Source organism: Papaver somniferum, unplaced genomic scaffold (assembly GCF_003573695.1).
Source record: "Papaver somniferum cultivar HN1 unplaced genomic scaffold, ASM357369v1 unplaced-scaffold_135, whole genome shotgun sequence".
NCBI classification, from domain to species: domain Eukaryota; kingdom Viridiplantae; phylum Streptophyta; class Magnoliopsida; order Ranunculales; family Papaveraceae; genus Papaver; species Papaver somniferum.
The window spans coordinates 10,892,065-11,036,243 of NW_020622713.1; the positions used below are offsets into that span (position 1 = coordinate 10,892,065).

The 144,179-nt window shown below is 36.3% G+C and overlaps 8 protein-coding genes, 1 long non-coding RNA gene and 1 other non-coding gene across 22 annotated transcripts; 6 read left to right on the top strand and 4 right to left on the bottom strand.

The window, feature by feature from the left end:
• The first annotated feature begins 1,050 nt into the window (after positions 1–1,050).
• Positions 1,051–8,923, top strand: LOC113333986 (protein FAR1-RELATED SEQUENCE 5-like). Of its 4 annotated transcripts, none has more exons than XM_026580335.1 (7): positions 1,051–1,184; positions 1,722–1,932; positions 2,022–4,368; positions 4,470–4,604; positions 5,074–5,125; positions 5,336–5,545; positions 8,162–8,360. In XM_026580335.1, the coding sequence occupies exons 3-4, from the start codon at positions 2,038–2,040 to the stop codon at positions 4,530–4,532; spliced, it is 2,394 nt and encodes a 797-aa protein (XP_026436120.1). In that variant the 5' UTR covers positions 1,051–1,184; positions 1,722–1,932; positions 2,022–2,037; the 3' UTR covers positions 4,533–4,604; positions 5,074–5,125; positions 5,336–5,545; positions 8,162–8,360. The 4 variants fall into 4 exon arrangements, with proteins under 4 accessions (XP_026436120.1, XP_026436121.1, XP_026436119.1 ...); XM_026580336.1 differs by having other exon boundaries at positions 1,722–1,821; XM_026580334.1 differs by having other exon boundaries at positions 1,722–4,368; positions 8,162–8,923.
• A 29,577-nt stretch (positions 8,924–38,500) lies between these two features.
• Positions 38,501–42,027, bottom strand: LOC113334099. The gene is made up of 7 exons (XM_026580436.1): positions 40,856–42,027; positions 40,335–40,446; positions 39,890–40,151; positions 39,713–39,793; positions 39,281–39,664; positions 39,123–39,220; positions 38,501–39,016 (listed from the first exon to the last, which is right to left on the bottom strand). Exons 1-7 carry the CDS (start codon positions 42,025–42,027, stop codon positions 38,501–38,503), a joined length of 2,625 nt encoding a protein of 874 aa, XP_026436221.1.
• Positions 42,028–44,796: 2,769 nt separating this feature from the next.
• On the top strand, positions 44,797–50,267 carry LOC113333907. 2 transcript variants are annotated; one of them, XR_003352418.1, is made up of 3 exons: positions 44,797–45,792; positions 46,279–46,417; positions 49,433–50,267. It is a non-coding gene; the product is annotated as an uncharacterized LOC113333907 (long non-coding RNA). The 2 variants fall into 2 exon arrangements; XR_003352419.1 differs by having other exon boundaries at positions 49,447–50,267.
• A 6,869-nt stretch (positions 50,268–57,136) lies between these two features.
• Positions 57,137–57,208, bottom strand: TRNAD-GUC. The gene has a single exon. It is a non-coding gene; the product is annotated as a tRNA-Asp (tRNA).
• Positions 57,209–59,802: 2,594 nt separating this feature from the next.
• On the top strand, positions 59,803–63,659 carry LOC113334156. The gene is made up of 5 exons (XM_026580500.1): positions 59,803–61,079; positions 61,205–61,355; positions 61,553–61,651; positions 61,758–62,116; positions 62,793–63,659. The coding sequence occupies exons 1-4, from the start codon at positions 61,030–61,032 to the stop codon at positions 61,956–61,958; spliced, it is 501 nt and encodes a 166-aa protein (XP_026436285.1). The 5' UTR covers positions 59,803–61,029; the 3' UTR covers positions 61,959–62,116; positions 62,793–63,659.
• LOC113334100 (probable mediator of RNA polymerase II transcription subunit 37c) lies at positions 63,061–63,500 on the top strand. Its single transcript, XM_026580437.1, has 2 exons — positions 63,061–63,174; positions 63,285–63,500. Exons 1-2 carry the CDS (start codon positions 63,061–63,063, stop codon positions 63,498–63,500), a joined length of 330 nt encoding a protein of 109 aa, XP_026436222.1.
• A 202-nt stretch (positions 63,660–63,861) lies between the features above and the next one.
• On the bottom strand, positions 63,862–74,254 carry LOC113334120. Of its 4 annotated transcripts, none has more exons than XM_026580468.1 (4): positions 73,710–74,254; positions 72,837–72,991; positions 71,830–72,633; positions 63,862–64,475 (listed from the first exon to the last, which is right to left on the bottom strand). In XM_026580468.1, exons 2-4 carry the CDS (start codon positions 72,979–72,981, stop codon positions 64,012–64,014), a joined length of 1,413 nt encoding a protein of 470 aa, XP_026436253.1. In that variant the 5' UTR covers positions 72,982–72,991; positions 73,710–74,254; the 3' UTR covers positions 63,862–64,011. The 4 variants fall into 4 exon arrangements, with proteins under 4 accessions (XP_026436253.1, XP_026436252.1, XP_026436251.1 ...); XM_026580467.1 differs by having other exon boundaries at positions 63,862–64,406; positions 71,761–72,633; XM_026580466.1 differs by lacking the exon at positions 63,862–64,475 and having other exon boundaries at positions 71,105–72,633; positions 72,837–72,987.
• On the top strand, positions 67,902–71,011 carry LOC113334122. 3 transcript variants are annotated; one of them, XM_026580470.1, is made up of 6 exons: positions 67,902–68,426; positions 68,552–68,702; positions 68,902–69,000; positions 69,109–69,468; positions 70,145–70,216; positions 70,459–71,011. In XM_026580470.1, exons 1-6 carry the CDS (start codon positions 68,377–68,379, stop codon positions 70,504–70,506), a joined length of 780 nt encoding a protein of 259 aa, XP_026436255.1. In that variant the 5' UTR covers positions 67,902–68,376; the 3' UTR covers positions 70,507–71,011. The 3 variants fall into 3 exon arrangements, with proteins under 3 accessions (XP_026436255.1, XP_026436256.1, XP_026436254.1); XM_026580471.1 differs by having other exon boundaries at positions 67,903–68,426; positions 70,145–70,191; XM_026580469.1 differs by having other exon boundaries at positions 67,904–68,426; positions 70,145–71,011.
• LOC113334101 lies at positions 73,403–80,161 on the bottom strand. Its single transcript, XM_026580438.1, has 4 exons — positions 79,641–80,161; positions 78,244–78,431; positions 77,562–77,691; positions 73,403–73,473 (listed from the first exon to the last, which is right to left on the bottom strand). The coding sequence occupies exons 1-4, from the start codon at positions 79,747–79,749 to the stop codon at positions 73,403–73,405; spliced, it is 498 nt and encodes a 165-aa protein (XP_026436223.1). The 5' UTR covers positions 79,750–80,161.
• Positions 80,162–94,444: 14,283 nt separating this feature from the next.
• Positions 94,445–99,810, top strand: LOC113333989. 4 transcript variants are annotated; one of them, XR_003352496.1, is made up of 9 exons: positions 94,445–94,536; positions 94,919–95,036; positions 95,138–96,372; positions 96,754–96,924; positions 97,803–97,894; positions 98,933–99,022; positions 99,130–99,367; positions 99,457–99,571; positions 99,668–99,810. XR_003352496.1 is itself a non-coding variant. In XM_026580340.1 (5 exons), the coding sequence occupies exons 3-5, from the start codon at positions 99,225–99,227 to the stop codon at positions 99,725–99,727; spliced, it is 318 nt and encodes a 105-aa protein (XP_026436125.1). In that variant the 5' UTR covers positions 97,498–97,894; positions 98,933–99,022; positions 99,130–99,224; the 3' UTR covers positions 99,728–99,810. The 4 variants fall into 4 exon arrangements, 1 of the variants encoding a protein (XP_026436125.1); XR_003352497.1 differs by having other exon boundaries at positions 94,919–96,372; positions 99,446–99,571; XR_003352495.1 differs by having other exon boundaries at positions 94,919–96,372.
• The last annotated feature ends 44,369 nt before the right edge of the window (positions 99,811–144,179 follow it).

Genomic DNA, 144,179 nt, shown 5'->3' on the forward strand with positions numbered 1-144,179 from the left:
TTGAGATAGCAACGCTTGCGAGTTCGATCGAGCAATGCTCTAACAACAACAACAAGAATTTGAATGGGAAAAGAATATTTCTCCACCAATTCTTCCGGGGGAACTGAATTCCAGAATTACAACAAACATAACCAAGACGACTACAACCATTCAGGTAGGTTGGTGCCATCCAACAACAAGCTGGATTAAAGTGAACACATGTGGGGCAGCTAGAGGCCACCCGGGTATGGCGGGAGCAGGATTCATTTGCAGAGATTCAAACACGCAAATGATAATGGCACCTGCACAACCTCTTGGAGTAACCACGATGCTCACAGCAGAGACATGGACAACTGTGCTAGCAACCAGAACCGTGATTGCAAGAAGATGGACTAAAGTTTTATTTGAGACGGACTCAAAGAATCTCATGCACTTCATCAACACTCCAATGGAAGCCCCTTGGTATATTTCAGAAATGATCGCAGAAATTAAACACAGAATGAGTCAAATTCCTTTTTGTGCTATTCAACATAATTATAGGGAAGGAAACCAAGCAACAGACGGTATAGCAAACTATGCGGCAGATGGTAGCCAATCAAGAAACTACTAAACATCAATATGGGACCAGGCGAACCGGACTTTTATTGACCAAATTTTATTAGGCGACTCCAGGAGAATCACCTTCCCTCGTGTAATAACAATTTAGTTATTTTTCTAATATACGCATGCTTCAAATTTTTTTTTACCTTTTATCACAAAGAAGAGTATAAATTGATGGGTCCCATAGGTGATAGGTTACACAACTGTGCATAATTGATGGCATGCTTCGGTTAGGTTACAATCTTGGAAATCCATTTTGCAGCCCCCAGCATGGGGAAAGTTTTTTTGGCACGGGGAAAGTTTTTTTGGAAATCCAACTGTCCCAGCATGGGGAAAGTTTTTTTGGCACGCTTTTTCTTGAGACCTGGCTCCGCCCCTATCACTGTCGGGCCGCTATTAAGACCGTAATAACAAAGGGGCCAACCCAAATAAGCGCATTTGGTCGTTATAGATCCAAAATGGCTCATCCGCTGGACTATCCCAAATATTGTTGTCTATCATCCTTATCTGTGTCCGTCCTCTCATCATCATCCTCGTCATTCTTCTTCTTCTTCTTCCTCCACACCACAGTCCAACCAAAAAGATTACTCCTTCAAAACACAGAGGTAATTCTCTATTTCTCTACAGCTTTTATGGTCTCTCCTTTTTTTTTTTTTTTGTATTCTTGATTATGCTGAACATGACTCTAAATCACCTCTTCTTCTTTTTTCACTGAACCCCAGTCTAGGGTTTTTGTAATGTTGGCTTTCCACTTGGAAAGCTGATTGTTTACTTGGAAATACTGATTTTTTGATTGAAATTTGCTGTTATTGGAAAATAAGAGGAAGAATTTGCTTCATTTAATTGGGGAATAGCATTTAGTTGAGTATCAACAAATAGCATTATATGATTGATTTATGAATGAATTTCAGCAATTTTGAGTTTATTTGATTTCAGTAAAAAATTACAGGAATGAGAATGTCATGGATTTTGTTTTGGAACCTCCTACATTTTGGATGCCATATTTTTCAGAATTTGTTAGCTATTTGGATTCAGTAAAATGAGAATGTCAGGGATTGATTTTTCAGCAATTGAATGGAACCCCTTACATTTCAATGCCATTATTTTGAGCTAATTGTTATTTTGGATGCCATTCTTTTCAGGATTTGTTAGCTATTTGGATTCAGTAAAATGAGAATGTCAGGGATTGATTTTCAGCAATTGAATGGAAACCCTTACAGCTTTGTCGCCTAATATTATTTGGTTCAGCTAATTGTTCTTTTCTGCATTTAATTGGAAAGCGTTTATCATTATTGATGCTTAATGTTTTAACAGTACCCTCTTTTATGAGAGAGGAACATTTAAGTAGAACTGGTATCAAAAATTTAAAGCGTCATCTTAATGCTTAATCTGCCTGGACGATTGCTTTAATTTGAGCTAATTTTTGATATGTCATTTGGCAGAACATGACCAAGTAACATGGAGAAACTGTCTGTTGAATTAGAGAAAGACATGATGGACTATGTAGCTTTGGAGGATGCCACCGAAGAGTGTTGTGTTATAGAAGATGTTGAAGTTCCCATGGTTTTGGATGATACAAACAAGGACGATTTATCTACATGTTTGGCTGGTGGAATCACACAACCAACCACGGACCTGGAATTTGTTTCTGAAGATGACGCCAGGAACTTTTATAATTCTTATGCGAAGCAAATGGGATTTAGCATTCGGGTGAACTCGTACTATCGTTCAAAAAAGGACAATTCAATTATTTCAAGGGAATTTTGTTGTTCTAAAGAAGGTTTCCGCAGGGATAAGCGAGCAAGAAAGATGGATTCTAGTGATGATGCAAAAAGAAGGAGAGCCAGACCTATCACAAGGGAAGGCTGCAAGGCAATGATGACCGTTAGGAGGCGAGATTGTGGAAAATGGTATGTTGCGAAATTAGAGAAAACTCATAATCATGAGTTGGTAACTCCAGCTATGAGACATTTCCTGAGATCTCATCGACTGGAAAATGAGCCACAGAAAAGCTTGAGTAGTAATTATGAATCACCAGAAATCAGTACAAAGAATACAGGGAATCTCTTCACGGAGGAGTGTGGAGTGATCAACAAAAATGGGTTTCCCACTCAAGGCGAAACTAATTTTATTGGGAAAGGACGGCTAAGCACCTTTGGTCTAGATGCACAAAGTCTTCTAGGGTTTTTTAAAATTATGAAAGCAAATGATCCTGCTTTCTTTTATGCAATACAGGTAGATGATGAAGACCGTCTGAGCAGTGTTTTCTGGGTCGACACAAGGTCAAGAATTTCTTACAATTGCTTCTCTGACGTGGTTGCTTTTGACTCAACATACCAAGTAAATCAATATAAAATGTCGGTTGCTCCATTCACAGGAGTAAATCATCATAAACAGTCCATATTGTTTGGCTGTGCATTGCTTGCGGACGAGTCTGAGTCTACCTTTATCTGGCTTTTTAAGACATGGCTCGAAGCAATGTCCGGTCGGCAACCGGGATTAATAATAACAGATAATGATATAACCATAAGAACTGCTGTTGAGAGAGTTTTCCCAGAATCTTGCCATCGATATTGCAAGTGGCACATCCTGAGCAAGATGCCTAGAGAAATGGGACAGGTCTACAGTGCACTTCCAAAGACATTTCAAACTGAGCTCGATAAGTGCGTTAACAAGAGTGAAACTGGTGAAGAGTTTGAATTAGCTTGGAGTTCACTCCTTGATAAGTATAGTCTTCTGGGTAATGAATGGCTTCAATCACTATATGCTGACTGTAAATTATGGGCTCCAGCATACTTAAGAGACATATTCTTTGCAGGAATGTCAGCAACTCAACGAAGTGAAAGTGTGAACTCACTCTTTGATGGCTATGTCAATGCAAGAACAACTATACAAGATTTTGCAGAGCAGTATGAGAAAGCTCTGAATGATCGTTTTGAAAAAGAAGCTCGGGCAGAATTCGACACATTTTACACCAAACCTGTTCTGAAAACACCCTTGCCTATGGAGAAACAAGCGGCAGATATATATACGAGAAAAATCTTCACAGTTTTCCAAGTAGAAATTTTTGAGTCTCTCGTTCTTGCGGTGAAGAAGAGTGTGGATGATGGGGCAATCACCACATATGAGGTAGCAAGATTCGACGAAGAACGTAAGGCATATTTTGTTGCATTTAATGAGTCGGAACAAGTAGCTAGTTGCAGTTGCAAAATGTTTGAATCAGAAGGCATTCTTTGCAGACACATACTCGCAGTTTTCAGAGCAACAAATATGTTCGTTCTTCCATCCCACTATATCCTGAAACGATGGACGAGAAATGCCAAGGACGAAGCTGTATCAGATCTTTTACCCCGTGTGGAATCTCAATCTGATTCTCGTAAGGCAAAGAACATGCAGTACAATGTTTTGTATCAAGAAGCCATCAAATGTGCAGAGGAAGGGGTGGCATCAGACCATAGTTTTAAGGTTGCATTTAATGCTTTACGGGAGGCAAGGTATAAAATACTGAATGCGAAGAAAAATGCTTTTGATGCCTCTAAAGTTGTAACAGTTGTCAATACAAATGATCAGATTGAAAACATGTTAGATTGTCAGATTGACAGTTCTGCATACCCAACCACATCTCCCAGTCTTCAACAAGATAATACAGAAGACTCTCCCACGAGTAACTCTAACTACAAGCTTGTACCAGAGCAGCCTGCAAGCAGCATCGCGACCAAATGCAGGAGTCCTGGACTCGACAGTTGTCCTTGCTTGTGGCCGAAGGATACTGACCCAAACTCTGTTACGGTAATAAATATTTTTTTGAACATCAACAGACCAAAATTATTTACAAGATAATGCTTTCAGATACTATGTGCTTAATGTTGGTTTTTGTTTTATATGATCAGACCGATCAAGAGTTAGAACCTATCGCTAGTCATGGGGTCCTGGAGAGCATACCTCAAAGCTGAAAGTATACACGTCGATATGATTTATACCTCCTTCATTCTGTCTATCTTCATGGTTCTATTTGATTTGAGCTGGTAATGCAAGTGACTTCCAACACGAAATCTTGTTTCCTTCCACTGCTTAATGTTTGTGCGGTATGATTTGGGGTCCTAATCGTTAAGCATTGCAGTAGTACTGTGCACTAGCATTGAGATATTTTGTTTTCTAATTGGTCTGCCAGTGTTCCTTCAGTCAACTCTGTACTCTCTGTTGTTTACTTATTTTTGGTTCAGGAATGGTGGATCTGATAGAGTATATGTGATTTTTTAAGGCAGAGTGTTTTGTATTGAATTTTCTTTTTTGGCTTCCTCTGTAGCCTTTGTTTTTGTCCCCTTTTCTCCTCCATAGACCGGCAATTTCAATACCGACTCATTGTTTGTCTCTTTTTTACTTGCTGTGCTGGATCTGTGATCTGATTTACTCCTAATTCTTCAGGATTGTAGGACCTGATTCTAGTTTGTTTGTATTTGAATCTAAATGGCCTCCTCATCTTTCTGTTTGCAGGTTTTTCGGCGTTCATAATTAACTCTGATGACGCCCAAAATGTACATATGTGGTAAGAAACCATCATTATCTTATATAGAAAAGGGTGACAGTTCTTGCATTTTTATCGACCCTAATCAGTTTCCTCGTTCACTTTTCAAGTTCAGTAGATATATATATAGAGAGACTCTTTAGGATATAAAAATTTTCTTGGGTATTCTTCCAGACTGTATATTACTATATGTCAAATTCATGACTTGCTCCTGTTTTAACGCATGCATAGTCAACTCATGAAATATCGCTAGTCGAAGTGGATCGCAAAGTCGAAGAAAACTCCATTTCTCATGAAGTTGCTGAACAGATGTTAATGGAGGAAGAAAGATTGGAATCGGTGAACATGGGAATCTCTGATGCAGCTGTTATTGTAGTTTCATTTGGTGGGAAAAGAAATGAGCAGCAGGGACATTCATTTAGTACCTTGGAGCCTGCTAAGGTAATCCCTAGTTACATCAAATTTATTCTTCTGCTTGACCTAGTTTCTCTTCAATTTATTTCCAATCATCTTATTGCTCTTTCAGATAGCCTAAATTGCATTTTCCATATTTATACTCGTGATTTTCGCTATGTCCAACATTTAATTTATTCTCATTATATGCATATCCTGCCAGACTCAATATCTCTTGCTCTGCTCCTGTATGACTCATAAAATTTTGGTGCTTCCCCTCTTGCTTGCTATCCTTTTACTCTCTTTCCTTGCTCATTATATCTCTTCCTATTTGCTTCTTCTATTCTTGAGGGCTATTATATTCAGTACCAAATCTGATAAAATGGATCCTAGATTCTCATTTCTCCGGGTGTGCGGTTCTAACGTGTAGTATGCCGGTTCTTAAATCTCAGTTCAAGCTACCGTAGACATAACATAGATGTTATTTTCCTATCACAAACAAATCTAAAAGAGTTCTGCATAATCTTAAGTTAAGACTTAAGAGTATAAGATGAAGTGAGGAAACAATCTACTGGGGTCAATATATTAAGGATAAATAGGTAGAAGAAAATGATCACAGTACTCGATTTATCTATCAAAGTGCATCTGAGAAAAGGAGAATTAATAGAATCTCTGCTGTAAGAGGCCCTTCTAGTCTCTGGATTTAAGGACAAGGACCTTTAAGTAGCTTATTTTCTATTCATTTATAAAGCATCCTCTTCAGGTAGTACTATTGATCTTGTTTACGTCACTATCTTTCAACTTGTCTTAAACTCTTATGAGAATGATTTGTTATGTTCTGTTCCTTCTGATGAAGAGATCAAAAAAATGCTTTGTTCGATGAGCTTTTGGGGTGTAACAGATCCTGATGGTTTCCCCAGGTTTTTTCCAGCATCTCTGAAACACTCCAAGTGATGATAATTCTAGATGGGTTTAAAAGGCTTCCATGGAACTAAGTTTTGATAAAAAAATCAACCACACTTTTATCTCTTACACCCAAAACTAATTTTCCTGGTATTCCAAGTGAGTACAAACCTATTAGTCACAAAATAGTGGGTAAAATTGCTGCTTTTAGGATTAAACCTCATCTGGAGTCTGGAAAGATTGGTTTGGAGACACCAATCTGCTTTATTCCTGAAAGGCAAATCACAGATTATTCCCATGAAATTATGCACACTATGAAAATTACTAAGAGAAAATCAGGTTACATGTCCTTAAAACTTGATCCCTCTAAGGCTTTTAAATAGGCTGGAATGGAGCTTTATCATTAGAATTCTTACTTTTTTTGATTTTAATAGTGATTTTTGTGGTTAATACATATGTTATACTGCTTGTTATTCTGCGCTTGTGAATGTCTCTCCTCGCGGAACAGATTTTCCTACAAGAGGAATTGGGCAGGGAGATCCTCTTCCACACTCTCTTTATTCTTCGTATGGAAGCGTAATCAAAGCTTTCTTAATTATGCTGAAAACTAAAAATCTGATTAGTGGAATAAAACACACTAAGAGTAGTCCTTCTACGACACCTTTGTTCTTTCTCAATGGTTCCTTTTTACTTACTAGTGCCAACCTGGTCCAGGCAAAAAATTTAACGGACTTGCTTTAAATCTTCAGTGTTTCCTCTAGTCAGTTGGTCAACTACCCTGGTATCTAATTTAGCAAAAATGTCCAAAACAAGCATTGTTAAATTATATATCTAGAACTCTCAGGGTCAATAAAATCAAAGCAAAGTTGCTTTCCCAAGCTTGTAGGACCAATCTCAATAGACATGTACTTGCAGTGCAATATTTTGTACCAAGAAGCCTTCAGACGTGCAGAGGAAGGGGTGGCATCAGACCATAGTTTAAGGTTGCATTTAATGCTTTACGGGAGGCGAGGTGTAAAATATTGAATGCGAAGAAAAATGGAAAAATGCTTTTGATGCCTGTAAAGTTGAAACAGTTGTGATCTTTAGTGTATAAAATATTGGTCCCGCCACTGACTTAATGTCCTTCTATGTATGTTACTTACGTGTCCAAAGTAGTTAATAACCTATAATGCAGTATTGCCGTACGATTTATCTTAAATATGATTGAATTAGTGTGTTGATTACATTTTGGTTTAATTGCAACTGTCTATGAATCATCAATGTCAGTGAACATAACATTTAAAAAATTGAGTTTCATCCATTCATATATGATAAGACAGACATAGGGAATGATATTGTAAAAAGACATCAATTATGATTAAACTAACACTTAAACATAGTTTCTCTCCTAAAAAGATCATAAGAATCGATTCTAATTGGTCTGCTAGTGTTCCTTCGGTCAACTCTGTGCTCTGTGTTGTATGCTTATTTTTGGTTCTAGAAATGTGGATCTGATAGAATTTACATGCTTTTATCAGGCACGAGCGTTTTGTATTGACCTCTCTTCTCTAGTTTCCTCTGTAGCCTGTAGGTCTTTTTTATCCTTTTCTCTTCCATGAGCCGTCAGTTTTCACTTTGACTCATTGTTAGTCTCATTTTACTTGCTATCCTGTGTTGAATCTCTGATCTGATTTACTTCTCTTTCTTCAGGGACGTAGGACCTGATTCAACTTTGTTGATATTTATATCTAAATGGCCTTCTCTTCTTTCTGTTTGCAGGTTGTTTGGCGTTCATCATTACGACTGTTGAGGCCCCCAGTTTACATGTGGCAAGAAACCAACCCTATCTTATGAAGAAAAGGGTGTCCAGTTCTTGCATTTTTGTCGACCTTAATGAGTTTCCTTGTTCACTTTCCAAGTCCAGTAGATGTGTAGATAGAGAGATTTTGTACTATATAAAAAATTTCTTGAGTATTCTTGCATCCACTGTAAGTCAAATTGTAATTTGCTCCTATGTTAACACATGCATAGCCAAAATCATCTCATGAAGTATCCAATTCTAAGGGGATGGAAAAGTTGAAGAAAACTGCATTTGGAAAAGTTTAAGAAAACTGCATTCCTCGTGAAGTTGCTGAAAGGGTGTTAATGGAGGAAGAAATATTGGAATCGGTGGCTAGTCTAAACTCGGGAACCTCTGACACAGCTCTGATTGTAGTTCCATCCGGTGGAAAGATAACGAGCAGCAGGGACATTCACCGAGTACCTTGGAGCCTGCTAAGGTAATCCTTACTTCCATTAAATCTCTCCTCTTACTTAACCTAGTTTCTCTTCTATTTATTTTTAGTCATCTTGTTGCTCTTTCAGATCGCCTAAATTGCATTTTCCATATTAATACCAATAGTCAAACATCTAGTTTATTATAGTTGTAACTATCCTGCCAGAATATCTCCTGCTATGCTCTTGTATACGATTCATAAAATTTTATTGCTCCCTCTCACGCACGCTTGATTGCTATGCTATCACTTTCTTTTTGTCTCCTTATATTTTCTTCCTATTTGCTTCTATTCTAGTGTGATTATATTCAGTACCAAATCTGATAAAATAGATGTTAAAACAAAATCTCTGGGTGTGACTTGATGGTTCTGTCATGGAATATGCAGGGCCTTAGATCTCAGTTAAAGCAAAATCACCTTAGACACTGAAAACCCATAACATAGATGTTTGTTTCAGATCATAAGCAAAATCTAAAATACCTCTTATGGAAAGAGTTCTGCGTAATCTTAAAAGGATTGGTTTGTTATCCTATCAGGTGGAAAATCTGTAGGTTTCACTATTGCTTGGTTCAGAAGAATTTAGGCCTCTTTGGTGAAGCTTGAAGAATTTTAAGATTGTAAATGACACTTATGGTGCTTTTCAGCCCTCGACTCTAATCTTAGTGCAAGTAAGTCGATGGGATTTCCTTGATATTTTTGCATGTTCATTCTTATCCCTGAGCTGCCGAACAATTATCGGGGACATGAATCTTGTTCTGCGTACTTCTGAAAAAAGAAGTCCATATTTTACTTGTTGTATGCTGTAGAAAATTATTTGGTGATACAAGACAGGTTTTCATCATAATTGCATATTTCTTGCTGTTCGATTCATTGCTGGTCTTGTTGATTTCTGGCCAATCTATCCCATGAATGCATCGAGATATGCCGGGCCAAAGTACCAGATTAGTTAGCTCTTAGCATCCTGGTTTTATGAAGTTATAATTTCTTGATGGGCATACTCTGGTTATTAGTAGCAACAGCTTGAACTGCTTCTCCAGGCCTCTGGATTTGTCTCTTAGGCCTATTCCTATGCACATGCCAGAAAATCGTTGTTGGCATGCCAAACAATTTGCGCCACTATGGGTAAATCAATAAGCGACAAAGTTACTAGCGAGCGATATTATGAATATCGCTAGCGATATTATGAATATCGCTAGCGATATTCATTGTGACGCTGGTGATATAATGAATATCGCTCGGTTTAAATAAAATCGCCAGCGATACTATGATTATCGCCCAGTAGTTTTACTTCAACGGCTATTTTCCCAAATGGTTTGTATATAAATACGCCATTTTGCTTCTCCAGATAACTCACACCTACTTTTACAAATATTTTACCGATTTCCTTTTTTCTATACTCATAATTATCAATGTCGAGCTCGAAATCCAATGAAGAGAGGAATATTATTATGAATCGGTTCAATTTACAGCAAGAACGATATCGTAATTGGTTACAAGAAATTGATGATGAGGAAGCTGAAGATAATAAGCTAATTGAAATTTTGATGCTTGTCCATACGGGCCAAATACCAAGAGTTCCGGAACCCAAAGAAGTATTAACAAGAAGATATACGTATCGAGGAAGGGAATTTTACCACCAAAAGCTAATGCACGATTATTTTCTTCCAAATTGTGTGTACTCTGATCGAGATTTTCAAGGTCGATTCCGCATGCCTCGCCATCTGGTGAAAAAGATTATTGAAGAGCTTTGTCGAGTGGAACCTCAATTCAATTATCAGTTTGATGCACTGAATATTAGAGGTCATAGTCCTGAACAAAAAGTTACTTCGGCTTTAAGGATTCTGGGTTATGGCACTCCGGCGGATGCGAACGATGAGTACCTTCGTATGGGTAAAACAACTTCTTTCACCTACCTTTCGTTGTTCTGTGAAGTAATAATTAATCATTTTGGTCCAACATATTTGCGAAAACCAAACGATGAAGATGTTAGACAAATATTGAGGGAGAATGAGGAAAGGGGATTCACATGAATGTTAGATAGTCTCGATTGTATGCATTGGGCATGTCAAGGATGCCTTGTATATTGGGCCGGTCAATACAAGGGTCATAATACCAAACCAACAGTTATCCTTGTAGCTGTTGCTTCTTATGATTGTTGGATATGGCACACTTATTTTGGTTTCCAGGTTCACAAAACGATATTAATGTTTTGCACAAGTCGCCTCTGTTTGAAGATTTGAAGTATGAGATTTCTCCATCTGTCTGTTTCATGATCAACGGTCATTAGTACACTCATGGCTATTATCTTGCGGATGGTAACTACCCAAAATGGTCCACCTTAGTTCAATGCTACCGTCAGCCTCCTGCCGGTGCATTTGGCCTTTCATTCCGACATTTTAACGATGCCCAAATGGCATTGAGGAAGGATGTGGAACGTGCTTTTGGAATTTTGAAGAGGAAACTCGCTATCATTTGTGGCCCATATCGTGGGTTGAGTCCTCGTGAAATGCACAAGACTATGCTCACTTGCATAATTCTTCATAACATTGTAATTCAGGAAACCCGTCGTGATTCAGATTGGACTAACTATGAAGATGAAGATTTGAGGCCAGAGATTCGACCACATAGAGGCGTCTCTGCAAGGGACTATGGTCAAATGACTAACTACATTCATAACCGAAATTTGTATGAACAATTAAGAGATGATCTGAGATTGAATCTTTGGGCAGAGCATGGAAGATGATTTTTTATTTTTTTAGTTATTTATTAGGTTATTGTTATTTGTTATTTAAGTTATGTTGTATTGTTTTTTTCTTCTTAAGTTATAATGCTATTTTGTTATTCATGACTATCCCACATTGTGAGACCCTGTTGTCGTGCACCTTGGATATAATCTTGGGTAAAATAAACATAATTACGAAAAATACATTCATCTTCTGCCATGCTGTATTTTGCACCACGGACTCGGGTTTTTCTTGCTTTGCCTTGACTTTGAGTTTGTGAATCCATTTCACAAGAAAATATAGAGAGTTTTAGATTTGAAAAAGATTGAGAAATTGAGAAATTCTATAGAGATTTAGAAATTCTGGTGTGAGTTAAAATGAGTTTGAATTTAGTATTTATAGAGGTGAAAAATTCCAGCCGTTGGATGATGAAGCAGTAAGCGTTAATCATATGATCGAGTGGTATCTTGACTGTCGACAACGATGGAGTCTTTATCGCTCGATGGAAGCTCTGTCTCTTATGCCTATATGCCAGGACTGACATATAGGTATATGAGTTTGGCATACCCATAGTAGGTGCATATATGCCAAACACCAAGTTTTGCCATACCCATAGGAATAGGCCTTATACCAAAAACTAATTTGTCGTGTATTTCAAGTGAGTGCTAATAGGATTAGGCCTCATCCTTTTATTCCTAAATGGCAAATCACAGACTACATAGTGTGTGCCCATGAAAAAGTTTGCACACTATAACATACTCAATTCATTCATTCATTCATTCATTCATCAATTTTGGAAACCAGTCTGCAGCCAAGAGGAGAGGAGGAGATTGATGCATCCTTGCATGTATGATTGAAGGCGAATCCGAGCCTCCCTCCTTTTCTTAATTTTTTTTCTTTCTTTTGACATTTTGCTGCAGATAGCAATTATTTTGAGTTCAGGGTGAGCAATTTGGAGTAGATGGTTTTTGTTTATGCTGGTTAAGGAGCAATGGTGGTTACTTTAGAGTATTGTAAATACAACCTTCAATTAACTGGACTTGCAGAGAAGTTAAATCTGTAGCTGGAACAACAATTGTTGTATATTTTCATCATGGATTTCCCTGCCTTATCAAACAACATACACATTCTGGGCAGGAAGCGAACAGATTCTTACGACATTGTCAATGTGTTCCATAAAGAAATCAACTTTGCTGCAGATAAACTTGCAAGTGGAAAATTCTAAAGCCGGGACAACTGACATGGGCCATGTTTACGAGTCACGACCTCAAGTTTTGGTTAGACTAGAAAATCCTGATTGGGCTTACTATAGATTTGAATAACTTTTATCCCAAAAGCCAGAAACATGAATGTTTGTATTATAGCTTCCACTTGATTTGCTAAATGCTTAAATATAAAAAGACATATTTTGAGGCATACTCAAATTTTTTGAGGTATGCTCAAGGTTCGGCTGATAACCTATATTTTTGTCTAGGTTCGGCTGATAACTTTTCAGCCAAACTTAGACAGATATATGCCTCAAAATATTTGAGTATGCTTCAAAACAGGTTTCAATATAAAACACGAATTGTGTATTACCAAGAGGTAGAAAAGTGCATCATCCAACACTTTGAACATGCCCAAAAGATTTATTCCCCTACGTCCTTTGGTCTGTAACTATTAGAACTATGGATGAGACCTCTTAATCTGCCTTGTGCAAATCATTTGGTTGACAAGCATTATAAACTTGGGTATGGGAAACAGTTCCCAGAAGAAACCAAAACACCAATCGTAGCCCATCTGACTCAGGAAACGACAAACTCTCATCAACAGTGACCCGGTTAACGTTTTTGCACTCAACACTATATCAAGGGCAGTTCATATGGAACTCAACAAACAAAAATATTTGCAAAGCCCGAAAAGATGAATTTCCACTATGGAAAAACCAATGGATCGGTGGCGCAAATCCGCGGCTTGCGTAGAAGACCCGCTAGTGGCCGGAAAAAAAAATGTGGGCGGTCGCAGAAGATGACCCGCCAACGGTAAAATCCCAACAGCTCTTTTCCCACCTGCTACTATTTCTAAATCCCATAAATTTCCAATTTTCACTCGCACAACTCGACTTTCTTTTTCTCAACTTCTTTAAAAGGCCTTCTACTTTTCGGTCCGCGAGTTATAACCCCAAAGGTGTCACTATCCATATACAAAAACTCCAACAAAACAAATTGTTCACAAAAACCCCATTTAATATAAACTGTCTATATTACCCTTCTAATTTAAATCCCAAACAAAAACAAAAATCAACCACACTTTAATTCTTATTATATTGTCACCCCCAACAAGAAATAAACAACCACCAATAAGCATCGCCGCCACCGATAACCACCGCCACCACTTCCGACCACCGCCGCCACCGCCACCACCTCCGACCACCGCCAACGCCACCTTCCGCCACCGCCGCCACCGACCACCGCCGCCACCGACCACCGCCGCCACTGACCACCACCGCCGCCGCCACCACCGACCACCACCGCTCCGTCGTCGCCGCCCGCCGCCGCCATCACCACCACCACCGACACCACCGCCGCCCCACCGACCACCACCGCTCCGCCACCGACCACCACCGCTCCGCCGCCGTCGCCCGCCGTCGTCACCGATACTGCGCAATTGCACCACCACTGCCAGCCACCCTACCATCCAGCACCACCATTGTCGACCACCACCGCCACCACCTCCGACCACCACCACCACCACCACCACCACCGATACTACGTAATTGCACCACCAATACCAGCCACCCTACCATCCAGCACAACCACTGTCGACCACCGCCGACCAAAACCAGTACCATGACCGCCCACCACCACCACCTCCCAAAAATACGATGAAACCGATTTTGGTTTCATCATAAATAAGATGAAACCGATTTTGGTTTCATCATAAATAAGATGAAACCGATTTTGGTTTCATCTTGGTTTCGTGAGAAATCACCTACAAGAATTTTTTTAAGAGGTATTATACATCTTCATGGATAGAAATACATTGTTAAAATACGATGAAACCGATTTTCATCATAAATAAGATGAAACCATAATTGGTTTCTGCGCTTCAACAATAATACCACCAGTTATGTCTCAAGACCCATTACTCAGCTTCACCTGGTATATCTTTCCATCTAGGTTTACAGGCAATTCCTCATTGTATTGCAGCACTTCATTGCACCTGCAACTACAGATTCACTTCAATCTCATCCTTGGCTTCACTGTAAACACACAAGTTCCACTCATTACAGCTTCAGTTAACTCAACTGACTGAAACCATTACTCCATAGTTGTAGCTTCTGCAACAGTCACCAACTCCAGTTCCATTGCAACTGCAGCCAGGTCCTGTAGTTCAATTCTTGCAACTTTACATCTCCTGCCACAAACAAAACCACCTGCGATGCTTCCATTAAACTCTCCACCAGAAACTGCAATTGAACTTCAGGTCTGCACTTATTTCTATCTCGCAATCCCTTCTAAACAACAACAACATGACAGACTATCCCGGCCTCCAAATTCTGCACATACTAACTTCCATTACATCCATTCTGCAACCACACTTCTTTAATTCAGTTCGACTGCTCGTCTAATGTAGCACTACCTCCATTTCAAAATCCATCAGCAACAACTTCAGTTTCAATTCAACCACCTATAGCAGCAACTCCAACTGCCTGCACTTGAGCATCGAACATATCCAGTTAAATGCAAGCATAACATCTCCTCCTTGAGTTGTACCTGCAACTTCACAACTACCCCACCTCAGTCACAGATTCAACACCACCATCATTTGCCAATTCTTGTTATATGCCCAGCCATCATCTCTATAACATCACTGGTTCATTTCAGCTGCAGTTCTCTTTGCAGTTCAAAACCCATTAGATCCTGTAATTTTTACCTATCCTAACATACATCTAGGTTCAGGCCTTTCAAGGCACAACTCCTCCTTCTTGCAGTTCCATCAGTAACTCCAGTTCATCTGTGACTTCATTCATTCTGCTACTTCAGTTCAGCATCAGTTACACAATTTGCAAACGTTCTATTCCCTGTAGCTCATAACCATCACTTCATCTCAGTTTCTAGCTTCAGTCTCCGCCATCATTAGCAACATTATCTTCAGCTTACTCTCGCCACTGCTATATCCATGTATTGTTCTCAAAAGAAACAACATAAACAAATCAAACCCATCTACAATTCTTCTCAATTGCAGCATTTCCAGTTTCAAATCTCATTTCAAGGAAACCCTAATACGAGCCCATCTTCTCTGAATCGAACCAAAACTTCCCTTGTTCAACTGGGAATCAAATCCAAGTTAAACCTATCTTCTAAATCTTCACAAACTCTTCGAATCGAATACCCATCTTTAACAAACCCATTTTCTCCTTTTCATTTTCTGATTTCTTCTCTGATATCCACAGCAACAGAAACATCTTCTCAATCCCTTGAATTTCTCGGTTCAGAACTCAATAGTTCATTCCATCCTCTCTCAAGATCGGACTCAATTTCATCTTCAATTTTCTCCTGCTTCAATTGTACTCATCAGCAGCAGAATCAATTCGTCACCAACCCATATATGTTCTTCTTGTTCTTCAATTGTAATTACAGTTGCAACCCTAATTTCACCAATTTCTTCATCCGATCTTACAGAATCATCAAAACATCACCAGATCCACCTGTGTTTCCTTCTGATTTTTAAAATGAAACTATGGTTAGGGTTTTGATTATGATTGATGTGACGTGAAGAGGAGTTGGGGGTGGTGATGTTTACGGTGGTGGAAATGGTGTTGGTGGTGAAGGAATTGAAGGAGGCGGAGGAGGGTGGTGGTAGTTGTGAGATACGGACGTGTAGTGGTGTGTCGGGGGAGAATAAAATTATTATTGGTCTTCGTGGAGATCCATTGTTGCTGCTGGTGATGATGGTGGTGGGAGAAGGAGACGGAAGAAAGAAGAAAAAAGAAATCAGATAAGAAGAAGAAGAAAAGGTCAAGGGCATGTTTGTATTTTTTTTAAGTAAAAAAAACTAAATTTACACATTATTATTTGGCTTGGGGTTTTTGTTCCAGTTTTATTTGAAACGGTTTTTATTTGGTAGAAATAATATGACCGGTTTTTTCTTATCACTAGTTTGTTCACCTAGGGGTTTTGTCACTAGTTTTGTCTACTTTTTAATATAGATTATAAGTGTGAGGAATGTCTCGAACAGTTTTAGGGAAGAAAAAAAAAAGATCAAAAAAGCGAACAAATATCGGACCTGCCATAAAATGTAGAATATACACAAAACGAGATGCAGAGTTTGCTTCGCCGTGTTCCAAAATTAATTCCATGTCATGTTTCGGGACATCAAGAGCAGTCCGAAAATTATAAAATGAGAGGTGGGTACAAAGATTTAAATGTTCTATGTCTACCCCTCTAATCAGAGACATGTGGACAAATATGCTGGCGTCGGTTCATTTATGTAAATCATTGGAAACACAATTGCATGCCTATGAGAATAGTTGTGGAGAGGTGATGGCTTACGATGCGGGCGTAATTCATGCACTTCAAAATTGGTAAGTTTATTTAAGTTAAATTAAAATTTATTTTTAAACAATTGTTCATTAATGCAAAATAATTAATTAAGGTATCATACTTGTCATACGAATTACTCTTCTTGATTTGTATATTTCATTTGTGGAAAGCCCCTGTACCGTATAACCAAAAGGGATGGGAAAGTGGTGATAAATGGAAGATTGTTCTTTTTTTGTTCTCAGAATAATTGTACGAGTATGTAGATGGGGGAAAACGATTTGCTGGTTTTTACGGAATTGAGGAGATGACCGTGCGGAGGAGACTCCTTGAACCGAGAAAATTCTCAACCTCACACAGATGCACTGCAAGAAGGGAGTGCTTTAAGTTCGAGAGATCAATCTAAAGGACTCCGGCCTAAACCAAGACAATGGCCGTTCCAGAGTCAATTAGGTCACAAGAGAGGATGGGTTGATCTGTAGGAGGGAAGCTAAGAAATGTGTGAGATCTATGGTGATCGAGATTGTAGGTGTGTTGTGTATTCAGCGTAAGAAAGTTCTGAATGATTGAATTTTACTTAGTTGAGAGTAATTGCTCAGACGATGAGTTCGTATAGACGAAAGATTGTCTGTATGAACTTGTCGAGAAATTCTTGTCTTCTTTCAATCATGATTCAGAGGCCTTTTATATTGCTGGAATTTTAAACACCTTGATCCCATGAAGTTGACAGTTGCTGAAGTCAAAGAGTGGGGAAGTGGGAAATCGTGTCAAAACCAGTTGCTCATCGTGCGGAGACTTGGTTAATTTTCCACCCACTACTTTGCTAACTCCTCCAACTGATTGCACGACTTGCTCACATTCTCGTCGTGTGTATGAACACACATGTCATAGACCGCCAGACCAAAACCCTAGTTAATATCCACCCATGTGACACGATTGACATCTCGTGATTGTGGAGTCAGTTGCTGACTTTATGGGATGATGATTCTTTGTATTGCTGAGTCGAACGCGATTTGCAAATGTTCTGAGACTTATGAACTGCACATGTCTACTGAGACAAAAGTACATTGTCGAATAAATGTTGATAGATAAAATGAACAAATATTGTTCCGAGCCGTTGAATATTGATAGTTGACCCAATATTCCTTGATCTGAGCACATATTGCTCATCTGAGCATATGTTGCCCATTTATGAATTGTTGAATATTAATAGTTGAACCAATATTCTTTGGTGTGAGCAGATGTTGCTCATTTGAACAAATGTTTCTCGTTTGAGGAATCATTGGTAACAGGACCAAGATAAGTTTAAAATACTGGCAGCTGAACCGAGTATAATTAATTAGGGTGTTGATCATGGGATCAACTTAAAATTATTAGCGTTTGAATCTGGAATTATTCGAAACCCTAATTTTAATCAACCATAAATTGATGATTTATTGAAAATCATTCATGAAATGAAGGAGGGACCGGCTACATGGGATGAGGAATCGACCATGTAACGCCCAGATGCTCAGATGAGCAAAATACCAAAGTCCCCTGAAGACCAGTTGGTGAAAGGATGATTAAATGCTGGTTTAATCATTTTATTAAAATAATGCTCGTGTGAGCGTTAGGTAGTAAAACCTGATTATGGAGAGATGAGGTACCCACCAAGAGGGCATGAGACCGGCCCTTGGTGATCATGGGACTAACTGATGGTCGTTTGAGCAAACTCCAAGTTGTTTGAGAAGAGTTTGGACCCAATATGAGCAATTGAGCAAATTAGGTCAAAATTGTTAAAACACGTGGGACCGGCTCTTTGCAAGCCTCAGATCCGGCCTTGTTTGGTCAAGGAGACATGCCCGTGTCACCATAATATCCTTGTCTCAGTCCTGAGAGTTTCGATATTTTCTGATGCGCGTTTGAGCAACATTTTGAGAAAATATGAAGAAATCAGGGATTTTTGCTGAAACCGGGAAAACTTCATGAGATGAAGGAATAATGAAGGAATCATGAAGTGTGGGACCGGCTATGGCAAAGGCATGGCCAGACGGCCAAAGAGCCCGATCCCAAGACACTTTTTCTAATTTTATAATATTTTCATGATTTTAGGGAAATATCATAAAATCAAGGAGTTTGTTGAAATCAAGGAGTTTCCATGAGATGAGGGAAACATAAAAAATAATAATAATAAAATAAGGGGCATGTGGGACCAGCTAGGGCATGACCGGCCGGCTAGGCCCTGTCCCACGAGTTTCCCTAATTTTATATTATTTTCATGACTTGAGGAAAATTTCATGAATTCAAGGAGTTTGCTGAAACTAGGGAGTTTCCTTGAAGTAAAGGAGTTTCCATGAGATAAGGGAAACTAATAATATTAAAATAATGAGACAAGAGAGTGTGGGACTAGGGCATGGCCGACCGGCCAATGAGCCCGGTCCCGTGCGTTTTCTCCCTAATTTTACATAATTTTAATGAGTTTAGGGAAATATCATGAAATCAGGAAATTTTCATGGGATGAGGGAAATAATAAAATAATAAGGAACCATGAGGTGTGGGACCGGCCACGGCTAGGGCATGGCCGGCCGGACAGCTAGCAAGCTCGGTCCCACGACACCTTTCCTTATTTTTATTATTTCTTTGATATGAGGAAACACCACGAGACTAGGGAGTTTCTTTGAGATGAAGGAGATTTGCTCAAATGAAAAGACTTTCATGAGATCAGGGAAAAATAATAAAACATGATAAAATATGAAATTAGGCGTGGGACTCGCCACGGCGTGACTGGACGTCCGATGAGCCTAGTCCCCTAACGCCTTTGCCAATATTTTATTATTATTATTTTTCATCCCATTTTGCATAGGTTCATCGTTCTTTCGTGTTTTGGAGGTGCTCGTTTGTGCATTATTGCTGAGTACACTTGCACCGTTTTAGTCGAGGCTTACTCGATAACTGCTTAGATGCCCGTACGTTGAACGTTTATCACTAACCCGTGAAATTCTGCTGGGGAGAACCACGAGTTGAAGTGACGAAATATTACGAAGAATCGTAGAATATTGCTGAATATTTAGTTAACGATTAGAGATAATTAATTGATGGCTCTATACTAGCAGGCATGTTGTCTAGTTGCATTAATTATCTGAGAATTGAGAAACATGAGCTTGTTGTAACGTCATATCTCCTTTATATAGTCATGGAAAACCTTGTTGCATCCTTAAGAAGTTATTGCTCTATACTAGCAGGCAAGCTGTCTAGGAGCCGTCCAATCTTTCGATTCTATATAGAAGTAATTACTGAAATTGCTCAGTATTCATGATATGTGCCGTTGCCTCGGCTGAGAGACTACACATCCACATATACTCTGAGTGACAGTATTCTAAGTCAGAGACTTCATGGAACGAGCTTTCATGCTTCAATGAGAGACATGAGCCTCAATACTCATCTGATTGATGGATCAGGAGTACTACAATTATGGTTTTACGATTTTAGCCTTTGTAGAAAATCCACCATCTACAGAGCAGATCATAGAGAGTTGAAAGGAGGTGGCATACATTGTTCGACTTTGAAGCTTTTCCTAACACAAAAGGCACACTCAAAAAATGTTGATGAATGTGAGAAAATCAAAAAAGTATTTCTCCTATGGTTAAGGGTCAAATGTTCTTTCCTAACTCAACCATTGTTGCCCACGTTAGTTGCCTTGAAGTTTTACAAAATCTTGATATTGTACCAAATTATGATTGAAGGTCTACAATTTTAGCATAATTATGCAATGCCCTTGATGCAACATCCATAAGTGGTAAGAACTTCATCGGTTTTTGGAGTGTCATAGAAGTAAATATCTTAATTATATAGTTTAAATTAATTTTTATTTTATGAACAAAACAAACATGGTCATTATACTAAATTATAGGTTAACTTGCAGTATTTGTGGTGTACTTACTTTCGTGTTGGTAAATCAATTCTTAGAGACAATACTTATAGAGTTCTAATAATGGACATGTACCACAAGAATAACTGGGAAAAAGACACCGGTAGTGAAAGGGAGCTTTCTAGTTTTGTTAACATATATCAACAAATGACACCAGTTTATAAGGGGTTACGCCAAGGAGATTCATTATCGCCGTATCTTTTTTTATTGGTAGTAGAGGTGCTTTCTAAGCTGATAAATAATGCAGTGGAGAGAGGTCAGCTTTCTGGGTTTCAAGCGATGGAGTATGGCTCAATAATTTCTCATTTACAATTTACGGATGATACTCTCATATTCATTGACGCAAGTGTGGATGAAGTTAGAAGACTTTTTTTGTTTTTTTTTATCATTTTAGCGGTTTTTGAAACAATTACTGGGCTAAAACTGAGCTTACACAAAAGCACAATGGTCAGTGTTAGTGCGGACGCTGTAATTGATGCTCTTTCTAAGGAGCTAGGATGTAATATGGAGAGGCTGCCCTTCACTTACCTTGGTATGCCAATAGGGGAGCATTGGCGTAGTACTTATGTCTGGGAGTATGTTTTGAACATGATGGAGCAGAAATTGGCGACGTGTAAAAAAAGGAAACTGAATAAAGCAGGCATACTTATTCTTATCAAAAGTTATCTTGCTAGTTTACCTATTTAATACTTGTCGTTATTTCATCTTCCGGTAAGTGTGAAGAAGAGAATGGTGCGGATTATGCAGAATTTTTTGTGGGGTGATATGGAAGGTAGGAGGAAGTTAGTTTGGGTTGCTTGGACAAAAATTTGCATGCCTAAAGAAAATGGTGGATTGGGAGTGAAGATTCTGAAAACTACGAATCAATCTTTATTTAAAATGGATTTGGATATTCTCAAAGAACAAAAACACCTTTGGGGGAAAAATAGTGGATCAGAAGTTCGAATTTGTTAATGCCAGATGTTGATATCAAGTCTCAGTGTAGGAGTTTGTGGAAGAATGTAGTGAATATGGTTCTAATTGTTCAACAAATGGTCCAGTTTACAGTAAGAAACGGGAAAGTAATAAGGTTTTGGAAGGACAAATGGATAAATAGAGAGAGCCTACAAGATTTATTTTCCGTCATATTTAAGGTTGCCAAGGCGGAGGATGCGTCAATGGCTGATATGATTGTGAACAATAGTTGAAATTGTGAATTCAGGAGGGCTTTGAACGCTAATGAGAAGTTAGAGTGGTACTTGCTCAGACATGATTGTCCCGTTCCATAATTAGTGGAAGAAGAGGATGAAGTGGTTATTATGGAGAATTTCAGTGCTAAGGAGTGCTACGAGGTTTTGACAGGTAACTATATCCCTTGTAATTTTGATTCTCATCTCTGGAAAAGTAATATTCCAAACAAGGTTAGCTTCATTCTTTGGGCAAGTTTTCACGATTCACTTCCTATCAGAGACATCTTAGTTCATCGTGGAATAAGTATACAAAGTGATTTGTGTGTTTTTTGCAATGATGAAAAAAAAACTTCTGATCACATGTTTCTTCATTGTACTTATTCTTTTGCGGTATGGGATTATTTTAACAAGGCGTTTAAGGTTTCATGGCCGATTCCGAGAACTTTGATCCAATTGTTTGAAGCTTGGTCTACTAATGTGCTTCAAGGAAGGGGAAAGGAGGTGTGGAAGATTATTCCATATGCTATCTGTTGGACCTTATGGAAGGAGCGTAATGAGAGAGTTTTTGGTGATCGCTAGAAAAGTGTTGCGGAAAATATTGATCTCGTTAAGCAACTTATGTTTTATTATGGTCTTGTGACACCGATTCCTTTAAATTTGTTATCCCTAGACTCATTTGGAGTGATTGGGAAACTCTCATGAATGAGTGATTAGTTTTGTAATCTGTATTCCTTTTTCTATTTTAATATAACCTTTTCTTCGGGGGGAAAAATTGACACGGATCCACAAAAACGTCGTTGTTCATCCTTACAACGAATTTTTCTGAGTTCGCGGATCCGCATGTACAAGCTATTCTTGATTATTCACTCTGAAGAGTTGTTTTTTACACCCTAGAAGTGAACAGAGGTGTTTGGTATTTAGGATAAATACTACTTTTCCAGTTATAACATACTTTTTTAATTGCGATCAATCCCTCAAGGCAGATGCAAGTCTCCGCATCGGATTATGATAGGTTGTGATAATATCCATGTGAGAGGTTTGAATTTAATGTTCAACCTCATATTACTGAAGAACAATATATGCACCGGTACTAGACCATTGTGAAGCCTACTAGTAGTGTAGAAAACGTGCATATCTATGGGTTTGATTCCCCGGAATTAGGACGTGTACATCGTAATATGCAATTCATTCCCATCCATCCTCCTCCATAATAACCATACGTTATGACTTTTCCCACTAAAGATGGAAGTTCTTCATCATCTTCATCAAATATGTCTGAAATACGTTGGGAGTTTCCAAGCATTACTTTACAAGGCGAGCCAATCACGATTCTGATTGTTTCTCAAGCTATAGAATGTACTTATCCATATTACAATATGAAGGTCAGTGAAGATCAATTGAGACAAGTGCTTAAAAAATTACATTGGTTAAATCAACAAATGGCGAGTTTGTACATGTAGATTGTTCAGAAATGGCATATGGATACCATGTTTGGATTGAGCCCAACGCCATATGTTGATGGTCGTGATCACTCCGGCAGTATTTCTAGGAGAAATGCATCAGGGAACGATCCTGAAGGTACACAAGTAGGAGAAACACAAGTGTCAGATACAGAAAATCAGATTGTTCATTTTCAAGTGTTTCGGCCAGATCTGAGACGCCTTTCAACCTCATTCTCACCCTGGCGCCAGAATCAAGGTTATTATCATGTTGCACCACCACAAGTAACCTCTTCTATGTTTGTAGGAATTTCTAGTTTACAACCACCCTCTTTTGCATTCCAAACTTCGGAGGAGATATAGCTCAATTCTCAAATTTGTTAGCAAGCGGGAGCATTCCGGGTCTTGGAGAATGGAATGCTGGTCAATAAAGAAATAATGATCGACATATATATGTTTTTTTAATTAATAAAAACTAGTGCTTTTTGTTGAAATCAAATTACATATGTATGATTGACCAATTGAAAGACTTGTAATTGACCGTTTTCATTGGGATGCACTCGGTGGAACGACATCTAACAAGAAGGGGTTAAACATGTTCAACTGCCTAAGTATTTCGAGATAATTATGGAAATGAAAAACCATGCTTTTACATCTTCGTCATACGTCCAAAGATCTTCTCACCATCTCAGCATCAGTTTCACCCATAAGTCTATATATATTGACTTGCATGGTTAAATCTACAAATTCACTTACTTATTTTTTAATTGTATAAAAACGATTTTATATGTCGAATATAGCATAACGACTCAGGTTACGAGTGTTGCTGCAAAACTTCTCGTAAATATCCTTCCAGAAATTCACACTCGGGTAGTGTGCATCAGCAAGCTGAGTTTATAAGAACACATAGTTTCTACAAATAGCTAAATCTTCTTCTCGAGTACACTGAGCTCGCGTAACTAACAAGGGTCGAGACTATGGTTGTACATGGTAACGGTTGTCCACTAAAATCTAACTGTTAGAGCACCGCTCGGTTGAACTCGCAAGCGTTGTTATCTCAAGCTTGTTTGTCAAGTTTAGTTGATCAAAACTATATACTTGATTTCTAGTCTACTTATAGCTATGTATTGGATTAGGATAAAAGTGTGTATTTTAGCATTAGAATCAGTGACGAAACTAGGAATTTACACTTGGGGGCGGGGTTATACTTTTTTTTTTCCACGAACTCCCAATTTCATTCATCTCAACCACGATAAAGATAAACGCGGTCACATACATTAAGTAAGCAAGGCAAGCAATAAATTGTTTTCTTTTTGAAGCAAGACAGTTTGAATTATATCTAGATCTTCACCTCCGCTATTTTATACAATGACAACGACATGAGTTAATCTGGAAGTATATCTAATTGAACCGTAAAGAATGTTCGTTACCTATACAGGATTTTTGATACAGTATGTACTTATTTGAAATAAGTATAAACACAACTTTAAAAAATAATGAAATGAAAGGAAAAAGCAAAAGGTAAACAAAGCTACATATTTGTGCATTTAATGGCTAACATAAGTGACGTCGTATCAATTACAAAAAGTTCATTGCCACATTTCTTTTTCCCTAATAATTTTGGCAAAATTGAGTGTAAGAGCAATACCCTAATCCTCCCAAAAAAAAAAAAATTAATGATGAATATAATTAAGAACTGATGACCACTATCCCAAATTAGAAATACCTATTTTTTATAACAATAAGCATAAAGATGATTAATTAGATGAAAAATAAAAATATTATATTATATTAAAAATAATATGTTAGACCAAAATAATGCGAAAGCTTTATTGTAGGATACTGAGTCAGAGAAAGCTGATTGCATCTTATACATATTCTTTTTAAGATGTCTTGATGTTGATCACTGAGCGCTTATTCATCGGGAATGCTCTCATGAAAAATGGAAATCCATCTACGACCCTTCTGTCACATTCATAATATGGGACTTGTAACATGCACCAAAATCAGTATAAAAACGTCATATTGTGATGAAAATGGTATATGCACAACAACAAGAATACCAACTGTAAATTGCGCTTTGAACTTTGGAACCTTTATTCAGCATAAAGGAAGTGCTACAGAGCTACATAAGAGTAACTTTATGTGCAACTAATCGAAACACATGATTCTGCACATTACTAGTTGAAGAATTGGAAAATAACTAGGGGAAGTAGAAGTAGAATGTTGGAATTTCAGCGTCATAATCAACATTCTTGATGCTTAAACATGATTATGTATAACCCATATACTGAAACATTCATTAGTCCTAGTTTAAACACAGTCTACAACATCTGAAAACTATACAAAACAATAAGTAACCACTTAATTAGCTGAACATAATCTTTAACATTAGCATAACAATATGATACACATCAAGAACATGTTAAGAAGAAAGAAGTAAAACCAATCAAAACAGAAATAAGTATATGACTTAGCTTCTACTTCTATTTCCTCTCAATTCTCAATGATGGATTATCAAAAAAAAAAAAGTATAAGTATAAGAGGCTAGAAGAGAGCTTAGTCACAACCTATGTGTCAACCAACCTATCCATCATTAGTTGGTTGACACATCACTAAGTGAGTCATAGGATAGGTAAGCAGCTGAGTGTAATCCTAGTTAGCACTAATCAAGATTAAAAAAAACAGGATTAGCTTAAGCAAAATAGAATTACCTTAAACAAACCAACATTTGTTGCTCAACCCACATTAAGTCTAACATTGATTTCCTGATAAATCTCTGATTATGTAAAGGCCTTCAAGTAATTGTTGAACCAATCAAGTGTGAGAAGGAACGGGCTGAAAATGAAATGTGAAAATTGGGGATATGCCCCAAAATCGACTGTCATTTTGGGGATATTCCCCCAGGATTCCAGTTTTCGGGAACATGCCCCAATCGTCCAAAATCCCTTCCAAAACCGTCAAGTAGTCAACATTTGCACACACTTGGGACTACATATACGAATTAAAAGACTAAAAGACAAATATAATATATACTAACACCTTTACAAGGTTTAGGAACATATTCAGGTAAGAAAAACCTCGAAGAAAATGAGAAAGTTTAGACACATTTACGAAAAATTGACTATTTAATGGTTCCTTGACAAAAACCTTTACTTTGGGGCATATTCCAGAAAAATGGAACCCTGGGGAATATCCCTAAGATGACAGTCGATTTTGGAAGTTAAAGACCAAGTTCTTTTTTTTTTATTTATAAAAGATTGCCACCGGGGCTATTATTAAAGAAAATCAAATATCGTCATTTTGTACATGAATGGATGGGAGCCGAGCAATAAACTGTGCTCCGACTCCTTTTTGGATAGCCATACCTACCCTATGAAATAAGGAACCGCCTATTTTATTGTTAGCATCGAAAGTAACTAGGAAGTTCCTTAACCTCTTCAAGAACGCGATTAACTCCTCTCCAAGTTCACCTAAGGTTGTGAAGGCTAAGACACCAAAGTCGTATCCATGGGACTTGCATATATCCAAGTATTTGTTGTGCTTGCGTCTTACGGCGGCAGAAATGGCTTTCCCTGGTGTGAAGCTGCGTAACCCGACTCCGGAAAAAGGTGAAACTCCTGTAATGTCAAAACATGTATCCATCCCGTTCATCCAGTTTTAAACAAGTATATCAGCTGGTTTTGGGGCATAATTATCGTCTAAGAAACCCAAAGCTGCTTCCTTCCGCGCTGCGACCCCGGCTCTGTAGCAGATGTTCATAATAACGTCCCTCACGAGATCACATCGGAATTTGAGGCCGACTTCGCTAGCGCAGTGGAGTGCATGATCTACAAAGACGTCCATGTCACGTTTACAACAGGAACAAACACTATATGCTGGGAAAAGTGGTATGCGGAACCGATATTGGATGACTGCCCTGAATTGCCGGGGAGCGATAGTTTGGTTGAGACCTGTTATAGGGATGTCCTTCAAGAAGTCCATCGCATGTTTCATCTTGTTACTCTGCCATAGGATAGCATCTCTAGCCGATAAGACAAACTTTTCAGGTATTTCTCTCTTCACGACATCGAAATACAAAGCCGCCAGTTTTTTCATGGGCTGTGGGGCGACGGTATTGATGTCAAATGTAGAGGTGGAAAGACTGCAAGTTTGCATAAAATTTGAGAGTGCATCCTGGAAACTGAGGAAAGATGTTGAGTGGTCGATGAAGCGTAGAATGGACTACTTCAAAGGCCGAGTATGTACCCAAGAGGCTAAGTAACAGTATAGGCACCAGGACAAGGCATATGCCCTGGTGCCAGTCCTGTCCTCTAGCAGCGTAGCCACCGGCTTACTCCCCACTGAGCAAACTCGGCCCTCTTAAACCCATGTTAAAGTTAGTATAATTTACGTTTGAGCAGAGACTCGAACCGCTGACCTCCTACTTGAGAATCAGGCTCCTGACCAACTGGGCTAACCCCTGATGGTTGTTAAAGACCAAGTGTTTGGAATTGGAACTTGAAGCATCCTGACGAATCAATTGAAAGAGAAGGTTCAGTGTCTTGAGGAGGAAAATGAAGACGGTATTTGATCGTAATCTCATCATATTTTTGGTTTCAGGTTAACTAATATTGTGTACCATTTTATTTGCAGTGCCTTTGCTTCAAAATGAAATATAAAAGTGGTTGTTCATATGAGTTAGCTCACCGGGACGAGTTTTGAAAATTTAGATTGTATACCGTGTACGCAACACCTATCAGTGATTCCGATTCGACTCACTACTTTCGTTCAGTTCGACTCGCTACTTTTGTTCAATCAACAAAAGAAAAAGAAGGACGTCGTTGCCGGGGATCGAACCCGGATCACCCGGGTGACATGCATGAATATTTACCACTCTACTACAACGACTTTTTTGTCCACTCGTCAGATTCTAGGTATCCTAATTTCTTGACCATTTTCTTCAACAGTTCTACTGGAAGTATAGAAACTTGTTCCCCTTGGTAAGCATGGATGACAATCCCTTAAAAACATGACGAAAAACGCATTGTACCAACATTTGATCAACATGGCTTTACCAGAACCTTTAATATAATACATAACCCCGTTGTGGCTTATCCAGTATCAGCGTGTATGTATTCCATATTGGACATTTCCAATAGTATTGAATAAGCTAGTTGTCGTGTCTTTTATAAAATGGTCACACTTTCTTGCCCGATAGTTTATTTTATAAAACGGTCGGACCTTCTTATTGGTGGTTGTTAGACGTTATTTGAATCCAAAACCGTTTGAATAAGTGTCCAAAAGCCAACATTGATACTGATCGGAGGTATGGATTAGTGATTTCTTTTATAAAACGGCTGGACATGATTTGAATTCAAAACAATTTGAATTTGAATAGAAAATTTCTTTCCCAAAAGCCAATAGTGATACTGATTGGAGGTATCTGTTAGCGATGAACATGCATCTTGAACAGATGCAAATACCTTATACATAGTGGTGATTGTTTTCTTTGAAATAATCTGAATTAATATAAAATTTCTCTAAATTCTTTTCTCTCTAAGCATATTCAGATTCTAATTACCGAGTGTTTTTGGTTTGGTCAAGGGAGTACAACTCTTGAATCCAACAACGTTGTTGAGGATTCATTGTATCGTAAAAAACATTATTTTATTGATCAATTGTACTCACCAGTTATTTGGGAAGGGTCAAAATATTTGCTGAAAAGAATCGTAAGGCCTTGAACTCAGTGATACAACATTCTTTTCTGCTCTCTGAATTTCATCCTCTAGTACCCATTTTCCAACAATTTTCAACAAATATCTATTTGATAATGGAGGGTGAAACTTCAATTGTTACTGCTCAATCTCTACAAGTCATCAACTAGACTCTGAATCGTTTGGAATGTTTTGATGGTGAGATTTTACTCGTTAGCAAGAGGCCGTGAAATTTTTCTTGATCATCATCAAATTGTGGCACATCCATGAAGATGGATTAAAGGAAGGAAATTCATGCTCCAACAAACAAGGATATGATAAGCACGTAAGTGCGATACATTTACACCCATAATATTGTTTTAATAATAATATTGTTTTAAGGCTTTTGTAGGAAATACAAGTAAATCTGGTAACCCGAAGAATAAAACGGCTGAAATTAGACTTATGCGCGTATTTGACCAATCAGAGTCGGTCAAAGAAATATGGACGTTCGTGGCTAATGGAATGAGATTAGGCTTCGAATTAATTGGGCAAAAAAATTTGTTCGTGGTGGAATTACAAGAATATGGCGACATTAATAAACTTTATTTCTACTTACTATACTGGTTTTGTTTCCATTTCATTTCTTTAGTGGATTATACAATTCATGGAATGTGATTTACTACTGAGCACTAAATGTGGAAGATATTTGAAGAGAGTATATAAAGAATGGAAAAAGTCACGTGAAAGATGCTTTGATATATGATTTAAATGGGTAAAGTGACGACAAAAGATATATACATTCCTTATTTATGATATTTTGGATGTGTAATAATATCTTTGGACTTTTGGGAAGTAGACAGTGGTTATATAATTGGAGTGTCAACCATGTAACTAGGGGTTCTCGGTTGGTGGTCTGTTCGGGGGCAATTCGGACAAGAGGAGGCAGTTTTGGAGTTCTTTGGATGGGGTTACATTGATGGATTTTTTGTCGGCGGTCGACGGTACTGTGAAGGCTTGAGAGTTGAAAACAATCAAGGACGAAGAAGATTTCATCTTTATTTCTGTTTAATCTTCTAACTCTCTTTTTGTTCAATACTTTTATAGATTTTTAAGAAATCTATGCCTATGTGTTGCTAGTAATTTGTAACTAGGGTTTTATGGTAGAAACCACTTCAAGCAAAGACCATTATGAAATAATTTGGATTGATCTGGTATTAGGATATTTTGAATAGAATTGTTGAAATCCAATTTTTATGATTTATTGATTTTATAAATAATATTTTTTATTGCTCCACCGGATTTGTACGAAGTAAAAGCCTAAATGCATAAATGTATTTCGTGTTCCAATTTTATTTGTTACAGTATTTGATAATCCATGCTTAGGTTAAATCATTTGATGGGTTATGCTTAGACGACACAAATAGTTATTCTGAACCGATAATTATGTTTTCAATAATCTTTTTGTCATTATAATTTGATAGTCCATGCTTAGGAAACTCTGATGGGTTATACTTAGGAGATGCGAGTTTATTATCGATAATTATAGCAATAATAGGTGTTATGATAGAACGAAGATTTAAATGCATATTTGGAATTCGAATGCTTTTCGGTACTCAATTAGAAATAGTGGTGGATACCATAGAACCCTGGTTACCAACTCTTCCATTGATTTCATTTTGTTACTTTAGTTTATTCTTCTGTTATTATTATTTTAAAAATCCAAAAACATTATTGCTGGTTAGTTAATTAGGAATATTGATTATTGATATTTCCACCGCTCCTCGTGGGAACGACCCGTACTTGCCTCTGTCTACTATTTGGACACCGTGCGATTGCGGTTATTACATATAGGCAATCCCGAAGCCTATCAGGATACTGATGATTTCAAAGCCAAGCGAAAGAAGCACCAGGAAGATGATTTCACGTGTCGTAGTCATATTTTGAATGCCATGGAGACTAGTATTTACAATGTCCATCGAAGTATTTCTTTTGCAAAGGAATCATAGACTGCGCTTGACATAAATATAAGATTTCTGAAGCAATCAATAAGAAATTTCTAATTTGTAACTTCGTGGACTTTAAAATGGTTGATAGTAAGTTAATTGCTGCCCAGGTCAGTGAAATTTTACTCATTGTTAATCATATTAAAGTTGTTGGTATTGATCTTATATTTTCATTCGTTGTTGGAGTTATTATTTCTCGTCTTCTCCCTTCTTGGAATGATTACAAGGAAAAACTGACCATGACTCAGAAGGTTTACAGTGTCATCTTCGTAGAAGACTCTTGTAAATCAGAAATGAAGGATAACCAACAAACTGAAAGAAGAAGGGAGACTGCTACTTCTGTAAGAAACTCGACCATTATACTCGTGATTGTCGTCAACGAAAAACAAAAGAATGAGGTGAATATGGTCGATGAAAAACTTGTAATAATAATGCAAGCCGCAAACGATGTTAATGATAATAATACTAGATGGTGATACGATAATGGTTCAACCATTCATATCTGTAAGGATATAGATCTTTACAAGACATACGAACCGGTTATTGGAAAAGGATACGAAGTTACTTCAGCGAACAACCTACATAAAAAAGTAATTGACAAAAGAACTTTTGAACTCTCGTTTACTCCAAGAAATACCGTTACTCTTATTAATGTTTTACATGTCCCTTACATTGTGAAAAACCTTGTTTCCGAGACTTTGTTATGAAGGCTAAATTCAAGACGACCTATGAGGTTAATAATTTTGTATTGTCCAAAAACGGTGTGTTTGTTGGACAAGGATATACTTGTAACGGGATGTATAAGCTTAATTTTGTAAACAATGGTTCTGCTTATACTGTTGACTCTATTCATTTATGTCATGGTAGATTAGGACATGTGAGCTATGGTTCTCTTATTGCAATTTCAATAATGATTCTAAATGCGAAATCTGTATGCAAGAAAAAATATATAGAATATTTTTTAAAACTATAGTAAGAAATTTTATTACATAGTGACGTTGGTGATCTTAAAAAAATCATATGACTCGTGGTGGAAACAAAAATTATGTCACTTTTATTGGTGATTGTACTAGGTATGCTTATACTCTCTTGATGAAACCTAAGGATGATGTCTTTGATATTTTTTATATACAATGCAGATCGTAGAGACATAATTAGGACAAAAAATTAAGATTTTACGTTTTAATCATGGTGGTGGATATTATACTAATGAATTTAAATTCTTTTTTCAAGAGCATGGTTTATTTTATCAATTTATTGCACCTTATACATCGCAACAAATGATATTGCCGAAAGGAAAAATAGAACTTTGGTTATAATTATCAGTTCTAATTTCCCTAATTCTTTAGGTGGAATATATGTTACCTGCATACTATATTTTAAATAAAGTTACTGTAAAAAAGAAGAATATATCTCCTTATGAATTATGGTTTAAAAGAAAACCAAACTTGAGAAGACTCAAAGTCTAGGGTTATTTATCATATGTTACGAATCCTGATCCTAAAAGACCTAAGTTAGGAAATATGGCTTGTTTGAAGGTTATTCACTTAACAGAATCACTTACAGATTTTCAATCCTTGACACTTTCGAGATTATAGAATCTATGGATATAGAATTTTTCGAGAACTTAAATATGAATAATTCCCAAATACAAGCCACAGAAAACCCATCGTTACCTAGTCTAGAAATTGTAGAGACTAATGGCAATGATGAACATTCTGCTTCTACTCAAGACACTATGTATTTCTTAGGGTTTCTCACTAAGAAACTATGTATTTATTAACCAATCTAACTGAACTAAATGAGTCAATCTATAATTAACATAAAAAAAGTTTTGTTGAAATCCTTAATCAAAAGAGTAATTAAACAAGTAATCAAAACTTGAGAAAAACTTGAGTTGATAAATCGAAATGGAATTGAAAGATTTAAAAGTGCAATCAAATTTCAACCTGAGAAATTATTTCTTCGAAGACCTTAATCGAAACCTAACCTTTGACATCCAAATATACTCTGAATCTCATGAAATATGAAATTATATACCAATGATTACTTTTGATACAAGAAATCACTGAGGTGCATATAAAATTCAGAAATTTGGTTAAGTGTCTATTGACTTGAATGAGACAGTATAGAGTTAAGTTTTTCTCAGGGAAGGAAAGAAGGAGCAGAGAACAGAGAGAGAAAAATTAAGAAAATGAGTCGAATTATAAACGAGAGTAAGGATGTAATTTGGATTGCCACTAAAACATCTCATAGCCAAAATATTTGGCTGGCTTTAATTAGATGGTTTGAGAGCGGATCACTTTTGAACATAGTACAAACTATTTTTCTTGGCTATTTTAGATTTAAATGATTTGTTTTAAGGGCCTCTTTAGACCCATTTTATTTTTTCTTGAAGTTTTGAATAAAATATTTGACCTAGCTAAAAAAAACATGATCAAAACAAACCCCCCACTTTCTTGGATATTTTGAAAATATTGCTCCAAATCTTCCCGCCGAAAATTCATAAATGAATACTGCATAAATTCTTCTCTCCAAATCAATTCATGCACGAAAGTAGAATCTTCGTTGTTGATGAACAAGGTAATTTTTTTTGTATCCTTTTTCTATATCTATCTTTACTTCACGCTTAACCCCATCTCTTTCTTAATCATTGTCTCTATTTAATTTCCTCATGCCAGTGAATATATCATGATGAGGGTACATATTGATTTCTTCATTTAAAATATTTATAAGACAACATAATCTAGAAATTCATGTAATGATTACAGTGATCTATGATTCTAAATCTTTGATAATACCCATCTTCGAAATAAAAAGTTAAGTACTCTTTTTCTTGTTTGATGGAATTAATTTTATAGCTTATTTTGGATCTAAGGTTCCGTACGACATGCAAAAATTGGGAGTAGTAAATGGAACTAGTAAAGGGTGAACTCCAAATTAAACATAATCTAGTGATCCCATAAACATAATATGTCGAAAAGGGTTAGAACTTTTCCTTTTAGCACAATAGTTATATTCTTTTTTATCACGTTGTTATAGAAGTGTTTTTAGGTTTTGTATTTTGTTTTGATCACATGACTCAACGAAGCAATGGAAACTTATGGATGCTTACCACAGTAAAATGCAGAGTTTTTTTCGTCACCCCCTATTTTGGGAGGATGAGAAATAGATATGCTTCCTATATAAGATAGATGATGTATTAAGAGCGTTGTCAAAGAAACAATTTTTACATGGAGATGATAACCAACTTCAGAAGTTCATAAGAAAAATTCAAAGGATATCCAACCTCGAATAGAGATATTTTTTGAGCAAAGAATTATTTTATGACCTTAAACACAACCCAGTTTACCATGGCCACGCTTACAATTATTATAATCCTTGTGATATGATAAAGTTTATTAGAAATTACGGTTGTCACTCCTCGACAATGACATATTAATTCAGGTTAGTATGTTATTGGTGTTATATATATTTTTTATTAAAGGATTTGTGCACAATGTTTAATAGTTTTCAAGTATATTATTTGAATTTGATTTAATAATTTCAGGATCAATTTGGTGGAATAATGCATACTACCAGTTTTTTAGGAAAAAGTTCCATTATCTTCTACTCAGTGTCGTCTCGCAGTTCCCGGAGGCTTTTGAAGAGCTCCAAAATTGGGTTTTTAATGTGTCGCCAGTACGCTAGAAGAGAATTTAAAAAAAAAAAATAGTGTTTGCACACATAACCTTTAAAGTATAACTTTCCACCAAACAATTAGCATTTCAAACCGATGTAAAGTATAACCTTTATAATATATAAAGTATCTTAAGATCTTCTTTCTTAGTTTTAGAGAAAATAATTATTATTTCAAACCGATGCTTTTTTTATATGAATTATTTGAAATTAAGAAATTTATTTCGTTAAAATAGTTATAAACAAATTCATAATGATATTATACACAAAAAAGAATTATACGAAAATAAAATAAATCATATTGCACATACAAAAAAGTATATATAAAAAGATATTCGTTAACAAAAATAATAGTTCATATGATGACACGTATTTTTCTCACATGAGACAAATTTTGACGATTAAATTAGTAATACTGCAAATAGTAAATGTACTCATATACTTGCATGAAATTTATACGCAAAATCACTATTAGAATAATAAAATGCAAGAAAATAAATCAAGTTATAAATTTCGCATGTGTAAACTAACCCCCCTTTTTTTTTTTTTGAAGTATGACATTTTTCTTCAACAATTTAAAAGTTGTGTAATTCGTATATATAAATAAATTCAGGGGTTTCCAAATTATAAATTGAAATCGCTTTAGATTCAATGGAAATGTTAATTGAATGAATTTTAATATGTAAAGAAGAACTTACAATTGGTAATATAGGTAAACACATATTAACTCGATCTTTTCTTGTATCTGAATAAGAAAAAAATGTATGACAATAGGTAATAGAACAATATCCAAATTTGTTGACTCAAGCGTAAATATTAACATATATATTTACAATATCTTTCAAGGAAGGTATGTAAGATTGAATGATCGGTTGAACCCACATATCTTGGTATGTCAAGTATCTTGTAAGTTTAGATGCCAAAACTATTTCTTGATTTATCCTACTAGAGTCAGCTTTAGTTAAGAATCAAATAGGTAATAGAGTCTAAGGATTTTCCAAGTTACTCAAGAAGATTGAAAATTTGAAGATCATATGAAGACATTAATTTGAATAAACTTCATCGAGGTAAGAAACGAAGACTAGTCTTTCCTTTTTGACTCTTTTATATATATATATATATGTGTGTGTGTGTATTTATCGTAGCAAAAGATGAGGACTTTAGTAAATTATCATATTGAAAGAAGATCATATCAAGAATTAGCTTTTGTTAAGTCTAGTGATATTTCAACTTCCCAAGCTCCTTTTTGTCGGGAACTCAAAACTAAGTTTGAGAGAGACAAGTATGTAATGTAAATCTCAAGTCTTTCAAATTCATTCTTGAGTTTGTAAAGTTTTGTTTTTGGTAGTTTACTACCAATTTGAATTTTTGAATTTATTGCTTGTAGAACTCAACTAGTAAAGTCAATAAGTTAATTGTATTCGCAAACCTAAATGAATAAGTTCACGAATCTATTGTCGTAATTTCTTCCGAGACCTTTTTGGCGTTTGAGTTTGCAAACCTAATTAAGAAAATCTCTCCTCACCTAAAAAGGTGAGTTACCGAACCTAGTACAAGAAAAATTATCCTTCAACTTTTTGAGCATCTGATTCGGTGAACCTAACCTTTTGAATTCGCAAACCTAAAGGCTTGAATGTTTCCTATAACTTCGTATGTATTTGAGTTCTCGAACCTAAAAAATTTTTGAATTTTATTTTCTCTCTTATGAGTTCACGAAGTCATCACTTGAGTTCATGGAATTAAATGATTAACAAATCAACCTAATAAAATATTGGCGTTGGACTCATTCACTTTTCTATATTTTTCAAGGAAAAAATTCTGGTGTGTGTTTCCCTTTACTTTGTATTTTCGTATTATAATGATTTTGTCTTTATAATTAAAAGTACCAACAAGTTGTATGTTAATCAATCATTGTGATTCAAGAATCTTTTATTGAGATTATCCAAGAATATTTCTTGTTTGATTTAATCCTGATTAAAAATCACGCAAGTTTTTTTTATAGGTTAACGAATTTTTTTTGATGATGTACTTGGTACCCTGCGCTTTTAAATGTGTAATACTAGAAATTAATGTAAATTTTAAAACGATATTGGCAGTTGAAATGAAGCCAATGATATACTACATTTAATTATGAACGTATAAGTAGCAAAAGCATAAACTCCTTCTCTAGGCCTCTGGATTTGTCTCTTGTTCATAAAAGAACATATTTACATGGAAGAGCCCTCCATATGCCACTCTCTATCTTCTCAAATAGGCGCTTTTAGATTTTGAGTCCAAATGCTCTAAGAGTGAAAAAGATAATTCCTTCATTTTTCAATGCTATGCTAAGAAGCTTTTCACTTTACACAGAATTTCTTCCTTCATATGTCTAAAGCATTACTTGAATGAAGTAAGAGAATGCATTTGTACTATTGGCAACCAATTTTAGGTTATGGTTGTTTGAAGTTTGATCCCAGCTTGTTTCCCAAAAAAATAACCTTTATTTTATGACACAAATCAAGGTTTCGTTCTCTCCTATCTGATGAATATTTCTAGATGGGTTAAAGAGGTTTTCATAGAACTAAGATTTGATCAACAATATTTTTATCTCTTTTAATATATCCTTATCTTCGAAAAAGAAAACATTTTTATCTCTCCTTTTTTTTGTATATAGAAAGAAAAGTTTTACTGATTAGTGAGGGGGAAAATTACTGTCTCTTGCTAGGAGACTACAAAATTCTGGAGAAAAATTATTAAGATCTATGTTTGTAGATGTGTCTCTAACTGTCTTAGCAACTGCATCAGCTACTTGATTGTCTTCTCTACTAATGAAAGAGAAATTACATTGCATAAAACCTAAACTTAAATGATTTATTTCTTTAAGTAAGTTCATGTTTTCCCATTGTATGAGAAGAACATTATCTCTGATTGATTGAGTGACGAGCTTTGCATCAGCTTCTATATGAATCCTTGTGAACTGCTTCTCCTTAGCCCACGACAAAGCTTCACATATAGCCTTGCATTCACCCATTTCCGGATTTAGTACTCCATTTGCATAGAATCCTTTTATTCCTTCACAGGTACCTGAATGGAAACGCAAGACAATACCAGTTCCAAGTGTGTTAGTGTCATAGTCAAAAGAAGCATCTACATTAAATTTTAGAGCATTTTGCATGGGAAGTTGCAATTGTGAGACCTTATGATTAACAGTGAGTGTGAGCATCAGGTTCATGTAAATGAGAATGCAAATAATAATGAATCTTGTGAAGTTAAAAGGTTTACAGTCAGTAACATTTTTATCTTAGAACTATTTGACCTTCATACCTCATCTCGACAGATTGGTTTCTAAACTGATATGCTTTTACTCCTGAAATGCAAATCACATACTATATTGTGCATGCCCATGGAAATTTTTATTTCACACTATGAAATGAAGAATATTGTTGAGATCTTGTCGGATACAATCATTTGACCAGCTAGGAACTTGACAAAACCAGATATCACTACAAGAATTAGAAATAACATGTTTTGCTAGCTTATGTGCTGCATTATTAGCTTCTATAAGATCAAAAGAAAATAGCCAAGAATCAAAAGTACTATTTAGAACAATAAATGTTTTCTATCCAAGAATTTGTTTGCCAACTAACTGAACCTCTTGCACCATTTATTGCTCTTATCACATGACTACAGTCTCCCTTTATTTTTTTTTTATTTTTTTTGATACAAAAGGAATTTTATTGAATAAAGTTAATCAAATACAGGTTTATCTTGATCAATCCATTCTTGAATTTCAAGAGGAAGATCAGTTTTAAAATTAAAACAGACTCCCATAACTCTAGCTCTCTTTGCAATTTTATCAGCCACACTATTTGCATCCCTTCTAACTGAAATGCATCTCCAACTCTCAATAAAACTTAACATAAACTTAATGTCTAAAATAAAAGATTGGTTCAACCAATGAACAAAGTAACCAGGTCCATTTATTGATTTAACTAGAACCTCACTATCAGATTCAAAAATAACCTTCTTCATCTTCAGTTTAATTTCCAGTGCAACAACTTCCTTCATAGCTTTACACTTCAGTTCTTCCACTTCAATGCCAACCCTCATTCCTTCATTAATGTGGATACCTTGGACTGCAATGCTGGTACCTGCAAAATCCCTGATTATTAGTCCCAGACCACCTTGCAATGTTTCATTTTTAAATGAAGCATCAATGTTGCATTTCAAAAATTCATAGTCTGGAGGGATCCATTTAACATCCTGCCGAGGAACATTGACATTAGTAGATTGCTAAGCATTAGAATTAACAAGTTTGTTAATACTGTCTAGAGAAAACATTCTGTTAGGATTTATGTTCTGAAAAAACTTTAGAACATCTGTCCTTCCATATAGTCCAAGATGCAACCATAAGCAAGCGGTTTATATCCTGCCTATCAATACCAGAACCAAAAGCTATATTGATACCTGTAGAAAATCAAGAAATCACCCAATTCCTAAATGAACCATGCTGAGATATTATAATACCCACATTAATATTATCTGCAAGCCAAATTGATCTAGCATAAGGACAATCCAAAAACAAATGCTCACTAGTTTCAACAGGACAATTATACAGACTACAATGCACCTCAATCTCTGGTTTGTATCTAGACAATTTATCTTTAGTAGGAATAATATCTTTCATACATTTCCAAACAAAAAGTTTCACTTTATGTGGTAATGCTACTTTCCACAGAGATCTCCATACCTGATTGGGAACATGTTGATTACTTACAGGTAGATTAGTTCTGTCAGTAAGAACATTGTAAACACTCTTTACTGAAAACTGCCCCTTTCTATCAGGCAACCAAATAAGCACATCAAAACCAATAAGAGGAATATTCATATCAATAATTTTACTTGCATCATCTGGATTAAAGAGATAGTTAATCAAATGATAATTTCAATCTCTAGTACCTGCAATGAACAACTCAGAGATAGTAGTATAAGAGATAGTATTAACTAGACCTTCAAAAGGTCTAGGAGGGTGATCTAAGCCTATAACCCAACAGTCAAGCCAAATATGAGCTTTAGTGCCACACCTAATTTCCCAACAACTGTTCTGTTTTATAGTATCAATACATCTGTAAATACCTCTCCAAATCCAAGAGTAGTTTTCATTAAGTTTCTGCAAGTGTAAAATGCTATAGTCCTTAAAATATTTAGCACTTAGAATGTTAACCCAAAACTCATCATGCTCAGTAACAATTTTCCAAACCAACTTACAAATAAGGGCAATGTTAAATTTCTCAAGGTATCTAAAGCCAAGTCCCCCCTGATCTTTAGGCAAGTTAATATTATCCCATCCTATAAACTTAATGCCTTTACCTGTTTTATGACCCCACCAGAAGTTCCTCTGAAAAGAATCTAACTGACCAATTATAGTAGTAGGGATTTTAAAACAACCCATTTGATAAGTTGGCAAAGAGTTCAAAACAATCTTAATTATAGTTGATCTACTAGCTTGATTCAGAGTGATGCTAACATAATTTTTGAGTCTAGCTTAAAAAGATTGAGCAATTGGTTCAAAAGATCTTACCTTAGAATGACCAAGTAACAGAGGAGCACCTAGATACTTTTCAAAGTCTGTTACCAAAGACATATTAAGGGCACTAGCTAAAGCACTACAATCATTAGGACTGAGATTATTACTGAAATAAACACATGATTTATCAAAATTCAACATTTGGCTAGAAATATTACAAAAATCCTGAAGAATCTGCAAAGTCTTATCAATATGCTGCATATTAGCTTGACCAAAGATAAGAATACCATCAGCAATAGGTATGAAATAAGAGGAACTCTCCTAAAATCTTTAACGCCAATGATAGATTTATTATGCTCTGCACAAAGCAAAGATCTAGAAAGATATTCCATAGCAAGAATAAAAAGATAAGGGATAAAGAATCCCCTTGCCTTATCCCCCTAGTTGGTTCAAATTGATCACAAGGAGAACCATTTAGAAACACACTAATACTAGTGGCAGTGACACATTGCATAACAAGATTGCAAAAGTCTTGACTGAAACCAAATTTCTCTAAGACTTTGTTGAGAAAAGACCATTCAAGCCTATCAAAGGCTTTAGAAATATCAAGTTTAATATCCATAGTTCCACTTATACATTCCTTGTGTTTCATAGTATGAATTAATTCATGAGCAATAATGATATTGTCATGAATAGCTCTACCTGGAACAAAGGCATCCTGATAAGAAGAAATTAACTTCTTAAGCAAAGGCCTAATTTTATTAGCAAGAATTTTAGACACTATTTTATAAGAAGCATTGCAGAGACGAATAGGCCTAAATTCAGAAGGATTTTTAGGGCTTTTACACTTAGGAATAAGAGATATATATGTCTTATTAAGGCACCTAGGCATATGACCACTTTCAAAAAATCTTTTAACAACATTAATAACATCCTTACCAACAAGAGACCACTGAGTCTGATAAAAACCTGCTTGAAAGCCATCAGGACCAGGTGAACTCCAAGCAGGCATATTCCTAACAACATTCTCAATTTCAATATCATCAGACACAGCATGGAATAAAGCATTATCAACATCACTAAGAACACAGGCGATAACATCAAAATTTTCCTCAGACAAAACAGGATTTGAAGTACTAGCAACGGTTCTAAAATGACTAGTAAGAAGATTATTAATATCCTCCCTGTCTCTAAGCCAATTACCATCATTATCACAAAGAACAGATATATTATTAGTATGCCTTCTCTTGTTCACCATAGTATGAAAGTATTTGGTATTGTTATCCTTGTCAGGCCCAGTTTTATCTCTAGATTTTTCTTTGTAGAATTCAGATTGTATTTTATACCAGTTTTCAAGATCACTAGTGATAGACTTAACTCTAGCATGCTGACTCTCAGAATAATTCTCATTTTGAGCTGATTCTAAGGCATTTTGCAAGTTATATATATTCCTTTGTATGTTCCAAAATTCCAATCTATTCCATTGTGATAAGGATAGTCTAGCACTGTGCTGTTTTTGTTTCAACTTGTAGGCAGGACTACCTAGAACATCTAAATTCCATGACTGTTCAAGTTTATCCTTAAAGCTATTTTGTCCTATCCAAGTCCTAAAAAACTTAAAAGGCCTCCATAAATGTTTAGGAATAGAATCAGTAATAAGAAAAACATGACAATGATCAGAAGCAGTGAAATTCAAATGTAAAAGCTTAGCAGAGGAAATTTGTAAAAACCAATCATTATTACTCATAGCCATATCCAATCTTGTTTTTTAGTTCCAGTACCATAAGAATTACTGGTCCAAGTATAATCCTTTCCCTCATAGCCAATATCAATTAAACCTGCATAAGAAACTTTATTTTGCACCCATTTATCAGATGTATTCCTATTGTTATCCAAATGAAAATTGAGATCACCTAGTACTAACCAAGGTTGTTGAACATCCTTACTAAATTCAGCTAGGAAATTCCATTGAATTTTCTTAGGATCAGAACAAGTATACCCATACATGAAAGATATGAGAGCTTTAGGTTTACTTGGATCTAATTGAATGACTACATGAATGATGTTATTCTCATGACCAATAACTTCAACATTTATGCCATCTTTCCACATAAGAATAAGTCCACCAGCCTTACCAATTCTATCTATGCAAACATAATTGAGATAATGCACTGACTGGGCTACTGAGATCATTCTCCCTTCATCAATTTTAGTTTCAGAAAGAAAAATGAAATCAGGGTTTTGAGTTTTAACTAAATTTTGAAATTGTTGTTTTGTAAAACTATTAGCAATTCCTTGCACATTCCAGGAAATATTTTCATTTTGAAAATATTAAAATCAAGATAAAAAATAAATTGCATAGGATTATGATTACCTTAGCTTCCTTAGTGCTGCTACATGGTTTATCTCTTGTTGTGATTGTGTTTTGTTGTCTGTGTGTTCACAAGAATGCCAGAGTTTGAATCATCAAGTTCAAAAACAGGATTTTCTGGAGAATTGTTCCTCTGCCTCTTACCAAGTCTTTCACCTTCAACAACATCTACTTCATTAACAGAACTTTGACCAATTATATATCCATATTTAGGAGGTACAAAAACAGTACTCTTCACAGTAGTCCTCTGACTAAACTTAGGCACATGATCTCCACCTTTAGTAATAGTGATATGTTTCCTTTCTCATTTCTTAAGCTCCCCAAAGTAACGAGGCTTTGCATGTGCCTTAGCAAGATAATCAGTAGCAGCCTTACAAGCACCTATGGTATGATTAAGGATGTAACAATTAGGACAGATTTATCATAAAAAAACTTAATCCATCTTGTGGAGCCTCCATTGGTAATTTTCATAACCCCTATTCTCATTGGAAAGTTGACATCAACTTGAACACAAACTTTGACATAATCTCCTGGTATTGGAATTGCATCTTCTGGATCAACTGCAATGACCTCACCCACAGTTTTTCTTATCTTAGTAACAACTTTTACATTCATATGTTCAGGAAGAATTGTCTTGAGATGAATCCAAAAACATTGAACACTCCAGTTCAAATCCTGATAAATAATCTCAGAGTTACAAAAATGAAGAATAACAAGATAACCATTGATACTCCAAGGACGAGTATCAAACACTTTTCCCTGCGTTTCTTTATCTTTAAAACAGAATTCCATAATATTGTTATCCAATTCAAAGACTTTGAGATCCCCTTCAGGTAAAAAATCCCAGGTGAGAAAAATGTTTTTCTCCACAGTCTTAATCCCCATCTTACCTTCAATGATAACCTTACCTATCACACTAATTTATTCATTGATTTCCTCCTTGTCTTCTTCGTTATCAACTTGATGATACACAACCTCTTCGATGTCTCCCAGATCAAGTACAACTTGCATAAATTTTGCAGCCAAGTCTGTAACAGTTTTATCATTTCCTTCCGCCATTGGTTGATTAAAAGAATTACTGAGATGAGCTTGGGAACTGTTTCCAATATGTGTATTATCACATAATAGTTGGTTTTTATAAAGATTAAACCCTAGAAAAATCTGGGTTTGACTTGAATTGAAGAAGATATTCATCCGAGTATATTGAAAAGAATATATTGACTGAGTATTATTTCTCCGGAGAAAATCTAGATTAGAAAAGGTAAGTTTGCAGCTGTAAATAATTCCAATAATTACGAGAGTAATGAATGCAGTTTGTTTGTAACGAAGTTTTTGAATTTTGAATTTCTTTCTGGCGCTTTTACAAACCCAATGAGTCATCACAGTAAATCGGTGCAAGAACTTCTCCAGAAAATCAAACTTGACAATCAGTAAACACACAATAGCTTCAAAAATCTCTAGAACAATATTAGAAAACGCTGGAATCACAACTGCAAACAAGGTAAACAACATTATGGATAAAACCAAACACAAACACATTAGGAAAAAGGAGATTAGCAATCCATATTTCAAAAAAACTTAAAAGAAATAAAATAATGGAAATTGAGGTCCAATAATCATGAAATCACATAAACTATATCATTACAGCATCAAGTAGTATGCAAATAAAGTTAATATAACATCAAAAACAGATTAAAATCAGAAAAATTGATGAAGAAGAAAAACTGAGTTGACTCAGCACAACGTGAAAATATATATCGATCCTCCCCTCTTCTCAGCTGACGATTCAGGCATCTTTGTTAATGGAGCTCTCCATTGGATCAACGTGAAAATATATATCCCTAATTAATTGAGTCACCCTTTATGTGTAGACCGTGTAGTCTTTTTATTCCTTTTTCTTTTTGCCCAATTTACTGCCAATAGAGCTGCTGAAGCTTGCGCGTCCTCTGGGTTATTGCTCTTGTGAACCGACATCTAAATCCATGTTGCCCACCTGAAACATCTCTAACAATTAGTCCCAATCCTGCATTACCAGTTTCTTTATCAAAGGGTTCAGGGCTGGAAAGCACGGATCTGTAACAAACGGGCGGACATAAATACCCTCGGACCTTAGAAAGATGGGCAAAAATGGAAGTATGAGAAAATAGTTGAAGCTTATAAATGGCAAAGAGGAGTTCTGGTCTGTGGTTTTCAAACCCTATCAAATCCTCATTTCATCACTCATTAATTTAAGTATGAAGCTGCGGATCATAAAAGAAGGAAGAGATGTGGGATTTTTTCTTGAGGGTTTTGTTTGTTGCCCCTCTCCTTCAGATCCGCAACTGATGATTCTGAACTCTATTGAAATCAAACAACCCTCCTCTCTCTCTCTGTCTATCTCTCTGTCTATCAATGCTTCAAAAGAAAAGAAAAACAAAAATCAAGGCAGTGATGATTCAAAAAGAAACAACCCTATCCCTATTTGGGGTTGTCAGACAAAGGTTCAATCGATCTAACTCTCCATTATAAATCTTGGCGACGCAACTAGGAAGGTCATTTTTGAATCTCTTTTCAATTTTGGCAACCAGTCTGCAGCCAAGAGGAGAGGAGATTGATACATCCTTGCATGTCTGATTGAAGGCGAATCTGAGCCTCCTTCAATTTTTCTTTTGAACATTTACTTGTTTTCATCGTCTTTTTTGTTATTCTTCAATTCAGTTTTTGATTTCAAAAACATTTTTTTCTTTAATTTGAAAATGCTTGAATCTGAGCCTCCTTCAATTCAGTTATCTGGGTTTTCTCAACTTCAATTTGATGATTGAATTTAATTTTTTTTTTTTGGAACATTTATTTGGGTTTTCAATCTAATTTTTTTCAATTCAGTTATGGTTCCCAAAACAATTTTTTTTTTAATTGAAAATGAATGAACCATCTTCAGGATTTCATTTTGCTGCTGGTGCAGGCAGCCATCATTTTGAGTTATGGTCCAATTACCTGTCAGTTGAATTGAACATTAGGAAATTGCTCAGTGATGATCCAAAAATTGGCGTGCCATTGCCAACAGAAAACTTGCACTTTAGTCATTATGAATTACATCTCTCCTGCTACTCGTACTGGTGTTGATTTAGAACTATGTGGGCTGAGTTTGAATGGGAAAGCAAGGTAATTGTTATGTCTGTTTTTGGTTTTCCTAGGTATTAAATCTTTAATTCTTACAGTGCATTCACTTAATTACTGATAATTAGATGTTTACGTGGTTGTGCGGAAGAAGTAGTCTCCCTTTATTCAGACAAAGTTTGGATCGATCTAACTCTTCATCAATCATAAGTGTCCTGGCAAGGCAACTTGGATGGTCATTTTCGAATAGATTGATCGGAAGGAGGGTTTCTTCTCTCCATTCTTCTTTCTATTTTGGCAACCAGTCTGCAGCCGATGCAGGAGAGGAGATGGATTACATCCTTGCTTGTCTGATTAAAGGAGAATCTGAGCCTCCAATTCTCAATTCTTTCTAACATTCATTTGGGTTTCAATTTTCTTCAATTGATTGTTTCAGTTATTCCCAAAACCATTTTTTTTTAAATTAAAATGATGAGTGGATAGATCTTTAAGCAACATATGAAATTCTGCAAATCATTTTGGTGCTGGCAGGTATCATTTAGATTTTAGAGGGTGCAGTGGATAATGGTTGGATCCATACAGTCATTTTTTCTGTAATCCGTCTGCCTATGATTGTAATTCCAATCTAGTGGGCAAGGAACATTCATTGAGAACCTTGGAGCCTGCTAAGGTGATTCCTATTTCCATCAAATTTATTCTCCTGCTTAACATAGTTTCTCTTCTATTTTATTTCCAGTCATCTTATTGCTCTTCCAGATAGCCTAAAGTGATTATATCTCTTCCTATTTGCTTCTTCTATTCATGTGTGTGATTATACTCAGTACCAAATCTGATAGAATAGATCATTGATTCTCTGGGTGTGCCTTTAAGGTTCTATCGTAAAATATGCAGGGCCTTAGATCATAGATAATGCAAATCAGCGTAGGCACTTATTCAAAACTCATAATGTAGATGTTATTTTCCTATAGGAAACAATAGATTATACCAGAAGAGGTATTTTAGATTAAGTCATAGGATTGGTTTGTTATCCCATCAGTTGGAGAATCTGGACGTTTTGCTATTGCTTGGGTTAAAAAGGTTTTCATGGACCTTGGTTTTGATCAAATTATCAACCAAACTTTTATGTCTTGTACCCAAAACTAATTTGCCTTGTACTCCAAGTGAAAAAAATAGTATGGCTGCTTATAGGATTGAACACCTGGACAGATTGGTATGAAAGCAATCTGATTTTATTCGTAAAAGGAAAATCACAGACTTTTGCACACTATGAAAACTTCTAAGAGAAAGTCAGGTTACATGGCCTTAAAACTTGATCTCTCTAAATCTTTTGATAGGCTTGAATAAAATAAAATCATTAAAATTCTTGGTTTGCTGGATTTTAATAGTGATTTTTAATCTTTGCATGTCAGTTTTGTCCAAGCCTCTTAATTATGGTGAAGCTAATTTGATTAGTGGTATAAAAGTTTTTAAAGATAGTCCCTCGGTGACACTTTTGTTCTTTGCCGATGACTCCTTTATAATTACTAGTGCCAGCGTGGTGTCCAGGCATTCTTTTTTCATAATGGACTTACTTAAAGTCTATAATGTTTCCTGTAGTCAGTTGGTCAATTACCAGAAGTCTGGTATCTATTTTAGCAAAAATGTTCAGAAGAAGCATTGTTCGAGAGTTCCCAAGGTCAATAGAATTGATAACACCGACTCCTACGTAGGAATTTTATTAGTTTTTTCATTGATCTAAAAGCTTTAATGCTTGATAATATTTACAGAAGAGTTCAGGCTGGTAGGTCCAATCTCAGTAGATCAGTAACTGGTGCTATGCCAATCTTTCCAAATTATTTGGATTTGTTTTGCTACCCAGAGAGATTTATGTGGCAAAAAAAGAAAGGCCTCTATATTCGACGTCCTGGATTTCAATATGCTCCACAACACCAGTAAGGCTAGTGGAGGTTTGGGTATTAAAAACCCTCACAAATTCAACTTGGCTCTCTTTACTAGACTTGCCTGTGGGCTTATTGTAAATATTTCGTGAACCATGACCATCTGTGAATAAAGAAGAGAACTGTCAATCCTTGGGTCTGGTCTAGCATCTGTTAAGGCCTGGCAGTTATTAATTCTAGCCGCCGATTGGAAATTGGTAATGGGGAATAAGATTAAGGTCTATATCCGAACCTAGTCAGGGTACCATTATAGACCATAACCTTCTAGTTGCGGATCTTGTTGATCAACAAGGTAAGTGGAACTGCAAGATGAACATACCGTTAAAATCTGCTCCATTGATGACCGTCGATTTTAGCAGGCATATAAAATATTCATGGCCGTTGGTTTTAGCACGGATAAATAAGGTGGGTAATTCGTATGCCTGCTAAAATCAACAGTCGTCAATGGTTTAGATTTAACCGTACGTTCGTCGTGGACCCAAACCGAAAGCATTTGTAAGGAATATTTAAGAGTATTCAAAAGGGAAAATATGTAAACCATAATTATAAAGTAGATGGAGAAGGCATGATTCTTCAAAAGGGAGAGGAGGATGTTCATGCTGATAACATGGAAAGAAAAGAGGAAAATGAATTGAGAAAGAAATGAAAGAAAAATGAGCACCCAAAATTGAAGAAGATGAATTGAGAGAGAAAGAGACACGCAGAGAGAGTGAGAAGAAGTGATTAAGGTCATTTAAAATGAGGAGGAAGTCTTATTGAAAATGCCTCTTTTCTTTCCACATTAGTTGGGGTTCTTGCTATAATGAAAGACTAGCCACATAGAGTTACATTAATATTTATTGCGCAAAAACATGTCATTTGCAGTCAAGTTAATACTACATAATGAAAAAGAGCTCGTAAAATGAAGAAAAATGTACAAACCTTTTTACCCTGGCATGTATATATTTTTTGTATGGATTCCTTTTAGTATGTGAGGTCCTAACAATACAAGTTCCACCTCCACAAGGGCACTGCCTAGCAGGAATATCAGATTGATGGTCGAAGAAATTCCGCCGCGGAAGATCTGGTGGGTGTCTTGTGTTCATTTGTCTATCAGGGATCGTCTCACGAAAACTATAAACATATCATATTCTATGCAGCGCAAGTTACATCGTCACCTGGGTAATGATATGTTGAGGTAGTAGGAATAACACGATCTGATAGATGTTTGCCTGATGCCCCTATACCAGAAACCAGTTAGGTACCATTGTAGACCATAACCTTAAAATTTGCGCATCTTATTGATCAACAAGGTAAGTGGAACTGCACTCTTCTTAGATCTCTGTTTGATAATGAATCTTTGAAAAAATTTGCATGCCTGAGCCCTTCTCTGTTCTGAATGGTGTGAATTCCAGAAAATGGATAAAAACTAGAGATGAAACTGTTTCTGTTAAATCTTATGACTTCCTGTGCTATATGGGATCTCCATGTTATTCCTGGAATTAAGATTTTTTTCTGGAAAGTCATTTCTGGCTGGTATACTTATCTCAATCCATATCAACTGTCCTTTCTTTATGTGATTTTTTTATCTGGTAAAAGTAATAACCACCTGTTTCTTGAGTGTATTTTTAAGCCTCATGTAGGGGCTTATCATTAGATTTTGAATCAGAACTTTTAACTAGTCCCCTTGCTGACCAATTTCCTAGTGTGTATCAAGATTCTGTTTTGAAAGGTTATACTGTGGCTCAAAAGTTCAATTCAACTGACAGTTCCTGGACCATAGGCATTACTCGAAGAGTGCATGATCACATCATTGAAGAAGTCCAACCTTGCTTCTTCTCTTGGAGGGCAACAGTGCGACTCTCTCCAGAAATTAAGATTCAAAAACTTGGATGGATCAGCAGAAAAACGGCTATGTAGAACTTGGAATGGGTGACTAGTCTGAATTCGGGAAACTCTGATGCAGCTCTAAACTCTGATGCAGCTCTGTTTGTAATTCCTTCCAGTGGCAAAGAAAATTAGCAGCAGGGACATTCATCGAGTACCTTGGACCCTGCTAAGGTAGTCCCTAATTCCATCAAATTTGTTCTTCTGCATAACCTAGTTTCTCATCAATATATTTCCAGTCATCTTATTTCTCTTTCAGATCGCCTAATTTGCATTTTTCATATTAATACCCATAATTCTCGTTATTTCCAACATCTAATTTATTTCAATTGTATCCATATCCTGCCAGACTCAGTATCTCTTGCTCTGCTCTTGTATGATTCATAAAATTCTATTGCTCCCTCTCATGCATGCTTGATTGCTATACTTCACTTTCCTTCTTTTCTCATCATATGTTCTTCCTATTTGCTTCTTCTATTCTTGTGTATGATTATATTCTTAACCAAGTCTGACAGAATGGGTCGTAGATTCTCTGGGAGCGACTTTAAGGTTGTATCATGGAATATGCAGGGCCTTAGATCTCAGTTAAAGCAAAATCTCCTTAGACATTTAATGAAAACTTGTAATCTATAAAAAGATTTGTGTTGTTATTCCATTAGGTGGAAAATCCAGAGGTTTTGCTATACCTCTTTGGTTAATGAAAATGTTTCCATTTAAGACTGTAAAGGACACTTGTTGAATTGCACATTTCTTTTACTTATGGTCCCCTTGGCTCTAATCTTAGGGTCTGTTTGGCATGCAAAATTTTGCAATGCAAGGCAGTAGCAACTACCAGTAGTAGGAAGTCATTCATTCGAACTACCAGGAGTACAAGTAGATGTGTCTGGCATGGCAATATCAATTCAGTCAAACCAATCAAAAAAAAAAAAAAAGTTGAAGAAAAGAAAAGAATCATGGGAATTGATATTATCAAGGTCTTTGCCTTAACAGAAATCGTTTCACAGCAAGACTATCGATTGATGATCAGTATTAATTCATGAAATTGATTCACAGCAAAACTATTGAAGCTCCCCCCAACAAAAATCGATCGTTTTTATTCCAATCAATATTCTCGTATGATCATAAATAGAAGATACATCTTAAAGAACCAGTGAAATCTAGGATTTTGTTCATGATTTTCATCTCTAAAAATCTACAAATAGAGAGAAGACTATGTTGGTATGCATAAGATGTTATGCGGTCAATACTGGATCTGCATAAGATATTATGCAGTTAACTAAAACAGATTAAAGAAGAAACACAGTTTAATGTGGTTCGGCTATAGCCTACGTCCACGGGAGAAGAATGATTAGGGTTTCTTATTATCAATGGAGGTTTTACAAGAAGTGTATATATATATATCCTGTACATGCCACATATTCGTATAGATAGCAACATATATAGAGAATATTTTCTTGCAGTGTAAGCCAATCATAAATAGAGAAACCAAATATTCTCCTTTGTTCCAACACTCCCCTCAAGTTGGTGCGAAGATATCAATGGAGCCCAACTTGGATAGAATTCCATTGAATTGCTTGACAGGTAAACCCTTAGTAAAAACATCTGCCAGATGTTGATGACTACGAACGAAGGGAGTGCATATTACTTTGGCCAATACCTTCTCTCTAACAAAATGACAATCCACTTCTATGTGCTTTGTACGCTCATGAAAGGTGGGATTTGATGCTATTTGTATCACTGCTTGATTGTCACAAAACATCTTAGCTGGCTGAGGTGACAGAAAACCCAAATCTTTAAGTAATGCTCGCAGCCAAACAATCTCACAAGTTGTTGAAGCCATGGCTCTGTATTCTGCTTCAGCACTTGATCGAGAAACAACATTTTGTTTCTTGCTTCTCCATGTAACCAGATTACCACCAAAGAATATGCAGTACCCTGTTGTTGATTTACGATCAACTGGACATCCAGCATAATCAGCATCTGAATATGCTGTTATACAGTAGCTAGAAATTGAATAGGCTTCATTCTTTGTCATCAAAACTCCTCTTCCTGGTGATCCTTTTAAATACTGTAGAATCCTAGTTACTGCATTTAGATGTTTAACACGAGGTGTATGCATATAACGACTGACTAAGCTTACTGCATGTGCTATGTCAGGTCTGGTAACAGTGAGATAAATTAACTTGCCTACTAACCTTTGATATGACCCAATATCACTTAACACATCACCATCATTATCAAGTTTGTTGCCAATTTCTGTAGGAGTATCACAAGGCTTTACTCCCATTTTTCCTGTAGCCTTCAGCAGGTCCAACACATATTTTCTTTGATTCAAAAAACCCTTCTTTGAGTAAGCAACTTCTAATCCCAGGAAATACTTCAGTATTCCTAAATCCTTGATGTCAAATCTGGAATGAAGCATTGCTTTAAGATTTCTAATTTCTTGTTGATTGTCTCCTGTAATCACAAGGTCATCAACATACACTAGAACTATAGTTGTACCAAGATTACTTCTTTTAATAAACAAGGAAGAATCGGCAGAGCTCCTTTTGAACTTATTCTGGATGAGTACTGAACTTAGCTTTGCATACCATGCACGTGGTGATTGCTTTAAACCATATATTGCCTTCTTAAGCTTGCAAACCATATTGCTCTCTCCTTCTCGAGGGTGTCCAGGTGGTATACTCATATACACCTCTTCTTCTAGATCACCTTGTAAGAATGCATTCTTCACATCCATTTGAAACAATTTCCAATCTTTATTAACTGCAAGAGACATAAGAACACGAAAAGTATTCATCTTTGCAACTGGTGCAAAAGTTTCTGTGTAGTCTTCTCCATATCTCTGAGTAAAACCTCTTGCCACTAATCTTGCCTTATAACGCTCAACAGTTCCATCACTTCTGTATTTAATTTTGTACACCCATCTACATCCAACAGTCTTCTTCCCGGGAGGCAACTTGACAATACTGTATGTATTATTTACATCTAAGGCACGTAACTCATTCTCCATTGGTGCCCTCCATTTTGGATTAGACTTTGCTTCATTATAGTTTTTAGGTTCTTGATGACTGGATATAGCACTTAGAAATGCAGAGTGTGAAGAACCTACATGATCATAAGTTAAATGTGCTTGTATAGGATACGCAGCGGAATGATATGTAAAGAAATCTTTGTATTTCTCTGGAGCCTTCTTCTCACGACTTGAGGTTCTGACAATTGGTACCACTGGTTGTGGAACCATAACCTCAGTTTCTGGAACTTGATGCGGCACATCTTGTAGTCCTGTATTATCATCAGTAACATTAACATTATTGTCTGAAGCTTCTTCATGAACTGCTTCATTATGCACATCCAACACTGCAGTAGGTAAGTCCACCAACTCTACCCATCACCATTATCTCTGTGGGAATCTGTTGCAGTAGGTATCTCATTAATAACTGGAAGTGGGCCAAATCTGTATAACACTCCCCCTGAGACCGACTGCCAGAATCACACTGAAAAAGCCACTGTTTCATCAAACACAACATCACGAGAAATCTGTAGCTTTCTAGTGGGTGGATGATAACAAATATATCCTTTCTTTGTAGAAGAGTAACCAAAGAACACACACTTAGTTGCCCGTGAATCCAGTTTATCACGATGCTTTGCCTGTAAATGTACATAACACACACAACCGAAAACTCTAAGATGAGAAATCAGGCTGATGATGTTTTAAAACCTCTAATGGAGATTTGAACTCAAGCACACAGACTAGGCAGACGATTGATCAAGTAAGTGGCCGTCAGAGAACCATGAGACCAAAATTTCTTTGGAACATGCATCTGAATCATAAGAGCACGGGTTGTTTCCAGAATATGACGGAGTTTCCTTTCAGCAACACCATTTTGCTGTGAAGTACCAACACAGCTAGTTTGATGGATAATACCATGACTACGCAAATAACCTGGAAGAGGGCCTTTGACAAACTCAGTGCCATTATCGGATCTAAAATTTTAACCTGTGCATCAAATTGGTTGCGGATCATACAATGAAAATCCACAAATACAGATGAAACTTCAGTTTTGGATTTGAGTAAATAGATCCATGTAGCACGTGACCAATCATCTATAAAGATAACGAAATATTTATACCCATCATAAGCATCAATTGGAGCAGGACCCCATAAATCAGAATGAATTAATTCAAAAGGCATTGTAGCTCGAGTCACAGAGTTAGGAAATGGAAAACGAGATTGTTTAGAAAACTGGCAAACATCACAGACTTGAGACTGAACAGAAAAAGTGGGAAAAATCCTAGACAAAAACGACTGGAAGGATGTCCAAGTCGTTGATGATAAAGAAACTGCGGAGTTGATCTTGAGTGAGACATGCCATGTCACTAGAGCGTAACAGGTACAATCCATGAGAAAAGATGCCTCTACCAATCGTCTTCTTCGTCTTTCGATCCTGAAAGATGACCGAGGTAGGGGTAAATGTAACATCACAATTCAGAGAATTAGTGATTTGACCAGATAACAATTGAGTAGGAAACGAGGGAACAACAAGTGCATTAGATGGCGGACAATCTGGAAAAAAATGCACTTTCCCACTGCCCAGTACAGGAGCAGTAGAGCCATTAGCAACAGACACATTTTTATGAGAGCTGCGAATAAATGCATGAACTGACGAAGGATCATTTGCCATATGATCTGTAGCTCCTGAATCAATAATCCAAATGTGACGGTTGGAAACAGGCGTAGTAAGAAAGGCTAGCAGGTTACCTGAAGTATGGTTGGCCTTGCGCTCATTCTTATTACTCAACTGGTGAAAGAAATCCTTCAACTGGTCTATGGTAAAGGATGAATTGTCAGCTACAGCAGCTCGAGCAAGCTTATTTTTGTCAAAATTAGCTTTAAGATGAGGATAAATATCCCAACAACGATCCTTGGTGTGACCAGTTTTATTACAATGATCACAATGAAAAACTTCTCTCTTACCCTTAGCACGAGAAGTCTTGTCCTTATCAAATGGCATGGCTCTTCGTTTATCATCTCTGGAGCTCAGAAGAGCACTGGATTCAGCAGCATCCAGGTCTACAATGCTTTTAGAAACAGGATTCATAACTTTCTTGCGTGTCTCTTCACGTTGCACAGTCGCACAGACACTAGACAAACTTGGCAATTCAGCACTCATGAGAATAGTGCTTCTAAGAGATTCATACTCTAATGTGAGGCTACTGAGCACATCAAAAATTGTATCCTCCTCAACCCTCTTTAAGAGAATTTTGGCATCGCTTGTATGAGGACGATATGTATGCAGTTCATCCCACTTCCTTTTTAAATAACCAAAATGCTCAGTAAAACTTTTCGTACCTTGTGCATCCTCAGCAATCTCACGCTTCAGCTCAAACACCCGAGCATCATTATTCTGTAAGCCATACAGTCTAGCAACAGACTTCCACAAATCCTTTGCAGATTCTGAAAACGAGAAAATTTCCAAAATATGTGGTTCCATCGACTGGAGAAGCCACGTGCGAACCAGTTGATCATCAACAATCCAATCTTCATACTTTGGATCTTTAGCATCTGGACAAGTACTATTCTCACCAATATACCCAGACTTTCTTTTACCCCCAAGAGCAAGAGCAGCAGCCCTATACCAGCTGACATAATTGACATCATTCAGCGAGACAGAGGTTAAATGCAAACTAGTATTATGATCTGATTGTGCCATAGTAAACACACAGAGAAACGAAACTTGATTACAGAGAAACGGCCAGGATCGTTAACGATCCTCTGATACCATGTTGGTATGCATAAGATGTTATGCAGTCAATATTGGATATGCATAAGATGTTATGCAGTTAACTAAAACAGATTAAAGAAGAAACACAGTTTAACGTGGTTCGGCTATAGCCTACGTCCACTGGAGAAGAATGATTAGGGTTTCTTATTATCAATGGAGGTTTTACAAGAAGTGTATATATATATCCTATACATGCCACATATTCGTATAGATAGCAACATATATAGAGAATATTTTCTTGCAGTGTAAGCCAATCATAAATAGAGAAACCAAATATTCTCCTTTGTTCCAACAGACTAAAATATCAATTCTACCTGTTTCTTTAATTAGTTTTGATTGTGACGTAGGTAACTAAAATTGCAGAGATGAGAAAGAAGGGTTGATGAAAACCACATAAATCAGTTGACAAATATAAAATCAAACGAAAATTGATATTTATCATCAAAGTCTTTGGAGTCAATTTGGTCAAAGGGAGTTTTTATGTGTGCAATAGAGGGCGACATTCAATGCAGAGGTTGAGAGGTGAACATTCAAAGTCACCTAGTGGAGGTAATAGGAACTACCGCTTAGTTGCTATTACGTGCAGTCGATCCATGTCAAACACAAAAAAAGTGAATGCTATCCCTTGACCACATCGTTGACTACACTACCTCCCTCTATTACGCCCATGCCAAACGGACCCTTAGTTTAAGTCGATGGGAATTGCATGTTCATTCTAATCCCTGGTCCATCATTGGGGACATGAATCTCATTCCGCGTACTTCCAAAAAGAATGTGAAGTTATGCATTTTGAATTTCCCTGGTCTACCTTTCATATGGACTAACTGGAGAACTGGTGTGGGAAACATTCAAGAAAGAATTCCTTTCAAAGTTTCTCAGGCTGGTAGGACCAAACAGGTAGACTTAAATACCCTCAAACATTAGACGAAGAAGTTGAATCCTATAAGTAAAGTAGTCCTGGTCCTAGGCTGCAGATCATCATCAGAAGGGAGAGATGTGGGAGTTTTTCTTGAGGGTTTGTTTGTTGCCCTTCTCCATCAAAAGGTGTTTCTTGACGGATTGGGTAAAAAAACAGCGACTTCCTCCTATCAAAGGCAAGCAAATCCATGAGATGCTGCTGCCTGGTTATGAACGAGAGAGTGCGCATGGACTAGTGGCAATTGTGTTCTTTGTTTTTTTTTTTTAATCGAAAACGACGGTATAGATTTGTACATAACATATGAAGTGCTGCCATCTCCAGGAAATAATTTTGCTGCCGGCAGCCATTATTTTGGGTTTAGAGAGTGCAATGGCGGTATCCATCTGGCAAACTAGACTCTGAAATCTCCAAACTTGATTTTGGTTGATGATTCTTATTCTTGCTGGTGTATTCAACTTGAATTGCTCAGCAAGTGCCGATCCAAATGCCCATCCAAAAACTAAGCGGCATACCATAGTAAATGGTTTTGAAGTGCTTGTAAGGGAATAGTTTTACATATCTTTGAGAAAAAAGACTCGACATTGGTTGGAGCCATTGGTTGTTCCACATTATGGTGTTTTCTTATTGAACAACTTGCATTTTCTTGGCTAAGACGATTCCAGGAGAGCTTTGAAAGAAAAATGATAACGAAATCACAACCAATACATTGATTGTTTTGTTAACCCCAAAATACATTTTCTGGATTCTGCAAGAAAGACAAGGTCATGCAAATAAAACTCCCAGCTCGGAGCGGGCGAGTCAAAAAATTGTGTGCGCAGAAGTTACCCAGTGATACCGATCCCACTCGCCCTACGTTTGTTCAGTCAAACAAACAAAAAAAACGCCGTTGCCGGGGATCGAACCCGGGTCACCCGCGTGACAGGCGGGAATACTTACCACTATACTACAACGACTTGATTTGTTAAGTTGGTCAAATCAAAATATTGATATACGTTGTATAATCCAGGAGCTTTAATATATACATAACCCGCCGTGGATTATGAAGTATCAGTGTGTATCCCAGGAGAGCCTTAAAAAAAGAACAAGTTAATGCTTAGTCTTTACTTAAAAAAAGAAGTAAATACAAGTTTACATTACAGTTACAAATTTCGCATACCAATTCGTTTAAGTGTGTACCAAAATTCAAACAAGACAAATCCTCCATTACTTTGGATTGGTACATCCCAAGCCATATCATGCAGCCATGCACAGTTATCTGTGCTCATCAAAAGTGTGGATGCAGAATTGGATTTAAAAGCACCTAGTGAGCAAAAATTTAAGTATCCCTTTCTCTATTTCTACTTCTGCCATATAATCTATCTACATTTATAGTGGCTGCTGGAATTGCAACTCCAAGCTTGGACAAACTTAAAACAAAAGAAACTGTTTTGGGACAAACCATGCATGAAGTACTAAACAACCACAAACAAAGAAAGGGCTACGATATTACGCAGCACAATCCTATCCCCTCCTCTCTTTCTGTTGTTCCTTTCTTCTGAAGTAAAATAATCAAGGTCTTGTTCTGAAGTTAACAATAAAAGCTTTGCTGAACTTTTCAATCCTTATAGGTCGAGAATCCCAGCATTTGTCATCATCAACTTCTCCTCAGCGCACTGTAGGTTTGATTGCAACTCTTTCAATAAATGCGGATCAGCTGAGATCTTGTTGGCACCTGTTAATTCGTCGTCGTCATTCTGCTACAATTCTAGAATAATGGTTACTTTTTGAAACTCTGAAAATAGAGTGTCAAATGCTGACATGAGGAACCTTATCAAGTACTTTCCGGAGCATCATCATCATATGATTCCCCAACTTCAAAACTAATTCTTCGATAAACTATAAGACGAAAATTTCTAAACTCATATTTTTCTTTTAGAAAGTACAGATGTTGATTACCCTCTTCGCACAAAATTGACGGAACTTCGCATCCTAATAAGAAGTTGCATTTTCTCGCCAGCAAATACATCTTTGCAAACACCTTCCTGGTCGTTGGATAAGATAGTGATTAGTGCTTACGTTGTTATTCGTCAGAGTTGAAACTTAGCTTTCTATGACCATCCCAATGGTCCTTTTCGCGATGCTTAATAGCGACAATATTAATGGACTTAGATCAGAAATACTGTTCTTTTCATATTAGCGCACTTGCACCAGGAGGTGCACACACTTATTTTTGAACCTGCAGGCACCGATACAACAACTAAGCCTTGACGTGTTTGTTTTATTGTTGGATAACGGTCAGATGGTTGCCATCTAATAATCAACGTAATTATCTTTTGTTTTTGAGGAAAACATTAATCATGATGTACACAAGCTGGTGCAAATATAGAATAAAATGAGCATCAATAAAATAGAAGCTTGCTACAGTTGGATCTCTTCTACATGATCTAAATTATATCATCTACGGTTGATAAATCTAACCAAGAGACAATACGCAATCACATCATCATAAAAATATAAATTGATAATAGGGTCATGTATTTTCTGACAAATAAAACAGGTGAGGCCCACCACAAATGTGTAATCTATTTGTACTTGTGAGTCGTGACCTGACAACACTATTTTTTGTCCCCAACAACTCGTAACTTTTTGCTTAAATTCATATATTAGGACAAGAAGAATAGATAAGAAGAATGATGATCAGGGACAAAATAATGGGACAAAATAACCAACCTATACCACTTTATCTTAGTGGCAGTCCTCATTCTTGGAATCTCCATCCAGGGAGGAACTCATTTTATCAGGTCCTCAAGCGGCGTACGTCTCTAAGAATACAATGTTGAAGAAATGCAGTACACAAAAAAGAGCAAAAGATGAGCAAATAACCTACTAGCAGTAATGAGAACATATTATATCTAGAGTAAACACCTAATTGTTGAAGAAATGCCTAATCATTTTATATTATGCACAAGAACTATAATCCTTGACACATATGCTTGATATGCCAGATCCCAATAGCATAGAAATAAGATTGAATTTTTCATCTTTATTAGTCTTCAACAATTATGTTACCAAAGTTTGAACAGCTAAAGGAATCTTTGATTGATCTAAAATAACCAATCAAGAACAGATACAACCTCACATGAGATCGAAAATTGGAAGTAGATGAAATTCAAATTGATTTGATGGGTAATTGAGATTCAGATGCACTGACCATTGATTTCCGATCGGAGTTATAAACTGAAAGCTAGGTCAAGTTTTTGGAGATTAGCTTTAAGAATTTTTCCAAACATTTAAATGGTGGGGCAGATTTACAACAGAAGATTAGTCCTTCCGTTATAGAGGAAGCATTTAATCAGCAGAGATTAGTCCTTCCGTTATAGAGGTGATTTCTTCCCTCGAAAACTTAGTCACCATTCTCCTTGTCAAAAATTACTTCCTCTTTGTACTGAGTCCGAGTCGAATCGAGTGGAACCATCTAGCAAAGGAATCGCCACTAATTTGTTGATTTTTAATTTTATAAGACTAGGCATAACCTCCTTCAATCATTCAGCTAAAACCTTTGAAATTATTTTATAAAAACGGCTTATAAGACTAAGTGGTTTGTAGTCTTTTGTTGTTGCTGAATCCATAGATATAAGTTTAAGAAAAGACATATTCAATCTTCAGTCAAGCTTCTTTTTATTGTAAAATTCGTTAATAGCTGCCATTACCTCCACTTTCAAAAAACTCCAACAAGCTCCATAAAATTCAATGATATATCCATCGGGGCCAGGTGCTTTATTAGTACCACATCTCTTCATAGCCAACATCACCTCTTTTTCATCAAAAACTCTTTACAACCAATTTCTTTGAGTGTCATCCAAAGAATAAAGCCCATGTTATCAAATAAAGGATTTACTGAATTAGTGGCAGTAAAAAGATTGGTATAATAATCATTTATCTCCTCCCTAATGGATTCTTGATTAAAAACATCCATACCATTTATCTCCAGATTTGTTATATAGTTTCTTCTTCTCTTTGCATTAGCAATCATTTAGAAGTAATGTGTATTCTTATCCCCCTCTTTAAAACCTTTGACTTTGGCTCTCTGAAATGTCATTCTTGCTCTTGTTAGCTAAAAACTATCGAGTTTAACTAACAAATTAGCTCTCCTGTAATTTCCCTCTTGACAAAGCTGCATTCTCCTCAGCTGAGTTCAAGGTTTTTATTTTTCGCTCATCCTCTCTCCAAAACAGCTCTCCAAAATAATCGTTAAAAGCATAATGATTTAAAGTGAACTCATCTGGAAATTTAAAGTGAATTCTTTTCCTTTTCTTTTTGTTTTGAATTGGAATTCTTTTCCTTTTATTTTTGTTTTGAATTGGGCCTCACTGCCTTTTCCCTAACCTCACTAACTATATCACAAAATATAATAACGGCGCCCCAAGAACTCTCCCTCTTATTGTCGTTTGGAGTCTCTGGATTGCTGGGAACAGAAGCAATTCTTGGGATAATCCCAAGGATCAAATATGGAAGATTACATGCCGTTAGTTAGGCAAGACAGCTGTCCCGACCATATCGATAAGCACAGAGGGTTCACGAGAGTCTGGGTACAGACGATCCGGACCCAACCATTCCTGTTTCCATATCGACTACAAGCCTAACTATAAATAGGGAACAAGGGTTGTTCTTCTGAAGACACAAAATCGTGAGAAACCGCCGATCAGAACAGTTTCCCAAAACTAATACGAAGAAGAAGAAGAAGAAAGAAAGAAGAAGAAGAAGAAGAAGAAGAAGAAGAAGAAGAAGAACGACCATGTTTGGTGAATTTGATCCGAAATACAGTAAATACTCGGATGCTCATAGGTACGGTGCAAATTCAATTAATTATCTCTTCACTTGTTTATGAATTGATAATCATCTCAATTTATTTTACTGCTTTACAATCTCATGATCATCAATCAATTAAACGCATGGTGTTCTGTTTTCAGGGATTTGATGGAAAAAGTTCTGGACAATTGGAAACTTCGGGACGAGGAAGAAAAATTCAAGGTGCTTCATGATTACCTGAGCGATGTACACATCAATTCTTATTTTTATGAATCCACTGAAGATTTGCTCACCGAATTAAGGATCCTAAAAGTAAGTACCGTCGGTCTTTACGGTGATTATCACGTTTTTTTGTTTTTTTTTTTAATAAAATCAATTTACAGATTATTAACCTTTTATAGATTAACTTATCGAAGTTCTGTTGTGTGTCTTGTACCAGTTGATATCTTATAGATAAATAAATAGTATATTCATCAAAACCTATGACTGACTAATCCTTTACTTCGCAGAGAATTAATTGTATTCTCGGTGCTGATCACCGTGAATTACTGGCCACTTATCGCAGTGGCGACATTGAATTTTATAAGGTCCAAAAAGAATTTTTCAAGGTTAGCATATTCTTGATTTAATTAATTTTTTATTATCAATAACTTTTTACGTACTGATTTATTTCTTAGTCGAGGCCTAATTTGTTGGAATCCGATATATACGCAGGTGAAAACCATAATGTTGGATTTTTTAAAATCACAAATGAAAAATGCCACAATATCGGAATTTTTAAGGTCTCTTGCTGAATTTCCGGAGGAGGAGTTTTCATCTTCACAAATAAAAGATGCTACAATGTTGGATTTTTTAAAGTCCCTTGTCCATCTTGATCTTCCAGAAGAACGTAAAAACTGGCTGCTGCAGAATTAGTGGGAAATGACATCACCAGTGCCTGTGAGGAAAGCAAAACGTCGGAAAACGTTTTCGCCGAGAAATTACAGCGTCTGGGAGTGGAGATCCGAGAAGACAATTTAACAAATGACGGAGATCCATGTACCGATATGGATTCACTCAAAAAACGCTTAAAGGTATGTGATCATTCTCGACAACACATGCAACAATTCATTCTTTTATCTCTTATAGTCTAATTTCCATAAATGCATGCCTTTGGGAATACCAAAAAGATATTATTTAGTTGGCTAGCTTATTTGTTTATCGATAACAAATTAATAGATAATATTTGTGGAGTAAGAATTATATTGAAACAGACTTAAATACGGATAAAGGGTAGTAGTCATAAAATTTATAAGACTTCAACTTTCCTTACGAAAGTATTATGGATGTCGAACATCTTTTGAACTATCCTAACAAAATAGTGCAATTACGAGATCTTCACGTATATATAAATTATTGGGAGAATAATAAATAATGAAAATGATCACGAACCTGATAAAATAAAAATGCATCGTCAAAAAGCAAGTCATCATAAAAATTACTTGATATAGCATGAGCCCATTAAGGAGCGTATATTTGGGAAAAACCGACTTTTTTTACGAACCAATATGGTTCATTGAAGAAAGTTCGTTGGAGTTTTCATGGACTCAAAAGGACTCTCAAACTTTGTGTTAATTAATATAATTAGCAAGGTATCTTCATTTACCAAGTCGGGGACCGAAATTTTTATTTATTTATTTGACGAAGTTAGACTGGATTCTTGTTTTGGTATAAACACTAATGCAAGTTTGTTTATTGTGTTTAACATAGGTTATGGAGAATGAAGTCAGGGAGAAGTCTGATAATTTACGACAAATGTATGATTGTCCAATTCATGCTTGTGTGAGATATGAACACTTCGTAAAAAGTTTTATTCAGCAGTTGGATATGCATGTTACGGCTATGTCAAGATGAAAATTGAATTGGATTTATGAGTCTAAACTACGTCATTATCTCAAAATAGTTTTTTTTAATTTTTAAATGCAAATGCCATCTCAAGAACAAGATGAAAATTGAATTGGATTTATGAGTTTAGTCTATGTCATTATCTCAAAATAGTGTTTCTGATGAGGATAAAACTACAGGCCAGAAGAACAATATCACAATTACTATTAATAAAGGAAGGTTGTTGAAGGAGGAAATTGAGAAGATGGTGCAAGAGGCAGAAAAGTACAAGACGGAGGATGAACAACACAAGCAGAAAGAAAGTCGAGCCGAAGAATGCTTTGAAAACTATGCTTACAATATGAGGAATACAATAAGGACGAGAAGGTTGCTGGGAAGTTAGCACCAGCTGACAAGAAGAAAATCCAGGATGCTATTGAATCTGCCACTCAGTGGCTTGATGCCAACGAGCTAGCAGAGGCGGATGAATCTGATGTCAGGATGAAAGAGCTGGAGAGTGTTTGCAACCAAATTACTGCTAAGATGCACCAAGATAGTGCTGGACCTGACATGGGTGGTTTTGGTGGGATATGACCGACTGCTTGGAGGTCTGATGGAGGGGATTCATTTTATTTAGGTCACTTTAATTTAATATTTAAGTTTGATTTTTCTCTAAGAAAATGATGGTACTGATTGAACTTTATAGATATGCTTAATGGAAATATTTCAGTTTTAGTTTGTTGAATTTTTCAATGTTTAGTAAACTTGAACAGATTCCCAGAGCATTTCTTATCCATAACCTGTTGCTGATATTCTAAGCTTAATTTGGTAGTTTCACTCATATCATTACAAGAGATCTTCTGATTTCATCTTTTCCAAGTTCTGGTAAAGAATAAATATAAATGACAACAGAGAGAATCAGAGGCCATGCCACCAACATTGAATCACAGACTAGGCTTTAAAAATAGAACACTATTTTACAGTAAAAGGTGGTGCCCCACCTATCGAAAAATGAAATGTACAAACTGGCGTAACTCTGACAACAGTCTGGTTTTCCAGGAGCCAGAGAACTGAGGGAGATTGCAAAAAATCATTATGTACTTGCTTAGCTTACACTCTTTCCATCAGTATTACCCTTTCTAATATTCATAGTTTCATCCCCAAAAACTTCCTCAATCATGTTAAATGTAGATAGGAAATCAGCATCAGCTTCGAAACTATCCAAATACCCAACATCCCAAACTTTAGAGTCACAGGAACTAAATACATATCCATGCTGCTCAAGAGAGTCATTATTAAACCGCTCATCAAAACTACACTGCAGATAATCCTCGCCGCGGTTATTATCCACCTGATTCTGTCTTTTATTAGTATCTGTGTGACCGCAGAAGACCCCCTCTTTGCTGGCTTCACACTCAAACGACAAACAAGAGTCATCCTGTATATCAAAATCTTCACCACTGCTATGCGAATTCTTAGATGAGGTATGGAATTTAGGACCAAAACTGCAATAGTGCTCATCAGCAGTACTTTCATCGTCCCCTGTATCCCCATCATTGTTGTCATCACCCTCGTTATTATTTTTTTTTTTGTTAATAATTTAAATTATTATTAATTAACATCTTCTCGACAATTTCAAATACCAGTTAGCTATTTGTTTACGAATGTGTTTAGGTTCGAATCTACGTCTTTCTCGAATTTTATCAAATAGAAGATGATATTGATCCGTTGTATTACAGAGTGCCTTCTATTAATTATTCAATCGTTGGATAAGACAATGATTCTATAAACACGTCCGACCGAGAAAAATTCTGATAGATAATCACAGAATAAATTTGCTCAACCTTTTCAATATGTAGATAAATATTTTTTGAAAAGAAGGTGTTTAAAATCGATTTTCTTTTTTTGTTCATCTCATATGTGCTCATCAAAAGTGTGGATGCAGAATTGGATTTAAAAGCACCTAGTGAGCAAAAATTTAAGTATCCCTTTCTCTATTTCTACTTCTGCCATATAATCTATCTACATTTATAGTGGCTGCTGGAATTGCAACTCCAAGCTTGGACAAACTTAAAACAAAAGAAACTGTTTTGGGACAAACCATGCATGAAGTACTAAACAACCACAAACAAAGAAAGGGCTACGATATTACGCAGCACAATCCTATCCCCTCCTCTCTTTCTGTTGTTCCTTTCTTCTGAAGTAAAATAATCAAGGTCTTGTTCTGAAGTTAACAATAAAAGCTTTGCTGAACTTTTCAATCCTTATAGGTCGAGAATCCCAGCATTTGTCATCATCAACTTCTCCTCAGCGCACTGTAGGTTTGATTGCAACTCTTTCAATAAATGCGGATCAGCTGAGATCTTGTTGGCACCTGTTAATTCGTCGTCGTCATTCTGCTACAATTCTAGAATAATGGTTACTTTTTGAAACTCTGAAAATAGAGTGTCAAATGCTGACATGAGGAACCTTATCAAGTACTTTCCGGAGCATCATCATCATATGATTCCCCAACTTCAAAACTAATTCTTCGATAAACTATAAGACGAAAATTTCTAAACTCATATTTTTCTTTTAGAAAGTACAGATGTTGATTACCCTCTTCGCACAAAATTGACGGAACTTCGCATCCTAATAAGAAGTTGCATTTTCTCGCCAGCAAATACATCTTTGCAAACACCTTCCTGGTCGTTGGATAAGATAGTGATTAGTGCTTACGTTGTTATTCGTCAGAGTTGAAACTTAGCTTTCTATGACCATCCCAATGGTCCTTTTCGCGATGCTTAATAGCGACAATATTAATGGACTTAGATCAGAAATACTGTTCTTTTCATATTAGCGCACTTGCACCAGGAGGTGCACACACTTATTTTTGAACCTGCAGGCACCGATACAACAACTAAGCCTTGACGTGTTTGTTTTATTGTTGGATAACGGTCAGATGGTTGCCATCTAATAATCAACGTAATTATCTTTTGTTTTTGAGGAAAACATTAATCATGATGTACACAAGCTGGTGCAAATATAGAATAAAATGAGCATCAATAAAATAGAAGCTTGCTACAGTTGGATCTCTTCTACATGATCTAAATTATATCATCTACGGTTGATAAATCTAACCAAGAGACAATACGCAATCACATCATCATAAAAATATAAATTGATAATAGGGTCATGTATTTTCTGACAAATAAAACAGGTGAGGCCCACCACAAATGTGTAATCTATTTGTACTTGTGAGTCGTGACCTGACAACACTATTTTTTGTCCCCAACAACTCGTAACTTTTTGCTTAAATTCATATATTAGGACAAGAAGAATAGATAAGAAGAATGATGATCAGGGACAAAATAATGGGACAAAATAACCAACCTATACCACTTTATCTTAGTGGCAGTCCTCATTCTTGGAATCTCCATCCAGGGAGGAACTCATTTTATCAGGTCCTCAAGCGGCGTACGTCTCTAAGAATACAATGTTGAAGAAATGCAGTACACAAAAAAGAGCAAAAGATGAGCAAATAACCTACTAGCAGTAATGAGAACATATTATATCTAGAGTAAACACCTAATTGTTGAAGAAATGCCTAATCATTTTATATTATGCACAAGAACTATAATCCTTGACACATATGCTTGATATGCCAGATCCCAATAGCATAGAAATAAGATTGAATTTTTCATCTTTATTAGTCTTCAACAATTATGTTACCAAAGTTTGAACAGCTAAAGGAATCTTTGATTGATCTAAAATAACCAATCAAGAACAGATACAACCTCACATGAGATCGAAAATTGGAAGTAGATGAAATTCAAATTGATTTGATGGGTAATTGAGATTCAGATGCACTGACCATTGATTTCCGATCGGAGTTATAAACTGAAAGCTAGGTCAAGTTTTTGGAGATTAGCTTTAAGAATTTTTCCAAACATTTAAATGGTGGGGCAGATTTACAACAGAAGATTAGTCCTTCCGTTATAGAGGAAGCATTTAATCAGCAGAAGATTAGTCCTTCCGTTATAGAGGTGATTTCTTCCCTCGAAAACTTAGTCACCATTCTCCTTGTCAAAAATTACTTCCTCTTTGTACTGAGTCCGAGTCGAATCGAGTGGAACCATCTAGCAAAGGAATCGCCACTAATTTGTTGATTTTTAATTTTATAAGACTAGGCATAACCTCCTTCAATCATTCAGCTAAAACCTTTGAAATTATTTTATAAAAACGGCTTATAAGACTAAGTGGTTTGTAGTCTTTTGTTGTTGCTGAATCCATAGATATAAGTTTAAGAAAAGACATATTCAATCTTCAGTCAAGCTTCTTTTTATTGTAAAATTCGTTAATAGCTGCCATTACCTCCACTTTCAAAAAACTCCAACAAGCTCCATAAAATTCAATGATATATCCATCGGGGCCAGGTGCTTTATTAGTACCACATCTCTTCATAGCCAACATCACCTCTTTTTCATCAAAAACTCTTTACAACCAATTTCTTTGAGTGTCATCCAAAGAATAAAGCCCATGTTATCAAATAAAGGATTTACTGAATTAGTGGCAGTAAAAAGATTGGTATAATAATCATTTATCTCCTCCCTAATGGATTCTTGATTAAAAACATCCATACCATTTATCTCCAGATTTGTTATATAGTTTCTTCTTCTCTTTGCATTAGCAATCATTTAGAAGTAATGTGTATTCTTATCCCCCTCTTTAAAACCTTTGACTTTGGCTCTCTGAAATGTCATTCTTGCTCTTGTTAGCTAAAAACTATCGAGTTTAACTAACAAATTAGCTCTCCTGTAATTTCCCTCTTGACAAAGCTGCATTCTCCTCAGCTGAGTTCAAGGTTTTTATTTTTCGCTCATCCTCTCTCCAAAACAGCTCTCCAAAATAATCGTTAAAAGCATAATGATTTAAAGTGAACTCATCTGGAAATTTAAAGTGAATTCTTTTCCTTTTCTTTTGTTTTGTTTTTGAATTGGAATTCTTTTCCTTTTATTTTTGTTTTGAATTGGGCCTCACTGCCTTTTCCCTAACCTCACTAACTATATCACAAAATATAATAACGGCGCCCCAAGAACTCTCCCTCTTATTGTCGTTTGGAGTCTCTGGATTGCTGGGAACAGAAGCAATTCTTGGGATAATCCCAAGGATCAAATATGGAAGATTACATGCCGTTAGTTAGGCAAGACAGCTGTCCCGACCATATCGATAAGCACAGAGGGTTCACGAGAGTCTGGGTACAGACGATCCGGACCCAACCATTCCTGTTTCCATATCGACTACAAGCCTAACTATAAATAGGGAACAAGGGTTGTTCTTCTGAAGACACAAAATCGTGAGAAACCGCCGATCAGAACAGTTTCCCAAAACTAATACGAAGAAGAAGAAGAAGAAGAAGAAGAAGAAGAAGAAGAAGAGAAGAAGAAGAAGAAGAAGAAGAAGAAGAAGAAGAAGAAGAAGAAGAACGACCATGTTTGGTGAATTTGATCCGAAATACAGTAAATACTCGGATGCTCATAGGTACGGTGCAAATTCAATTAATTATCTCTTCACTTGTTTATGAATTGATAATCATCTCAATTTATTTTACTGCTTTACAATCTCATGATCATCAATCAATTAAACGCATGGTGTTCTGTTTTCAGGGATTTGATGGAAAAAGTTCTGGACAATTGGAAACTTCGGGACGAGGAAGAAAAATTCAAGGTGCTTCATGATTACCTGAGCGATGTACACATCAATTCTTATTTTTATGAATCCACTGAAGATTTGCTCACCGAATTAAGGATCCTAAAAGTAAGTACCGTCGGTCTTTACGGTGATTATCACGTTTTTTTGTTTTTTTTTTTAATAAAATCAATTTACAGATTATTAACCTTTTATAGATTAACTTATCGAAGTTCTGTTGTGTGTCTTGTACCAGTTGATATCTTATAGATAAATAAATAGTATATTCATCAAAACCTATGACTGACTAATCCTTTACTATTCGCAGAGAATTAATTGTATTCTCGGTGCTGATCACCGTGAATTACTGGCCACTTATCGCAGTGGCGACATTGAATTTTATAAGGTCCAAAAAGAATTTTTCAAGGTTAGCATATTCTTGATTTAATTAATTTCTTTTATTATCAATAACTTTTTACGTACTGATTTATTTCTTAGTCGAGGCCTAATTTGTTGGAATCCGATATATACGCAGGTGAAAACCATAATGTTGGATTTTTTAAAATCACAAATGAAAAATGCCACAATATCGGAATTTTTAAGGTCTCTTGCTGAATTTCCGGAGGAGGAGTTTTCATCTTCACAAATAAAAGATGCTACAATGTTGGATTTTTTAAAGTCCCTTGTCCATCTTGATCTTCCAGAAGAACGTAAAAACTGGCTGCTGCAGAAATTAGTGGGAAATGACATCACCAGTGCCTGTGAGGAAAGCAAAACGTCGGAAAACGTTTTCGCCGAGAAATTACAGCGTCTGGGAGTGGAGATCCGAGAAGACAATTTAACAAATGACGGAGATCCATGTACCGATATGGATTCACTCAAAAAACGCTTAAAGGTATGTGATCATTCTCGACAACACATGCAACAATTCATTCTTTTATCTCTTATAGTCTAATTTCCATAAATGCATGCCTTTGGGAATACCAAAAAGATATTATTTAGTTGGCTAGCTTATTTGTTTATCGATAACAAATTAATAGATAATATTTGTGGAGTAAGAATTATATTGAAACAGACTTAAATACGGATAAAGGGTAGTAGTCATAAAATTTATAAGACTTCAACTTTCCTTACGAAAGTATTATGGATGTCGAACATCTTTTGAACTATCCTAACAAAATAGTGCAATTACGAGATCTTCACGTATATATAAATTATTGGGAGAATAATAAATAATGAAAATGATCACGAACCTGATAAAATAAAAATGCATCGTCAAAAAGCAAGTCATCATAAAAATTACTTGATATAGCATGAGCCCATTAAGGAGCGTATATTTGGGAAAAACCGACTTTTTTTTACGAACCAATATGGTTCATTGAAGAAAGTTCGTTGGAGTTTTCATGGACTCAAAAGGACTCTCAAACTTTGTGTTAATTAATATAATTAGCAAGGTATCTTCATTTACCAAGTCGGGACCGAAATTTTTATTTATTTATTTGACGAAGTTAGACTGGATTCTTGTTTTGGTATAAACACTAATGCAAGTTTGTTTATTGTGTTTAACATAGGTTATGGAGAATGAAGTCAGGGAGAAGTCTGATAATTTACGACAAATGTATGATTGTCCAATTCATGCTTGTGTGAGATATGAACACTTCGTAAAAAGTTTTATTCAGCAGTTGGATATGCATGTTACGGCTATGTCAAGATGAAAATTGAATTGGATTTATGAGTCTAAACTACGTCATTATCTCAAAATAGTTTTTTTTAATTTTTAAATGCAAATGCCATCTCAAGAACAAGATGAAAATTGAATTGGATTTATGAGTTTAGTCTATGTCATTATCTCAAAATAGTGTTTCTGATGAGGATAAAACTACAGGCCAGAAGAACAATATCACAATTACTATTAATAAAGGAAGGTTGTTGAAGGAGGAAATTGAGAAGATGGTGCAAGAGGCAGAAAAGTACAAGACGGAGGATGAACAACACAAGCAGAAAGAAAGTCGAGCCGAAGAATGCTTTGAAAACTATGCTTACAATATGAGGAATACAATAAGGACGAGAAGGTTGCTGGGAAGTTAGCACCAGCTGACAAGAAGAAAATCCAGGATGCTATTGAATCTGCCACTCAGTGGCTTGATGCCAACGAGCTAGCAGAGGCGGATGAATCTGATGTCAGGATGAAAGAGCTGGAGAGTGTTTGCAACCAAATTACTGCTAAGATGCACCAAGATAGTGCTGGACCTGACATGGGTGGTTTTGGTGGGATATGACCGACTGCTTGGAGGTCTGATGGAGGGGATTCATTTTATTTAGGTCACTTTAATTTAATATTTAAGTTTGATTTTTCTCTAAGAAAATGATGGTACTGATTGAACTTTATAGATATGCTTAATGGAAATATTTCAGTTTTAGTTTGTTGAATTTTTCAATGTTTAGTAAACTTGAACAGATTCCCAGAGCATTTCTTATCCATAACCTGTTGCTGATATTCTAAGCTTAATTTGGTAGTTTCACTCATATCATTACAAGAGATCTTCTGATTTCATCTTTTTCCAAGTTCTGGTAAAGAATAAATATAAATGACAACAGAGAGAATCAGAGGCCATGCCACCAACATTGAATCACAGACTAGGCTTTAAAAATAGAACACTTATTTTACAGTAAAAGGTGGTGCCCCACCTATCGAAAAATGAAATGTACAAACTGGCGTAACTCTGACAACAGTCTGGTTTTCCAGGAGCCAGAGAACTGAGGGAGATTGCAAAAAATCATTATGTACTTGCTTAGCTTACACTCTTTCCATCAGTATTACCCTTTCTAATATTCATAGTTTCATCCCCAAAAACTTCCTCAATCATGTTAAATGTAGATAGGAAATCAGCATCAGCTTCGAAACTATCCAAATACCCAACATCCCAAACTTTAGAGTCACAGGAACTAAATACATATCCATGCTGCTCAAGAGAGTCATTATTAAACCGCTCATCAAAACTACACTGCAGATAATCCTCGCCGCGGTTATTATCCACCTGATTCTGTCTTTTATTAGTATCTGTGTGACCGCAGAAGACCCCCTCTTTGCTGGCTTCACACTCAAACGACAAACAAGAGTCATCCTGTATATCAAAATCTTCACCACTGCTATGCGAATTCTTAGATGAGGTATGGAATTTAGGACCAAAACTGCAATAGTGCTCATCAGCAGTACTTTCATCGTCCCCTGTATCCCCATCATTGTTGTCATCACCCTCGTTATTATCGTAAGAGACGGGATCTTCTTGCGGAGACTCTACTGCAGAGTCTTCGTACTCCTCTGTGGTTCTTATCTCATCTTCCTCTTCATCACTTCCTTCCCACTCATCATTGTCACTGTCAATTTCCAGAGAGTCTGATCTGTTTTGCTCAGCGCGTTGACGAAGCATAAACACATTAAAGTAATAACTGACAAGTTCCTTCTTTGTTCGGGATGGGAAGACTCCTGACAGACGATCCCAAAAGCTCTTACCAGACGATGCAGAATATGTGAACACTACCTCATGAAAGACACGCTCTTCGTGTTCAATCCATTTCGTAGCCACCACCTCTCCCATTTCATAGAACCCTAGTTCCGCAAATGTCTCGGGCCCAAGAGTCGTTCTAAGCCTGTCCCTGGACTCTGTGATATGTTTCCTTACACATCTTACAGAACCCCGATCTGGGCAGCTGCAATCATCTTTAACATATCCAACAGAGTTGGTATTGCCTGCATCTTCTGTGGGCATTGGAATCACACAGTTCCCCATGAATTTTCCACTGTTCTCATCGACACTTGATGTTGGTCCCCAGGCTGGAATATTTGCCTGATAATTTGATCCAATAGAAACTAGTTTCCGAGGACCATAAGCCAAATAGGATAAACACATTTCATCGTCCTGAGCTGCTGCCTCTGACCTATGGGTGAGCCACAAACTAGAAAGGCTTCCAGAACCACCTATCTCACCGTCCGTGTACCAACAAGCTGGGAGATCCATATCTATGTCACTTACATTCCTTTTAGTGAAGCTTACATCACCTTCATTAATCAGGTCAATTAACAAAACAGAATATTATTAAATATATACAAGATGCTATGTATCCGATGGTGAAAACAAATCCACCTCTTTTAGCATTCAGAATAAAAGTAACAGCGGAAATCGGACATCTGCCGTAAAAACATTACACATTGAATACTTATACATTCTTCTCAACTGATAGACACCTAAACATATTTTTTACCTGAAGTCTGAGAATCCGAAGAAGTATCAACATAAGGAGCAACATCTATAAATGATGCGAGTTGGTAACAATTGTCAGAATGTCTTGGATGCTTAGAAGCAACCCTGTAATCCTCCTCATCCCCAAAAGGCCTCTTGTAAGCCATAATCACCTTACTACGCAAACAATGAAGAACATGAGTGCGAAGTAAAGAATGGCAATAGAAGATACAATCACCCTAATTCTTTCACCTCTTTAACTGAAATAGACATGTGCTAAACTTAACAGCACAGAAACTATATAGGGAACTACCATGTACTAATTTATAAAACTAAGGAGACCCAAGTACTTCATTATCTAACAATCATATTATACCCAAAGATACTCCAAATATTATCAACTATAGATAAGAAGTAAGACCAACCATTGCATAATTAGTCATCCAATTTACTCAATTGATTTGCCATTTATGTCTACTACCATTGACATTTGCTATAAACAAGCAGAGCATATGAAACAAACAAAACTGCATTACGCTTCTCAGACCAACAAAACTCGTCGCATTTCACCACAAGCTGGTATAAATATTATCCAGCTGGGTAGCAATATAACAGTAGTTTCCCACAAATGCATTCATCAATTTGCATGATACATGAAACTACACAATTCAAACATAACACTATACAGCATTTTACTGCAAGAACACGAATAAAAGAGGACCCAATAGCCTGCCCCCGATAACTAAGAACACTAACTTACACAAACAAACTCAATTTTTCATTTAACAAATTCATATCAAGCATGCAATTTATAAGACCGTAGAAGAACATATTAAAAAGATAAATAAAAATGGCGTCATAATAAGAACGTTTAAGAAATTAAATTTCTTTTTACCTCGGATAATATTCGAGGAGTTGATTACTTCTAAGATGAGGGGAATGATTAACCTAAAACAAATTAGGGGAAAAAACCTAATAAGACGTTTAGAAGGGAAACCCTAATTTTCTTTGGAAAAAAAAGGACGGGTCAACGAACCCTAAAATTACGAAGAAAACCTAATTAACCCTAACGGGATCGATCGATCAAAAATAATAAATTGAACAAAAATAATCAAATAAATTAGATCCAATCGGTGAAAAAGAGGTATTTCAAATCGAAAAAATCAGATTCGATTAAACAAAATTGGGGTAATCCAAACCGATCTTTCTGAGAAAAAAACGAAATATCTACGAAACCCTAACCGCGAGATAAGATGATTCAGATTTGGGAAAAGCTAAAAATCAAAGATGAAGAGAAAAGAATTCAGATTTAGGAAAAACAAATTGGGGATCTGAAAGAGGAAAAAGAAGAAAAAAAGACGCAAAAGGGTAAAAGGCTAGGGTTTGTCTGGATAACGGGCGGAGTTTCAAAGATGACGGCTGGGCTGGGTTTATGATATGACCACTGACCGGACATCCAATTCTATTTTTGTACTTGAAAATATCCGCACGTTCATGAATTCCACGTCTGTTGGTGATATCGTAAAGCTTTGGTGCCGACACGTGTAGTAGGTAGAGTTTTAAATTTTTTCTCGTGACACACTCGGATGTAAAGATGGATGGTGTAAAAGAAAAATAGTGAATTGTCTTAGGACATACAAAAATATTCGAGGAGTGGTTTAAGGGTCCGAATGTGAACTTGAATCAATTTATGTGCGCCATATATGGTTAGTTTGGCACATGTTGCGGTCACTTATGGAATCCTGGTTTAGGACATACTTATATTTTTTTTAGGACATATTGAATAAAGATAGAATAGGATATAAATATCTAATGCAATAATTTTTTAACCAAATATTTTTTGTAATGATAATTCTGCCCTTTTAGGATTAGTGTTAACTAATGATTAGTTATAATAATCCCGATTAGTGATTAGTGATTAAGATAATTTAGTTATATATGTTTGAGTAGCTGAAAATTTTTTGAGGAAAAAAAGAAGTTAGGTTTTTTTTTTGGAGGGAGAAAGGGAAAGTGAGAAAAAAGCTTGTATTTTTTAGTCAATGGATGAGGAGGGTCAATCTTCGCCAAAAAAACGTAGGAAAATACACATCAACTACAATAATGATTCCCAAATGGCTGATTTCTTAGATTATGAGAATGATTTTCTCAAACTCAAGGTGATGATTTTATGAGCCAAATCTAGATGATGAAGACATTGATGAGGAACCCAATGCTTCTAATACACAGGTACACTTCTATCTTAAACAATCTCACTTTTGTAGCTTAAAATCATCAAAAATTTGGGTTTTTTCACTACGGTTCGACGAGTCTGGATGAACAGTTCGGCTAGATGAAAGTGTTATGATTATGAGCCGAACCTACTATGAAGACCTTAGTTCGGCTTGTTTTGGATAATTATAATACGCCGAACCATACACTGGAACTCTTGTGTTTAGAAATTTGAATAGGTTCGTCACATATGATGATTATCGTACAAGTCACACTTAGTGAATGTGATAGGTTCGGCACGTATTTAGATTATCGTACCAGCCGAACTACGTAAATGTGACTAGGCACATATTTAGATTATCAAACTAGCCGAACCTGACCATTAACTTTGCATTGTTATTATCTTACCTTGTCTTATTTTTTGTAGATCGTGCTTGATGGACCTGTACCAATGGAAAATCAACCTGATCCCGTAGACATAATTCACGAAGATACTAAGGATCACTTTCAAAATGATTTGGTATATAAGAAATTGTTGTTTACCTTAATGTTGTCGGAATATTCCGAAGTTTTTCTTACTAATTATTTGTGTTTGAATGAACGTAGAGATGGAAAACTAAACCCGAAGTAATGGCTTGGGATGAGGAACACGCGATGAAGATAAATTGCGTACTATTTAAAGGACGACAAAGCCGAAGGGATCGGTTTGAATTAATATGTGAGCAAAGTGGAACCGGAGATAGCAAGGCTAAAAAGGGTTCTGTATATGTTGGGAAGACCCGGAGAAAGAAAAAAGACAAAGACGAAGAAAAGAAACTGCCCTTTCAAGATCGTTTTCAACCTCGAGAACAAGATTAAGTCCTTGAACAAAGATGATGAATGTTGGGTTATGAATAAAGATATGGATTATCGTCATAACCACCCACGTCCATGTGACCTTCATGGACATGCGAAAGTAGCGACTCAAACCCCAAGGAGATGCTAGAAGTGGATAAAATGACACGAGCACATATGCCACCGTCTAGGATTCTTAGTAAATTGAAGGAAGACGACAAGAACAACAATTCGACTATGCAAACTATCTACAACGCAATAAATAAGATTAGAAGACTCAATTTGCAAGGAAGGATGGCGATGCAACGAGTGATGTGGTTAGGGGTGAAGCATAACTATGCTTTCCAAAATAAGTTGGATGACTTTGGTCAAGTGACACACCTTTTTCTTGCCCACCCGGAATGCGTCCAATTGGCTCTTTGCTTCCAAAAAGTTATTATATTGGATTGCATGTAAAAAACTAAAATAAATATGAGATGCCGTTGATGAACATTATTGGGCATACGTCGCCAAAAGGCACCGTTCACCGTGGCTTTTTTTTTTTCTTGAAAAAAGAGAAGAAGGAGGGTTTTATTTGGGGGTTAGAACAATTGAAATTAATCTTCCGGGAGGGTGCTCTTCCTAAAGTGTTTGTATCCGATCAAGATTCATCGTTGATGTATGCTATTAATAAGGTATTTTCGGATGCTTTCAACTTTCTTTGTACATTTCATATATGGTGCAATGTGAGGAAAAAATGCCAACCAATAATTCAACCACTTAAGATGAAAGAATTAGAGAATATTGCTAAACTACCGGAGGAAAAACGAGTAGTGTAAAAAAGGGAATTCTTGAAACAATATGAACAAAATGAGATGTTGTGGGATTCTTTCCATGGAGAATGGGAAGCTTTGGTATGGTCAATCACCGAGGATGTCTTTTAAGAAAATCTTAAACATTTGAGGACCGACTATCCCGTCGTTATTACTTATTTTCTCAAATATGTGTTGGAACCTAATAAACAAAGGTTCATGTCTTGTTTCACAAATCGACACAAGCACTTCGAAAACCAAGCCACAAGTATGGTAGAGTCGCCTCATTATCGGTTAAAGAAGAACCTTTTTGGATGTGTTGACACGTTTGTCACGGTATTTGATGCAATTGATGAATATTTCAAGAGTGATGTTGTGAGAATTAAAGCGGAGTTCGAATATAACCTTATGTTCAAACACAAGGATTACAAAAGTCAATGACTACGGGGATTAACTTATAAAGTCTTCCATCTATGCATCGACTTATTGATGAAAGAAGTAGATTTTATTGAGATATTAGGCGCCAATTTGGAGGAAGATTTTGTTTGTAAAATGAAGACATCTATGGGACTTCCAAGTCGCCACGAAATTCTTCGGTACAAGGATGGTATCATACCATTTGAGGATATCGATCCTTTTTGGAAATAATTGGGCTTTGATCCTCTCCCAACCGAAAACGACGAAGATGATCTAGAGATTTTGGACACGACAAATGGGAAAAAGTTGGCAGAGATGTATAGAAAGATGTACCGAGCTCAAAAAAAAATAATACTTTGGAACAACATGATGCTGGTCATGTATCCTTTCACCCAAGAAAATATTTTGGAACCGGAGAAGGGGGTCCCGAAAGGTAGGAAGAGTAAGAGAATAAATAATTTCCAAACTAGACAAACAAACAAGGAACTTTTGGCTACCCATAGGGATCCATCCGGCGTTGAATACCATAATGCAAGGTATGAAAAGGCAAAGAAGGAAATAGAGAAGGTAATGAAGGAGGAAAAGTGAAAGTTCCAAGAAAACGTGGTCGTCCGAGTATTCAAAAATCTGAAACAAGTAACAAAGAGGTCAATGAAAATGATTGTCCGTCACAAGCAAAGGATAGTAAAGAGGATGCACTAGTCCAAAACGTGGATTTTAGGACAGACTGAATCTGTCGAAACTAGGGTTATAGGACAAATTCAGTCCGTCCTAAAGAGTGTTATATTTTTGGTGTACTATTTCTTAAACGACATGCAGTTAGTGTAAAAGAATACCTACGGATTTCATTTGTATAAAAATAACGACTAACTATGTTTGTAAAATTTTAGGTTTAAGATTTAGCCCAATGTAATCCGGATTAATCCAATTCAGCTGAGTAGAAATGATCCTTTATATTTTATTTAATAATCATTATTATTAAATTAATATTTGAGAGAAGCCAACATATGGAATTTGGTTAACAAATGAACCGATTTTTTTAAAAGTAACATGAATTCAATTTACAACCTGAAAGAAAACCTCCTCATGTTCAACATCAAAATCCACGTTTTTTATTCCTATTCAAAACAACAAAGAAAAGAAAAAAAGTATTATTTAAGTTCGAGTTAAGTATTGTACTGGCAACGCAATCGTATCTACGGGAAAAATATCTCCAAGAGGTCCGTCACCAATACGTAGCTCCATATTGTTCTCCATGATTTCATCGGTGAGGCTCTCAAAATTTTCATCATTTGGTGGTGTACTTAACCTAACATCGCCTAGCTCAACTGCATTCCTCTCTAGATTCCTCGAGACGCATCCAATCACTAAATCCTTTCCACAATTAAAACAAAACGCTTGGGGTTCAAATGCCAACAACACAAGGGGGAACAATATAAATCCAGAAGGATATGTGAAAAATGAAAAGAAAATAAATCCAACCAATAGTAAATGAATTCCCACATTAATAATGCTATTGTAACTCAATTTTAAAGTAGAGAAAACATAAGCATTTTCCAGGTGCAAACTAAGGGGGGTCATGTTAAAATATAGCGCTGATTATTTCTGCAATAACACCCCAAAGAGATCAACAACTCTTATTGCATAATCACCTGCATTGTCTCCAACCTTCGACACAAGTATAAATTGACACCCATTCAAACAAAAATATTTGAAATAGAAAAGAAAAAGTGCAACACTGTGTAGATGTGGTAGACCTGAACACATCAACTACGACAATCTAATTGGTGTAATACACTACCAATGCATCCATAATCCATTCAAATGCTACCATATGAGGCATATAAAATTTTCAGCATCAGACAGTTCGGCATAAACTCTGAAACCAAAAGAACATTTATACAAATGCCCAAATCTATCTTACCTTATCACCATTAGGAATCTGAATACCATACAGATATCATCAGTTTCATCAACAGTAAACAACCAAATGTTCATGGAATTTTTATTTTTAACTGCAGTTTCAATATCTAAAGCCTACAACATAATATTAGTAGGATGTTGATAACTGGTATTACATTGAATCTTTAATATAGCCTCACTTAGCCCGTAGCTGACAGCAACCATCTTCACCAATAACTCTTATGCTTACTAGATCCAGTTCTTGCATTGTTTCTCCTAAAAATTGCTTAGGTTTCACAAGCTCTTCATCGTCAGAAGATTTTTACTCCAATAACATATAAAGCATCTCAAAAAGCAATATCTAGAGCTAAACATTATTCAGTTCAGGGAATGGTTTGTAGTATAACATGATATTCATATGTAAATCTGATCCATCCTGGCGTATGATGTGTAGTTGGAATTCATTATTTATGAGGATTTAGGGGATTTTTTCTTCTTATAAACGTTAAACCCAAAATACTGAAAACAAAAATTTCAAATGAGTAATAAGAAGTACAAATTCATAGTGGAAACAGTTTAACTCAATCTAGGGTACTTTTAAAAATGGCAAAATTGGATATGTGAAATATTAAAAAATCAAGATATAATTATATCAAATTCGCAAGAATTTTTACCGATTCGCGTCTCTATATCTCCTCCAGTCAAGGTTTCTTCACCTTGTGATGATGATTCTCTTCGTATTTTGGTAATGAAATCTTCTCTATGACCGTCTTTGCCATGCATCAAAATTTTTGTCTAAATCATTTCTGCATTCAAGGTAGATGGAGATGTACAGAGATACCTTACAATTAAAGAGAAAATTTATCCACTCTCGCTCTCACTTTGTAAGTTAGATTGGATTTTGATTTCCATTCCAATTTCTTCAAAAAAAGTGGGGTTCTGAAGAAATTCGAAGTGATTTTTGTGATGTAATTGGTTGAGTTTAATTTTTGAATCTAAGAAAAGGAAAATCATAAGAATCCAATGAGAGAAGTTAAGGTGGAAGATTTTGATAAACACAAAGGAGGAGAATACGGAAGACTTTAATTTTTCAGTTTTGAGAAGTTTTTATGTCTAATTAGAAGTCGTAGGATTAATATGATTTAAGGGTCTTCGTTTTCATCAGATTGGGACGGAACTTTGAGGAGTAGTGGGGCAAATAGAAACCAAAAAGAATGACAAATTTGAAGTGTTAATTAGAAAATACAAAATTTTCAACGAATCCCTACTGTAAAATATATAACTACATGTGGCATCCGTCCTTGTTCTTGTGCGCCAAGTGTCCTAAAATCCACATTTTGGACTAGTGATGTCACGGGGAAGATTAAGATGTATCCTTCACAAACCAAGATAAAAGAGCAAAATATCGTACATGAAATTGGTATGATGAGAGGAACCAAAAGAGATAAGTCCGGTAAATATTTGAGGCCTATCAATTTTATATACGATAACTACTTGGAAGATCTATCGCCAATAATTCATGAGCATATTGTAGCAATGGACGACGTACAGTGTGATGGAAATTGTGGATGTTACGTCAAGGCGGAAAAACTTGGTCCTTTTAAGGAAGGGAATAATCCGGTGGCCCATGAAAATGAAGTGAACTATATTCGACAACGATTGTTAAAAACAACGAATTCTACGACACAACGATGAGAGCAGGTCCAAGAGGATATGCAGGGGTGGCAGTAGAGTACATTGCATTTGAACGTCGTTTACATGGGGATTTAATCATTACCCAAGAACATTGGATGTCAATACCCATTTGTGGGTTTTTAATAGCGGAGACATTCAATTGCGTCGTATATTGTTTCACATGGATGGGTAGTAGCTTTACTTACGTGCCTCCAATAAAACCTTGCCATGATGGTGTAAAAGACAGAAGACTTGTGATGGGATTTTTTCAAAATTGTCATATTATCGGCCTCAAACTTAGACCTGGTTGCCCATTACCACCCTTGATGAGTGCAGCCTTTTGGCCTAGATTTGAAAATAATTATTCGATGGATTGGTATGCAAATTATGCGACGGAAATGGATCTTTGGAAATATTTGAATGTGCCGCTCCCAAGTGGACAAGTAATTATGTTTTCAAGTGATGAGGATGAAAATGATGAAAATGATGGTAGTGAAGTTGATGAAAAAGAGGGTAGTGAAGATGATGAGATTCGTTTAGGATCTCCATAAAAATGTACTTTGGAATTAGTAACGTATTCAATCTATGTTTTGTCTTTTGGTTTTAATGTATGATGATGATGATACAACATTAGAATTGCAATTACATGTATCCTCAAAACACAATATTTGAATGGTTTACTTTTTTGTAGTGAAATGTATCATTTTTTACAATGTTAGTAACCAATAACACAGGATATGGTACGACTAACAAAATAATAGCCGAACTCTAAAGAGTTGTAAGGTTCGGCTTGTATACTTAGTTTTATATGTGTCGAACCTGGCAAATTAAAAAAACCAAAATTTTGTTGATAGGTTCGGCTTATACACTTGGTTTAATATGTGTCGAACCTGACAAATTAAAAAACCCAGAGTTTTATTTTAAAAGTTCGGCTTGTAACCTTGGTTTTAAATTAGCCGAACCTGAAAAACTAAAATTCCAGAGTATTTTGACAGGTTCGGCTTATAACTTTGGTTTTTAAATGAGCCGAACCTAATACTGAAATTTTACCCAACTATCATTCAAAATAAAGTTTTTTCATTCATAAAAAATGTTGATTACATCCTTGTTACATACCAGCTTCTGCACAACATCCTTACAATAAATATTCTAATATCCCAAATGGGTAATGAGAAACCTCCTAAGGATGTTGTAGTGATCTTCGTACTTGAAATTATTTCCTTTCCTAAAGCTCCCACCATAATCTCAGAATCTGTCTCACCTTTGAGTCGATATCGTCTAACTATCCAAACTAAAGCTATAAAGTCTCCAACTTTTTTTTATAGTTTGAATTCGGCAAAACAAAGGCGCACTATTCCGGTTATGAGGATTACCTGTTTCCGTGCAGAAGGATTCATGAATTCTAACCAAGTAGTACATACTCATCAGACCGTTCACTCTTCGTTCTTCACCCTTTTTTGGATAATATGCTACGTAATTAATACAAAGAGACAAATCTTCTTCAAGAGTAAACTTAGGAGTTGGAGATGCCATTTTATGATCATATGTGTTTTAGAATATGAAACAACGTGTAGCTATATATAAAATACAGGTTCTCAACGGCTATATTTATCAAAACAAAGAGTCGTTCCTAGATATTTGTGAAATATTTTCAAGGTTCGGCTCGTATTACGTTTGGAACATAAGTCGAACCTTGATAAGTAACATCTAGAATTTTCAAATTTTTGAAAATTCTTACACGTTCGGCTTGTAATGACAGTGTCAGGACTAGACGAACCTAACACTGAACTTGTGAATACTTAAAACTATGTATAACATGATTAACACATAAAAGGTTAAATTGTCGATAACACGAAATAAAATAGAAAGTGGAGTTGTCGATAACAGAGTAAACAAATCCAGGATAAATGTACTTAATCAAATACAGAAAACATAAAATTTCATTAACCACGGCCCCTCTTTCCGGTTCCACGACCACTTCCACGACCTCTTGTTTTGGGACCTCCACGTACATCTTCCGCCGCGCCGTCTTCACCGGTTGGTCCGCGACTACTACCTCCGCTTGTGCCTTCACCAGCTTCTCGATCCCTCTTCTTCTTAGGCCTTTTAATGGGTACCTAGGGTCCTCTGCCTTTGGTTATAATAGCATCCAACTCGTTGATGAAATTATGATGTTCATCAACCGTCAATGGTTGTTTGCAACTAGCTTTTTTCTTCATTTTGTTCACCAATTTCTTACCCGCCGCAATCTAATTTTATTTGTCAACAACTTCTAATTATGAGTAATTTATATAATATTTATTTATTTTATAACAAATTTAAGAGTAAAGATTAATGCAATTATTATCATTGTCTTGAAAGCCTTCGATAGTTCTTCATAAGTGGGATTTTTGGAGATGATGGTCGCCTTTTGCTTCCCCTTCGACTTATCAACTATCTTTTAACTTTCGTTATTGATAATAAAAGGATGAGAAACTTGGTTGTACCAATCCATGTATCCCGGATCAGCTTGACGAGGACCATCAGGCACTGGTGGTATCAAACTCATACCTAATATGTTGGCATCCAAATTATTCCAATGCTCAATGCTAGGATCAGGATCATACTTTGGAGTCCATGAAGAGGTAGTGCTTTTGGTTCCGGTAGAAATCTTTGGCATCAACGTGAATTTCTCATCAAACAATGAGACCTTTTGGACGGCTCCTTGTTGACGTAGTACTCTCTGAGGATCAAAAATTACACAACCACCGAGATGTATCCATCACCAACTTCCTCACGATCAATTTCCAACGACTTGGCATATGGATCAAAATCGACGCCATTGAGCTCCAAAGAGTATAGCCTCTCTCTCAAGTTCGCCACCAACTACTCTTTATTCTTTGCCATCTCCTCCTCAAACTTGTACCGTGCCTCTGTTGGAACTGTATCAAACCAATCGACATCCTTTTCAAGTGTTTTGGACAACTTCAAAGTCTTGAAATGGTCATATATCCACACGTACATCCAAAATTAAAATAAGAAAGTTCATAAGAAATGATATGCAAACATTTAATTATGTAACATACAGTGTAAGGTTCGGCTCGTATTGTAATATAAATATAAGCCGAACCAATATAACTTAAAGTTCAGCTTGAAATTTATTTCCCCAAATAGCCGAACCTAATATTTTGACAGGTTCGGCTTATAATGACTATCACATATATGCCGAACCATATACTGAATAAATAGACATTTGCATTGCTGAAAAAATGGAATTTAGTCGAGAATTACCTGAAACAAAGTGAAGTTCCCTCATATGTTTGTACTTGTCAACCTAGAGGCGGTCGCAATTTGGTCGAGAAGGTAAGCTATCCCAAGCGTATTGGTTCATGGTTGCAATATCTTTTAATAATATGAGATAATTGGCATTCACCTTGTTTCCAGATAGGTCTGGGAAGACATCTCTGCCAAGGATATAAAGCAAATAGGAGGTTGTGGTTTGCTTCACTTTGATCTCGTCCGTTATCAACTCCCCATTCTTTACTTTCTCGGTTGTATTCTCAAATTCCTTTTTCAAATTAGTAAGCTTCACCTTCTTGAGCTTCTTGTTTGTTCCACCTTCAAAGTGAACATAATTTACATCTTTAACGGAACAACAAAACTCGAGTTTGGTCTTATAATTATCTCAACCAAGATATTCCATGTACAAATTATATATCTTATCCAAACTCATATCATAATAGTCAGCATCCACGCTTCCACCCCTCACTTTAAGCCCTGTAATCTTGTTCGCGTCATCAGGAGTGATTGTCATCTCCCGAAAGGGTAGATGAGCCGTTTAAGTCTTTGGAAAAAATCTCTCGGAGAAAGTGGGGACGTCACACTATCATATTCCTTAAGTCCATGTTGAATGACAGGCCATAACTCATAGGATTGGACGTAAGAAATTACCCCGGGAACCTCTTTAGACAACTTCCATTCCGCTGCCCTCTAGTGTCTCAATACTCTGACTACATCGTTGTGATCCGAAGTCTCATATATTCTTTTCCCCCAAGATTTGGCGTAACCGATCCACACCCTTCCTCCATCTTCCGGAAGTCTATGGGGAAAACCATCATCTCGAGCCTTGATTACGTTTTTCTCATCAGGAATGTACAAACCTTTAACCCTGCGTCCAAAAACATGCTTCTCTTTCGGTTGAGTTTGAGGTTCTTCATTAACATGGACATCATCAAATTATTGTTCTTCTCTTTCTATCTCTGGAAGTGGTTCACGAATTACTAATATTGTAGCTTTGTCAACTCCTATGCCTTCAGCTCCCAATTTTTTGTTACCTCCTCCTCGAGGAACGTGTGTTTTAGAAGTAGAAGGTGTAACCTCCATCGTCCTCCTCTTTTTAGATTCATTATTCCTAAAACAAGTTTAAAACTTTTTATTACAATTCAATTCTATGAGTGTAATAGAAACCCAATCTCAAGGTTTGTCACACAGGAAAATGTTCGGCTTGTAAGGCAATAAAAAATATAAGTTGAACCCATAAAATCTAGGGTTCGGCTAACCCGATAAATTAAATACAAGCCGAACCTGCATCTAATCCATGTTCATTCCAAACTAGACGAACAAGGTTCGACTCGTATTTAAAACTATCGTAATAGCCGAACCATGTTTGTACTCCTACGAAAGACTAGGTTCGGAATATATTGTTTATTCCATTACAAGCCGAACTGTTCATCTACACGTTCAGGATTCAATTTTTGAGGAACAGTTCTGCACAAATTGCAACAAAAATATGCGCCGAACCTTACTCTGCAACCGTCAAAACCCTAATTTTTTTTTGATTTTTCCCTATTCAATCAATTAAAAACAGAAAATAAAAGATTAGGTTTGTAGAACTTACTTTCTTATCCTCATTTGAGGAGTTGGTGCTTCGATTGATTGATCTGGTGGTTGAATTTCATTTCTTTCAGTGGGTTCTTCTTCTTCTTCTTCAATGGGTTGTTCTTGTTCAATTGAAGGATGTGAAGACGATTTAGGACGCCCCTCAGTTGCCTTTTCCTTTGTTTGAACCATTATATAGTCTAGTTTAATCGTCGATCAAATTTTGGCGAATCGACGATTAATCACGGCGATGAAAAAAAAAATTCGTGAGGGAGATGAAGGTCGGGCTAGAGGAGGATGAAGAGATGATATAAAAACTGGTTTTTATTTTTCTTAAAACTGATTTTAGGTTTTTACATTAGGGGTGAGGGAAAATTATTAATTAAAACGATTAGAGGCTATATAGGTAATTGAACTACCCAAGGGGTATCCCTTATAAGGGCACCCTAGATGGTATTATTGATTTGTATGCCCTAAAAGATTTGTGTATGCCCTAAAACAGGGTTCCAATTATCAGGCGCAAGGAGACTTGATCCATTATATTGAAACATCTTAGAGTGATCAAATTGCTCCAAACCACAAATTTTAGTTACGTTATAAATTGGGCCTAACCATTAGGCGCCAAATATGAATTTTCATATGACACGCTAAACTTTCATCCCAAAATCATTTTTTTTGGCTTTGCAACTCAGTCAGAGAGAGAGAGGAAAGATGGTCCGGAAGCAAAAGTATGTCAACCACAACTCGAATGGGTAAGCCACTTTATAATCACGTGGAGCATGTATTGTTCCCCGAAAGCCAAATCTAATAGGAGAAAAACTGCCAGCCTTCAAAATGTACATCATATACAATACCATGTTGGGTGAACTTGGAAAAGAAAATTGTCTACCTTTTTCTTTATTTTTTGCATATTAGTTGTTTGTCAGTTTTTAAATTTAGGATATACTCTACCTGTTCAATGACCCCTATACCTTAGGTTATTGTGCAAAGTGAACAACAATGGGATCTCTATGACATCTCACCTCTTAAAAGCATCAAGCAAGCTTCCTGATGATTCTGCCCAAAAGAAAGAAAGAAAATTAACATAAGAACATGCAAACTTAAAAGTAAAAAAAAATGTGATAATATGAGAAACCTAACACCTTACCTATAATGGTAGTTGCTAGCCATTTATAAATAATTAATTTTCAAGATAGTTAAACTCAAACTGAACCTACAACGAAAACAGTAACATAGATGGGTGAGTCGTTGATACAATAGAACAACAAATAACAAATGCACCCATCAAGAATATCAAAAGTCCAAGTTGATTATAATATAAAGAAGGCATAGTAACTAATGCAACTAATGTACTGGAAGTGCCATTGTTAGATTTTTTTCCAACAATAGATTTGACTATCCACATTGCAATGCAACTCTGTGGTGTGCACGACAACTTAGTTCATGTCATGCCTTACTATATTGGTTCATTCCATGGTTCGTTAGTTATTTAAGGTATAATGGTAATGTTTTAGTTTCAGCAAGGTGTCGAGCACTAAACTTAAGTAAATAGAAAGCGTAATATACAACTTGGTGCATGTTTCTACATCTACAATGCAACATTTCATATTTTACACTGATCGTGTAACAATGCAATACATAAGGCAAACTCGAGGGAAGAGAGTTATAACTCTGTCTTTTAGAACAACCAAAATTACAACCCCAAACCTCTCCATCGTCCACAGAGAACCCATTAGAATTCATCAAATCCAACATTTTCCATTCAACGCCAACTTTTACCACACCTGTTACAAATTTCCATATTTTTTGCAAAGCCAAAAAAATTTTTGGAAAGTGAAGCACAAACATCAAAATAATAGAATCCCTGTTATCACATCTCCTCGACATACATGATCTCATTACCACAATGTCACAAATCATTCCACTTTAAGCTTCTTATCTAACAAAATAGATAGAAATGAGATTAAATAACCCCAAAAATAAGCCTTCCATGACATCATATTGTTGCACAACATGGGATATGGGTAAAAATGAATCATCTCAGAGTACTGTAGCTATTAATGTTGTCTAACTATACTGGTATCTAAAGCATGTAAGCGCAACTTCAGGTGTAACACAAGGACAATCATGTTCGCCTTCAGAACAAAGTTTTGTGAAAACAATATTAGTATTTATTTGAGTTTGATAAGAAAAAAAATAAAAAATGAAAGGTTTTCTACATTTTCACCTATGTCTGCACTATGTATTGTTATCTAAAGCATTAAAGGTTTTGGCTTACTCAAGTAACTATGCCATATGGGGGGGTCAAACCCACGACTACATCAGTGAAAACCATGCGCTTTGACATTTGAGTTAAGACAGAAAGTACAATTATATATATTTTTTTAACTGAATCAAAGAAAATATACACAGATGTATTGTTCAACAGTTTCATTAAATTACTTTTTTCTGAAAAATAATTGTTGCATGGTAGACATCCACATCAATGAACTACCTAAACCATGTATTATTTGAGCACCCAAAAATCCCCTAAGGTATACTAATAATATTTCTCTGTTGTGGGCTCAAAGTTACTTTTGAGCATTATCACTTAAGTGGGAAACAAATAGAAGATCAACAATTACACAATATGTGTTAAGTGGGAAAAATGCATTGTTGTCAGCTAAGTTTGAAGAAGCCATACATGCCATGAAATTCAACAAAATTCTACTATACCTATTTATTTTCCCTATTTTAAGAAACAGGAGACTTGTAGATTAGCAGACAACTCAACTAAACCAAAACCGGAGAAACTACCAAACCGACTTATTATTGAGCTCACATTATTACGGTGGCCACGCTCAGGTCTTATACCCTTCCTAAAAAAGAGAAACTAAATATGTTTGAGTTATTTTGAAATTATAACGTAAATCTACCGAAGTATTCTGAATGTCCGGCGATCAATCATGTGTATATGGTTACCAACAGACAAAATTTTAATCCAAGCTAGGAATACGGAAAGACTTTTCCAGGACATGTAATAGATTTATTTTCAGCACATTAATAACATATTTATTTTCCAACAATTCCTAAATTACGGAGGATATTTTTCTTACCTTTTCATCCATTAAGTGCATTTCGTGCAATATTTTTCATCGGTATACGGTTGCCAGACTCCGGGTCTTTAGAATCCTTTCCTTGATCACATTTTGTCGAGCCTTTCGAGGATCAAGGTCATCAAACAGGGTATAGTCCGTGTTTGCCGGCGTTTTTCCTACGCATTAGAGAACAAAAATGAGAGTAAGATCGTTATACGCCAACGCTGAATCAATAATGTCTATACATGCAAGTGCTTATACGTAGAATGGAATGATCACAAACCTAAAGTAGAAATATGGACAGCCTTCTGAGAAATATTTAGCTGCAAAAGTGTTTGTCTGGCCTGTTTATAATGGAATCAAAACATAGCTCAGAGACCAAAACTTACAGGTAAATATAAAGTAAAGATAAGCATCCCTCGGAATTTTATTAAAGTTTGCAGGAGCATTCTTGCAAATTCCTTCTTAATTGCAAGAGTTTCGTAATTCGGCTTACTATTCTTCTATTAAACTGTATTTATCCAAGGGTCTTACTAAAAAAACTCTAGACTTTGTTCATCTATTACAGTTACATACTTATGGAGAATTTGGAAGTACAATAGAGTAGCCAAACTAACAGGCCTCAGATGAGGTCAACAAAACCTGGAGAGTGATCACGTAATTTAAAAAGGATAAAATCCAAGTTCGATGCAAAGTATAGAAGCCCAGATATAACAGACGTAACTGGAATCTAAGGATACATCTAACCTTGATATAAATGGAAAATACCAGCCGCCAACTGAACTATAAAGAACCCAACCATAAATTTGAAACAAAATAATGTTAAAACCTAATTTTTATAAATTTGAAAATAAACCACATCTATAAAAAAAACTGAGCAGGATCATTTATATCAAAAAGTCGTAGATAGATAAAAGAATTTCTTTCAAATACTAACCTACATGGAAATTTGTTAGTAAAAAACCATATGCATGAGAGCTTATTTCTTAAAATAGTTCTCACATCTCCTCTTTCACCTTTCACCTTTTCGCAAGTTTCGCCAGCTTCTGTTAGTTTATTATTTTCAGTAGTCACTGACCATGAATGGTAATCTTTGCATGCCTCTGTTGAGATGGTTAAGCTAGGTGATACTGATAGACTGATTGCCGTCATTTCAGCGAGATTTTGCTCATTTTCCACCCAACTACATTTATTCATACAACTTATTAGTTCCAACACGAAATATTACTTAAGGTGTGTAGAGTTAGAAAACAGAAATAGAAGGTACTTTCCAACACCTTCATTCCTTTGTTCCCTTCACACATTCCTTTTCCGAACACCCCTTTGTATATACAGAACAATGCGAAAATTTGAGTACCACTTGATATAGAGGTGTAAAGTGGGTTGACACAGCATGGTGTATAAGCAAGGAGGTACCAAACATACATCAAGAACCCGGAGAAGGAAACCAAGCAAAACCCAAGCTTTCATGGTGCTGCTACAACCATTACTTTAAAACCTTTTTTCGAATCAAATCTCCAAGCACAACATGCCAAAGTAAAACATAGTGGGATTCAATGGAAGAATTAAGAACATGAGAAAATCTAAAAATTAAAGAGCAAACTCTAGAATTCGTGTTTACTAACCAAGATTTCATCTCTCTTCTTATCCTTGTTCTTCGAATCTCTAATCTTCACGGAGAAGATATGATTTGTTTTTCTTCTGAAGCCAGTAATAATTTCCGCTCTTAGAGCAGTTCCTATGGAATGAACCAACTCTTAGAACAGTAATAATCATTTTGCTCCCATTATGGAATGAACAAACATGAAAAATAGATGTTCAAGCCAATAAATTTGTTGGTTTGAACATCGAGATGGATAGCTCAGCGCGCGCTCGATGATAGGTCGGGCGATCGTGCCACGGACGCGAGCGTTGGAAGAACCAACGCGCGACCATGCCAAAGACGCCAACAACATCTTCATTAACGCCCGTGACTCTTTGATTGACGCCAGTATAATCCCTGATTACTTTACTGCTTTTTAATCTTATTTTATCTCACTTTATTTTATTTTAACCCACTTCATCTTATTTCATCTCACTTCATCCTATTTTATCTCACATAAATATTATATGGGGAATTAATAAAATGCCCATGAGGGAAAATATAATTAAGAAAATGCCCATGATTTGACCTTTTCCGTCCCTTTAAAAAAAACGGCTAACGGACATTACATTACATGACATGTGGCACTAAATCTGCTATGTCATTTAATTTTCGAACCCCTAAATCAGCTGGATTGGTCCGCGTTGGAACTATGACTCAGCATGAACTCGACTCCTGAGTGACATCACGTTATCTACACGCGCGAACTTCAGTAACGCTCAGCTGACACATGTCACTATCTTGTAGTAAACAATCAATGGCCCATATTTAATCCCCTTTTGTAACGGTCATATTCTCTTTCATCCTGTATAAAAACCAATGATGAGACCCAAGTTCGCCCAAATCATCAAAAACAAACCAACTACACATATAGACATGAGAAAAAGTCTGATACATTCTCCTAGTAGTAGTAGAAACAACAACATCAAGGCTAGTGAAGAGAATCATCCAAATCTATGTTCAGTCTGTGATGTAGGAAGCCATGAATCAAAGGTCTTTCCTTGGATGTATTCTAGGTGTAAACATATACCTTGTAATGGCATAAGGCAATTACTTAGGTCAAATACAACTGAAACAGAAGGTGAAATGTTCTTCAAGTGCTCAAATCCTACTTGCACATACTTTGAATGGTTTGGTTTATCCATTGATGTAGTCGGATGTTCTGATATCAAGCTGTCATTTAAGATTTGTTGTTGTGCTTGTGAAGAAGCTAGTCACTCCTACAACAAATGTCCACTAAAGAATCTATAATGCTTCAAAGTTCACTGCAAATCAGAAATGAAACTGAAGTATAAGAATAATCACAACTACAACATAGCTTATCTTACCTGCTCATATCGTGAAGCTTTCAGATGGGTTTTTGATGACATAGGCATTGCTGCAAGGGAAAGTGTAATGCATTCAAGTATTCATGTCAAAGAAATATGTAAGGAAGTTAACAAAAAGCTTACAATGTAATGTGCAATACTTTAAACTAATAAACTTGATTAATATTAAAAGGTACTTCAAATCCATATTGTTTTGTCATCCATAAACAAGTTCAGACCTAAAAGAACTTGAAACAAAAGACAAACACTGCAAGAAAGGATCACATATCCAACAAAAAAGAAAAACATACACACACATTACTTCTTCTTTGCATTATTTCCCTGATTTCCCTTAGCCTATGTAATAGTAGCAATATTCTGAGCCACATATCCAATAACAACAAAAGCTTGACTGAAACTTTGTGTGTTACTAGGTCCTGCAGATGCAGATCTTTGAGTGTTTGGTACTGGAGGTGGTTTTCCATGAGAGGATGTTCTTGCAGAAGACTCACCAACATATGATTCTTTTCCTTGCTTCTTTGCTTTGCCCCTTGCAGTGCTAGTTTCATCTCCATCTGTGTTTGTGAAAGTGAAGTTTGTAGCATCACACTCAGTTCTTGGCTTATATCAAGTTTGATTCTTACCAACATCACCACCTTTACAATTTCTCTTGTTGTGAACTTATATAGATCCACACTGAGTAAACTTCCTTTTCTTCTTCTTAGTTTGAGGTTCATCATAATTTCTTCTCCTCTTTCAATGAGGTCTGCCAGACTCTCTTTGGATGGGAGGTTTTAGTATCTTGTTTTCCATTGGTGGTTACAACAAGAAACAAAGAAAAGAAAAGTTCATATAAAAAAGAAGAGATGAGATGAAATGGGAAGTGATGAAACCCTAAAGTGCTTTTAAATAGAAAATAAAGTTAAAGTTTAAAGTAAATGCACAACAATCCATAAAGTTTAGAATAATACCTCTGGATAGTCAGAAATGTCTTCCAATGGAAAAACTTTTGGAGCATATCTGGTCCTATAATAATCCACTGAATAGTAAGGAGAGCAATACCTGACAAAAGAAATTTAAATAATATTGTTAGAATCTTCCCTTTAATGTTTGCTGGTACATTAATGCACAAATAAAAGAGAAATAAAAAATGTAAATGCCACAATAAATGCTAAGATCAAGACATAATACATACTCATCCCAATTTGGTGAGATTGTCTTCAATGCAAACACATCATGTTGACAGGGGAATCCCCTAAACTTCCATTGCAAACAAGTGCACTTCTTCTCTATAAAATTCACTGCTGACCTGTTGGTGACTAAATAAACCTTCCCAACCACACTACCTTGAACATGAAATTTTTCACTAATGTCAAGCTTTTTTTTGATAAGGTCCTTAGCTTTAGGAACCAAATCTCCAAATTTCCAATTTGTACATTGTTCCCTTCTCTTTGTAAACATTTTCATCACCAACTCACCATACAACATGCCAAGAATAACTATAGGTTTATCTCTCATTTCACTAGTCATTGAATTAAAAGATTCAGAAAAATTGTTAGTGAGATGCTCACAACAACTAATGGGATCAAAAAAAGGCCTAGCCCAATTACGGTGACCTTGTTTCATAAGATACTCAGCAGCTTTAGCATTTTCTTGGTACATAGCAGTCATGTGTTCCTACATTACCCATTTGTACATTATTATGTATTTACATTACTACTCTAGAAATATAATACAAGCAAATTTAAAAGAAACAAACCTCAAAATGCTTTATCTTGTAGGATTTTGGCAGCATTCCACATTGAGCTATGCAATGTGGGGGACTTATAAGTTTTCTTGAAATTCTTGTAATTGTGCCCGCAACATAACTCAGACACAGACAAAATGTAAAATTAATCACTGTAAATAAAGAAGTTATTATACAACAACAAATTTAAAAGTAAGCTAATTACCTCCAACAATATCTATGGAGAAAAAAACTTACGACGATTGAGCTTCGCCTTCTCCTTTTTGCTTTTCATCTTCATGTTTATAGAAATAGAGATCTAAAAACCTTAATTACCAGTACGAAGAACAAATCTTCGATTTCATTCACTCATACTCTTGTTCTTCAGACTCAGAGAGACAGATAGAGAGGCGGAGAAAAATGAGTGGGAATGAAGAAACTAAACCCTAACTCGTGTTTCATTCTCAATCTTATCTACTAAACACGTGTTAGCTACTGACACACTTAGTATTTTGGACGTCGATTAATATCACGCGTGGACGGTATATATATTAGATCTTCAGCCGTCAATTGACCTGAGCTGACACATGGACGGTAGAAGATTAACATTTATATACCTTAGGCCAATGGGTATATTAATCATTACGCCCACCAATTTTTCTTCTCGTGTGATGAGATATTGACAAAGTAAAACGGGTTTTACCAAAGTGGTAGGGGCCACACGAAAAACGTGACGGCATGGGCATTTTCTTAATTTTCAGAAAAACATGGGCATTTTCTTAATCTTCCTATATTATATTTTATTTTTCATCTTTATCTTATAAAATATTTTATATTAAAAAAAATACTAGTGAGTCCCAGAAAATCAAATTTGTTTATTTTGCCCTGCTTATCATAGTGAAGAAACTCGTTTGACCATCACGTGGCTCAACAAAATTTGAAATTTGAACATTACCATAGAAATTGCGAGAGAGGGTTGGAGAGGAAGGAGAAACCACCGCTCGCTCCGTCACCCCTGTAAAAAAAAACAAAAACAAAAATTACACGTGAAATCCGAAGCTGATTTGGAAAGAAAAAAAAAGCAAGTCTCAGTTGGGACGAGTCAGACCCGAATCAGATAAATTAATTTTTAGGGTAAATATAAAGACCAAAAAACAAAGACTTGGTTTTTTCGGAGCAACCAAAGTTACCAAACAAAATCAGTGAGCAGAAACTCTCGTCCCTCTCTCCCACCATCGTCGCAAATCTCATCCTCATTTGAAGGCACGCAGGAAGGCAGCCAGACCAGTAAGAAGATCGATCCTGACTTATGAATAATATTTATTTGATAGGGTTTGTTTCTTTTGTTCGGAATTTACCATTTGATTTCATCATTTATTTATTCTTGAAGCAATTTGATTTCATCATAGTCGAGGTTCATTTTAGTTTCTCAGGGGTGGATTGGTTTCAGCTTTTCTTATTTGTTTGGTGAATTAGGTCTTTGTTTGAAAAATTAGGGATATTTCAATTTTCCTATTTGTTTTTAAAAATTAGGGCTTTTTACAATTTTTCCTAATTGTTTTTTTTTTTTTTTTAAATTAGGGCTTTTCTATAACATCATAATAGTTGCTTGTAATTTATGGCTGGTGATCTTCTATTAATGTTGATTGCTGTTATTACTTGTTGTTAGGGAAGTAGAAAGATCAGATGGCACTAAAAATGCTATCCCAGAGGTTTTTTTCCAAGGGCACCGGAGGAGTTGTTACCAATACTGGAGGACGAACTGAGACCAGCAAAAATGCAACAATGTTATTTCATTATTGGATTTTGATTTGGATTTTGATTTGTTCATCTTTTAACAACTAGTCAAAACAGACCTTCTTACTTGTAGTGTTCAAAAATCTATCAGATTACGGATGAAAAATTGCGAAGTCTTTGTGAACGCGTTGAGCAGGCTACTGCGGAAGCAAAGCAATTCTGCGAAGAATGCGATGCTATCTTTGTAAGCCCCTTCCTTCCATCCCTATCTTTATTTCCTTTTGCTCTTTCTACTCCGTGTATGCCTATTAAAGGATTGATCAGCTAATTTACCCATGTGCAATGCTACAAGAATTATTGATGTCACTTTAAATTGCACTACTCTGCACTGATTATTATTATTATTATTATGTTTCTTTTGCATGCCCTAAAAACGGCATTCCCCTGGGATCGAGTCATATGGGCATCGGTCCTTTTCGGCGTTGGTGTCAACGCAGTTCAGCAGTTTCAAGAAATCGTGAAAAGGAGAAATGCCATCGAAGATAACAAGAACCAGTTGTCAGCTCTTCGTAATGCCATCAAAGATAAACAATCCCCTCGTCTCAAGTGTTACGAGCGCCAGCTTTATCAGCATAAGATATGAGTGCTAAGTTATCTCTTCGTACTTTTGTACCTGGAGAATATTTAATTTCTCAGGCATGAGCTTACTTTAAGTTATGTCAGTTTACTATTATTAGCTAGGTGAAGTATTCACCGGAACCTCTGACTGTATAAGTTTCCTGATATGAGCGCCAGCTTTGTCAGTTTACTATCAGTTTACCATACTTTCACTTATTAATATTTCTAGGCCCAGACCTTTAGATTCCAGGGCTTGGTAATAAAGTTTAGGGTTTGGGGGAAATTCATAATACCAAAAATGTTTGTTACTATATATACCTAATGAAATAGGCTATAGGTATCATTTCCAGATTCATTTTCGCTTTCACTTTCTCTCACTTCTCTCTCTTCTCTGCTCCAAAGAAAATTAGGGTTCTTTCATATACAAACCGAAGAAAACAATTGCAGAGAGCAAGAAAACGATTCTCGCTCCATCGATCTTCACTGATGACGTTTACGTATTACAGAAGAACGAAAGCAATCATTCATGTTTGGTTTTAGATTGAATCTCAGATCAGAGCTTCAACGATTCTTTTAGGGTTTTCTTTCTTCCATATCACTTACTATCGAATCTCTTTATTTTTCAGTTGATTCGAAGATATCTCACGTATTGATTGAATTATTCTAGTTTTCATTCGATTTGATTCAAACAGGTTTAACATCTGATCCTCAATCTACAAGTTCGAATCAATCAATTGACTCTAATTTGTTGTTTTGAAGTTATTCCAGGTAAGGTTTTCGATTTGATTCAATAGGTTTTCCTCATTTAGTAGTTTTATTTTCTTAGTTTGATTAGGTTCTGATTTTTTTTCGTTGACTTTATTCAGATCGGAGAAGAACATGATTTTTATTGAATCAACAGATTTTGAATCTAGATATGTTTAGGTTGTTGTTCTTTCTGTTGATGTTGTTGTTTAAGTTCGATTTGTTGATAATACTAGTTACTAGTTGAATTCAATCAGCTAAGAAGATATTCTCCATTCAATAAAAATAAAGATCTTTCATAATTCTAGTGGAGAAAGTTGTGGACTCTTGTTGGTGTTTTCATTTTGCTTATCTTGACTACACATGTTGAGTTTGATTAACGAATCTATGGTGGTGGAGATGCAGGTTTTGGAGGAGTATGAAGAGGCTGTGGTGGTTGAGGTGGTGGTATTGGAGCAGGTTTGAAGGAGGATTTTGAAGTCAGTGGTGGTGTTTTAATTGATAAATTGAAGGAGATGGTGAGATGATAGAGGATGAACTATCTTAAGTTTCTACTGTTGGTGCTAGTGGTCACAGGTAATTAGCTGATTTCACAAGGTTATATTCTTTTTTAAATGTTTATAATTTTGTTGTGATCAAGGTTCACTTTTTCTGATAAATTTACTAAGTTAGCATCCCATATGAATGATGGGTTTTTACTATTGAATTATGTATCGAGATAGTCCTCGTAGCTGGGACATTGATTATTCGTGATAAACTTACTGCTTTTTCTCATATAGATATTTTTATGACGCCTGAATACCAATAGCACTTCTCTGATTATCAACTAGGCCTTCTTGATTACTTACGACTAGCTACTTCTTTTCTTGAAAGGTAGTATATGGATATAGGTCTGGAATGGTTTCACTTGACTCATACATTTGTTTAACTACGCATTAGATCTGTTTAACTGCACATTACACATGCCATATGCATGACAATTTGCACATTTAACTAGCATTGACAGAATATGGATGTGTAACTAGTAGTTACACATGCTAATTAAATGTGTAACTTCTAGTTACACAAGCTAAATGAATGTGTAACTACCAGTTACACATACAAATTAAATGAGTAACTTATAGTTACACATACTAATTTGATGGGATATGCATATGCAACCTAATATAAAACTTATATCTGTTATAGTGGTTATATTTATGAAATTGAGGAAAGAACATCAATTCCTAGTAGTAGGGAGTAGCAGTGGAGCTAGTGATTGGAAATGATGAGATTGAATGTGGAATTGTTAGTAATGATTATGTAAGTTTGCGAGATAATTTGAATGATGGGGCTTTGGATGTTGGGTTGCTGGGAAACAACATTTAGATGAGGTTTGTGCTGCTAAAATATTGTTTGCTTGTATTATAATTTTCGGGATTTTTGGAATATAATACTTTTGAGTTTTCGTTCAGTTTTGAAAAGATGATAATTACATTGCATGCTGGGGTAGAGTATGTCGGAGTTCCTGTAAAGAACTGGGTGCTTATTACTGGAGGCCAATCAGGTATATCTGGATCTTAATGCATAGTCATGCCATGTATCATTATGCGGAGCAGGTCTGTGATTTCTTATATACATTAACATACATTATACGTTTATTATACAGTTCATGATTTGATCATATTTGTATAGTGTTATAACTTGGCAAGATAAATGGACTTGTAGATACTAGTTACATATGCTAATTAGATGTGTAACTTTTAGGTACACATGCTAATTAAATGTGTAGCTACTAGTTACACATGCTAATTAGATGTGTAACTTATAGATACACATGCCAATAGAATTGAATAGGATATAGGGAAATTATTTTCTTGTACAATGATAGAGGAATTTCTCTGGAAATGATTCCCACTTCAGATTATTAGTAGGTTTAATCTAATATTTGTGTTGCTTAAACTAGAACATTATACTGTGATATCGTGTTTATTAGCTAAGAATCTGATAGATTTTGTGGTGTGTGCCTGCTGTTTGATATAGATTATTAAGCATTTATTTTTGTGAATAATATATTGAATTCCTATCTTTGCTTAATTATTTGAGTCCTTCAATTCCAGGATTCTTATTTGCCTTTGTAACTTTTCCGCTTAGAAATATATGAGTGGGTGTAACAGAAGTTAAGGATGTAAATGTTCATGAATCATGAAATCCTTGGAAGCTTGGTTTGAGGATATCTACTTTTCCAAATTGCAAAGTGATTGTAGGGGCTGCTGTAGTTATTTCATTTCGATTTATATAGATAACATAATATACGTGCCAAGTATACAAGCCATAATACCTATGTGTAACTGCGGATTACACATGTCATATGCATGTGTAACTGCTTATTACACATGTCTGTGACATATATAACTGCGAATTACACGTGATATATGCACGTGTAACTGCCGATTACATGTAGAACAATTTTCTTGTGTATGAACTTTTCTAGATTTTTTTAGTTGTTTTTACTTCTTTTAACAGTTGTGGCATTCAAAATGTTCTTTTAGATTTATTTCATTACAATATTCAATTGAGGAAAGTAACTAAATTTCTGATGAAGGGTATGACAACTCGCTTGGGTGAGAGGGGAATTGCACTAGATGTGACTGATGCTGCATTGGACATTGTACTAAATGAAAGCTACGGTCCGGTATGTGATCTACTCATCATTGTGCTCTTTTGTCCTGAGTAAAGAAATAACTTAGGATTATAAAGCTTTCTACGAGGTTATTCTTATGTTCCTGCTGTTGCTTACAGAAGTTGCAAAATCTTCTTTGTCGATTTTACAAGTATATGGCGCTAGGCTAATTAGGAGGTGACTAGAGAAGAAGGTGGTGACAGAGTTGTCAAAGATGCTTCTAAGAGAGGATATCGATGAGAACTCTACCGTGTATATTGATGCAAGTCTAGGTGAAGCTGAAATTACTTATCGAGTGGAAAAAAATGGTGGATTGGTGAATGCCAACATTAAAATTACGCTTGATACTACTGCAAGGTTAGTCCAGCATGCATGAGTCTATATTTTGTTTTCTATTCTTCGTTTTCCCAGAAATGTTGAACCTTTAACTCATAGCTTTACTGCAGGAATCAGTGGTTTGAACATTATACACTTGGTAATCATGCTTATGTTCTTGCTTTTATTGGTTCGTGTGAAGAATTCCAATATGGATGTGTAACTCCTAGTTACACAGTTGCATGGGTAAGTGCTAGTTTCACTACTCAGATGTATGTGAAATTAAATATATATTGTTTTATTTAATCTTATAAAAACTAATTGCTTGTCGTTATATTTTAGGTCTCGCTGGAACTGGAGTTGACGCTGAACATACAAGTCAGACGCATGTGTAACTCTTAATTACACTAGATAAATGCATATCTAATTCTCAGTTACACTAGACAGATGTGTGTGTAACTTCTAGTTACACGTGCTAAAAATTATTATAAATGAATACTAAAGTAATACATGTACTTTTTTATGCGTTCTTTTTGATGTCTATTTTTTGATATGTAACTTTGCATTATATATGTCATAAGGATGTGTAACTTCTGGATACACATGGCATATGCATGTGTAACTTATGTTTACACATTCACACTATAATTGAATAATTTTGGGCCTATATTTAATAATTTCGGGCTTAAATTTAAATTTTATTTAATTTGGGGATTGACAATATGTAAAAGGAAATGAATGTCTTTTAATAACTCGGGGCTTAGATTTAAACTTCTTTTAATTAAGGGCCTCATATTATGGGTTATCCATGGATTGGATCTTAGCCTAATTTTCCCTTGTATATCTATTAGAATCCTTAAATATTCCAACTTAACTAGTGTTTTTCTAAGAGTTGTGATGAAATCCTGTTGATGTGATGAGCAATGAAGAATACTGATCTGCTTTTATTAGGATAGAGGTAAGTTTTCGACCCTTTTATGACTTTTATTTGCTCTGTCTTGTATGATTAGATCATATGTATTGCTGTTCGAGGCATGTGTAGAGCAGTATGAAGTTACCAACTCCGTTTTATGCCATGATAAAAGCAGCAAAGACTTTTCTAGTCTTGTTCTCTGAGAACTCTTCACTTTTTAAATTTAAGTAGTTTAAGAGACCACTATTTCTTATACAAATGTACCCAGTAGTCTGAGAGTGCCCGAGAAAGGGGCATCTTCTTTGTATTGAGCTTTCAAATTAAGTGTCCGATCACTTCCATCCTTCAAACAAGAATGATGTGCTTTAAACAAGAATGTTATGGTTATATTAAATCTTTCCGCAGCGATTTGTGATTTCGTTTCCAAGGTAGAATCTACTACACCAGCTGCAAAAGATACAACAACCAACCTAAGTTAAGTGGAAGTGACAAATCGAGGTACCTACATGCTACTATTGGGGTTTTGTTCCGTGTACAAAACTATATGGCTGAAAATAGACTTTTGGTAAACAGAAACTGTGGCTAAAGGGCAGTTTTTGGTTTGGAATGTTTACAAGTTTACTTGTACTAGGATAGGAAACTTGTATGATGTTTGGGGGAGCGTTTGATGTTATTTTTCAATGATGTTATAGTAATAGTAAATAGGGATTCGAACTCTAAGACTTGTGAAGATCAGAGTTTTTAGATTTAATAAAATTATGTACAAAAATATTAACAATGGGCGAGAGGTACTAGGACTAAGGATTTGGCCAAGTTCACAATACAAGGTTCATTCATATATTCTTTAACAATTAAAACTCAATAAAATTAACACGGGCTCTGATTTTGCCAAAGTAGATTCTCAAAAAATTGATTGTAAATCATAAGCATGATGTATCAAAACACCTAAGCTAAGCATAGGTCATCAAATTAAATAACAACCAATTAATTCAAATCATATTTCAATTTTAAATTGATGCAAAAGTCATAAAAAAAAAATAAAAAAATTTACCCATGTATGAAGTTCAACCTCCTCCGTCGTCCCAGTGTTAGATTTTAGCTCATCATGATGAAAACACACTTAAAATAATAAATCATGGCTCAAAAGGTGTTTTTATTGAAGAAATTATATGATTCAGGGAATCTGCAACGATGTTATGGCGTTACATAGTTCACTGTTACAGAAGGTGTGGCTAACTGAAGATATGCGTGGCTATTGGGCTGTTACAGAAATGTAGAATATAAGACCCTGGATGCGACTGTTCTTTGCAGCTTAATGTTCTTCAGGTTAGGGTTCTTGACAGCGACACTTCTGCTATGTCGTCTGCAACTCTTCTTCTTCCTCTTCTCTGTTGCTACTGCAGAATCGCTCTGCAGCGATTTCTGTTGCTCTAGACCTACCCCTAACTCTCTATTGCACTTCCTGGGTCTCTAACAGACTTATATACACTCGAAAATCCCAAAATCCCGAGTTAATCTCTTTTTTCTTCACCCAAAAGTCTCGGCTTTTCCTTTCTTTTTCTGTTTTGTTTACGCGTTAAAATAGAGTCCGTGTCTTTCAAAACTCCTTACTGTTGTACGCATATTTAGATTTATTTAAACTCCTTCCAAATATATCTTCAAGTCGATAGGGGAAAATGTCTTCCCTTCATCACGTAACTGCCAGGAATAGGAAAACCCGATAATATTCCACCTCCATTGTGTACCCGAGATAAACAAGGAAACCACGGCCTTTTCAGAACAAACCCTATCACCAACCCTGGTTTGTCGTACAGGATTAATACCAAATCAAATCCCAATGGAATCTCCGAGAAAATTCTTCCAACTCTTGTCCAAAAATACGGCCAATGATTCCCGTGATATCCTTTCTCTCTGTTTCACTTCAACCCGATTATTCAGCCCATTATAATCGATCCAAATGCATGTATCAACCTTGTTTAGTCAACTAGTGTTAATTCCAACACAAATATGACATTAAATCTCCCTAGAACAGCTCCAAGTTCGAATCCAAAATCTGCTGTGAACTTTTCCCGCCAAAACTCAAAGTTCAAATGAAGAGGATGGCTTCCCCCTATCCAACAGTAGAGTCCCTTTAGCAACTGGGGAAGAAACGGTATTTTTGGGTTGCAAATAGCCACCGGGTGACCCTTATCAATTAGGTATCCCTTATCCAAACTGAGAGTCCGAATAGTAGGTGTCCTCCGGGTGCCTTTATTAACTTTTCGAGCCGATTTCTCAAAAAATATTTATTGCCCAAAAATACCTACAAACACATAAAGCACCGTAATAAATACAAAATTGAACGCTAACAATACACATAATTGAGATGAAAATAGACGCATAAATGCGTCTATCAGTGTTTTCCAAGTTTAGGGTTCCCTAATTAAGGTGTTAGGCTATTCTTAGAAGTTCTTTGAGATTTGGGGAGTAGGAATTTATCTACTATATAAGAGGGCTTATATGGTCAGCAGGAATTTATTCTATTGATTATTCTCTTGTAGAATCCTCTTGTCAATCCTCCTGAAAGATGTGAGGGTCAAAATAGTTTCGTCCTACAATGGTTGGTGTTGGGGTAAAATCTATCACTACAAGAAAGTTAACATATTGCAGCACCCAATGATTATGGCATAAACACCTATTAGTGTCACGATAACCTATGTAGCAAGAAGTTTATTGCTTCACCCAATTTTTATTGCTGCAACAAGATATTATACTTTTTTGCCACTCTTTTCATATTGTGCCACAGTTGTACGGCAAAAGTTTCATTTTGCAACACTAAATTATAGCTTTTAGCTGCAGCTGAAAAGTACTGTGACTAGAAATTTGCTTTTGCAACACCTATATTTAAGGTGTGGCAATATATGGTATAGCAATAGGTAGATTTTCTTGTAGTGTATGTGAGAAGAGTCACTTGTAGAAAGAATGGGTATGGGAGAAATCTAGGGTTTCTAGGGTTCACACGGGAGAAGCTAGAACTCATGATTTTATTCATGTTCTTGTCTAAAATCGAAGCAACCATAGCGCTGGAGGTTTATGGAAGAAAAAGAACAAAGGAAGAGGTAAACTCTTCGTAATATGTCATGTTGTTTCTAAGGTTAACCGCTAGTGGGTTACATAATTAGTTAATTATATAAATTATCGATGTAATAACTTGTTATGATAATGAAAGATTCTCAGGGTGGTTTGTGCCGTGTGCGATTTTCTATTGTTGCATTGATTATATATTTGTTCTAGTATTATCCGGTTATGCTAATCTAAAGATGTGAGAGACGGATTCTGGTAATGAGCTTTATCATTGTAACACCTGTTATACATTCTTATCAATGACATTAGCAAATCGTCAGATGATGTAACAGAGTTTACTGTGAATCCTATAATTGACATTGATAAAGAGGATAACGCATCTTATTTTCTTTCTCCTACGTTATTTAATCAGTTTTTCAAAAGCACTAAAATTGCGTGCATTCCCCCCTCCTTGCAGGCTTAATTTTTCAAGATCCCTAAAAGCATGTCTGGATAAAGTGCTGGTTAATTTTAAGCTTGTACATTCTTGGTTCAACTTATTTTACTATCCATCTGTACTCTTAATTTATATACCCCTAAATGTACTTGTGAGAAGAAGTATGGTGTCAGAAAAAGGCTACAGATTGTTGCGATAAACCAAGAACTATCCACCTGGAGGGAACCAAATGGATGCATCAGCATTTACAAATAGCCACGATACAAACATCAAGCTAAAAGGAATCAGGACTCGGCTAACCTCCAAGCTTGAAAAAGGGAGCTGAATTGTGGTCATTATACCACGGATGTACGAGTCTTATCTTTCAATGGAATCTCCTCCGGTAATGAAGCTACGTTCACTGACTGAAACTTAAACATCGGCACACTCCTCCGATAATATGTCTCAATTATATATATTGTTAGTATTCGATTTTATACTTATTGTGTTATTTTATGTCTTTTTAGGAAATTTTAGAGAAATAAGCTCTTGCGGCGAAATGGGCTCGAAAAGTAGTATTTTACACCCCGGAGAAAATTATTAAGGGCACCCCAGAAATGCACCGGAAGCGTCCCAGAAATATCCCGGAGGAACCCAGAAAAATTACTATTTCCACCCCAAAAAGCTATTCGCACCCCAGCTCTGGTTAAGGGGCACCTTCTTCTCAAATTTGAAAATTCATTTTGGCGGGAAAAAAAGTTCTTCACTGGCAGATTTTTGATCGAGAAAATGAACGTGTTAGAGGGAGATTCAATCGCTTAAACTTGGTAGGAAGTTGTGATTTAGCCTAGGGAACACATTGTGGGTGATTGTTTTGATCGATTTTGGCTGGAACACTCGTTTCAATTCACGAGCTCAAAACAGAGCAACATGAACTGAACACGGGTTCGATTGGACTTTTGATGTGCATGGTGTGATATGGAGGAGTAATACGAACTCTGAGGCGTGTATAAGCTTAATTAGAGCGTGCTGGACCAAAGTTAACGTGTGATGGAGTTAAAAATGGAAATTATTGTTATTTTTGGCAGCGAGCAATAACGGGATGAATGGGAGATTATACGGATTTATGATCGAATATTGGGGCTCCAAAAGACTACATATACTAGTCTAAGTGGTCAAGATAGCGGTAGAGTCTTTGGAAGAGTTCGGGAGTCGAGGAAATTAAAAGAAGAAACACGCAGAGAAGAAAGCTTGTTGCTGGTGCGGAACCAAGAACGTGAAGAACGGACTCGCTAGAGCCGTCGTTCATCAATAGTATATGCGACACTTAAGTGAGGGTCGCATTCAACCGACAAACAACACTTCGCTTATATCGTTTATATGAGTTGCAAACCCGGTTTTTATTATAAGTCTCTTCATTGTAAATACAATTTGATCTTAATAAAATATTTTGAGAGGTATTTCACCATGATGAGTTAAACCCATTCCATGGGGCAATGGAGGAAGCTATTCCGCCAATGAAAAATGGTAATTTTTATTTTAATTATTTATGAAATTTAATATTTAATTATTTGCCTTGAATAAAAAAAGTTTTTCCAAGGATTTTTATTAAGTAATTGTTATTTTAATTGATGGTATATGCTTAACTTAGAGTTCTTGATATTCCATGCTTTCAACTTACAATTATTCTTTTATAAAATCAATTTTTGCAATAATTAAAATTACTTAAAAGGAAAAATTTGCATAATAATAATAAAAATATCATTTTAAATTGGTAGAAAAGTGGAATCCTTAGCCCCAGTTTCTCCAAAAATATTTCACATCACTTTGCTATTTTTACTTCATTTCTAAAATTTATTTAACCCAAAAAAAATAAAAAATTATTCCCTTCACAAGTTCGAAAAGAACCCAGTTTTTACCACTATTTACTACATCATTTGAAAATACATCATCCTCCACCCTCAATACCTACAGATATTATCAATGTGGAGGTTGTTTTAGTCGATTCTAGAGCTATTTTGGATACTATTAAGAGTTTCAACAAAGGAACCTCTTGTGGGATGGATGGATTATGTGTACAACATTTTCTTGATGCTATGAGTTGTGCTGATTTAGCGATAGCTAATGAGTTGCTCCCTTCCATAACTTGAGTAGTCAATATTTGTCTTGCAGGTACTTGTCCGCCTGTTCTTGGAGAATTTATTGCCAGCGCACCACTCACTCCGCTTGTGAAACAAAGGGGTGGCCTCAGACCCATATCTGTTAGCATAGTTTGGAGAAGACTTGTGTCTAAGTTGGTTACTTCTTCAGTGGGCAATGTACAAGCTATTCCCTGCAGCAGTGAGAGCATTCTTCATGCTATGAACAAGCTTATGGACTTGAAAGATACCTTAAATGACACTTCATTGCTTATGCTTGATTTTTCCACTGGTTTTAATATAGTTGATTGAACAACACTCATCAAAGAAGTCAGGATGCAATGACCGGCCATCTCAAGGTGGGTGGAATTTTTTTATGCAAGCTAGCTCAATTATACTACAACAACTTCATTTTGTCTTCAGCTCAAAGGGTACAACAAGGTGACCCACTTGGTCCCCTGTTGTTTGCTTTAACTGTGCACCCTCTTGTGAATAAAGTGGCACCCAATGTAAGTTGGATTTACAAGTTTGGTATTTGGATGATGGAACATTAGTTGGTGATACATTGGAAGTTTCCAAATCTTTGTATATAATACACTGAAGGCATTAGTAGGGGGTACATCTTAATATCAGTAAAAAAGAGTTATTCTGGCCTACAAAAGATCCCAAAATTCTTGTGCAGAGCCTTTTTCCTTTTTAACATAAGAAAACCTGCAGTTAGGGTTAAACTTCACGGTGTCCCTTTAGTTTGGATTTGCAGTTTTGTAGCGACATGGTCTTAAGCATAGTCAACAAAACCATCCAGTTGATGGCAGCTATAAAAAAAGGTTGGGCCCACATAGTGAATTGTTGTTATGCAATTGTGCAGGTGTTTCCTGACTGTATTTTACCATGCACGCTACCAATCCTTCAGCCCCGCAACAAGACACGGTTATTTTTGATGATCATTTTTTTTATATCTCTGAGGAAAATAATCGTGGGGTATGGTGCAGGTTTTAGTCCGCTCCAGCAGCGCAACCTTATATATTTGGCTTCACAGAGTCAAACTCGTTCTATGTCCAGCTAGTTATCCTAAATGGATGTGAGGGTAAAATACCCCATTGCCACGTGGAAGCATCACATGAGATGATCTCATGATTAGAAGGTGAACGGATTACATGGAATTATGTCCTAAAGGGATATGTGCAAATGAATCGATATATATACTACATAGCCACATGTGTGACGCATGTATGGAGTAGTCAGATCACTCATACGGTCAAGTCTAAAAAGATAGCTAAACATTTAATGAAGGATCAGAGGAGCTGTGACAAAGATGTGACAAGAGTACATAATGTCAGATACTCGGACGAAGGGCGATTAGTGTTATCCTAAGAAGGTGTAGTGCGATATCTCAAAAGAATGAGCAACATGATGTATGAACAAGACGAGATAACTCGGAGAGAAGACTCGAACGATACACATCTAAGGAAGACTACAGAAGACCGGCCCGAGTAAATATGAGATGTACGACGTCACCATTCGAGCTACACCGGGTAGCACCCCCACAAGTCCAGTATGTCTATAAGTACTAGTCCATATAGAAGAAAATGAATATGTAGTTTTAGATGGTATTTGTATAGATAATTCTAGAGAGAGATTTTAGAAAATAGCAAAAAGATAAATCTAAGTTATATTTGTAATCCACCTAAGGGTAAGGCCTTAATAATAAAGATATAGTTTTTTTCGTCGTGGATGTAGGAAAATATAGTTGAACCACGTTATATGGTTGTATTCTTCTTTACTTTTAAGTCTTGTTCATCTTACTTTAGCTTGAATCTTGAATGTATAGTTTTATAATCGTTTGATCCATTTTGGTGTAGTCATCAGAAAAGATGCAACTACATTTTGACTCTAAAAACATGGAGGTATGAAGATTTTATCTACCTCCCTTAACAAGTTTTCAAAGTTTTTTTCAAAATTTCTTAAAAATAAGTTGTTTCTTACTTTTCTTTGTAGATCTCCTTAATAGTAATGAGTCGATCTCGGATTGTAGAAAGATCTACATAACAGCAGGGTCCAACAAACTCTCAAAATGCACCAGATCTAAAATTTTAGCCTTCTTTTGATTAGAATATATTTTTTCTTTAGTCTATTCCTAAAGAGGCTCAAGAGAGAATATGGTTTGAACATCAGAGAAACTTAAAACTTCTTGTAAAAGTTCAAAAAACCTCCCCCATGAACGAGATGGGAAAAATATACTAGAAAGTAAGCTTCGTGGAAAGAAATATGCTACGATAGTTGAAAAAAATTCAAAGAAAGACTAGTTTGAAGTGTTTTTTTATCCTTTAAAACTCCGTGTAACCGAAAATCTTCTTCTTAGAAATTCAAATTTAGGCAAGGAAAAGAGGTTAGAGAGTACATAATCACTCATCAAACTTTAGTTTGTCAAAAATCAAAAATTCAAGGCATTGAGAAACATTTCCGAAAATGGAATAATGTGCTCAATCCTCATAAATTGGTTTTTACCATTTAAGGTATGACGTGAAGGGGAAGGCAGTTTACTCGAACAAAAGGAAATCAAAACACCCTTTTCCTGTCACCAAAACTTTATTCAATTGGGAAATATTTTGAAGTCATCACAACTTCACAAAATGTACCAGTTAAGTCTTTCGGAACCATATGCATAATCTGAACTATGACTTAGTAATTGCACATGACCTGCAAAACTAGAGTCTCACTTTTCTGAAAGAAAAGCTAAATTAAGCATTATTGCATATTTCGTAGGTGAGGCCATGGTGACGATACGATCTACTCGTACGATTCAAGGAGACACTGGAGGCACGTCACATGAAGGACTTGACGCGATAGAGATAGGCGAATCTCGGTTCAATGGAGTGCTCCCAGGCGAGGGGCAACCCAATAACCAATATCGGGAAGGGTTAACAGATAACTCGGATTCTGGGGGGAAATAAAATCCCTTTGAAGGACAATGTGATATCCACTTGATTCAGCCAGGAGGGTTGCCAAATCAAGTAACAAACACCGTAACTAAGAAGGATGATTCCTCTAGACTTGTTTCCCTTCTGGCCATTATGAAAACACAAAAAGTGCAAAAAGGGAAAATGAAAAAACTAGAACGAAGCAACAAAAGGTTGGAGAAGAAAAACAAGAGACTGAAACATATAACGAAAAGCAAGGTGATATTAGCTGGACCAAAGGAGGTCCCTGAGGAGGAGAATCCTTTGGAAATTTTTTAAAATGATGAGCATATCGACATACCTGATACCTTGAATGAGGAAATGAAAGGATAGATTCCCACGAGGAAGAAAAACAACCTAAGATCATGAAGACGATCATTCAGAAGGTCATCTGATATTAACCTAAGACACAAACGAGGTGATAAACCCAAGAAAGGCGAGGTAAGAATCAATCACGCGTCCAAAACCTCGCGAGAGAGATCGACCCGTACCAAACATACATCATATGAAGAACAATCAGACGAGGATTTAGGGAGATTAAGTTATCTACATGTAGAAGTATCTTTATCACCCGAAAAAGAAGAAAGACGAAAAGAAGAGGTATAAAAAGGCCAAAAACCAATAGGGGATCGATATCTATATCGTGGAAACAAACTAGGCGAGACGATCTAATGTTGAAACGACCCCATCTTAGGGGGCACCCCTTATCCAAACTGTGGTTGCCAAAATCACTTCCTCTGGGTGCCTTTGTCAACTTTTCAAGTTGATTTTTCCAAAAACATTTATTGACCAAAAATACCTACACACACATAAAACACCATAATTAGTACAAAAATGATCCCTGACAATATATAGAATCGAGATAATTTAGACACAAAAATGTGTCTATCAAATACCCCCAAACTTATTATTTTCTAGTCCTCGAGCAAAACTAAAATAAGAAATAAAATCCTAACACACTGTCGCAGGCACCGCGATTGCACTTAGCATGTGCAACAAGCCTTTGAACCCCTTGGTGGCCCTAGTGGACGAGTTATAGTCTCAGGAGGGTTTACAAGAGGTGTACCCACAAAACCTTTACTCAGACCCTAGCTATCTACGCAGAACCTTGGAAGGAATTAAATAATCTCCTTGGTTGGCATACTCTCATTGACTACAGGAGGATGTACCCTGATGCGAAATTCCAATTGATGTAAATGATTTTGCACCCACATACTAAAATTCATACAGAAGTGACAGAGTTCTACTCAGATAATCGCACTATGGATATAATTATCCAGAATCAACAAATCACATGAATAGATTAATAAGATGGATTAGAGAAAATATATATGGTTTTGATGTTGACTAAGGTGAACGATATTTCTCATATCTCTCTGATGGCCACTGTCAAAATGAACCTATCCTAATGGACTGAGATATTAGTCTGACTAATATCAACACAACTGGCATATACAAGGGAACCAGTGGTAGACTTTATTGAATTTAATCTGGTTGGTCTGATGGTCTGGTCTCAAAAAAAAATTTTATAAGAATTCTCTTATTTGTTTTATCTTTTTTTTTTCTTCATGTCAATCACTCTATTTCAACCTACCAGTGGTAACAACTTGATTTGTGTGCCCCACCTAATCACTTAGAGAAACATATTTTAAAAAGAAAACAAAATAAAAACAGAAGTGAAAAGACTTAACGAGATATGGCGAAACTACCATGTTATTTCTAACACCTGAGCTATGTGCTTTTATGAATAGACTATATATATATATGTTTCCTTCAAATCAGATTGGTTCCTCAACTCCTACAACCAAGATACTTCCATCCACTTAGATTCGTTAGTTCCATCGTTAATTGACATAAATTTCTAGGATCCGGAGTTTATTTATTGTAACCAAAAACTAACAAAAAATTTCTACCCCACCCGCAAACTTAAATCTAACATTCTACTCAATGTTCTAAAGATGAAATTAAATGCATGAATAAGGAGAAACAGTTACCACTTGAATCAAAAGAGTTAAGGAAAGATATTACCGTGTTGCAAGAGCATGGGTTACCTCCCAATAAGTATTAAGTTTAAAGTCTTCGTCCAGACATAAGAAAGAATTAACCACCTCGAATCATATAATAATAGACGGAACAACCGTGGATCTTCAAAACCAAATAGAGCTGACACAAGTAAAAGGAAATAGTGATTGGAAAACGTAATGAACAAACCGATCACAACCTTATCCAGTATTTATTTAGGACGGCTATATCTAGTTGTGGTTCAGGTTCAAACTCTATAAATAGGTTTAGGTAAACCTCTTTGGGATGGATTTCCTCAGTGGAAAGATCTGATTCGGGTTGTGGAGTCTGGAAAAACTCAACGAAGAAAATTGGAGTACATAATAATAACCTGAATAATTGGGGATCCTCAAAGTCAATCATGGTTGACTCACATAGTTGACCATAATGAAAGCGGTGGTCATTCTTAAGCAAATGTGTCGATTTAAATCTCCTAAAGTAATTAGGCTTAGTTTCAAAACTTAATAACTGACATATTTCAAACTCATACGTTTCTACAGTTGGAAAAAAAATTGTTGGTAGGAAAACAAAGTCAATCTTGGTATCATCACCTAGGTAAACCACATCAACCAGAGGATGGGTGTCTAACTTATTTATGAAGATACTCTTATGAAATAATAAAGTTATATATTTCAAGTCCACCCTAAAACTTAGAATTTTAGGTGTCTCTAGATAGACTAGTTACAATATTCCTAATTTCTAGACCATCAAGTTCCTGAAAAAGGTCAATTGCTTTCTCTAAATTATAATCAGGTGGTTCATCCTCTAAATGCATCTGATGCATTTTCATATTCTATATGGTCAACCCTAAAGTTTCCTTATTGTCTTGAAGCACGATCGCTAGCCTATTCTCCTGATCGGAAGCTAGAATTACATGCAAAGTTTCAGGTGGGCCTAAACAATGGATTAAGGTAGATTCAGAAGCTATTAATGGTTCAAACCTAGCTTTCCATCTATCAATATCTAACACAGGGATAGAATCCAACAGAGCATTTACTTGTTCAATATTTCTATCATCATCAAAATCCAGGCTAAAATGGGACATACAACTCTCTAATGGATCTTCCAATAAGATGTTTGGTAATGACTCATGAACTAAGGTTCCTATCATGTTAACCTCTTCAATGCATGTGTCATCTATCTCAGAATGTAGCATATTTACATTAAAAATATTCAGCTCAATAGTCATATTACCAAAAGATAGATTCGTGATACCATTTGGACATTTTATGATCGCATTAGACGTAGCTAAAAATGAGAGACTTGAAATCACAGGTATATGAGGCTCTGGTCGGGGAAAGGTTGGGTATCTAGGACTACGAAATCCAGTGGATAAATAAACTTGTCGACCTCAATAAAAACATCTTCTATAACATGTCGAGGAATTTTAATAGATCTATCAGCTAACTACAGTTTTATCTTGGTAGGTTTCAGTTCACCAAGTCCTAGATTTAAGTACGCATGGTACGGAAGTAAGTTCACACTAGCTCCTAAGTTAAGTAAATCTTTCTCTAACATGTGTTTTTTTTATCGTGCAAGCAATGGTAGAAGCACCTTGGTCTTTATACTTAGGAGTTGTGATGTTCCGGATGATTGAACTTACATGACTAGCTAAAAAGGCTTCCTTATGGACACTAAGCTGTCGCTTTTGCGTACATATATCCTTAAGGAATTTGGCATAAGCCGATAGTTTCCTAATTGCTTCTCATAACGGAAGGTTTATGGTTACTTTCTTAAAGACCTCCATTATGTCATTAAAGTTGGATTCATTCTTTGTTGGTACTAGTAGATGTGAAATTGGGGTTCTAGGCATAAAATAGGACCTCTCAGGAACCACATTGGCATCACTAGAAACTTTGTCAGTCTCTTCAGCTAGTGGTTCCTCTTGGTCCTTTTGGGAACTAGAAGGTGGATCTATATTATGTCCACTGTTAGGCATGGCTAATTTAATGTCTAGCGTTTTACCACTCCTAAGGGTTGTGACAGAATTCACCTGATTAAATTTTTTATCTTCTCTAGGATTGGGTATTAGTTGGCTAGGGAACTTACCTTCTTCTCTTAGAGATTCATTTATCAGACCAGCCTTGGTTTTTAAATCGAAATTAACCTGACTATTTTCTAGTCCTATCTTGTTATTAACTTGTAGATTTTGTTCTACTGATAACTAAAATTTCACAGTTTGCTGAGTTAACAAGGAAAGAGATTCCTCTAAACTTAAGATTTTCTTACCGGACTGAACCTGAAACTGAGCTGGTCCTGAAGGATTCTTAGTATAGCCAAAACCTGGGGGAGCATTAGTATGACTAAACTGACCTTGACTATGGCCCTTAGACCAAGAAAGGTTTGGATGGTTTCTTCAACCAGTATTATAGGTTCTTAATATGGGTCAAATTTCTGACGGTTATCGAATCTAGTGTTATTATAAAGAGCATTGGCTTGCTCTTCAATATTCTGGCCTTCCCAAAAAGGCTCTAATTTACCACTAGTATGACGCACTTTTAAATCTTTTAACCTTTTTGCTATAACAATAATTTTGGCATCCGATTCATGGCTTCATTCTACCCTATTAACGTTTCCTCCGCCTAGAAGAATTTTTTTTTATGGTTCCTTACTATTTTCCCATTGTTGGGTTTTTTCGGCGATTTCATTCAAAATTTCATCGCCGCATCAATAGTTTGGTTTTCAAACCCACCAGTGTATAGAGACTCAACCATGGTTGTTATGGAATAATCTAAACCATGATGAGGACATTGGGATAATAAACGATCTCAGCTAACCTAAGTTTTTCTAAACCATGATAAAGATATTGGGATAGTAAACCATTTAAATGTTTCAAATACATATACAAAGATTCTCCCTCTTGTTGTGAAAATGTGCATATTTGCGTCTAATAGACGATGTTTTGTGCCCAGGGAAAAACTTATTGAAAAAGACAAATGTAAGTTGTTCATATGTCTCAATAGACTCGGAAGTCAAACTATAGAGCCACAACTTAGATTTATCTTTTAGGGAAAATGAGAATAACCTAAGTTTGAAAGCATCATTATCTAAGGCTTTAATTCTTAGGGTACTACAAATCCCTAACATGGTAATAGGGTTTTTTATTTTCTTTTCCCAAAAAGATTGGGAGCATTTGTAAGGTCCCAGGTTTCAGTTTAAGATCCGATCATGTTCCTCCTTGCTCATCTTGGAGTACTCCTCGTTGAGTAACATAAAAATACTAGCACCTCCACTAGCAAAAGAACTAGGCACTCCATCACCTCTAGTAACTTGACCACCAACACCACCATCTCTCTTTCCCATATCGGAGGAAGGAACCTTATCAGCGAAATTAATCTCCTGGGGTATCTCCACTTCCAAAATCGGATTGGTCTCCTGATAGACGCGTTTATGTGTCTAATATATCTCATTTGTATATATTGTTAGTATCCATTTTTGTACTTATTATGGTGTTTTATTTATTCGTAGGTGTTTTTGGAAGAATAAGGTTTTGCGGCGAAATTGGCTAAAAATATGGCATTTGGACCTCTGTAGACAATGTACCGGAAGCACCCCAGAAGTGTACCGGAAGAACCCCAGAAATACCGCGGAGGAACCCCGAAAAAGTGCGGAAAACATCCCAGAAAAATTACTAAAGGCACCCAAGTTTTGGTTATTTCCACCCAAGAATTTTATTTCATCCCCACTTGCTATTCACACCCCATCAGAGGATAAGGGGCTTCCCTTCTCAGAATTCAAATTTTAGAATTTGGCGGAAAGTTTCATTCACGTCTGCATGAATTTTGGATTCGAATTCTCGGGCAGTTTTAAAGAGATTCAACACTGTAAATCATTTGGGATGTACTTGATAGAGCAAAACAGGGTTAGTGTAATCAGTTAGATCGATCAAATTGGGACAGATAAGCCGTGGGAGGAAAACAGAGATATACAGGGAAGAGAGGATAATATCGGGTTCTGTTTGGTTCTAACTATGGAATTTACGTTGCCAGTTAGGTAGAGAATATCTTGTCTTTGATTGTTGCTCTATCTTAGGAAGTTTTACAACCAACAGCCGCGTAGAAGAGAGAAAGAATAAGAATTCCCGTGACCTGCGCATTAAACAGGGAAGAAATATTCGAAAAGATACGTAGTTGCTGTGGAGATATTTCATGAAGATTTGGAGGAGCTGTTACGTATAAAAGAGTTTTCTTTGAGTCTTAGAAGGTTTATCAAAGAGTTTGGGGTCGACCCAGATCCAGGAGGAGCGAAGAAGAAGTACCAGCAGCAATGTTCACTTGCTGGTGCTGAAGAAGAAGAAGGAGCTGAAGAACAAGAAGAACGGACCAGCCAGGTCCGTCGTTCTTTAGCAGCGTCAACAGCAGGGAGGAAGTGTCGTTGTTTTACAGCGCTGAGGTTCTATCGTTCTTTACAGCACTTTACTTTTGTTTTATACAGAGCAACTGTAACGCTTATAACTGTTGCGAATCTCTGTTTTAGCACTTTCTCATCTTTTAATCAACTTTTTGAGCTATAAACATGTATTTTGAGAACATGACTAATATGAGTAGCTAAACCCAACACTGGGATGATGGAGGAAGCCGTTCTTTATGCATATGATAATTATATTCAATTCTTTTATGACTACTTGCACTTTTAATTAATCGTTTATGATTTTTCTTAATTGGTTGTTATATCGTATAATGATGTATGCTTGGTCGAAGTGCTTTTATGCGTCATGCTAGTGATTTACAATCATTCTTATAAAAATCTACCTTGGCAAGAATAAGAGTCGATATCATTCGAGCTATAATCGTTTGGGATATTGAGTCCCAGTATCTCATGATCCTGTGACATATTTTGTATATATATTTTTGTTTTTAAATATTTTCAAGTCCGAGCAACGAACTTTTACTTACCATTAAAATATTATAACAAAATGGCGCCGCCGACGCGGACTTGTCTATAGATTTATTTTTTTTAGGTTTATTTTTATTTTTATTATTTTTGTTCTTCTTTACGTTTTTGGGTTTTTGTCTTTTTCTTTCAGATTTTGGAAGTTGGAGCGAAATAAAATTTTGCCAAATTTTTTGGTGGATACTTAAAGACTTGGAGTAAAAGGCAAAGCGAAAGGAGCAAAAGAAGAAGATTTTTTTTTATTTTGAAAAAAAAAGAGAGATATTTGTTTTTTTTAGACTTTATTTTTTTTTGCACTTTTTTTTATGGACTTTGGACTTTAAATTTTGGGACATTATTTTTTATACCCTACGAAAGGGTACCCTTAAATATAAACTGTGTGCAGGGAAGGACGACGATTACTATATCGTCTCGGCCCCTCGGGTTCGTACATGACATAGGAGTCGTGGCTCGAGTCGACTTCAACGGTTTATCCCCCGTCTGGTACGGGAGGTAAGTCCAATCAAAACACTCGCGAATCTCCTGCAAGCGGGTTACTGTATTCCTTAAGGTGATAATTGTTTGAGGACTGAACCGGTTGCATTAAATTCCTAGTAAAGGGAAAGAAATTGGCCATATAAGATAAAGGTTCGGATTTCATCACCGTTCCCTTCTTGCCTGCCTTAGGAAAACGAAACCGAACGCGAACCTAAGCTTTAAAATTTGGAATAGAACGAGTCTGATAGGGTAACGAGCTTAATAGGAAACTCGTTCGAAAAATATTGGTTGCTCTTTAAGCACTCTTCAAAGTTCATGAAGGTTATTGTAAGTTGAAACGTGCCGTCTTGAATGCCGGTGAGGCCTTGGATATCAAAGCTCCATTGATCTTCCCTCGCCTCTGTTTCACTTACATTAGCTCGGATTGATTCCAGAGGGGCGTGCTAAAATTGTTACGAATTCCCTTTCGAAAGATAGAAGTTGATCTAGAAACAATCTAAGTGGAGCCATCATGCTTTTTGTTTTCTAGATTTTATAGGTTTGATTTGGTTGAGTCGGCCTTGTTTGTGATTGTGTAGAATTCCCTTGCAATTAAGAATGTCGAACTGGTATAATAGAAGCCAATACAATGAATATCGACCTGAATTTGAATATGGACATCATCATAACCATGGTGAGAATAGTATTTGGGAACGCCAACCTTTTCAAGGTTATGGATCAAACCATAGTGATCCCAATTACTACCCATACATGAATTGGTCATCCGAGCAAGAAAATCATGAAAATTATAGTACTAATTACTCGTCTTTGGAAAATACATTCAAAACTAGTCCTTATTATGATACTTCTGAACCTGCTCCATCTAATTCTCTAGAAGAGGCTCTCAAGATTTTTAATGAAGCAGTGGAAAAAACTTATAATACTCTGCGTCCAAAAGAGCCCATAGAGCAGTCAACTGCGACGTCTCTAGAAGAGGCTCTCAAGAGTTTTATTGAGACATCAAATAGGATAGCGTAAAAATTTGCTCGAAATAATCTAAATTCCCAAAATAGTGTTTCCAATTCTACCCTTGATATCAATAGTGAATATTTGCCTAATTTAGAGGATGAGGTTAGAATAAAGGACACTACTTATTTAGATAACGTTCAATCACCTTCATACTATTATGATGATGATGATAGTAGTAGTAATGAAGAATCTGAAATATTTAGGCATAGTGATCAGGAATCTAGTAATCCAATTGAGCTTTATAGTGATTATATTATTTCTAGTTCAAATCCAAATAATTTTTATGATTATTCACCTATTCAAGAGGACAAGGATTTGATTAGGGATACCCCCGTATTAGACGATGTAGTATTTCCTTTTGATTACGAAGCTGATAGTGGTTTAGAGGAATGGGTTTATTTCGAAAATGTTGTTTTAGAGTTGTTGTAGTATTAAGATTTCGATAAGTAAGGGATTCGTTACTCGGACTTGAAAGATTTTAAAAACAAAATATATTCAAAAAATTTCACTGGATCAAGAGATACCAGGACTCAGGATTCCACCATAATCATGCATATAATTAATATATTTATTCCCAAAACAATTATAGCTCACATAAAAATAGGGACTCTAATTCTTGCCTAGGTAGATTTTTTAATATTAACTGTAAATCGAAAGCATGGCATATCAAAAGTACTAAGACCAAGCATAAACCATCAAAAGAAATGACAATCAATTAAGAAAAATCATAAAACATTTAATAAAATTGCAAGAAGTCATAAAAGAATTAAATATAATTTTTATATGCGTCAAATATGGCTTCCTCCATCATCCCAGTGTTGGGGTTTAGCCTCTCATATTAATCATGTTCTCAAAATACAATTTTATAGCTCAAAAAGTTGATTAAATGATGAGAAAATGCTAAACAGAGATTTCGCAACAGTTATAAAGCGTTACAGTTCGTTGTATAAAACAAAAAGGCAGTGTAGTGAAGAACGATAGTACCTAAGCGCTGTAAAACAGCAACACTTATCTTCTGCTGCTGGCACTGTTGAAGAACGACGCTTCGGAAGCGTCTGTTTTTCATCTTCTTCCTCCTCGCAGCAGCAGCAGAAAACTTTTCTTCTGCTCCTGTTCTTCGTCTCTCCCAGCCTCTGATCCGATTCTCTCGACCCCAAAACTATTGATCCTCTTTTTTTGACGTAAAACCAACACATATATAGCCCAACAGGTCAATAAAAATCGATCGAATCCCCCACTATTCTCTCATGCAGTTTTGAACAATAATCGCTTCTGTTGGTTTTTTACGCGTGCTGTTGGCTATCAAATAGGTACCAAACTCTTCCTTGGACATTAATAGGACCAAGTACATGATTTTACAGCGTCAAACTCTCCCAGAAATCTCTCAAAAAACCTCCAAACTCCAAACAGAATACGTACTCTGTTTTGTCTTTCTTTTCTTCTCACGGGTATTCCAGCCAAATTGGCCGGGTCCAATTGATTGTACTGGTCTTGTAAGGTCTTCTAGAGTCCATACAAACCGATTTGGGCCATTGAATCTCTTTGAAGCTCGCTCAAAATCCAATTCCAATTTCAACAGCGTTTGTGGCAAGTTTTCCCGCCATTCTCCAGAATTTGAATTCTGAATAGGGGTGCCCCTATCCAGAGTGCGGGTGCCTTTATCAACTGACTTGGGATGCCCTAGGTGGCCCTTATCCAAAGTGTGGGTACCAAAATCGCTTCCTTTGGGTGCCTTTATCAACTTTTCGAGTCGATTTTTCCAAAAATGTTTATTGGCCAAAAATACCTACACACACATAAAACACCATAATAAGTACAAAAATGGGCACTGTCAATATATAGAATCGGGACAAAGTTAGACACAAAAATGTGTCTATCAAATACCCCCAAACTTATTATTTGCTAGTCCCGAGCAAATTAAAACTACAAAATAAAATCTAACTCACTTTCACAGGCATCGTCGATTGCATTTAGCGTATGCAATAAGCTTTTAAATACCTAGGTGGCCCTAGCGGCCGAGTTATAGTCTCGGGAGGGCTTACCAGAGATATACCCACAAAATCATTACTCCAGACCCTAACTATCTATGCAAAATCTTGGAAAGCACTAAAGAACCTCCTTGGTTGGCATACTTATTAATTACAGGAGGAAGTACCCTGACGCGAAATTCCAATTGTTGTATACGAGTTTGCACCCAAGTATACTAAAATTCATAAATGTGACAGAGCTCTACTAAGATAGTTTCACGATGGACATCATACTCGGAGTCAGACTAATCATATGGATAGAAAAAGAGATGGACATAGACAAATATAGATGGTTTTGATGTTAACTAGGTGAACGATGTTTCTCATATCTGTCTGAAGGCCACTGCCAAAATAAATCTATCATAAATGACTGAGATGGTCTAACTAATATCAAATCACTGGCATATACAAGGGAACTAGTGTTCGATAATCCTAACTCTAGGTCAACACAACTGGCATATACAGAGGTTCCAGTGGTCGACTTTATTGAATTTTATTCCGTTTGGTCAAATGGTCTAGTCTAAATTTTTTTTTTCATAACCCTTTTTTTTTTAATTCTCAGTCACTCTATTTCACCCTAGCAGTGGTAACAACTTGAATCGTGAGCCCCACCTAATCACCTAGAAAAACATAGTTTGAATATAAAAATAAAAACAGAAATGAAAAGGACTCAACGAGATATGGCGAAACTATCATGTTATTTCTAACACCTGAGCTCTGTGCTTTTATGAAGAGACTCTTTAGATGTTTCCATCTAGTCAGATTGGTCCCTCAACTCCTAAAACCAAAATGCTTCCATCCACTTAGATTGGTTAGTGCCATCCTAAATAAGCATAAATTTCTAGGTTCTGGAGTTTATTAATTACGCAACTAAAAAGTTTCTCCCAATACCCCCAAACTTAAATCTAACATTGTCCTCAATGTTCTAAAGATAAAATTAAAAACATGAACAAGGCGAAACTGTTACCATTTGAAGTGAAAGAGTTATGGAAGGATATTACCTGGTTGCATGAGATTGGGTTACCTCCCAAGAAGTGCTAATTTTATAGTCTTCAGCCAGACTAAGAAATTAGTCAACTCGAACCGTATAACAGTAATCGGAATATCTGTGGGTCTTTAAAACCAAAAAGAGATGACAAAAGGAATATCCAATTAAGAAAAATCATAAATCGATTAATAAAAAGTGCAGGTAGTCAAAAAAGAATTAATATAATTATCATATGCGTAAAGAACGGCTTCCTCCATCATCCAAATGTTGGGGTTTATCTACTCATATTAATCATGTTCTCAAGATACATTTTTATAGCTCAAAAAGTTGATTAAAAGATAAAGAAGAACTAAAACAGTGAATCTGCGACCCACAGAAGGCGTCCAGAGAACAACGATACTTTACCACTGCTATAACAGAATCAACGATACTTAGCTTCCACTGTCGCTGTCGCTGCTGTTTTAAGACTGCTGGGAAACGACGGTTCTGGTAAGTGTGTTCTTCGTGTTCTTCACGCGTGTTAATGGCAGCAGCAGCAGCAGGTAACTTCTCCGCAACTCCTCCTGCGCCTCTCTGCTCGCCTCCAAACCTCCCCAAAACTCTCTACAACCATTCTAGTAGACCCAAAGATCATATTTATACTCAAAGACACGCTGAAATCCCTCGCCATAACTCCAAATAATTCGTCTTTACTCGGCAGTGAATAACATTATTTTTGAATATTTTCTTACCAGATTTAGAATTTCACACGTAAACTTCGATCCTGCACGCTCTAGTAAGCCTTATACATGCCTCATAAGTCATCCAACTCCTCCAAAACACTTCCATGCACAACCAAAACACACAAAACACCGTGTACAGGTCGTGTTCACTCCGTGTAGCTCTGTTTTGAGCTCGAGAATCAAATCGATATTTACAGCCAATTCCGATCAAATTAGACACCCAAACTATCTTCCTTAGGCTAAATCACATCTTTCTGCCAAAATTCAGCCATTGAATCGACCTACAACTACTTCATTTCTTCGATCGAAAATTCTCCTGAACTGTGAACATTTTCCCGCCAATTTTCAGTTTTCAAATTGTTGAAGAAGGTGCCCCTTATCCTGAACTGGGGTGCGAATAGCAGATGCCTTGGGGTGACCTAGGGGTGCCCCTTAGTAATTAGGTTACCCCTTATCCAAACTTGGGAGTCCGAATAACACGTGTCCTCCGGGTGCCAAAATCAACTTTTCGAGCCGAATTTTCTTAAAATATTTATTTCCAAAAAAATACCTACAAATACATAAAATAACAAAATTAGTACAAAATCGAGTGCCAACAATATATAGTATTGAGATCAAATTAGACACAAAAATGTGTCTATCAAATACCCCCAAACTTATTATTTGCTAGTCCTCGAGCAAAATTTATTCTTGAAAAGTGACCGAGTTAATCTCGGGTGGGTTTATCAGAGGTGTACCCACAAAAACCAATACTCCAGACCCTAGCTATCTACGAAAAATCTTGGAAATCACTAAAGAACCTCCTTGGTTAGCATACTTATTATTTACAGGAGGAAGTACCCTGACGCGAAATTCCAATTGCTGTATACGAGTTTGCACTCAAGCATACTAAAATTCATATAAGTGACAAAGCTCTACTAAGATAGTTTCACGATGGACGTCATACTCGGAGTCAGACTAATCACATGAAAAGATTAAGAAGATGGAAAAAGAAAAATGTAGATGGTTGAAAAGTGAACGGTGTTTCCCATATCTGTCTGAAGGCCTCTGCCAAGGTGAACCTAACCTAAATGACTGAGATACCGGTCTGACTAATATTAACACACTGGCATATACAAGGGAACCAGTGGTCACTAACTTAAATCTATATCAACAAACTGGCAAATACAAGGGAACCAGCAGTTGACTACACATAACAATAACCATTTTTTTTTAACTTAACGGCATGAATAGATCTTTTGGATCCAAGCGCATGCTTCTTGTCAGCAGATTACACGATAGTTCCCACGGGTCCTGCATTCCACGCTTGCTTAGGCGACGGAAACAGTGAGAACACACGCATATTGCTATCCAAGTGTTAATACTTATTCCGATTGGTCTAACTGGTCCGGTCTTTTTTTTTTTTTCCTTTTTTTTTGGGTAACTCAGTCAATCTATTTCACCCTAGCAAAGGTAACAACTTGAATTGTGTGCCCCACCAAATCACTTGAAACAAAAGAAAACTAAAAATAGAAAGTGAAAAGGACTCGACGAGATATGGCGAAACTATCATGTTATTTCTAACACCTGAGCTCTGTGCTTTTATGAATAGACTAATGATTAATATTTTTCATGGTTGTAGTAATGAGGTTCAAACTCTCGGACTTGTGAAGGTAATGAATTTTTAGATTTATAAAAATTATATACACAAAAATATTAACAATGGTGCAAGAGGTACTGGGGTTTAGGATTCCACCGAATTCATTTCTTAAGGTTCAAATAATGATTCTTTTAACAATTATAGCTCAGTAAATATATAAAATATATTGACTCTTATTTTTGCCAAGATAAATTCTCCAAATATGAGATGTAAATGTTATGCATGAGGCATCAAATCATCTAAGCTAAGCATGCCGCATCAAATCAAATGACAACTAATTTTTTCAAATCATAATTTTAATTAAAATTAGTGCAGAAGTCATAAGAAGAATTAAATATAATTACCCAAGTGTGAAATAAGGCTTCCTCCATCACCCCAGTGTTGGGGTTTAGCTCCTCATATTAATCATAATCTCAAAATACATGTATTAAGCTCAAAAAGTTGATTAAAGGGAGTAAAACAAGTGAACAGAAAAATTGCAACAGAAATAACTGTTGCAAAGGAGTTGTTCACCGTTACAAAAGGAAGAACGATAAAAAGATAAACTGTCGTTGTAGCGTTTTAAGACCCACACTACGACCCACGAGCTGCTGTCGTTGTCACTGTTGAAGAACGACTGCTCTGGCAGGTCCGTTCTTCGTGTTCTTCATCATCAACAACAGCAGAGTTTTGTTAAACTCTGATTTCGTCTTCTCTAGCTCTCCCTAGCTCCCAAAACTCTCGACAACCTTCTACTCTACCCCAGAAGTCTTTTTATACTCAACAGGTAGACGAAATCCTTTGCAATAACTCCCAAAAATCTTCCATTACTCGGACAGTTAATAATATATTTTTTTTCCTTTTTTTTTGGGTAACTCAGTCACTCTATTTCACCCTAGCAAAGGTAACAACTTGAATCGTGTGCCCCACCAAATCACTTGAAACAAAAGAAAACTAAAAATAGAAAGTGAAAAGGACTCGACGAGATATGGCGAAACTATCATGTTATTTCTAACACCTGAGCTCTGTGCTTTTATGAATAGACTCTATAGATGTTTCCATCTAGTCAGATTGGTTCCTCAGCTCCTAAAACAAAAATGTTTCCATCCACTTAGATTGGTTAGTGCTATCCTTAATAGGCGTAAATTTCTAGGCTCTGGAGTTTATTTATTGCAACTAAAAAGTTTCTCCCATACCCCCAAACTTAAATCTAACATTGTCCTCAATGTTCTAAAGATGAAACTAAAAGCATGAACAAGGAGAAACTGTTACCATTTGAAGAGAAAGAGTTAAGGAAAGATATTACCGTGTTGCATGAATATTGGGTTACCTCCCAAGAAGTGCTAAGTTTAAAGTCTTCAGCCAGACTAAGCAAGGATTAGTCAACTCGATCCGTATAACAGTAGCCGGAATAATTGTGGGTCTTTAAAACCAAAAAGAGCTGACAAAAGGAAACTGCAGTGAACCAAGAAAATGTACAAGACTAGCATGCCCTTACCTAGTTTCCTGATAACTATCGCTAATTGTGGTTCAGGTTCAGGTTCTATGAAAGGGTCAAAATAGAATATTTTCATTGGCTGCGTTTCTTCATAGGTTGGATCCAAATTATTAGGTCTTAGAGTCTGTAAAAACTCAAATAAGAACTTAGAATCACAAAATAATAATAACCTAAATAACTGAGGATCCTCTAAGTCAATCAGGTTTGACTTACATAATTGACCACAGTGAGAGTAGTGGTCATTCTTAGGAAAATGTGTCGATTCTATTAACCTAAAGTACTTAGGCTTAGTCTCAGAACTTAATATTCGACTCATTTGAAACGTTCCCACAGTTGGAGGAAAACTATTTGGTGGGAAAACAAAGTCAATCTGGGTATCATAGCCTGGGCAAACCACATCAACCAGAGGATGGGTTTCTAATAACTGAACTCCTTCATGGACATCATTAGGTTCGGGAAAACGAGTATGAAGGTAATCTTGTAAAATTTTCGAGGCAGAGATATCAAGTCCTAAGTGAAGGGACTTTCTGAGAGTTAAAGGTAAGGCACTATGAAGGTGATAATCACCACCAAACTTATAGTTTTTAGTGTCTCTAGATAGACTAGTTACAATCTCCCTAATTTCTGGATCATTAGATTCTTGAAAATGGTCAATTGATTCTTCTAATTTATTATCAGGTAGTGCATCTTTACTCATCTGTACGGGTCTATCTTCTTCTTCCAAGACTATTGTTTCTAAGTCGCTAGACTCTAAAAAAGTATTTTCGAAATGAACCCGTTCCTCTAAACCACTATCGGCTTCGTAATCAAAAGGAAAAACTACATCGTCTAAAACGGTGGTATCCCTAATTAAATCCTCGTCCTTTTGAATAGGTGAATAATCATAAAAATTATTTGGATTTGAACTAGAAATAATATAATCATTATAAAGATCAATTGGATTAATAGATTCCTGATCACTATGCCTACATATTTCAGATTATTCATTACTACTATCCGCATCATCATAATAGTATAATGATGATTGAACCTTATCTAAATAAGTAGTGTCTTTTATTCTAACCTCGTCCTTTAGATTGGGCAAATATTCACTATTGATATCAAGGGTAGAATTGGAAACACTATTTTGGAAATTTAGATTATTTCGAGCAGCATTAGCTAACTGTTCATTTTCTCCCTCTAAACGTGCTTGAATTTCACTGAGCGTAACACTTATACTTTCACAAGTCTCATTGAATATCTTAGACCGTTGTGTACTCTATTCTCTTGAACTAACTGCACGTTCATACTCCCTTCGAATTTGTTGGTAGGTTTTTTCTAGAGATTGAACAGGTTTAGAAATGTCATAATCAGGACTAGTTTTTAAGTAATTTTCCAAAAACGCATGACTAGTACTATAATATTCCTGATTTTCTTGCTCGTAAGACCAATTCATGTGTGGATAGTAATTGGGATCACTATGGTATGAACCATAACTTTGAAAAGGTTGGCGTTCCCAACTACTATTCCCACCATGGTCATAAAACTGATGATGTCCATATTCAAATTCAGGTCGATACTCATTGTATTGGCTTCTATCATACCAGTTCGACATTCTTAATTACAAGGGAATTCTACACAATCACAAACAAGGCCGACTCGACTCCACCAAAACAAACCTAAAGATTTCTAGCAAACAAAAAGCATGATGGCTCCACTTAGATTGTTTCTAGACCAGCTTCTATCTTTCGAAAGGGAATTCGTTGCAATTTGAGCAAACCCCTCTGGAATCAATCCGAGTCAAAGTAAGTTGAATTGAGGCGATGGAAGCTCAGTGGAGCTTTGATACCCAAGGCCTCACCGCTATCACAAGGCGGCGCAGTCACGCATTCAACTCACAGAAACCATCATGAACTTTGGAGTGTGCTTAAAGAGCAACCAATATTTTTCGAACGAGTTTCCTATTAAGCTCGTTACCCTATCGGTCTCGTTCTATTCCAAATTTTAAAGCTTAGGTTCGCGTTCGGTTTCGTTTTCCTAAGGCGGGCAAGAAGAGAACGGTGATGAAATCCGAACCCTTATCTTGTTTAGGCCAGGCCTTGCCCTTTACTAGGAAAATAAAGATAGTCTGGTTCGTCCTCAAACAATTATCACCTTAAGGCAGACAGTAACCCGCTTGCAGGAGATTCGCGGGTGTTTCGATTGGACTTACCTCCCGTACCAGACGGGCGATGAACCGTTGTCGTCGACTCGGGCCATGACTCCTATGCCGTGTACGAACCCGAGGGGCCGAGACGATATAGTAATCGTCGTCCTTCCCTGCACACAGTTTATATAATATATTTTTTTTTAATAATAATACCCTTCCGTAGGGTTAAAAAAAATAAAGTCCAATTGTTTAAAGTCCAAAGTCCAAATAAAGTAAAGTGCAAAAGAAAAAGAAAAATAACCTAAAAAATATATATATATATATAAATCTCTCTTTTTTTTCCCTCTCTTTTCTATATATAAAACAAAAAAAAAAAGAAAATTCCTCTTTCGCTCCTTTCGCTTTAAGATTTTCCTTCCATGGTCCTTAGTACTCCACTTCAAACCTGCAAATCAAAGACAAAAAGAAACGTAAAAAGGAAAAAAAATAATAATAAACCTAAAAAAATTCTACCTAAGCACAGGTCCCCGGCAGCGGCGCCAAAATGATTATTGATTTAATGGGGGTTGTAGTAATGAGGTTCAAACTCTCGGACTTGTGAAGGATAATTTTTTTAGAAAATAAAAATATATACAAAATTTTTGTCACAAGATCAAGAGACACTAGGACTCAGGATTCCACCATTAATCATTCACACAATTCATATATTTATTTGAAACAATTATAGCTCAAATCATAAGGACTCTCATTCTTGCCAAGGTATATTTTTAGAATATTTATTGTATATCACTAGCATGACGCATCAAAAGCACTACGACCAAGCATACATCATCATACGATATCACAACCAATTAAGAAAAATCATAAATCGATTAATAAAAAGTGCAAGTAGTCAAAAAAGAATTAATATAATTATCATATGCTTAAAGAACGGCTTCCTCCATCATCCCAATGTTGGGGTTTAGCTACTCATATTAATCATGTTCTCAAAATACATTTTTATAGCTCAAAAAGTTGATTAAAAGATAAAGAAGAACTAAAACAGTGAATCTGCGACCCACAGAAGGCGTCCAGAGAACAACGATACTTTACCACTGCTGTAACAGAAACAACGATACTTATCTTGGAGTACTCCTCGCTTAAGATCCGAGCCTGTTCCTCCTCGCTTATCTTGGAGTACTCCTCGTTGAGTAACATAAAAATACTAGTACCTCCACTAGAAAAAGAACTAGGCACTCCATCACCTCTAGTAACTTGACCACCAACACCACCATCTCTCTTTCCCATATCGGAGGAAGGAACCTTATCAGCGAAATTAATCTCCTGTGGTATCTCCACTTCCAAAATCGGATTGGTCTCCTGATAGACGCGTTTATGTGTCTAATATATCTCATTTGTATATATTGTTAGTACCCATTTTTGTACTTATTATGGTGTTTTATTTATTCGTAGGTGTTTTTGGAAGAATAAGGTTTTGCGGCGAAATTGGCTAAAAATATGGCATTCGGACCTCTGTAGACAGTGTACCGGAAGAACCCCAAAAATACCCCGGAGGAACCCCGAAAAAGTGCGGAAAACATCCCAGAAAAATTACTAAACGCACCCAAGTTTTGGTTATTTCCACCCAAGAATTTTATTTCATCCCCACTTGCTATTCACACCCCATCAGAGGATAAGGGGCTTCCCTTCTCAGAATTCAAATTTTAGAATTTGGCGGAAAGTTTCATTCACGTCTGCATGAATTTTGGATTCGAATTCTCGGGCAGTTTTAAAGAGATTCAACACTGTAAATCATTTGGGATGGACTTGATAGAGCAAAACAGGGTTAGTGTAATCAATTGGATCGATCAAATTGGGACAGATAAGCCGTGGGAGGAAAACAGAGATATACAGGGAAGAGAGGATAATATCGGGTTCTGTTTGGTTCTAACTATGGAATTTACGTGGCCAATTAGGTAGAGAATATCTTGTCTTTGATTGTTTCTCTATCTTAGGAATTTTTACAACCAACAGCCGCGTAGAAGAGAGAAAGAATAATAATTCCCGTGACCTGCGTATTAAACAGGGAAGAAATATTCGAAAAGATACGTAGTTGCTGTGGAGATATTTCATGAAGATTTGGAGGAGCTGTTACGTATAAAAGAGTTTTCTTTGAGTCTTAGAAGGTTTATCAAAGAGTTTGGGGTCGACCCAGATCCAGGAGTAGCGAAGAAGAAGTACCAGCAGCAATGTTCACTTGTTGGTGCTGAAGAAGAAGAAGGAGCTAAAGAACACGAAGAACGGACCAGCCAGGTCCGTCGTTCTTTAGCAGCGTCAACAGCAGGGAGGAAGTGTCGTTGTTTTACAGCGCTGAGGTTCTATCGTTCTTTACAGCACTTTACTTTTGTTTTATACAGAGCAACTGTAACGCTTATAACTGTTGCGAATCTCTGTTTTAGCACTTTCTCATCTTTTAATCAATTTTTTGAGCTATAAACATGTATTTTGAGAACATGACTAATATGAGTAGCTAAACCCCAACACTGGGATGATGGAAGAAGCCGTTCTTTATGCATATGATAATTATATTTAATTCTTTTATGACTACTTGCACTTTTAATTAATCGTTTATGATTTTTCTTAATTGGTTGTTATATCGTATAATGATGTATGCTTGGTCGAAGTGCTTTTATGCGTCATGCTAGTGATTTACAATCATTCTTATAAAGATCTACCTTGGCAAGAATAAGAGTCGATATCATTCGAGCTATAATCGTTTGGGATATTGAGTCCTAGTATCTCTTGATCCTGTGACATATTTTGTATATATATTTTTGTTTTTAAATATTTTCAAGTCCGAGCAACGAACTTTTACTTACCATTAAAATATTGTAACAAAATGGCGCCGCCGACGCGGACTTGTCTATAGATTTATTTTTTTTAGGCTTATTTTTATTTTTATTATTTTTTTTTCTTTACGTTTTTGGGTTTTTGTCTTTTTCTTTCAGATTTTGGAAGTTGGAGCGAAATAAAATTTTGCCAAAGTTTTTGGTGGATACTTAAAGACTTGGAGTAAAAGGCAAAGCGAAAGGAGCAAAAGAAGAAGATTTTTTTTATTTTGAAAAAAAAAGAGAGAGATATTTGTTTTTTTTAGACTTTATTTTCTTTTGCACTTTTTTTAATGGACTTTGGACTTTAAATTTTGGGACATTATTTTTTATACCCTACGAAAGGGTACCCTTAAATATAAACTGTGTGCAGGGAAGGACGGCGATTACTATATCGTCTCGGCCCCTCGGGTTCGTACATTACATAGGAGTCGTGGCCCGAGTCGACTTCAACGGTTCATCCCCCGTATGGTACGGGAGGTAAGTCCAATCAAAACACTCGCGAATCTCCTGCAAGCGGGTTACGGTATTCCTTAAGGTGATAATTGTTTGAGGACTGAACCGGTTGCATTAAATTCCTAGTAAAGGGCAAGAAATTGGCCATATAAGATAAAGGTTCGGATTTCATCACCGTTCCCCTCTTGCCCGCCTTAGGAAAACGAAACAGAACGCGAACCTAAGCTTTAAAATTTGGAATAGAACGAGTCTGATAGGGTAACGAGCTTAATAGGAAACTCATTCGAAAAATATTGGTTTCTCTTTAAGCACTCTTCAAAGTTCATGAAGGTTATTGTAAGTTGAAACGTGCCGTCTTGAATGCCGGTGAGGCCTTGGATATCAAAGCTCCATTGATCTTCCCTCGCCTATGTTTCACTTACATTAGCTCGGATTGATTCCAGAGGGGCGTGCTAAAATTGTAACGAATTCCCTTTCGAAAGATAGAAGCTGATCTAGGAACAATCTAAGTGGAGCCATCATGCTTTTTGTTTTCTAGATTTTATAGGTTTGATTTGGTTGAGTCGGCCTTGTTTGTGATTGTGTAGAATTCCCTTGCAATTAAGAATGTCGAACTGGTATAATAGAAGCCAATACAATGAATATCGACCTGAATTTGAATATGGACATCATCATAACCATGGTGAGAATAGTAGTTGGGAACGCCAACCTTTTCAAGGTTATGGATCATACCATAGTGATCCCAATTACTACCCACACATGAATTGGTCATCCGAGCAAGAAAATCATGAAAATTATAGTACTAATTACTCGTCTTTGGAAAATACATTCAAAACTAGTCCTTATTATGATACTTCTGAACCTTCTCCATCTAATTCTCTAGAAGAGGCTCTCAAGATTTTTAATGAAGCAGTGGAAAAAACTTATAATATTCTGCGTCCAAAAGAGCCCATAGAGCAGTCAACTGCGACGTCTCTAGAAGAGGCTCTCAAGAGTTTTATTGAGACATCAAATAGGATAGCGGAAAAATTTGCTCGAAATAATCTAAATTCCCAAAATAGTGTTTCCAATTCTACCCTTGATATCAATAATGAATATTTGCCTAATTTAGAGGATGAGGTTAGAATAAAGGACACTACTTATTTAGATAACGTTCAATCACCTTCATACTATTATGATGATGATGATAGTAGTAATGAAGAATCTGAAATATTTAGGCATAGTGATCAGGAATCTAGTAATCCAATTGAGCTTTATAGTGATTATATTATTTCTAGTTCAAATCCAAATAATTTTTATGATTATTCACCTACTCAAGAGGACGAGGATTTGATTATGGATACCCCCGTTTTAGACGATGTAGTATTTCCTTTTGATTACGAAGCTGATAGTGGTTTAGAGGAACGGGTTTATTCCGAAAATGTTGTTTTAGAGTTGTTGTAGTATTAAGATTTCGATAAGTAAGGGATTCGTTACTCGAACTTGAAAAGATTTTAAAAACAAAATATATACAAAAATTGTCACTGGATCAAGAGACACCAGGACTCAGGATTCCACCATAATCATGCATATAATTAATATATTTATTCCCAAAACAATTATAGCTCACATAAAAATAGGGACTCTAATTCTTGCCAAGGTAGATTTTTAGAATATTAACTATAAATCGAAAGCATGGCATATCAATAATACTAAGACCAAGCATAAACCATCAAAAGAAATGACAATCAATTAAGAAAAATCATAAAACATTTAATAAAATTGCAAGAAGTCAAAAAAGAATTAAATATAATTTTTATATGCGTCAAATATGGCTTCCTCCATCATCCCAGTGTTGGGGTTTAGCCTCTCATATTAATCATGTTCTCAAAATACAATTTTATAGCTCAAAAAGTTGATTAAATGATGAGAAAATGCTAAACAGAGATTTCGCAACAGTTATAAAGCGTTACAGTTCGTTGTATAAAACAAAAAGGAAGTGTAGTGAAGAACGATAGTACCTAAGCGCTGTAAAACAGCGAAACTTATCTTCTGCTGCTGGCACTGTTGAAGAACGACGCTTCAGAAGCGTCTGTTCTTCATCTTCTTCCTCTTCGCAGCAGCAGCAGAAAACTTTTCTTCTGCTCCTGTTCTTCGTCTCTCCCAGCCTCTGCTCCGATTTTCTCGACCCCCAAACTCTTGATCCTCTTTTTTTGACGTAAAACCAACACTTATATAGCCCAACAGGTCAATAAAAATCGATTGAATCCCCCACTATTCTCTCATGCAGTTTTGAACAATAATCGCTTCTGTTGGTTTTTTACGCGTGTTGTTGGCTATCAAATAGGTACCAAACTCTTCCTTGGACATTAATAGGACCAAGTACATGATTTTACAGCGTCAAACTATCCCAGAAATCTCTCAAAAAATCTTCCAAACTCCAAACAGAATACGTACTCTGTTTTGTCTTTCTTTTCTTCTCACGGGTATTCCAGCCCAATTGGCCGGGTCCAATTGATTGTACTGTGCTTGTAAGGTTTTCTAGAGTCCATACAAACCGATTTGGGCCATTGAATCTCTTTGAAGCTCGCTCAAAATCCAATTCCAATTTCAACAGCGTTTGTGGCAAGTTTTCCCGCCATTCTCCAGAATTTGAATTCTGAAGAGGGGTGCCCCTATCCAGAGTGTGGGTGCCTTTATCAACTGACTTGGGATGCCCTAGGTGGCCCTTATCCAAAGTTTGTGTGTCAAAATCGCTTCCTTTGGGTGCCTTTATCAACTTTTCGAGCCGATTTTTCCAAAAATGTTTATTGGCCAAAAATACCTACAGACGCATAAAACACCATAATAAGTACAAAAATGGGCACTGTCAATATATAGAATCGGGACAAATTTAGACACAAAAATGTGTCTATCAAATACCCCCAAACTTATTATTTGCTAGTCCCGAGCAAATTAAAACTACAAAATAAAATCTAACTCACTTTCGCAGGCATCGTCGATTGCATTTAGCGTATGCAATAAGCCTTTAAATCCCTAGGTGGACCTAGCGTCCGAGTTATAGTCTCGGGAGGGCTTACCAGAGATATACCCACAAAATCATTACTCCAGACCCTAACTATCTATGCAAAATCTTGGAAAGCACTAAAGAACCTCCTTGGTTGGCATACTTATTAATTACAGGAGGAAGTACCCTGACGCGAAATTCCAATTGTTGTATACGAGTTTGCACCCAAGTATACTAAAATTCATAAAAGTGACAGAGCTCTACTAAGATAGTTTCACGATGGACATCATACTCGGAGTCAGACTAATCATATGGATAAAAAAAGAGATGGACATAGAAAAATATAGATGGTTTTGATGTTAACTAGGTGAACGATGTTTCTCATATCTGTCTGAAGGCCACTTTCAAAATAAATATATCCTAAATGACTGAGATGGTCTAACTAATATCAAATCACTGGCATATACAAGGGAAACAATGTTCGATAATCCTAACTCTAGGTCAACACAACTGGCATATACAAGGGTTCCAGTGGTCGACTTTATTGAATTTTATTCCGTTTGGTCAAATGGTCTGGTCTAAATTATTTTTTTTCATAACCCTTTTTTTTTCATAAGCCTTTTTTTTTTAAATTCTCAGTCACTCTATTTCACCCTAGCAGTGGTAACAACTTGAATCGTGAGCCCCACCTAATCACCTAGAAAAACATAGTTTGAAAATAAAAATAAAAACAGAAATGAAAAGGACTCAACGAGATATGACGAAACTATCATGTTATTTCTAACACCTGAGCTCTGTGCTTTTATGAATATACTCTTTAGATGTTTCCATCTAATCAGATTGGTCCCTCAACTCCCAAAACCAAAATGCTTCCATCCACTTAGATTGGTTAGTGCCATCCTAAATAAGCATAAATTTCTAGGTTCTGGAGTTTATTAATTATGCAACCAAAAAGTTTCTCCCAATACCCCCAAACTAAAATCTAACATTGTCCTCAATGTTCTAAAGATAAAATTAAAAACATGAACAAGGCGAAACTGTTACCATTTGAAGTGAAAGAGTTACAGAAGGATATTACCTGGTTGCATGAGATTGGGTTACCTCCCAAGAAGTGCTAAGTTTATAGTCTTCAGCCAGACTAAGAAAAGGTTTAGTCAACTCGAATCGTATAACAGTAATCGGAATATATGTGGGTCTTTAAAACCAAAAAGAGCTGAAAAAAGGAGACTTCCACAAGCCAGAGAGTGATAGTCTTCCTTAAACATATGTGTCGACCCTAATCTCCTAAAATAATTAGGTTTAGTCTCAAAACTTAAAAATTTACACATTTTAAATTCATATGTTCCCACAATTGGTAGAAAATTTTTTGGTGGGAAAACAAAATCGATCTTGGAATCATATCCTGGGAAAACCACATCAACCAGCGGATGGGTTTCTAACGAATGAACTTCCTTATGGACACCATTAAATTCAGGAAAACGTGTATGAAGATAATCTTTTAGAATGGTCGAGGCATTGATGTCAAGTCCCAAGTGAGGGACCTTTTTAGAGTTAAAATACACGGAGAACGATAATCACCCCCAAACTTAGAGTTTTCGGCGTCTCTAGATAGACTGGTCACAATCTCCCTAATTTCTAGGTCATCAGATTCCTGAAAATGGGAATTGATTCTTCTAAGTCAGGTTCATCCTCACTAATCTCTACGAGTTCATCTAAGACTACTGTTTCTAAATCGTTTGACTCGAAAACAGTACTCTCAAGATAAACTGGTTCCTCTAAACCATCATCGGCTTCATAATCATCGTCTAAAATGAGGGTACTTCTAGTCAAATCCTCATCCTTTTGAATAGGTAAATAATTATTAAAATTATTTGTATTTGAACTAGAAATATCATTATAAAGCTCTATCGGAGTAACAACTTTCTGATTACTATTCCCACATGTTCCAATTTCTTCATCAACACTATCCTCCTCATCATCATCATAATAGCATGAAAATGGTTGAACCTCATCTGAATAAGTAGTGTCTTTTATTGTAATCTCGTCCTTTAAATTAGGCAAATATTCACTATTGATATCAAGGGTAGAATTGGAAACACTATTTTGGCACTTAACATTATTTCGAGCAGTTCTTTCATGGGCCTCTAAAAGATTCCGAGTCGACTCAAGTGACCTCCTGATTGAATCAAGGGAAGAAGGTTCACTCGTTTCATTGCTTTCGTCTATAACTAAGTTATTCATTTCAGCTAACTCAGGTGTCGAATTAGTTAACTCCCTAAGGGTTTCTTCTAGAGAACGAGCAGGAACAGAAGGATCATAAAATGGACTACTTTTTAATAGTTTGATTGTTTTCTCCAAACGCGAGGAACTAGTTCTGTAATGTTCCTGATTTTCTTGCTCGTAAGACCAATTCGCGTGTGGATAGTAATTGGGCTCACTACACCATGGTCATAGAACTGATGATGTCCATACTCAGATTCAGGTTGATACTCATTGTATTGGCTTCTATTATACCAGTTCGACATTCTTAGTTGCAGGGGAATTCTACACAATCACAAACAAGGCCGACTCGACTCCACCAAAGCAAACCTAAAGATTTCTAGGAAACAAAAAGCATGATGGATCACTTAGATTGTTTCTAGACTAGCTTCTATCTCTCAAAAGGGAATTCGTTACAGTTTGAGCAACCCCTATGGATTAAACCGAATTAAAGTAAGTTGAATAGAGGCGAGGGAAGCTCAGAGAAGCATTGATAACCAAAGCCTCACCGGTATAAGGCGGTGCAGTCACGCATTCAACTCACAGAAATCATTATGAACTTTGGAATTGCTTAAAAAGTGACCAATATTCTTCGAAAAAATTTCCTAACAAGCTCGATACCCTATAGGTCTCTTTCTAATCAGATTTTAAGGCTTAGGTTCGCGTCAGGTTTCGTTCTCCTAAGGCGGGCAACAAGGGAGCGGTGATGAAATCCGAACCCTTATCTTGTTTAGGCTAGGCCTTGCCCTTTAATAGGAAAATAAAGACAGTCTGGTTCGTCCTCAAACAATTAGCACCTTAAGGAGTACAGTAACTCGCTTGCAGGAGATTCGCGAGTGTTTCGATGGACTTACCTCCCGTACCAGACGGGGGATGAACCGTTGTCGTCGACTCGGTCCACGACTCCTATGCTGTGTGCGAACCCGAGGGGCCGAGACGATATAGTAATCGTCGTCCTTCCCTGCACACAGTTTATATAATTTTTTTTTATTATTATTTAATAATAAATACCCTTCCGTAGGGTTAAAAAAATTAATGTCCAAGTTTAAAGTCCAAAGTCCTAAATAAATAAAAAATAAAATAAAATTACAGTTTTCCTCACACACTCTAAAAAAATTAAAAATTAAATCCTAAAATTTTATTTGTCCTCTTTTCTTTTCTTTTCTTTTCGCTTTAAGCTTTTCCTTCCAAAGTCCTTAGCACTCCGCTTCGAACCTGCAAATCAAAGACACAAAAACAAAGTAAAAAGGAACAAATAATAAAAAAAATAAACCTAAAAAAATAAAAATAAATCTATATACAAGTCCGCGTCGGCGGCGCCATTTTGTTGTAGTATTAAGATTTCGATAAGTAAGGGATTCGTTACTCAGACTTGAAAAGATTTTAAAACAAAATATATACAAAAATTGTCACTGGATCAAGAGAGACCAGGACTCAGGATTCCACCATAATCATGCATATAATTAATATATTTATTCCCAAAACAATTATAGCTCACATAAAAATAGGGACTCTAATTCTTGCCAAGGTAGATTTTTTAATATTAACTGTAAATCGAAAGCATGGAATATCAAAAGTACTAAGACCAAGCATAAACCATCAAAAGAAATGACAATCAATTAAGAAAAATCATAAAACATTTAATAAAATTGCAAGAAGTCATAAAAGAATTAAATATAATTTTTACATGCGTCAAAATGGCTTCCTCCATCATCCCAGTGTTGGGGTTTAGCCTCTCATATTAATCATGTTCTCAAAATACAATTTTATAGCTCAAAAAGTTGATTAAATGATGAGAAAATGCTAAACAGAGATTTCACAACAGTTATAAAGCGTTACAGTTCGTAGTATAAAACAAAAAGGAAGTGTAGTGAAGAACGATGGTACCTAAGCGCTGTAAAACAGCGACACTTATCTTCTGCTGCTGGCACTGTTGAAGAACGACGCTTCAGAAGCGTCTGTTCTTCGTCTTCTTCCTCCTCGCAGCAGCAGCAGAAAAATTTTCTTCTGCTCCTGTTCTTCGTCTCTCCCAGCCTCTGCTCCGATCCTATTTTTTTGACGTAAAACCAACACTTGTATAGCCCAACAGGTCAATAAAAATCGATCGAATCCCCCACTATTCTCTCATGCAGTTTTAAACAATAATCGTTTATGTTGGTTTTTTACGCGTGTTGTTGGCTATCAAATAGGTACCAAACTCTTCCTTGGACATTAATAGGACCAAGTACATGATTTTACAGCGTCAAACTCTCCTAGAAATTTCTCAAAAAATCTTCCAAACTCCAAACAGAATACGTACTCTGTTTTGTCTTTCTTTTCTTCTCACGGGTATTCCAGCCCAATTGGCCGGGTCCAATTGATTGTACTGGGCTTGTAAGGTCTTCTAGTGTCCATACAAACCGATTTGGGCCATTGAATCTCTTTGAAGCTCGCTCAAAATCCAATTCCAATTTCAACAGCGTTTGTGACAAGTTTTCCCGCCAATCTCCAGAATTTGAATTCTGAAGAGGGGTGCCCCTATCCAGAGTGTGTGTGTCTTTATCAACTGACTTGGGATGCCCTAGGTGGCCCTTATCCAAAGTTTGTGTGCCAAAATCGCTTCCTTTGGGTGCCTTTATCAACTTTTCGAGCCGATTTTTCCAAAAATGTTTATTGGCCAAAAATACCTACAGACGCATAAAACACCATAATAAGTACAAAAATGGGCACTGTCAATATATAGAATCGGGACAAATTTAGACACAAAAATGTGTCTATCAAATACCCCCAAACTTATTATTTGCTAGTCCCGAGCAAATTAAAACTACAAAATAAAATCTAACTCACTTTCGCAGGCATCGTCGATTGCATTTAGCGTATGCAATAAGCCTTTAAATCCCTAGGTGGACCTAGCGTCCGAGTTATAGTCTCGGGAGGGCTTACCAGAGATATACCCACAAAATCATTACTCCAGACCCTAACTATCTATACAAAATCTTGGAAAGCACTAAAGAACCTCCTTGGTTGGCATACTTATTAATTACAGGAGGAAGTACCCTGACGCGAAATTCCAATTGTCGTATACGAGTTTGCACCCAAGTATACTAAAATTCATAAAAATGACAGAGCTCTACTAAGATAGTTTCACGATGGACATCATACTCGGAGTCAGACTAATCATATGGATAGAAAAAGAGATGGACATAGAAAAATATAGATGGTTTTGATGTTAACTAGGTGAACGATGTTTCTCATATCTGTCTGAAGGCCACTGCCAAAATAAATCTATCCTAAATGACTGAGATGGTCTAACTAATATCAAATCACTGGCATATACAAGGGAACTAGTGTTCGATAATCCTAACTCTAGGTCAACACAACTAGCATATACAAGGGTTCCAGTGGTCGACTTTATTGAATTTTATTCCGTTTGGTCAAATGGTCTGGTCTAAAAAAAATTTTTTTCATAACCTTTTTTTTCATAACCCTTTTTTTTTCATAACCCTTTATGGAGAAGGAGAAGGGGAATATAAGAAAAAAAAAAGTTAGGTTTTTATGAAGAAGGAGAAGGGGAAAGTGAGAAAAAACTTGTAACTTGAATTTGATTCAATGGATGAGGAGGGTAATTCTTCATCTAAAAATTCTAGGAAAATACACATCAACTACAACAATGATTCCCAAATGGCGGATTCTTAGATTATGAGAATGATTTTACACAAACTCAAACTCAAACTCAAGCTCAAACTCAATATGAAGATTTTTATGAGCCAAATCCAGATGATGAAGACATTGATGAGGAACCCAATGCTTCTAATACACAGATACACTTTTATCTTAGGCTCAATCTTACTTTTATAAACCTAAATTATCAAAAGTTTGTATTTTTTCATAATGGTTCGGCGAACCAGGATGAGGTTCGGCTTACATCTATGAGCCGAACCAACCCATTGATAAACAGTTCAGCTAGCTGAAACTGTTTAGGTATGCGCCAAACATATATTTTCCACTTCCAACCCATTTGCTAGATACTAGTTTGGCTTATATGAAATTTTCATATAAGCCGAACCTATTCATGAGAGTTCTGGAATAAAAAATGTTAGCGGTTCGGCTTATATAATGAAAATCGTATGACCCGAACATATATTTTCCAGTTCCAACCCATTTGCTAGATACTAGTTCGGCTTATAGTAAATTTTCAAATAATCCAAACCTATTCCTGAGAGTTCTTGAATAAAAAATGTTAACGGTTCGGCTTATATAATGAAAATCGTATGAGACGAACATGCCATTAAAAATCGTTGGGTACATAATTTGTTGATGGTTCAGCACATATTTAGAATATCATATAAGCCGAACTCTTTGTATGTACAAGGTTCGGCGCATTCTCTGATTATCGTATAAGCCGAATCTAACTATTGATTTTTCCTTCGTTGTATTGAACCTTGTAATATTCTTTGTGGATCACGTTTGCCGGACCTGTACCGATGGAAAATCAACCTGATCCAGTAGAAGTAATTCACGAAGATACTAAGGATCACTTCCAAAATGATTTGGTATGTAAGAACTTGGTGTTTACCTTAATGTTATAGGAATATTCCGAAGTTTTTCTTACTAATTATTTGTGTTTGAATAAATGTAGAGATGGAAAACTAAACCCGAAGCACTGGCTTGGGCTGGGGAACACGCGATGAATATAAATTGCGTACTAGTTAAAGGACGACAAAGCCGAGGGGATCGGTTTGAATTGATTTGTAAGCGAAGTGGAACCGGCGATAGCAAGGTTAAAAAGGGTTTTGTATATTTCGGGAAGACCAAGATAAAGAATAGGACAAAGACGAAGAAAACAAAGTGCCCTTTCAAGATCTTTTCAACCTCAAGAACAAGAATAAGTCTTTGAACAAAGATGATGGATATTGATCATTTTTGGAAACAATTAAGCTTCGATCCTCTCCCAACTGAAGACGACGAGGATGATCTAGAAATTTGGGACACGACAAAAGGGAAAAAGTTGGCAGAGATGTATAGGAAGATGTTCCGAGCTCAAAAAAAAATACTATGGCACAACATGATGCCGGTCATGTATCCTTTCACCCAAGAAAATATTTTGGAACCGGAGAAAAGTGAACCTAAAGGTAGGAAGAGTAAGAAAATGAATAATTTTCAAACTAGACAAGCCAACAGGGAACTATTGGCTACTCATAGGGATCCATCCGGCGTTGACTATCATGATGCAAGATATGAGAAGGCAAAGAAGGAAATTGAGAAGGTGATGAATGACGAAGTAGTGAAAGTTCCAAGAAAACGTGGTCGTCCGAGTATTCAAAAATCCGAAACAAGTAATAAAGAGGTCGATGAGAATGATTTCCGTCACAATAAAAGGATATTAAAGAGGATGTATCCTTCACAAACCAACGTAAATGAGAAAAGGAACGTACATGAAATTGGTAGGATGAGAGGGCCAAGAAGAGGTAAGTCCAGGAACTATTTGAGGCCTATCAATTTTATATACGATAACTACTTGGAAGATCTATCGTCGATAATTCATGAGCATATTGTAAAAATGGACGACGTAAAAGGTTATGGAAATTGTGGATATTACGTCACGGCGGAACAACTTGGTCCTTTTAAGGAAGGGAACAATCCGGTGCCCCATGAAAATGAAGTCAACTATATTAGGCAACGATTGTTACAAATGCTATGCTGGAAAAAAGAATTCTACAAGACAATGATGAGAGGTGGTCCAATAGGAGATGCAGGGGTGGCAGCAGAGTACTTTGCATGGGAACGTCGTTTACACGGGGATTTAATAATCACCCAAGAACATTGGATGTCAATGCCCATTTGTGGGTTTTTAATAGCAGAGGCATTCGATTGCGTCGTACATTGTTTCGGGTGGACGGGTAGTAGTTTTACTTACGCGCCTCCAACAAGACCTTTCCATGATGGTGTAAAAGATAGAAGATGTTATGGGATTTTTTCAAAATTGTCATTTTATCGTCCTCAAGCTTAGACCCGGTTGCCCATTACCACCCTTGATAGGTGCAGCCTTTTGGCCTAAATTTGAAAATAATTACGCAATGGATTAGTGTGCAAATTATGAAACGGAAATGAATCTTTGGCAAGCTTTGAATGTGTCTATACCAAGTGGACAAGTAATCGAATTTTCCAGTACTGAGGATGAAGATGATAAGCAAGAGGTTAGTGAAGATGATGAGATTCGTTTAGGATTTCCTTAGTCTTTAGATTTTCTTGTATGATGAGGATGATACAACAATAGAATTGCAATTACATGTACCCATCAAAATAAAATACTTGAATGATTTACTATTTGTGTCCTTAATATTTATTCATTCACCAACTAGTGAGAAATACGGCTTGTATTTAATTGATATTTGGAGCCGAACCACCAAAGGAAACTAGAATCATGAACAAAGGAGATGGTTCGGCTTGTAACATTAGTTAAAAGAAAGTCGAACCTGACAAAATTTTGTCAAGTTCGGCTTATAACAGTATTTACAGGTTAAGCCGAACCTGACAAAATTTAAGAAAACCAGTTTGTTTGTCAGGTTCGGCTTATAACAATATTTACAGGCTAAGCCGAACCTGACAAAATTTAAGAAAACCAGTTTGTTTGTCAGGTTCGTCTTATAAAAGTATTTACAGGCTAAGCCGAACCTGAAAAAATTTCATAATAAAAAGATGATTAACTGTTACGCTATTGATTAAAACATGAAATTCAAGTGTCCATAAGACGAATCTGGTGCAGTTAACAATAAAAAGAACTTGCAAACTTAAAAGTGCAGTTAAGGACGACCCTTCTTGTTAGTTCCACGACCACCTCTTCTTCCTCCTTGGTGTTCATCTTCCGAAGCATCACCTCCACTTGTACCACCTCAACTTGTACCTTCTCCAACTTGTCGAGACCTCTTAGTGGTAGGCCTTTGTGCGGGTACCTCGGATTCCTCAGGTCATTGTCCTTTGTTTATAATTGCATCCCGCTTGTTGTAGAGGTATTTCTGTTCTTCAACAGTCAAAGGTGTTTTGCAACCAAGTTTGTTCTTCATTTCTTTCAAAATCTCCCTACCCGCGGCAACCTATTTTCATTTGACAACAACTTCCAACCGTGAGTACGAATACATGTTCACCATGAACTAATATATGCAAGAGTATAAAGCGAAATCATTCTTACCATTATCTTGAGAGCCATCACTAGTTCTTCTGAAGTAGAATTGGCAGAGATCTCAATTGCCTTATCATCTTTCTTTTGACTTTTCTTATTGATAATGAAGGGATGAGAAATCTGGTTATACCAATCCATCTAGCTCGGTTCCTCTTCACATGGATCATCACCTAAAGGTACTAACTTGGCAGCATCTAATTTGTTATTATCTAAAGTCTTCCAATACTCAAAGGTGGGTCTGGGATCATACTTTGGTTCCCATGACGAAGTGGTGCTTTTAGTTCCATTTCCACCATTTGGAAACAACATGAATTTCTCGTCAAACAAAGGAACCTTTTGGATGCATCCTAATTGACGGAGTATTCGCCGAGGATCGTATATGACATAACCACCAAGATAAAACAATGGACCATGGTACATAGCCACCGGCATATCCTCATCTTCAACAATTTCATCTTCTTCATCTTCCTTCACATAAGGTTGAACAAGGACATCACCAACACCCATTGTATCTAACTTCTCCCTCAAACTTGCCACCAACTTGTTTTTGTCCCTTTTCTTTGAGTCCTCATACTCGTACCTTGCTGCTGTTGGATCTGTATCAACCCACTCGACATCCTTTTCAAGCTTTTTGGCCAATTCCAAAATTGGGAAAGGGTCATATACCCACACCTACATCCAAATAACCACATAACTAACTTAAAATGATTTAAGTAATAGAAACAGATCAGTAGACATTATTTGTTTTGACACAACAAAGTAAGAAGGAAATTTGAAAACTCAGTGCATTGTTCGGCTTAAAAGTAACAGAAACTATAAGCCGAACCTGACAAGATTTATTGTTCGGCTTATATGTGAGCATAGTAATAAGCCGAACCATACACTGATGACACAACAAAGTAAGAAGGAAATTTGAAAACTCAGTGCATTGTTCGGCTTAAAAGTAACAGGTATTATAAGCCGAACCTGACAAGATTTATTGTTCGGCTTATATGTGAGCATAGTAATAAGCCGAACCATACACTGACCCAAAAAATTTCAAGTTTGATCGTCGAGAATTACATGAAGCATATTGAAGTTTCCTCCAATGTTTGTGCTTGTCAACCTAGAAGCGCTCGCAAGTTGGTCCAGCAGGTAAGCTAGAGAAGCCGTTCCCCAAGCATACTTGTTAACGGTATCAATATTCTTTACCAATTGGAGATAATTAGCATTCACCTTGTTTCCCGTAAGGTCTGGAAAGATATCTCTGCCAAGAGTATAAAGCAAGTAGGCGGTACCGGTTTGCTTCACTCTGATCTCATCCATTACCAACAGCCCTTCCTTTACCTTATCCTTTGTGCCCTCAAATTTGTTTTTCAAGTTAGTTAGCTTGATCTTCTTATTCTTCTTATTTCTTCCGCTGGGTATGAAAACGGAATCGACATCTTTAACGGATCGACAAAACTCCAACTCAGTTTTGAATGCATCCCAACCAAGAAATTACTCGAAAAACTTGTATAGCTCATACAAACTCATGTCATAATAACCAGCATCCACGCTTACACCCCTTGCCTTAAGGCCTGTAATCTTACTCGCCTTATCAGGAGTGATTGTCATCTCTCCAAAAGGTAAGTGAAATGTGTAAGTCTCTGGACAAAATCTCTCGACAAAAGCATACGTTGTCGCACTATCGTATTCCTGATGTCTATATTGAATGGCAGGCCATAAAGCAGAGGATTGTACGTAAGCAACCACCTTAGGAACCTCTTCAGAAAGTTTCCATTCCGCTTCCCTCTGGTGTCTCAATACTCGGAATGCACGGTTGTGATCAGTAGTCTCATAAATTCTTTTTACCCAAGATTCGGCGTACCCAATCAACACATTTCCACCATCTTCCGGAAGACCATGAGGCAAACCATCCGATCTAGGTGAAATTACGTCATCTTCACCAGGAATGTGTAAACTTGTAACCCGTTGTTCTCTCTCGGGTTTTGCAACCTTCTTCCCTTTCTCGGGTTTTCGTTGGGGTTGTGTTTCTTGATTAACATCAACTTCTTCATCATCATCTATTCCTTCTTCTTGTCTTCCAACTCTTCCTTGTTCATCTGCTTCTTCTAAAATGTCAGTTCCTCTACCTCCCGCTCCCAATTTTTTCTTACCTCCTCCTCGAGGATCGGGAGTTTTAGAAGTAGAAGGAGTTACCTCCATCTTCTTCCTCCTTTTAGCTGCAACGTTCCTG

Coding starts and splice junctions, on each gene's coding strand:
- LOC113333986 (XM_026580334.1), top strand. CDS start 2,038: ATGGAGAAACTGTCTGTTGAATTAGAGAAAGACATGATGGACTATGTA. Junction 4,369..4,469: donor CTGACCCAAACTCTGTTACG/GTAATAAATATT, acceptor TTATATGATCAG/ACCGATCAAGAGTTAGAACC.
- LOC113334099 (XM_026580436.1), bottom strand. CDS start 42,027: ATGAGTAATAATGATTGGTTTTTACAAATTTCCTCTGCTAAGCTTTTA. Junction 40,152..40,334: donor TGTTACTTGGTCATTCTAAG/GTAAGATCTTTT, acceptor GATTCTTTTCAG/AGGAACTTCTGGTGGGGTCA. Junction 39,221..39,280: donor TGCAGATAATATTAATGTGG/GTATTATAATAT, acceptor GATTTTCTACAG/GTATCAATATAGCTTTTGGT.
- LOC113334156 (XM_026580500.1), top strand. CDS start 61,030: ATGTTTGGTGAATTTGATCCGAAATACAGTAAATACTCGGATGCTCAT. Junction 61,356..61,552: donor CCGAATTAAGGATCCTAAAA/GTAAGTACCGTC, acceptor TTTACTTCGCAG/AGAATTAATTGTATTCTCGG. Junction 61,652..61,757: donor TCCAAAAAGAATTTTTCAAG/GTTAGCATATTC, acceptor ATATATACGCAG/GTGAAAACCATAATGTTGGA.
- LOC113334100 (XM_026580437.1), top strand. CDS start 63,061: ATGTCATTATCTCAAAATAGTGTTTCTGATGAGGATAAAACTACAGGC. Junction 63,175..63,284: donor AGGAGGAAATTGAGAAGATG/GTGCAAGAGGCA, acceptor GAATACAATAAG/GACGAGAAGGTTGCTGGGAA.
- LOC113334122 (XM_026580469.1), top strand. CDS start 68,377: ATGTTTGGTGAATTTGATCCGAAATACAGTAAATACTCGGATGCTCAT. Junction 68,427..68,551: donor AAATACTCGGATGCTCATAG/GTACGGTGCAAA, acceptor TTCTGTTTTCAG/GGATTTGATGGAAAAAGTTC. Junction 68,703..68,901: donor CCGAATTAAGGATCCTAAAA/GTAAGTACCGTC, acceptor TACTATTCGCAG/AGAATTAATTGTATTCTCGG.
- LOC113334120 (XM_026580468.1), bottom strand. CDS start 72,981: ATGGCTTACAAGAGGCCTTTTGGGGATGAGGAGGATTACAGGGTTGCT. Junction 72,634..72,836: donor TTCGGATTCTCAGACTTCAG/GTAAAAAATATG, acceptor TGATTAATGAAG/GTGATGTAAGCTTCACTAAA. Junction 64,476..71,829: donor CTCTTACGATAATAACGAGG/GTGATGACAACA, acceptor ATAATAACGAGG/GTGATGACAACAATGATGGG.
- LOC113334101 (XM_026580438.1), bottom strand. CDS start 79,749: ATGCATGGCAAAGACGGTCATAGAGAAGATTTCATTACCAAAATACGA. Junction 78,432..79,640: donor AGATATAGAGACGCGAATCG/GTAAAAATTCTT, acceptor GAAAGGATTTAG/TGATTGGATGCGTCTCGAGG. Junction 77,692..78,243: donor TAGATACGATTGCGTTGCCA/GTACAATACTTA, acceptor TACTTGTTTCAG/ATTTTTGAATACTCGGACGA.
- LOC113333989 (XM_026580340.1), top strand. CDS start 99,225: ATGCTTCTAAGAGAGGATATCGATGAGAACTCTACCGTGTATATTGAT. Junction 99,368..99,456: donor ACGCTTGATACTACTGCAAG/GTTAGTCCAGCA, acceptor GCTTTACTGCAG/GAATCAGTGGTTTGAACATT. Junction 99,572..99,667: donor CTAGTTACACAGTTGCATGG/GTAAGTGCTAGT, acceptor GTTATATTTTAG/GTCTCGCTGGAACTGGAGTT.